At 39.3% G+C, this 144,179-nt stretch overlaps 2 protein-coding genes across 4 annotated transcripts; both read right to left on the minus strand.

The window, feature by feature from the left end:
- Window positions 1-1,145: 1,145 nt before the first annotated feature.
- On the minus strand, window positions 1,146-32,455 carry GFRAL (GDNF family receptor alpha like). 3 transcript variants are annotated; one of them, XM_061460594.1, is made up of 10 exons: window positions 32,184-32,455; window positions 29,028-29,162; window positions 18,185-18,337; window positions 16,213-16,674; window positions 15,493-15,549; window positions 14,458-14,785; window positions 12,192-12,451; window positions 9,124-9,222; window positions 2,580-2,661; window positions 1,146-1,609 (listed from the first exon to the last, which is right to left on the minus strand). In XM_061460594.1, exons 1-10 carry the CDS (start codon window positions 32,203-32,205, stop codon window positions 1,522-1,524), a joined length of 1,686 nt encoding a protein of 561 aa, XP_061316578.1. In that variant the 5' UTR covers window positions 32,206-32,455; the 3' UTR covers window positions 1,146-1,521. The 3 variants fall into 3 exon arrangements, with proteins under 3 accessions (XP_061316578.1, XP_061316577.1, XP_061316579.1); XM_061460593.1 differs by having other exon boundaries at window positions 18,185-18,343; XM_061460595.1 differs by lacking the exon at window positions 18,185-18,337.
- Window positions 32,456-35,834: 3,379 nt separating this feature from the next.
- On the minus strand, window positions 35,835-72,491 carry HCRTR2 (hypocretin receptor 2). The gene is made up of 8 exons (XM_061461812.1): window positions 72,032-72,491; window positions 56,002-56,180; window positions 54,248-54,491; window positions 46,930-47,045; window positions 41,588-41,808; window positions 39,837-39,958; window positions 38,555-38,755; window positions 35,835-36,938 (listed from the first exon to the last, which is right to left on the minus strand). The coding sequence occupies exons 1-8, from the start codon at window positions 72,258-72,260 to the stop codon at window positions 36,748-36,750; spliced, it is 1,503 nt and encodes a 500-aa protein (XP_061317796.1). The 5' UTR covers window positions 72,261-72,491; the 3' UTR covers window positions 35,835-36,747.
- Between the last annotated feature and the right edge of the window lie 71,688 nt (window positions 72,492-144,179).

Consider the following 144,179-nt stretch of genomic DNA (forward strand, 5'->3'; position numbering starts at 1 on the left):
TTTGTACTTTTCTGTTGTATTTTTGTCCAAAGGCTGATTTAGTAATGAGATATCATTTGACTGCAAATCTGGACAGAATTTTTGGGCTTATGCCGATCCTAAAAAGAGGAAATGCCTGATGTAATAACTGTAAAAAATTTCTAAAACTCTCCCCAGCAGAACTGCAGACCTGTTATTTTGCTGTCACACTGAGTCATTTCACAAGCTACCAAAGCCAGCAGCAAAACTCACATTGAAGAGCAGAGACATTCCTGCTGTTCTGATCACACAGTGAATTTCTAGCCCTAGCTCTGAATCAGTCACAGTCTAAACCGGAGCTGAATTCGGTGAAACCAGTATTTAATTCCTGATACTGTGTTGTGTTATATTTAGTTACATTAGCTGGGAATTCAGACATAATTCAAATTAATCAAATTCAAAATATAATTAATCAGATGCTATCATAACAAGACAGTGCATATGCCATTCATGGTAACAGTCGTGTAAGAAATGCCAGTCCATTATCCTGCGCTGACCAGAATCAGATCATTACAAGGATATAACTATGACAACTAATTGCTAGAAATTTAAGCTAAATGCTTAAATCTAGCAAAATAGCTACAGGGAGAAATCCAGAACTCAAAGCCAGAAAGTGGGATCCAGAGTGGTGTGTTAGGGACCATGACTCCCAGTACAGTGCACGGGGAGAATAAGGCACTTCAGGTCTTGCCTAGAGACAGTGAATAGAAAACATAGATGATGAGATGGGTCATATCTCCTCTAGAGAAGCAGGCACTTCACTTCAGCCCCAAGCAAGTGGCTTTCTCCACTGGGCATTAAGACCACAGAATTATTTCTAAATATAAATATATTTAGTTTATATAAATATAAACTATTGAAGTTGACAAGGATCCTTTATTTCTTTTCAAAGCATATTGGAGGAGAAATCAAAAAGTTTCAGCAACAATATACTGAGGTCAAAGTATTAGCCCTGATAGTTTTATTCTTATTTGTACTGAAAGGGATTGGAATCTTGATCTCCTCCTATCCCCGAAGTGTTCCACCATCAAACTACAGTCAGCCCACATGTGACTCTGCTGCCTTACAAATATTGCATCAGGTACAATAGGAACCTAGTGTACAAAACTACCACTACTACTTTTTAACAGCTCTCTTCAATGTTTCTGAGTGGATGTTTTTGTTTCCCTTTCCACCAGAATAGTTAAGATCAGAAGGGCTGGATTCAAAGATTGTCACTGCTAGGCAGATTCATGCTGATAAAGCATTTATACCACTGTTGTGTGCATCTAGAGATGTAGGAAATGTGCAGCTCAGGACAGATCTGTGAACCTATGCAAATAAGAGAGAGTACAGTTCTACTTTTGCTTAGCTTTAATGAGAGTTAATAAATACATCTTTTGTATGCTCAACTACAAAATTCCATAATTTATAGTAGTTTTTCTAATATATATTTTATTATCGCATATGTACAACAGGCTGGCTTTCAAGAATAGCCTTAAAAAGCATAAGCAACAGAGTAGTTCATCTATGACTTTTATAATGGACCATAAATGTTTCAGAAGAATGGTCTGGCGAGGGACTTCTTGACTCATGTTTTGTTCTGCAGGCTCTAAAAACAAAGAATGTGCATGTATTTAACAATAAACTATACAGCTTTTTGTTTGAACTTTGGCTTAATTGAAATCAGTGGCAAAATTCCCCTCATTTTATGATGAACACTGTGGTATAAAATAATTCCCTGCACCATTATTAAAGCACTGTTCTTTCTTCCATCCCCTGTATTCTTTTAATCTGAGTTTTATTTATATGCTGATATTCCTGTAACTGTAAACTTAAAGCCTCTGTTCCCATATATCCTTGCCTTGCCTTTTGCATTTTTCTGCATGATTCTTCTTTGATCTGCCTCTGAATTTAATAATGAAATTCGACTCAATATACCTCCCACTATATATAGCTCCTGCTACATCATGTTCTGTTACCTATCATCTGACAGTGTAATTCTTGAAATCTGGCCATTTAATTTGGTCCAAGAAAATGTATCATTTCAGAAAAGGCCATGTTCATTTGACTAAGTGAATGCACATTTCTGTTTTCTTACCAAGCATTGCTGTCTGGGCAGTTTCTCGCAGTGCATGTGGGGGAATGTTTACAGCACCCTATCAGCAAAAATGGCATTTGGCAAGAATATTAACTACAATAACAACATTCACGGTTTGGTTTCCAAATATGTTATAATGCTGAATATTCTCATTTCCTTTCTGCATTACCTCTGCCTACTACAAGGCTAGGAAGGTAGGCTCGCAGAATTTTTGAATTCAGATTTCACCTTCTCCTGCCATGGGACAGGAAATGAAAGCTCCTGAAGCCTGGAATCTCTGCATGAATGGAGGCCATTGTAGAGGCGCATTGTATTTCACATTTCCCTGCTGACACCCACAATGTCAGTTCTTTCTATCACTAGGAAATGCTGGACTGTTTCTGAAGATGATCACGTTTCCACCTCTTAACTAAGGCAAAACATTTTATTTTCTGATTTTCCAGTTTCCTAGAGACAGTGATTAATATCCCTATCAAATTACCTGGTCTTTAAGAGAGTCAATAGGACTATTCCTAAGATGAGAACTATGCAGGAGGAGTAGGCAATAATGTAGACTGTTTCACCTATAAGTAAAAAACAGAAAGCAGACATGAAACAGTTATTTCTTCAGTAATAAGAATATGATTTAAAATCTGAATTGGAATGCACATGTATGTAAGTTAAATTAGCTATCGATTCTGACAAAAGTAATTAGAAGGAGAAAAAAGCCAATGGTTGGAACAACTTCCTCCACCAAAAATAATTTTCAGACTCCTTCCAGTAAATGCCAGCCCCACTAGCACTTCATATGTGTAGCACTACGTTTTACTCTATGCCAAGGGGACAGCTTGTTACTCTGATTTGTGTTTTTGGAGTATTTTCCCTATTTGTTTTAAAGTTTTAATTTTATTCCCTATATCAGAGGAAACCTGGTCCTTACTTACCTGTTAGATCTCTTATCATTTTTTGCATATTGCCATAATTGCAGTAACGCAGCAATACTTGACCTAGAATCAAATTAATGTAACATGGGATCTAGCACCATGTTTCTGGGACCTGGGCCCATGCTGTTTCCTCTTTTTCTTAGGCTTCTCACCAAAAAGTCACTTAGGAGGCTTATGTGCTAAAAATTCCAACTGTTGAAAAATTGGGAGTCGTTTCAACTTTTATTTTCCAAATAAGGAGAAACTTATTTTTCTTTTTTTCCTGAAGAAATGAATTCATCAGTTTTGATCAAATATTCTGAAGGAAAAGTTTCAGTTGAGACTGTAACATACACCCCAAGCCTGGGATAAAGAGATGCAGAGGTTAGATGATTTGGCAAGAGGACTCAAAATCCAGAGCTGCAAGAATAAAGCGTGAGACCTGTTGCACTGATTCTGCCATGTTTATACAATCACATAAGTTTTATTTATATAGGAACTCAAATTCAGAGCTGTTTCCAAGCTGCTCCACCTTAGTCAGTGAAACATTAACTGAGGAAAAGATGGGGTCCTGGCCACAAATCTGGGCCACTTCTCTGGGTTGAGAAGGCAAAATTCTTATCTGTGGATCAGCTACCAGTTATATGTTCTGTTACATTTGTGCATATGCACACACAGACCCTAAATGAGCCATTTCTGTATACACTGCATACATGCAATGCAGGCAGTATGGAGCGGAGAAGCGGTTTGGATCTTCCTGGGTTTTATTCCCAGATGATACTTCTTCTCAAAAAGCTATTCAGAAGTCAAGTTTTCCAATAAAAGAAAAACGAAAGCACTGATTGAACCAGCACAAAATGAACATACCCCTTAATGCAACAAGCTACTAAAGATATGTAATGTGGTGAATTTTTGAAGGAGGAGGGGTGAGGTTTATCTGAGTCTCAGTGTGAAACAGCTAACAACATACATTAAAAAGCATGAGCAGTTGGCCCTCCTCTCAAGTTACAACATTTCTTTAAGGTGATGAGTTTTAGGAAAAGAATAATTTCTAGGCTTTTCTTTAGGGTTCTTCCCCCCCCCTTTTCTGAATCTTAATTACACACTCAGTTGTTTGCTTTTTGTATTTTTATTGTTTTCAAACTGTAGAAAGAAAGACATGCATATAGAAAGAAAGCCGTAGAAAAGCTGCAGGAGCAGTTGTAGAGGCAAGTTTCCCACTTTTTTTAAGTGAAGAGTGAAGTTCATACATATTTAAGGAAATAGTAGTTTTTAGAGTATGTCACTTCCCATGAGACTAGGAAAATTCTTAGGAACAATGCCCAAGGATGGTTAAAAATGGGCTAATATAATTTCACCAAAACATTGTAATATTTTTCTTTTAAAAGCTGGAAAAGCTGTTTCATTTTGATAATGCAAAACATTCTGAAATGATTAAATGAAATTAAAATGTACTATTTTTGCATCAAAATCTTGTAATAGGCTATGGTTCTGGTGAAGCAATTGCTGGTAAAAGAGCAGCCGATTGTAACATTTTCAGTTCTATCAGGAACACAAGAAATATGTTAATGATGAGATCATGATAGAAACCATACATTTTCTCCTACGTTCTGAGAAGTGAGGGAATTTGTATAGCTAAGACAGGGTGCAGTTTTATGTCTGAAGAGCTAACTCTTCATTTTATATACTTTTTTTTGTGGTTTACCTACTTGAATGTGCTTTTTCATCTTCCCTTAAATATATCATTGGGTGTGTGTTTCTTGATAGGCACTCTGCTCTTATTTAAAAACACAAAGGATATTTTATAGAAATATTTACTATTAACCTGTATCAAATCAGTTCTTGAAACATGAAATACTGCTAAGGCGGTTAAGAAATATAGATATGAAGTATAGTGTGCATAACCTGCCTATGTCATTACTCTTCTAAGGAACACCTGTCACTATTTCAGTACTTCTCTTCAACTGACTGAGGTTTAGGTTGTCTGACTGTGGAGAAATGGATACAAATGTCTGCATGTACCACAAAGAAAGGAACATGCAGTGTCTAAAGACTTATAAAAGGAGGTGGGTAAAATACAAGCTGTTTCCAGCTCAGTCCTGCAGAGAATGAATTGACACAAGTGGAGAGTAGCCATTTCCGTTGCAAGGGGAAGGGCTGTGAGGTGCTGGGAGGGCTGCTCTGTCCCATGGTGGTGGCCTGTAGTCATGAGAAGCTCATGGACCTTCTCTCTTTGAGGCAGGCTTATAGCACGGCCACTGCAGCTGCATGATGCATGTCTTGCACTTCCTACGGCAGGCTGCAAACCTCAGGGATGCAATGACTGGGGCTACAGGTAACACTGAAGCATTAGCTGGAGCTGTCTGCATAGACACAGACATTTCCAGGGCTGAAGTTTAGTACAGGATAGCTGTGGGCTTAGCATCTGCAACAATTAGTGGGATTACACTCCTGTGTAAATCTACCTGCTTATAGTGAAATCAGACAGATTAATTCCAGCTGGTGCTGAGAGGCTTCTTGGCTACTTGCAGCTTGTTGCACTTTTTTCTACATTTATAAAACAGTCATTTTGACAACTGCCCTGATTTCAGCTGGGATAGAGCTAATGTGCTTCCCGGTAGCTGGTGCAGTGCTGTGTTTTGGATATAGTATGAGAACAATGCTGATAACACACAGATGTTTTAGTTGTTGCTGAGTAGCACTTACCCTGATCAAGACTTTCCAGTCTCTCATGCTCTGCTAGTGATTAGGAGTGCGTGAAGCTGGGAGGAAGCAGAGACAGGATACCTAACCCAGACCTGCCAAAGGTGTATTCCATACCACAGCATGTCAGGACCAGTATATTAACTGGGGGGAAGCTAGGTAGGAGTGGCTGATGGGTGCTTATGGATGAATGGGTTAGGTGTTAATCAGCAGGTGGTGAGCAATTGTATTGTGCATGTCTTGGGTTTCTTGGGATTTATTCCTCTCTATTTCCTTTGGTTATTATTGTTATTATATTTTATTTTATTTCCATTATTAAACTGCTCTTATCTCAACCCACAAGACTTACCTTTTTTTATTCCCTCAGTACTCTTCCCCAGAGGGAGTGTGTCAGCTGCATGATACTTGATTACTGGCTGGGTTTAAATCAAAACAGTGTCTCATACCTTACAAATTAAAATTTCTGGAGCTGAACTAATCTCAGTTCCCTCAGTAGCTGGTATAAGTATAGATAAACCCTGCCAATTACTTGTTTATCTGGATTCTTAGCACAGCAAAACTCCTCAGTAGGAAATGTACGATAACTCTACAATTTAAGATGAAATGAGATTAATTTCAACAGTTTTGGGTCAAGCCCAATTTTACTGTATCTCACAAGAACAGGATAAGAATACTGTATTTCTAGCTTTCTCTGCCAGCCAAAAAATACCTTAGCTCCAAAGCTCTCTGCTGATGAAAGTGAATGTTTATCTTCACACATGAATCATTTTTCAAACTAAAGTAGGGGAAGCAATCTGTTAAATTATGTGAATCTGTAGAATCATGAAGATAATTTGCATAGTTTTCAGTCAAAACCAGGCTGAAAGTGCATAACTAGGTAGGCAATAACAGTATTTTTGAAGTTTGGACAATTTTTGTTTAATTTATCACTTTTGAATGTTGTTTCCAAAATGACATAAAATTCTGGCCCCATCTAAGCTTACCGCAAGTCTCATTAACTTTTATGGGCTTAGGACTCTGCCCACATCACAATCCTGTCAGCAGGATTGTATCAGCCCACAAATAACTGCATTGGCCTGTACCCTCCTGGGTGTGTGAATGACTGCAAATCTAGTCAAGATTTTTACACAACCCTATTATCATATGGTTGCACCAAAAGCTGGAATAATGTTCTTCCAACTGAACAGGGTTGTATTTATTATCCAATATATATGAATATATGCATATATGTTTAGATTTATTATTTAAAAAGAAAGATTCTTTTCATTAAAACAAATGAATGGCATGATTTGCAATGCCACTGAATACAATGGAGAAATCTTACTGATTTTGAACAGCAAGTGGGTTTTAGTTTGTGGTTTTAGGTTTTTGTTTTTTTTTTTTTTTAATTATAAAATTGAGAAAAAGCTGAAGAAATACTGAGTTTCTTCTGATCATGCTCATCTGTAGATGGTCATTACTGCGAATTGGTGAAAGACATCATTGTGTCTTTCAATGACAAGCTAACTAAAGGATTCTTCTGAAGTTTTCTATGTAGCAACAAGACCTCAGCACATTGTATCTCCTGCTTTCCAAGCAGAAAATAGCCAAGAAGCAAGTATCTCCAAGTACCTTCACACACATAAATGGCTGTATTTGACAACTTAACCATTTTGCCTCTGCACCCTGGGATTCTTCCTGGGATTTGATTTCAGTATAGATAAATATTTTGTAAAGATGATAACTCCCTTTGCAGCCTGAGTAATGCACATTTACTAGCATATGAATCTAGGACCCTGGGTTAGATTTTTGCCAATAGGATTTATGAAAGAATTTGCAATATGGTTTTTATCATCAGGTAGATACTGTAAATCAGATTCTTCTCCTTGACCTGGCTTCCTATGAGATGCTTATATATATATATAGCTTGGAGACTTCTCATCTAATTTACATGACAGCTCAAATAGACAGAATATTTTATGGCATGGTTTAGGCTGGTCAGCATTCTTCTTATTTTTCTAAGGCCATCCAAAATTCTGTTTAGAGTTCAAGGACAGATTTTTGGAAAGTATTCAGAATTAACTGGGTGCAGCCTGCTTTCTGCAAATATTTCTCTGAATCTCTAAGGGAAAGTATAATACATTTTACCCACTGAAAGGGTCTGCAGTTAGAACTAGTTACAGGGGTGAAATAGCTGACATTTTACATTTTCTCACTTAGAGCAGGATTTCTTGCATTCTAACCTGCATTATTTAACCACTGGAGTCTCATTCCAGCTAGAGATTCAAGCTCTCTCTGTAGCTGACAAAGAAAATCCAACACTCCCAGCAAAGACAGTCTGAAAAGGGGGGTAATCTTCCTCTGAGGGTCCCTGACTTTCTTCTCTGGCTACATAGAGCATTTGGATGACATGCATGATTCTTAAGCAATTTTAATGCTAAAATTACAGCTGATTGCTTAATTATTCACATACAAGTTTCAGGAATCCCATTCCCATGAATTGATTTTTATACTTTCCAGGTTGCTCACTTCAGCAGTAGTTGAAAAATGGAGATGCTAAGAAGTCCCTTCATTTTGTACTGCATGGAGAGTTCAAATTATTTTTTTCACTGTTTAGGGTGTTCAGTATGAACAGTTCTGTGAGCTAATTTGTAGTAATATCAGGAGTATTGTAATCTGTCCTATGCAAGGTAGAACAGGTCATTCTTCTCAGAGCTGGTATTCGAGCATTAAGCTCTCTAGTGTTCTCACTGTATAATTGGGTCCTTCAAAAGGAAATACAAAATTAATATTATTTCAACCATGAGAAAATTTGTATATTAATTCAATATCTTTTAATTTTATGTCACTTAATTGCTTACTGTAAATGCATGGAAATAAAACCAGATGCAGCTCTTTAGCCCGTGTGATATCCTGATCCACAATTGCATGCCTTTCTGTTGCATGAGTAGGCAAAGTCTGATGGAGTGAAATACGAGCCCCTTCTCAAACCACTTACTGTTGCTTCCTAATTTCATTGTTGTAAGTACTATGGCACAGAAAGTCAAGAGAGATACTAGAGAAGTAGGTGTGACATCAAAGCTAACAATTTGTATTACACATTATGACTACTACTGTCTGATGACTGTACTGAGAGTCAGGCTCTGGCGGGCTTAATAGCTTAATTTTCCTCAATTACAATACAGTGATTGTGAGACATCTATTTCAAAACCACTTATCAGAGAAATTGGTTCAGTCTCATTATCTTTATCTTGTGGTTATATAAACTAAGCCAAACAGGTAGAGAGATTTTTCCACATTATGCTGAATGGAGGAGCAACAGGTAGTACTCACTTGCCTGAACCCATCCAAAGGACAGAATCTTTAGTCCTCCCTATCATACACAAGGGAATTTTTAAGAGTACTTCTGTTAAAATCATGGAGTGGTTTGCCCAAACTTACCATTAATTGAAGAAGAATGGAGCTGTGCTCTGGAAAGCTTTTCTCCTGGCATTTCTGTATTTATCCAATGAAAACCTTTCGTCTTAATGGAAATTTGACCTGAATATTGGAAAGAAAATATAAATTCAAAATATTTGGTTTAAATAATAATTTAAGTGAACATTGCTGCTTTGTGTTTTGATAAGAGTTGAAGAATTGATAAAGGCAGCTATCCAAAAGCATTGTTCAATGATACTCAATGAACAAAGTGAATGAGTGAATGACCATTCTTCCTTTCACATCTTAGTTAACCCTCCCCTGTACTTTGTCTTGCGAGGGACATGCATGCTTTAAAAATATTCTCTGCCTCAAAACATCTTAAATTCTCTTTTAACTTAAAGTATTGTGGAAATCAGCACAGCAAAATAAATGGGTTCACCAAACCAATATAGAAGTGATGATAAATGAGTAGTAGTTTCAAATAATTTCCAAAAAGCAAAGTTTATTCTCCAAATGAATTGCTAGACTTCTATAAACTCTTTTCCGAAGGCCTGTCCTCTTAGTTGGCATGATTTAATCAGTGTATCTGAAAATATTTATCTTCTGTTCAAATGAAAAACAAAAAGTTTACCTAAGTAGATTAGTTTACAGGCCAAGAAGCTGAACCATACAAGACTATGTGTAGTCACTCAGATAAACTGCAAGCTGAGAAAGTTTTATTCCCTAGCTGAACAAAAACAATATAACAAAGGCTCATGTTTGTAGCCTGGAACATTCTCTAAATAACAATGGACTAAATCTCCTTGCATTGTATTTTTTCTGTGAGATCCAAAAGTAAAAAAGAGTTAAAATATTTTTGAGACTTAACTTTTTACTTTCTGTCACAAGCATTTTTGCTTATTCCTGTTGTGACCCTGATCCTACATTGGCACTGATTCATGTTGTGCTTTCATCTCATATAGCAGCCAGTTATTCACACTTCCAGCCTTTTACTAAGTTTGCAGCAAACACTTATAGCAAGGCAGGGTCATATATGAGTAGGAAGATGTGATGGTGGAAATGTTACTTGCAGATCTAGAGGTAAAGATCCCTTTTCCTATCCCTGGCTATTTACCTATTCAGAAGGACTTCAATGTTAAAAATCATCACCACCGTAAGAGTGAAACTTCTCCAAAGTTCCCACCCAGGCCAGATGAACGAGTGAACAGAAGGTGCTGGATGAGGTTTGCAACAGAGCACTCACTCCATGTCTCTGAACTCCATACAGATAATAGCATTTAACACTGTGCCTTACAATGAAACCCATAATCAGCTTTCTCTTCAGTTTAGCTGTATTACAATTAGATATCTAGAAAAAGCAAATTCAAGATTTAAAAGACTCTGCAAATGTTAAGTAGCAAAGATGCCGATCCTTTACTCAGCCACAGGCCCAGAATCCACAAACTGTGTTTAACTAGCAGGAATTTATTGCACCACAGAAGCAAGCAAGCTTCTGTTCTTCCATCCAAATTGGGTTAGGGAAGTTTCCATCACAAAAAAGCCAAAACATTTTATCCTGAGACTGCTTCAGGGAATGGCAAAAGCTCATGAGCAATTATTTGATTATTATGACATGAGGGTCATCTTTTTGTTTTGTAAGTAAAGAATAACTAACACAATGATGTGATCACTCATTTGGACCTTTAAATGCAGCCATAAAGCAAACAAACAAATAAATAACATTCATCAGCAAAATCACCTCCAGTAGTCTCAAATCTAAGTGTGTTATGGTATCACTTTTCCAGGAGAGTTGTTATATGATTTTTAATATTTTCTTACAGGCTGAATTTTAGTAGTGATTAAAGGCACCACTTCGGCAAATTGATTTTAATTTCTGGGGAGAATTTGAGTGACAAGAAACAATTTACCCTTATCAGTGGTAACATCTTGGCTGCTAAAGTTAACATGCAATTAATGCATGTTTTTAAAAGACAGACCATCAGATGGAACTATGAAATAGTAATTTCTCTTAACTGAAATCTTAAAATATAGTTACCTCTCCCAAGGTAGGTTGAGAATATATATAATTATGTATAGAAGATGACTGACATAAGGTGTGACGCACAAGTAGTGCAAGAGGATTTATGTAGCAAAATAGCTGGTAGGATAGAGCAAAGGTCTGAGGAAAAGAGAATACTTCGGGCTTTAATCTGGTTCATGATCTATGCTTGAATGTAGATGGAGCATTGCCGAGGTGGAAAATGAACCTTTCAGTTCAGTTTTAGCCTACAGGAGTCCAGGAACCACCCTGTGATTTGGAACCATCCTCTGATGTGGAAGCACCTTGTGATGTGACCCACAGCAAAATAGGTGGTGACAAAAAGGATGTTTGTTTCAACAGCACAATCCTGGCTCAGACTAAAACACTGGTATTTGCCCCCATTTTGCCATTCATTGCACTAACAGTTCTACCTTAAACAAAGACTTGGCAAGGACTTTTATAGTTAACAAAAATAAGTAGCTGATTTAGCACATGAAACACTGCTGGTTCTGAGAAAGCACATCCTGTTTGTCTTGAGTTAAACTCGGTGTTTTTACTAAAGGCCAGATCCTGAAGCCTCCATTCCCAGCAGCTCTTTCTTTCAGATTTGAATCATTCAAGTTATTTTCTGTGGAATGAAGTCTATTGCAAAATGTGTGTCAGCAACACTAATATTTAGACTCCAAGAAGAAAAGAAGGAAAAAATCAACATCATATCTCATATTATTTATAAAAACAGTGTACCAAAGTGCAACATTAATCCAATGACTGAAAGACTTTGGACTTTTCTTATCTGTGTAATAGTATAGATCTCAGAAATTATTCTTTTATTGCTCTTCCAGCAAGCTCATTTAATGAGACATGTAGTCAATTTTATTGATTTACTTGTAATATAAATATTTCTCAAAACCAGAGGAAAAATCTATATGTGTAATTTGTAATTTGGATTAAAAGAAATACAGATAAAGATCTTGCTGAAATCAGTGGTAGCAAAAATATAGTAAAGACTTGGTGAAAGTTTAACACTCTTTAAAAAGAATTATTTTGTAAAGTTTTATGTGTTACTCACGTAACTCATTGAAGCAGGATTTGCTGTGAAGCATGTGATGGAAGAGCTCACACAAAGAGTGCTCTGCAGCAGGTAAACTCTGGCAGGTACACTCCACATGCAGCATTGTGCCCCAGTTGCTAATGTAGGCTGCTTTGCAATCAGCATTTGCAGAACAGGGCATGTCATCCTTGATTAAAGTTTCAAGGCAAGCTTCATCATTGTAGCATTTTTTTGTCACATGTCTCCAACATTTTGACTGAAAAGCTGTGTATTTTTTCCTGGTGAAAGAAAAGAAGTGTACAATGACAGTTCAAAACCTCTGTGATTTCACAAAAAAGGCATGTAAGAATCATCATAAAAAGAAAGTGTATTCCCAAAGTACTACTTAAGCCTTAAAGATCATGCTATTCAGTGCTAGGTGGCCTAAATTCTGCTCTGATTTGCACCTAATTGGTTTGAGCAAAATCTGCAGAATTGTAATTTGAAGAAAAACTTGGGTTTATTTAAAAAGTTTTGTGAATGAAATCACATTCCTGCTCAGCACCGGTGGGGATTTTACCAGGGGTAAAGTGAAAATCAATGTGAATACCAACAGTCTCAGATCCTCAGAGAAGAAATGCAGATAGAGGAATTAGACCTGCATCACAATGAAACTACACCAGGCACTGTTTTTCATTTTGTTGGGCATGAAGAATGAACATTCAACTTATTTTGCATAAAATAATCCACATTCAATGCCAACCCCTCCTCCTCCTGAATGCTAATGAAATGCAAAATGTCCAAGGCTCAAGAAAAAATTAGAAGTAATTCAGTTGACCTTAAAGTTTAATTGATAGCAGAGATAAATTACAAGAACTATCTTGTTTCCCAGTTTAAAAATCTCAAATTATTTCAGTTGATTTGCTCTTAGGATAGAACAAAATTGGCCTTGAATGCACTATGTATGACAATAGAAAACATCTATTAAAAGTTAATGAAGAAATCTGTAGATATTAAGGAGAAACCAACTTATAAGTTACATTAAATGTTAGGAGACAATAAAGGTAAACTTTTGTATATTGTACATTAATATATTAAAACATTTTTGCTTAATAATAAAATTAGGTTACTAATTTACTGTTGATATTGCGCAGTTGTTATAAGCATGTCACATGGGAAAGCATGGACTATTACAACACCAGTTAGGACTTTATCATAAGTATTTTCATCACACAAGTAAAGGTTTCAAAGCAGATGCCACCTATGTGCTCATGGAATTGGTTTTATTCACCACCTGATTTATAAATATGGCTAGCCATAATTCACAGACTAATTTTGCTAATTATATCCACTTATTTTCTGTGCCAGGAAACATTAATGTTCCCAAAATAATAGGTAATTCAGCAAGTCTCCATTATGATATTACATGTGTCCACATGCACAGAATTTGTAGCCCAGTTCTTCTTGACATAAAAAGGGTCAGTTCCCATTGATGTCAGTCTGAATAGCCTGCACATAACTGGAAGTGCCACTTGGCCTCCTGCTTTGTTGACTGAAGGTTAATTTGAGCACAGCTTGGAGGTAAAATTCAGGACTAATCCACAAGGGACCTGGTGACTACAGAGAAAGCCAAAGTGGACCAATTGACCATCCACAAATGGTGGCAATTAAGTAAAATTAGGAATAAGAGCTAATTCTGTTATGTGCTTTCTAAAAAGAAAATCAAATCTGAAAGCTGTGTTATTCTTCATGAGATTGGTGTTCTGCGCATGTTTCAGGGCAGCTTTTTTTCAAGTATTAGTATGCTTGAGATAAAAAGAAGATGAAAGTCTTCTGAATGGGCCAAGTTGGTTGTACAGCTGCTGGGTACAAAGGGTCAGACTCTGCAGTGGAAAAGGTAATTACTTTAACCAACAAACTCTGTCCAGTCTGCTGCACAATTTGTGCAAACTGCTAGAGGTCAAAGATGCAGACTGGCAGGTGTTATCTGAAGACAGTGGTAATGAAAATACACAGCAGTACAGTTTGTCCATCAGAAAAGGTGTTAAGGGTCATGAAAAAGGCAGGAGAAAAGCCCACATTAGATTCCAGACCTTTCTGAAAATGAAGCTTTTCAGTTTACTAGTGGGATTACTTGTGGAATTACCACAGTCGATGCAGATATATGTGAAGATGTCAAATACAGGTGTTGACACCCAGTAGACACAGTGCAGGAAATAATTTTGTTATAGATGAGATATATGACATAAGGATAAAAATTGTTTGATCAAATCATTATTCAAAAGCAAAGTCTTTCTTTGCTTACCTGCACAATTCATTCTCTTCACACATGTGGATTATATTCAGACATGATGGGGGTGGAACTGCAGTAACTGCACAGGGCTTGCCATGGAGAAGTTCTTTAGCTCTGTGGCAGGACTCATCAGGCTGGGTACAATCACAAAATATCATCATTTGGGCAACTTCAAAAGGCATGTTTTCATAGAAAAACCTTAGGGCTGCTTGACATTCTTCCATGTTGCACTCCTTATTTACTGAGCAAGCCTTAAGATACAGGGACAGCTGTTTGTTACACACTTCATCTTCAATGCACTCTCTGTTCACATCCAAGCAGGTGCTGTTTGCTGTGTATGCTAAAAAGAACAATTTTTTTAAATGAAATCACAAGAAAACCTTTCTCAAGTGATGATTAGTAGTCATCCCGCATGCAACATTCCCATTAAAAACAGTTTTGACTCCCAAAATCTCTGATCCAGCCCTTCTAACATTGCTTCCTTTAAAACCATTGTGTGAACTTCACACTTCTTTTTCCACCTCTTGGCCCTCTTAAGCAACTCTTCTGCAAGTTTCTGCCCCTGTCAGATAAATAAGGGAGAAGAAAGTGAAAACTGGCAAGATGGGAGTGTCTTCATGGTATGTAATAGTTCATAGAAGCTAGTGTCTAGTAGATACCTGAAACTGCTGAAATCTCCAGCATGCAGTCTTACGCTAGGCTACGTAATAAGTAATGGAGCAGAGAATATAAATAGCTTTTCTGTGGTTTTTAGAACTATTTTAGGTATTTGTACACTATGCTATAAACCTTACAAAAAGATCTAGATAGTTCTGATCCTAAAATGTTTATGGGATAAGATTTGTTTCTGTGAATTTAACAGGATCAGGATTGTTACCTGACTTTTGGGGATTCTTTTCTACCCAGTAGCTTAATTGAAAATACACCGGATTGACTCTTTACTAATCTGAATGAGAAGTATTCATTTTAATCTCAAGATACTGTGTATACTATCTGAAAACAGAGCTAAAATGAGTTATTAGGATTCATAACTAAATTCTGCCTTACCTTGTTTAGAGAGTGCAGATAAACTCCATTGTAATTTTGTTTCTGTACTAATATTGTCTAAAACAAAAACATATGGATGCAAGCATAAGTGATAAATCATGTCTTAGCTTAGTTTTAAACTTTAAAGTGTTGCCTGTGTTGCTGGCATAGTGCCAGTAGTAAAACTAAAGAAGAATAAAACAAACTAACTTGACAAAATAGGACCTATTAAATTATATATTCATAAGTTTTGGAGTGAAACCACAGTTTATCAATGGCTGCTGATAACATTCTCTGCATAATCATAGATCCTTTGAGCTCAAGAAGCATTTTTAGAGCTGCTCAGTGCAGTATAAAGTCAGATTTCTTGTGACTTAAGGCCAAAGGCCTTAATGTGTTCATCAGTGCATCCAGTTTGTAAGCTCAGCTAATTGCTTGTCTTGATCTAAAGTCAAGGCAATTGCTGTTAGAAAATTGTTATTGGTCTTATTGTTTCTATTTATAGTGTAATGCTAAGAAGGATTGATTTGGATCAGGTTGTATCAAATTAGCACAATGAAGGATAATAGTATTTGTGCTCAGGCTATCATTTAGCTATTACATTATTCACATCTAAGTAAGCCTCTGAAAGCTATCCTGTTTTCAGTGTTAAACTGCAAATTATTAAGAAAACCTTTTTCACAGACTTGTGCACACCACTGTTATGTATGAAAGTATTCAGACTGCTGGAATACCACTAACCTGTGTCAGTGTCCTGATTTTTCCCATTGTCAACATCATCATCATCATAGTTGTCATCACCATCATCATCGTGATCATCATCATCATTTTCACTAGCTGCTAAAGCTTGGCTCTCTTGAGAGTATTGTAAACAATGGTTGTTAAATATTTCCTTCCATATTTTAACACATCTCATCTGAAGTGGCTCTGAGCACTTGCACTCTCCCAGCACTGTTTTCCTCAGCTCTTTCCACACTGACAAACATGCCTGGTTGACCATCGGGAGCATGCATTTTGCTGTGTCTGCCTGGCATGCTCTCTGGAAGCTCTTATACACTAAAAAGCAGTAAGAGTCCTCTTGACAGAGTAGTTTTGCAGTGCTACAGTCGTTCTCTAATTCTTCCGGGTGTCCTTGGTCTTTGGGGTTTCTGTGTTGCCTAAAATTCAGTTCAGTATCTGATCTTGAGGAGGTTTCCAAATATTCTACACAAATGGGTACAAACAGAGATATAATCAAATAGAAGATTGATCATCATCACTGATCAGCTCAAAACAAACTCAGGAAAAGGATAATTCTCTTAATGCAACAAAATGAATGAAATAGCCTTAGTTTCATTCTGAGCTGTATGTAAATACATAATAATTTCAGAGTCTTGCAGATTAATGAACCTTCCTCATGCTTATTGTGTCTTGTTAGCTGTATAACACAGTCTAACAATTCATCTGCTAACAGTAATATGAGAAACCCTCACTAAAATTACTGCATAACAGGATTTATCTCACATAATTTTAACCACCTACAGGTTGGACATACAATAGATAATCATCTTAATTCGGTGCATAATTTGTAAAGAGAGAATGGCAATTCCAGCAGATCGTCCATTCATTACCTAAAATAGTAATTTAATTTAGACAGGGAGAATTAAGTCCTAAAAGTGTCTACCAATGCCATAAGTTATCTTATGTAGGTAAAACTGATACGAGAATAACTCCATCAAAACTTTCTGCTATACTGGTGAGAAATGTAATCTCAACCATTAAAAATAAAAAATTACTTCATTTTGCTAGAAGCAAAAAGAACTGTTCCAATGACATTGTGAGATATATAGGAATGATTCGTGTCAGCAACTTAGGAGTCCTTGTCATCATTGTACTTTGGGTGGAATAGAAAATCCTTGAAATCATTGTATCATGTGTAGAATGTCCAGTAGAACAGTCCAGTAACTAAAGTATAACACAAATCACTACTGCTACCACCAATGATAAGAATGATAAGGGAAATAACAGGGAAAGAGAATACAACTGCTCATCACCTGCCAACCAATACCCAGCCCGACCCAAGCAGTGATCTTGCCCTTCTGGGTAACTGCTCCCAGTTTATATTCTGGGCATGACGTGCTGTGGTATGGAATACCTCTTTGGTCAGTTTGGGTCAGGTGTCCTGTCTCTACTTCCTCCTGGCTTCTCCTCCTCCCTGGCAGAGCTTGAGATTCAGAAAGTCCTTGGTCAGAGTAAACATTACTGAGCAGCAACTAAAAACATTGGTGTTATCCGCACTGTTCCCAGGCTGAAAGTCAAAAACACAGCACCGCACCAGCTACTAAGAAGGAGAAAAATGACTGCTACTGCTGAACCCAGGACAGAAACCTATAGATCCAGTAGTGCTCAGCCTCCTTGTGGCAACAAATAGCCTTCAACACATTGTATTTTCACTGTTGCTTTCCACTGGATTGAGCAAGAGTTTTAGAAACTGTTTGAATTTCTTACATGCATTTTATTGGTTTTGCTTGGTTTAAAAAAGATATGGCGTTGCTTTCTTATGCATGCTGGAGTATGCATATTATAGAAAAGACAAAACTAATTCTCTAGATGGGAGAAATATGCAAACAAACTTAAATCCAGTTAAAATGAGGATTACAAAATGATAGATTTCTTTTTGCCATTCATAACGAAAACATTTCTGGATTAAAGCCATAATTAAAGGTTTAGTTACCTTTATCAATGCTGCACTGTTTCCCAAGCAAAGTTGTGATGCTACAGAAATCATCTGAAGTGCAGACACAGTTTTTAAATTCTGGGTATTTGTCAGCCAGGACCTGGATGATTCTATTACATCCAATAGCATCTTCTGCCTTGCATCTATTACCTAGAACTCACCATTAAAATTATAATGTTGTTAATGTTTATGAATGCTTAAGGGATATGGTTACATAAACCAATTCATTTGAAGTACAAAAAATAATGCATTGCCAAGAGATGATGGTTTGAACTTATTTTTGTACGGAAACCTTTCTGAAAGCAGATTTTAAATAATATTAATGCTGATATAATAAAGTTTCCTTCTTTTGTTTGATCTCACCCATTGCCAAAATGCCTGTTCTCATTTCCAAATGACATAAAATCTTAAGCTTGTGTCTTTTAATTTAGGTACATGAGGAACAGAGACCAAACTGAAAAGGTGCACAGGAATCAGCCTGATCTGAGGCACTGAGAAACTCAGCTTGGTCCTATGTAGAAATTATGTGCCTGGTGCAGGGACATGAATTCACAGTACAGGCTAAGGTACTGCCAGGTAACAAAGTAAGAGAGAGGACATAGGAAGCCAGGAACAGGCCTGTGATAATGGTGATGCTAACCCCATGCTGAGAGATGTCTGCTCTAGTTCAGATCCTTCACGCACATGAGAATAACAGGAGCCTACAAATGCCTTGCTGTTTGGATATGTCCTTGGACTGCTACCCTAGTTCACTCCCTAAGTTTGGCAATGACAAGAAATTTTAAGCAGTCCAAGTATATTTTGTTGTTTTTTTTTATTTTTAAATAATAAAAATAAGTTAACACTAAAAAAAAATATGCAGAAGCCCTAGTCTGACAGTCCAGTTTCAAGCTTATTGCTTGCATGTGCACTTAGACTCAGTGACAAAGACACACAGGCTGTCAGGTCATATTTTCCTTGTATGGGTAGTAAAAGTAAAGGTCATGTACTAGTTTGTGGTACAAATGTAAATAAATCAACCTTATGCTTTATGAATTAAAAGATTTTAAAAGTATTTCATTACTTGTTATTGCTTAAGAAAGTTACAGGTTACTCAAGGAAGTTGCATAAGAAACAGTTTTATGCCATTTAAGAAAGTTTTATTTTGTGAAAACCATGGTCTACCTTGTCAAAACAGGTATACAGGTATACAGGTCCTCAAAACATCACATTTCCTCTCTTCGCCCCATAGGTGTTAAGTATTTCACAATATGTAAGAGAAGGTGTATGTGGCTCACAAGATCCAGGCTTTCACGGGGCAGCATGAGGTTCAGTTTTAATCTACTGAGCACATATGCTATTGTCTCTGCCCTGTCAACGGTGATGTCTGGCTTCCTGCCATGCTGCTTCCCCAGTGACTAGCATGGAGCAGCAGAGATGGTGTGCTCTAGTAAAACTGCAAAACTAGCACCATGTGTCACCGCTGCCATGGACAAGCTTTAATCTGATTAGAGATTTAACGTCATTTATGTGCTGTTGACACAAATAGCAATAGAAGGCAGTCTGGGTGAAGGCCTGCAAGAGGAAAGAGTGCATTTTGCCTGTGCCTGAAGGAATGAATATCAGCTATTTCAGACTGTACATCCCACCCTGCCACCCCTCAATCCTTTTTCAAACAGTGTCTGCATTGGTCTTTTTCCAGGTGCTGTTGTTTTTGGTGGTGTATTAGAATGTGTATTTCTGAAGGGTGATGTTGCAATCCATCAAGAGCTAGAGTTCCCAGCCTCTGCTGCTGCTTCACCTCTTGTATCACCAAAGGAGGAAGCCCATGGACTTGCCTGTATCTCTCCAACTTGCCTTCTGCATTTTTAGTAGTAGACCCTGACCCTTAGCCCTCACATTTCTTGCTTTTGCCAGTAGCCAAGGAGCTCAGGAGATCTTCTGACAATCATAGACATAGGACACTCCCCTAGTATAAAAATAGGGCGGAAAAAATGTGGTGACATGGGAACTACAGAGACCCGTGGAGGTGGGTGTGTGCATATTCTACTCTGTATTTCATCAGGTGAGTAAAGGACAGTAAAAGAGTTTTGGAAGACAATTTCAGCAGGACAAATTCCAGGGGTAGAAAAAGAGCAATGAGGATCAGGAGGAGCTTGTTTAAAAGACTGTCTTCTTCAAGGTCCTGAGGACACATCAAGGGTGGAGGTGACTAGAGGTAGGAGAATAAGAAACAGAAATCCTGGTATGCAGCATCCCAGACTCACTTTGCTCATCTGTCTTCATGACACCAGCATGTTGTGGTTAGGAGTCAGGTACACAGGGGCTGTGACCAGTGGCCACACTCTGTGAACAGTGCAGTGAACACACTGCACTGAATCACAGCAACCTACAACCAGGGGGTGAAAGGTATATTGTGAGGCTACAAAGATAAAAAGGGCATAGATAGAATCAGGTAACACATCAGATTTATGGCTTGCCCTATTATCAGTAGAAATAACCTATTATCAGTATTAATCCGTTTGTACACTGTATTGATTCAGCTGCAGTGAACAGCAGAAAATATTTTATTGGTGGTTTTCAATTATTGTTGCTTTATCATTGATTATTTCTAGGTAATATATTTTAGCTTATATCTATGCTTCCAAGGAATTTATAGAAAATGCTCTCTGACCTAATGCTTGGCAGACATTATTCATAATTCAATTTATTTATATGTACATAGCTTATGTATGTGGGGACACAGACAAAAGCATGACAAAGTAGAACCTGACATTTCCAGGGAGATAATCTCTGTTCTTGCACAGTGAGTTTTTCAGTCATCTCGGTGGGAATTGCATCTGAAGACTGTAAAGTACTGGGCCTTCTCCTCCAGCACTGGTGAGATGACTTCCCGAGTACTGTGTTCAGTGCTGGGCTCCTGAGGACAAGAGGGATATGGGCATACTGGAGTGGCTCCTGCAAAGTGCCACAGATGTGATTAATGGAGTGGAACACCTGTCCTACAAGGGGAGGCTGAGAGAGCTGTGAATGCTCAGCCTGGAGGAAAAAAGGCTCAGGGGGTTACAAGTACACATATCCATGCATATAAATACCTGATGGGAGGGGAGCGAATAAGGCAGGGAAGACCCCTAGGTGGCATCCAGTGACAAAACAAAGAGTACAAACTGAAATACAAGTTCCATTTGAAGATTAAAAAAACCTTTTTTAATATGACAGTGGTCTAACAGCGGAAGAGTGCCCAGATGGGTTTTGATGCCTCCATCACTGGATACACCCAAAATCCACAGTCCTGGAAAACAAACTGCAGCTGACCCTGCCTAAGCAGGAAGTTTGGACTAGATCTCCAGAGATCACTTCCAACCTCAGTGTTTCTGTTACTCGAAGAAAAAAAGAACTCTTCTAAATCTAATTCAAATTGTGATTCTTTAATATTTAAGTGATCTGAGTTCTTCTCTTTTTTAACCCAGATATTTCCAGTTCTGAAAAATTAAGAAAACGTATACTAATGGTTAAATCAGAGCTCAGAAATTTCTATTTTATTTTCCTCCATTGAAATAACAGATGAAAAAAAAAAAACCAACAAAAAAACAGAAAACCCCAAACCTTAAGAACTTCATTCTGCACTGCTGAAACATTTTTGACATTTTCAAACTGAAAACCTTTGATTCCATCATAGTTAAATATTTCAGTCTTTTCCATCCTGACCTGGAAGCTTCTTTTTTTTTTTTTTTCTGTTGTTTGGTTTGGATTTGGTTTTGGTTTTTGTTTGTTTTTTTTTTGTGGGTTTAGTGGTTTTGGTTTTTCACTGTACCTTGGCACAGAACAGGAAATGGAAAAAGGATTGGGCTCAGAGGGTTATGAACTGAGACACTGAAAATGCTGCTGTAGTAGCACAGAAGCGGTGACGGACAGTTTGACAGAGAAAGGAGTGACTCAGGCAGTCAGTGTAGTGTTCCCAGATGGACTCTGAAGAAGAAAAGACGAAGGTCTTTGGAACACACACATTTAACTTGGAAGTTACAGCCTGTGGGACCGAATTATTGAACTCATACCACAAAGTAAGAGTGTAATTATAATTTTTAGTTAGTTTTTTTTGTAAAAATCAAGCAAAAGGAATACTTGTTCCATTGCCTATTGCTTACATGCTCAGCACTGAAGGGCTTTTTGAATTACTACAGCTCATCCATGAAGCCTTTAGACTTGCATATGTAGAGTACTCTTGACAGACAGAAGAATGTTATTCATCCTCTGGAGTCATAGCACCTAATAGGCACATTTAGAATAATTTGTTCTAGACCCTACACAGTACCTAAGTGACCTGCAATGCTGGAAAGTCCTTGCCAAAGGCCATTATGCTAAGGAAATATTCAAATGCAAAACCAAACAAGCAATTACAAGAAGAACTTATTTTCAGAAGGTTTCTCTGAGCCTGTAATAAATACCATTAGTATCAGTGAATAACCACATAGGAAAATAAGTGAAGGAAACAGCAGATTATGGGACAATGCAATAAATTCAAAGCGGAGACCACAAAAGTCATCATGCTGGTCCACTTTATCTGTTTGCAGGGAATGATGAAGAACAGGCTACAGTACCAATTCTGCTGTTTATGTCAAGTAGGGTTTGTGCTAATGCCTCTGCGAATGATGCAAGAGAAGCAAACTAGGCTTCTTATGATTCGGAGAAGAGGATTGGTTCTAGAGAGCTCATCTTTAGGTCACTATCTTGAGCCTGAAACTACTGCATATTCCAATACTTTTTTTTCAAATAGCAGCCATATCTTTTGAAAGTGTTCCACTTCACATAAAATATTTAATAACTCAACAGAACATGAGTGAAACCCAGTTAGAATCATAGAATCATAGAATAATTAGGGTTGGAAAGGGCCTTAAGATCATCTAGTTCCAACGCCCCTGCTGTGGGCAGGGACACCTTCTGCTAAATCATATCACCCAAGGCCTCGTCCAACCTGGTCTTGAACACTGCCAGGGATGGAGCATTCACAACCTCCCTGGGCAACCTATTCCACTGCCTCACCAACCTAACAGGAAGGAATTTCCTCCTTATATCCAACCTAAACTTCCTCTGTTTAAGTTTTAACCCATTACCCCTTGTGCTATCACTACAGTCCCTAATGAAGAGTCCCTCTCCAGCATCCCTATAGGCCCCCTTCAGATACTGGAAGGCTGCTATGAGGTCTCCACGCAGCCTTCTCTTCTCCAGGCTGAACAGCTCCAACTTTCTCAGCCTGTCTTCATACGGGAGGCGCTCCAGTCCCCTGATCATCCTCGTGGCCCTTCTCTGGACTTGTTCCAACAGTTCCATGTCCTTTTTATGTTGAGGACACCAGAACTGCACACAATACTACAGGTGAGGTCTCCCGAGAGCAGAGTAGAGGGGCAGGATCACCTCCTTCGACCTGCTGGTCACGCTCCTTTTGATGCACCCCAGGATTCGGTTGGCTTTCTGGGCTGCAAGCGCACACTGAAGCCGGCTCATGTTCATTTTCTCATCAACCAACACCCCCGAGTCCTTCTCCACAGGGCTGCTCTGAATCTCTTCTCTGCCCAACCTGTAGCTGTGCCTGGGATTGCTCCGACCCACGTGTAGGATCTTGCACTTGCCATGGTTAAACTTCATGAGGTTGGCATCAGCCCACCTCACAAGCGTGTCAAGGTCCCTCTGGATGGCATTCCTTCCATCCAGCGTATCAACTGAACCACACAGCTTGGTGTCATCGGCAAACTTGCTGAGGGCGCACTCAATCCCACTGTCCATGTCAGCAACAAAGACGTTAAACAAGACCGGTCCCAACACCGATCCCTGAGGGACACCACTCGTTACTGGTCTCCAGCCGGACACTGAGCCATTGACCACAACTCTTCGTGTGCGGCCATCCAGCCAGTTCTTTATCCACCGAGTGGTCCATCCATCAAATTGACGTCTCTCCAATTTAGAGACAAGGATGTCGTGTGGGACAGTGTCGAACGCTTTACAGAAGTTCAGGTAGATGACATCAACTGCTCTACCCCTGTCCATCAATTCTGTAGCCCCATCACAGAAGGCCACCAAATCGGTCAGGCAGGATTTCCCCTTAGTGAAGCCATGCTGGCTGTCACCAAGCACCTTGTTGTTTTTCATGTGCCTTAGCATGCCTTCCAGGAGAATCTGCTCCAAGATTTTGCCAGGCACAGAGGTCAGACTGACTGGCCTGTAATTCCCTGGGTCATCCATTTTCCCCTTCTTGAAAATGGGGGTTATATTTCCCTTTTTCCAGTCATCCGGAACTTCACCTGACTGCCATGATTTCTCAAATATGATGGCCAGTGGCTTAGCAACTTCATTCGCCAGCTCCTTCAGGACCCGTGGATGGATTTCATCAGGACCCATGGACTTGTGCACGTTCAGATTTTTAAGATGGTCTCGAACCAGATCCTCTCCTACAGTGGGCCCAAGGTCTTCATTCTCACAGTCCCTGCATCTGCCTTCCGTGACTTGGGTGGTTTGGTCAGAGCCTTTGCTAGTGAAGACCAAGGCAAAGAAGTCATTCAGAACCTCAGCCTTCTCCAAATCCTGTGTTGCCAGCTCTTCCAAGAGCTTCCTGAGGGGGCCTACATTCTCCCTAGTCTGTTTTTTATTTGCTATGTACCTGTAGAATCCCTTCCTGTTATCTTTAATACCTCTAGCTAAGTTTAATTCTAACTGGGCCTTAGCTTTCCTAACCTGGTCTCTAGCTTCCCAGACAACATCCCTGTACTCTTCCCATGCCACCTGTTCTTGCTTCCACTTATTATAAGCCTCTTTTTTTCATTTGAATTTTCCTCAGCAGCTCCTTATCCATCCAAGGAGGTCTCCTGGCCCTCCTGCTGCACTTCCTTCTAGTTGGGATGCAACACTCCTGAGCTTGTAGCAGGTGATCCTTGAATATAAACCAACAGCCTTGGGCCCCCCTGCCCTCTAGGGCTGTATCCCATGGAACCTTCCGAAGTAGGTTCCTGAAGAGGCCAAAGTCTGCTCTTTTGAAGTCCAGGGCAGTGAGCTTGCTGCACGCTCTTCTCACTGTCCTGAGCATCTCAAATTTGAGCATCTCGTGATAGCTGCATCCAAGGCTGCCCTGGAGCATCACATTTCCAACGAGCCCTTCCCTGTTGGTGAGCACGAGGTCAAGCATGGCACCTCTCCTTGTCGGCTCCTCTATTACTTGCAGAAGGAAGTTGTCTTCTACACAATCGAGGAACCTCTTGGATTGCTTGTGCCGGGCCGTACCGTCCTTCCAACAGATGTCAGGGTGGTTGAAGTCACCCATGAGAACAAGGGCCTGTGAGCGTGAGGCTTTTCCAATCTGTCTACGGAGTGCTTCATCTGCAGGTTCTCCTTGATCAGGCGGTCTGTAACAGATCCCCACAGTAACGTCTCCCATAGCTGTTTTCCTTTTAACCCTGACCCACAAACTCTCTGTTTAACTTCTCACCTGTCCCCAGACAGAGTTCCATACTCTCCAGCCTATCCCTAACATAAAAGGCAACTCCCCCTCCCCGCCTGCCAGGCCTGTCTTTTCTAAAGAGCCTGTAACCTTCCATTCCAACACTCCAGTCACAGGAGCCATCCCACCATGTTTCTGCGATGCCTATTATATCATACCCCCTCAGATGTACACACATCTCTAATTCCTCTTGTTTGTTCCCCATGCTTACGGGTGTTTGTATAGAGGCATCTGAGCCAAGCTCCAAATGAAGCCGGCTCATTGGCTGGAGCAGCTGGAAGATATCTACATTGCTCCAAGCATTTATTATAGGTGCTGGCAACTGACTGGGCGTGTTGGGATGGAATGATGCCCCCCTCCCCCAACACATCTAGTTTAAAGCCTCCTTGACCATTCTGACAAGCCTCCTACCAAAACTGCTCTTCCCCTTCTTTAACACCAGCTCCACCAGCCCCCACTAGACCTGGCCTACAAGCTTGGGTCCTGTGTTCAAGACACCCAAACCCCTGACTATGACATCACCCTTTTAACCAGTTATTAACCTGGCCAATCCTCCTAGCTTTTTTAAGGTCTTCCCCTGTATCCTGGAGAATTGACGAAGAGACTATCTGAGCTCCAGAGCCCCTAACCGCCTCTCCCAGGGCTCTGTAGTCCTTCTTTATGCTCCCCAGGCTACTACTGTCTATATCCCTAGCATCCACATTGTCATGGTTTAAACCCAGTCAGGTAACTTGTTCACTCACTCCCAGTGAGTGGTGCCAAGCTGACAACAATCAAGGTCCGTGTCCGTCTCCCTCCCCCCCTGCACCAGGGCTCTCCCCTTCCCCGCTCCCGGAGGAACGGGGAGGAGGATCAAGAGAGTGCAACTCCTACGGGTTGAGACAAGAACAGTCCAGCAACAAATCACCACCGCTACTATCAGCTAAAACAATGATAAGGGAAAATAACAAGGGAAGAGAATACGATACCACCGGCCAAGAAAACGAGTTCCACCCGGAAGCTCCTGTCCTTCCGGGTAACTCCCAGTTACCCCCCACCCCGGGCATGACGTGCTGTGGTATGGAATACCTCCCCGGCTAGCCCGGGTCAGGCGCCCCGTCTCTGCTTCCTCACAGCTTCCCCTCCTCCCTGGCAGAGCATGAGCCTCACAGAGTCCTTGGTCAGGGTAAACATCACTTAGCAACAACCGACAACATCGGCTTCACCAACACTGTTCTCAAACTAGAAGTCAAAACACAGCACTGCACCAGTTAACACAAAGGAAAAAACATGACTGCTACTGCTGAACCCAGGACACACATGTACCACCAGGAGTGGGTAATAGTCCGTGGGACTTACTAGAGCAGGCAGCCTCTCTGCCACATCCCTGATCCGTGCTCCCGGTAAGCAACACACCTCCCAGTTCCTTTGGGGACTGTCATAACCATTAGGTTATCATGTATTTTTCATTTATTCTGTTCTTCGAAGTATTCAGCTATTCTGTGCAAAGCAGATACATTTCTGGAACAGGAAACACTAAGAAGGAATCCTACTCTAATTCTTTTAAATACTGCCCTGTGACTTGAGCACTTGGATTCAAATCTCTGCAACACATTGGACAGAGGCATGCAGGTAGCTCATGCTGCAGGTGAATGCTCTAGCAGTAGGTTATTGATCATGAAGTCAAGCAGTATCTTCTGCTGCCTGGCTTCCTACACAGACCAAACATGAGACTGATCCTGACATCAAGACAGACAGACATTCACTTTATCAACTCTGCTGAAGCTGAGCCTCAGAAAAGATTATGGCATCAGGTTTTGTTCAGATTGTGGCTTGTTTTGTTCAGATTATGGCAGCAGATTATGACTGGTTTTGTTCAAATAATGTCAATATAAGGGAAAGGGAGGTTTCCATGGAGATATAGATACCTCTAATTCCCAGCAACAGGGAACCTGCCCCATGGAACTAAGTTGCTAGAAATGGAAGTAATGCATCTAATTAAGAGGACCAAGACATGGGCTAGGCTAATGGCGAGTGACTGTGTCTGTACTGCTGCATTTTTGCATGGTACCCAGTCTGGAGCAACCCAGCTAGACTGTGGAGATAGTGTGGAGCTGGAGCCACTCCCAGAAGTCAGTTCTATGCAGCCAGCACAGGCGTAAGACAGTTTATTTGCATGGACACATGCCACCCCATGATGAATTCAGTGTCAGAAAATAGTCCTTGGCCCATTTTATTTGCTAGTACTAATGTAGCCTTGGTAGATCAAGGCCTTTGACATTTATCAGTCAAAAAAGTTATCATTACTATCATGGTCTAATGACACTACCACACTGCACTGCCACTCTCTTTCCCCATTCCATATTCACAGCACCTGGCAAGTAAATACTTAACATTTAACAGGAAGGTATTAGGAGGATTTAAAGAGAGAGATGGTGACTGATACTCAAGACTTGTTCAAGAAGATAATAGTAAGGAGGAAGAAGATAATAGGAAGAAGATAATAGGAATGAAGGAAGGAACATTTTCATCTGAATGCCAACAGACATTAGGATGACTTTCCAATCAAATTTCCTCCACCTAAAACATACCTTACTTTGAAATGATGCACCAAGTGTTGGGATTGCAATAAACAGAGGCAGACAGAGACTGATCTGGTTTCATTCATGTGAGATTCTGTTTAACAATTCAAGGAGGCTTAGTCACATTGTAAGCTGCACTTTATCGTATGATCACTCCCTGCAAGTGAATCACTGACATGTACATACTATTCACTGATTAAGTACAGTGTGCATCCCTACAATATAACTTCCTTTGTGGCATGCTTTATTTATTTGAAAAGTACTCTAAATAACCTCTATATTGTTATGGGTATTGTGCAAAATCATAGAGTCACAGAATGGCTTGGTTTGGAAGGGGCCTTAAAGATCATCTGGTTCCAACCCCACTGACATGGGCAGGGATACCTTCCACTAGAACAGTTTTCACAAAGCACCATCCAACCTGGCCTTGAACACTGCCAGGGAGGGGGTAGATCAACTCCTTAGAATTATGGAAAACAAGATTGGATTTTTTTTTCCAGCTGCATGCTGGCTTTGTTTGACAGGATCCCCACAAGAGCATATTTCTGATGAATTCAAGCTTCTTGAGTTGGTTCAGATTCTGAATTTGTTCATAGTCTAGAAATTTCATTTATTACCTTATTGAAGAGTCAGCGTGACTTTTAGTAGTACAGTATTGGCCACTGTCTAGGACTTCAGAAAATGTCTGACTTGCTGTAATTTTCTTTGTAATCTCACTGACTTCATTCAGTCACCACAGCAATATTATTACGAACTATGAATACTCAACCACTCAGCAATTCAGAATAAAGCTGTGTAGACCATAAAGAATTACCTGAAATATTGCAGGCATCTTCAACAACATTCCAGACACTCTCACATCCATTTGCAGCATTTATACATTGCTCTCTCAGGCGAAGACAGTCAGTAGTCTGGGCAGTAGATACACTTGTAAAGTACATGAACAGCACTGAAAACCCAGAAAATAATAACTATTTAATACAGTAATATTTAATATTGTACTGAGCTTTTTCCTTTACACTATTATAACAATCTAATTTACTGTAGTTTATCTATAGATTCAAGTGTTCTACCAAGTCACTTCTTAACAGAATGAATCTTTTCTCAGTTTCACAACTGTAAATTTAAATTTAAATTTTAAATTTTCAAAGTTGTGGTGTGGCATATTTTGTATTGGTTTTATTATAGCAATTATAGTTGTATTATAGCAACAACATATATATAGAACATTAGCCCATAGATATATAGAAATGACTGAAGTTCTGAGATTCATAATAAATTATAGAAAGGAAGATAGCATAAAATACAAAGGAAACAGCATTTTATTTGGACTGCAATTTTGCCAAGCTAGAGACTACACAGGAATTCCTATGAATAGACGAAATGAAGGAGATTTGACAGCCACACAACTGTCAGATAACAGAGATTTTATTTCATAGTGCAGTACTTTTCACCCTCTTTGATTTTACTTCACAGATGCACCATTTCTTGAAAACAACCCCCACATTCTTTATCTGTTATCTGTTTCTCTGGGTGCAATGAACCAAAAGGCTGTGTTAATTGCATTGAAAACCTCCAAAACAGAAGACTGACATGGAGATTTCAAGGTAAAGAATTTTAAATCAGCACCACCTCTGGCTTATCAGTAGAAAATTTAATTGCCTTGCTAGGAAAAGACAGATTAGTTGGGGTTTAGCCCTTTCATCAATATTGCCATGGTAACACAATCTCTAATTTGTAACCATGTGTCTTAATTTTCCATAAAATTAAGTTTCAGACACTGATTTCAGGCCTCATCAAACTAGATGCTGAAATCCTGATGGGTGTGCTTATTTAGGTATTGAAGGACACAGGATCCACAGACCAAGTCACCAAGTCTCCTTTTTTTTTTTTTCCTTATGTTCAGGTAAGTTTATATGGAATTTGAGGAATATCCAGCACTGTTTAATTCCTTAAACATCAGCTGCAAGAAGCATGAAATATTCCCCCAGAACTTGTCCAGACCCTATCCAGAGAAATTAAATGTTTCCAATGATACATTTGAGAAATAAGAAATTACATATCAAGTATTGTTTTTCATAACTTTAAATAGCCACTACTCTTTAGAGGTGCCGCCATCCATTCTGGAAATGTGATACACTACCTGTGATACAATAGTGCTGCTGTAGGGAACACTTTCTGGCTGCACACTGATAAAAGATGAAGCAACATTTAATACTTTATAACTGACACAGTATCTCGTGTGCCTATCAGACACAGAAGAGGCCATATACGCTTACTGTAGCTGATGCTAATCCTTCCTCAGTTGTGCATACTCCTGCCAGTCCTCAGGTTTATTCAGGGTTGGTTGTAGTTTCAGTGATTTCCAGCCTGAAACACTGTCCTAGGGTGCATCTCTCAGTCAGCCTGCGAGACTGATGCATAGAAACAGCTCCTGTCACTTGACATTGAGGACTGTGCAGCTGGTCTATCCATAGGGACAATTTTTGGCTCACTCTGACAACATTTCAGTCCTGTCACTGTCTCCAAAAGTTCTTCCTACTTGTGAAATTATTGTTTATTTGAATGATAAAAAGTTGCTAAATACCTTGTGGGTGAAAAGACAATACAAAATTAAAATTCAGGAAGTTTTAAGGTATTTTGCTGGTTACCCATCTGCTTATTTTGTAGGTACTAGCACAATGGAAGATCCTGTTAGGATCCACAGCACAAAGACTCTGTGGTGTCTCCCTCCTTCCAAGGCAGCTTTTGGGAAACAGTGGCTGAAAATGAATAGTCAAAGTAGGATTGGCTGAGCAGACAGTGAGCACCTGCTGCTCCTTTGTAAGGATTATTTCAGGCTCTGTTTATTTCAAACCCACCTGGAAACTGTGCCCACAAAAAGGAGCAGATGCTTTTGCAAAATAAAGGGCCAAGTGGCAGAATCTGTGACTGAAGCTGGCTTCTCTAGACCTAATGACATGTTATGGGTGGGCATCAAAGAACTAGTTTGTAACTAGAACTTTTAGAGACATCTGTTTTGACATGAAAACACATAAATTTAGATTTCTACAGGTGTCTGTATTTCTGTAGAGGTGCCCATTGATTCACTGGGTAGGTGTAACTTTCCCCATCCTGAAAAATGTCTGAAGTGAAAAAAGGCGAAAAGGGGACATTTTAGCAGTTTAATTTTGCAGATTGAGAACTGAAAAATGGAGGAATTACAATTTCTCTCTCATGAGTGCAGAATCATTATCTGGCAGATAATAATAAATAATGGGAACCAAGCTGTGGTTTCTATCCAATGGCGAGAGCAGCAAGATAGCTAGCTTCAAAAGAGAAAGGCAAACTGTAGTTGAATACAGTTTGAATACAGTTGAAAAGCGAAAAAGGACAGATTTATTCTAACAACGCCTAAGAAATGTTTTTAACAGAGGAATATGAGTTTAGAGTAGCGGAGTGTTAAAAAGAGAAGCAGCACGTATACCATATGTAGAGGGGGAAAGTGTAAGATAAGAAATTGGAATATACTTGTCTGGTTATTTTCTCTTCCATCAAACCCTTCTGCACCAGCTTTGTTGTTTTCCCCTTTTCTCCATTCAGACCCAAAGTGACATGCCAGGAGCCCTCTGTGAAGCCGCGCCAGCACTAAACGCTTTCCACTTGTCAAACAAGTGGCTGCTATTTAAATCAGGCATCCCATTTGTGGGTCTCCTCGCCAGTTCAACTTCTCACTGCCTGCCCTCCTCCCCTGCTGTCCCTTCCGCTTCAGGCACGCTGCCCAGAGCCGGACTGAAGATCTGCACCCAGCCGCGGGCCCGGACGTCGCACACCGGTGTGAACCCCCGACAGGCACCTGCTCAACTCCGCCTTGAGGCTCCCGAGGGGAAAGGGGAATGGATGGAGCTGTAAGAAGAGCGGCGGGCGAACTAAGTCTCCTGGCGAGGCCGGGGCCGCAAGTGTCTCTACCCCCGCATCCCGCGGCACTTACCAAGGCAGAGGAGCGCGGCCATGGCTAGCCGCGGCGGCTGCAGCTCCGCGCGGGGCGGCTGGCGGCAGGTGCCGGTGCGGCACCACCCCTTCAGCACCCGCAGCGGGGACAGCGCCCCGCCCGCCGGCCCGGCAGCGTCCCCACGGGGACCCGCCGCGATAGGAGCCGGGCCACTGGCTGCCAGCCTCCGGGGGTCGATGCCGCATCTGTCTCTGCACACCTCTTTCTGTCAGGAACCGTGGATGAAGCCACCTCACACTGCCCAGAGCTTCCCTCGCTGCCATCCCTGCACCCTTTGCTTGTATTTTCCCTGTTGCCTCAACCGCTAAGCTGGACCGCGTGTGGGTGAGACGTGGCTCTTTGGCATTTCTTAAGGTGCCTGGTTCTCCCTTTGCATTCAGTTCCCACCGGTTTCTGGAGAAACTAACAAAGCAAGTCTTTGGCTGCTGCCTGTAATCTCTCCATAAAATGCCTTTTGCTATGTCTGTAGATCTTCTGCAAATATTTCTTAATGCATTTGAGAAGGGAATTTGTTTTCATTTCAGATGTGAAGTAGGATCGTGATCTGTTAAGGAGAGAAAGGAACTATGGAGCATGATGGACAGCAGACCAGAGGAACAAATAACTAGTCTACAGTCTAGACCCATACTGGACTATGGGTCTAACTTCAGGAGTTTCAGTAAAATACACCAAAACCAGTTTGCCACACAAAAGTCAGCACCTGACTTGGGTACTGAATAAAAACTAAATCAACTATAAAGCATACTATTATATACCTGCTGGCTTTGCTGAACACTCTCTGCTTTGCACCAGAAGGACAAGGAAATAACAGATCCCTATTGCCTAATCCATGATGCTCCTGAGTTTTATTTTCACAAATTGCTTATCCCATGCACAACATTTTTAATTGGATTGGTCCTTGAATACTTAAAACATAAAGATCACATAAAATTTACAGTGTATAGCAGAAATAGAGATGTAGTGGGTGAAATCCTGTTCCTCTTGGCAAAGTAAAACTTGAGCCACATCCATATTTTGCTCAATTTTGGTTGACTCAGCAAAACTCAGTCTTGAATATATATTTTTTAAATATTTTTATTTTTAATTCAGAGTTTAACTTAGTTAATTTATTCTATTAATTAATTAAACTCTTAATGCCAGCATTGCAAATACATGTCTTTTTTTCCCAAAAGTATGTTCAAGAAAAAAACAAAAAACAAAAAACGACTAATCCAATATATCCAACAGGCAGAGAAAAAACTTATTAAAAGGATCAGCTTCTGAGATGTATATAATTTTAACTGTGAGATGAATTTTAGGTTTGAAGACTAAATTTGCCTTGGCCTAAATCTACTGTAACATGCAGCAGTAGGTTGCAATGAATCTTAGAGTGAGGGATGAGTTAAGCTAACGTGTAGTGTCCTCTCCTTCCTATAAAGCACTCTCCAGGTTAATGACATGCACCAATTTTGCTAATACGTGAGAATGAGATAGTGCCCTCTATGGAGATGAAAAGAAAAGGGGGGGGGGGGGGGAAATGCCTTTTTTGAGGTGGAGAGGGGAGAAATTTTCTTGCAGTCATTGTGACTGCAGGGTACAAGCTTATCTTGTCACTGTTACTACAGTGACAACAGGAAAGGAGAAAGAGGTCAGGATATCAGACCTCCAAGTCTGTGATATATGTTGAGAGACAAAACACCAGGATGATGGTGGCACAACAATTTGCATCTGTTGGAACAGATATAAAAAAACATTTTGTGATTGTCTAATAATGCTACAACCAAGCAGAAACAGACTTTCTACCTATCCTTAGAATTTCAAATCTTAGATAAGCTCTGATAGTATCAGTTTTGTCGGAAAGATGAGCTATTTACTAAAGAGTAAAGCCCAGAATAATATGTCAATTAATGTTTCATATTTTACTCACATTCTCCACACAAGTAGTACTATTAAGTTAGTTATGGCTAAAAAAACTTTCTAGGAACGTTGGAATATTTTACGTTTGGAGATCTAAGTGAAAATAACAAAGAGAACAAAAGAGAAATTTTCTCTTACAAAAGAGAAAAATATGGCCAGAACCTCCATTTCTAATATGTCACAGGAGACCTGCAGGAGCCAAAACCTGCCAATGACCTTTAGTGGTGGTGTGAACTAACACAATTTATCCCAGTGGCATTAAGGCAGCAGCAAAAAGAACACAGTTTGTGTTGGGATGGGGTATTCAACCCCCTCCTTTAGAAAGATGCTACTTATACTTTTCCCATGAGTGTGATTAATATTGCTATTCTAGTTCTTTGTTACCTGGCCCAAGTTAAAAAAAAAAATGTACCCTTCCAGCCTTTATCAACTCACAGGGATCTGGGCAATACACCTGACAAGGCTGAATGTTGCTGTTTTTACACAGCCATCCATAACATTTTATGTTTGAAAAGTACACATACTCCCCCCTTCTTTACTGGCAAAGATTTATCTAACCATTTACTTTCTACAATGTTGCTCTCTCTTCAAGGAAAAGCTAAAAATACATTTTCTGATAAGAAAGTATAGGTTTCCAGAATTTTGACATAAATGACATTTTTCAGCAATGGGTTGAGGCAATATTTTATGGCACAATTGAAAAATTATTGATAGTTATTTGGCAATTAGATTAACTTTTTGACTTTTTCTTACTTATATAAGAAGAAAAAATAGAGGACTTTTCAAATTCTAGTCTCCCATTTCTTTAATGTTTTAATTCAGCAGCTCTTTATCCAACCATTTCAAATTATATAGAAAAATTATATCCTGTTTCACACAGTTTAAGAATATTACATTTTATGTGGCTGAAAAGCAAAAATAGCCTTCTAGTGGTAAAGGAACTGCAATCACTATGAAATCAAATCCTTCTGTTTTCTTAGAAGAGACATAGTAAAACAATTCCTTGAAATAATGACATAATAGCTACAGTAAAAAAATTAAGCTTACACATAGGAATATAGGAATTCCTATGATTTTATTTGTTGCTTAAACATTCTTTCTGTTTATGTATTTCTCTTTATTCTTTCTAATAGAAAGAATATTCTCTTTTTTCTCTTTTAATAGAAAACTTTAATATACAAACAAATGGATTTTTTTTCTCTCGCTTTACACCAGTGTAAACTAGGAGTAATTGGAACAATGTCAAGTAAAACAGCTGTTTGAGAAGACTAAAGCGTAAAGTGATTAAGCACTTCATAGAACTATAGATGTCATAATAGTACAACACATGACATTAGGTCAAAGCAAAACCTAGAAAAAATATTTACATAGGTTAATCAAATAATACCTTCTTTATGAACAACTGGGTTTTCAGAAACCTTTGAATGCATGAGACTGTCTTCTTTCTACGTCAAATGCTTTTTAGTGAAAAACATGTCTTCCCTTCCAGCTCAGCCTTCCTTTTGAAAAATTTGAGCTGAAATGCAAGAATAGTGCCAGAAGGAGATTGTAGCTCAGGTTTTTACGCATTAGTCTCTTCCTAACCAATAGGCCATGATCTCCTAGTAGACTAAGTCTCCAGTGATTGACCATCTTCATTCTTGAAGAAGAAAAATTACGATGCATGGTAGCGAGTGCCAGGTCACTGTGCTTATTCCACAAACAGAACATGGGTGAGTACTCGATCTACAGCAAGAAACATTTTATTTGAATAGTTGAAAAGTCAACATTTTCTAAGCATAGAAATCTCTTAATTTTTTGTATCATTAGTATTAAATGGCATCTGAGAGAGAAATCATGAAATTAAGCAAGATAGCCGGTGTTTTATATTTTAAAGATCCTCAGACATCTCTGGAGCAACACTTGCAGACATTACGGACTTAAAATGAGCTACCAATGTTAAAATGACCTGTCTTTCAGGGGTGCTGACACTTGTTATTCCCATTGGCCTGAGTAGGAATTTTGAGTTTATAGCACCTTTGAGTATCACATAAGTTTTATTTAAGTAATTATTTTTTAGGCACTGAATTCTGAAGAAAAAAAATAGTGGCTATTAAGTATAATCTTATGAAAACATGTGTGACCTGCAGCACTTTGAGTTCATATCTTAGAAGCATGTCTGTGCTTAGAAAAAGTAACTTTCATCTCCCCAAATCAATCTGAAGTGAAACTTCCATAATGAATGCAGAATTAACAAGTGGATTAGCAGAAAAAGAAGTGCAAAATAATTCCAGAATATCACTAGTGCATAAGTAAGCATTCTTGTAAATAAGTCACTCATTTATAGAAATAGGATATAAACAAATGTTTGAGACTTCTTTCAAATACTTAGAGTTCTTTATATAATACATTTTAGAACATTCCACAGCATCTAAAATATATAAAAATAAATATCTACAGTATTTACAAAGTATGACACAATCCAAACTCTAAAAAGGCTTGTAAAGCCATGTTCTTTAGCTCATACTGAGGTAAGTAGGTTTCTGTAAGACTGAGAAGAAATAAGAGAGGCAGTTGTTTTGAAGGAATCCCTTTGTCCAGCAGTAGTCTGTAATACAGCTAAAACCATGTGTCAGTCTCTGGCAGTCTTATGTTTACTGAGGCAAAGTCATCCTTGCTGTAACTCCATCGAGGTAAGTTTAGTTATGCTAGGGACAAATTTGTCCCACTCATTCTCTGTGTTGCCAGTGTCTTCTGCAGAAACCTTCACAGTTTCATCTAAATTTGAAGTCATGTTCATCCCTGGTATGTGGAGCTGTAGTTCCACTGATTTCATTGGGCTGATTGTAGCTGGGATTCCTGTAAGAAATACCAGAGATTTTAACATGATTTTCCTGTTTGCATCAGGTAGCTGACTGGCTCATCCTGTGATTGCTACTCTCTGACTACTATGCAGGTGATGACTGATTAACAAAATGGTCTGCCAGAATATGCTCCAAACTGCAAATGGAAATTTTAAGTGAAGTCTAAGGGGATTCCTGATGCATAAACCTTTATCTTCTTACTTTTAATTTTTTTAATTTGTTCTACTACTTATTTAATATACATTAATTAGTAAATTGCCCTGTGATTCCTTATCCAGATGCCACTGTGACCAGCAGAGCACTACAGCTTCCTGTATGCAAGTCAATCATAAAATCACAGAATAGTTTGGATTGGAAACAACTTTTAGAGATCACCTAGTCCAACCCCTCCACCATGAACATAGGACAAGCAGTGGATAAAAAATGATGACAGATAATAGAGTAAAACATAATCTACAGCCACACTATCATCTGTGTTTCGTGCCTGTAACCTTGCCTGTGCCATACATATAGGAATGGAAACACTACTGGAGAAGAGCAAGCTGAATTCAGGTAAAAAAAACAAACATTCCTTTTATAGTAAGTGCAAAGAACACTTCTTCAGAGGTAATTTATTTAATTATTTTTAGATATGCATTTAGGAGCAGGTTAGCTCACCTTTCTCTGTTATCAATATATAGTTTATATAGTCCAAGCCTATAGTATCTGAAATAACTTCTAGATAACAAACATTCACATCCCTAGAAGAGGAGGAATGAAACCTGTACTTGAAGTCCCTTGCAAATTTCTACTGGTATACAACATATAATGTAATGAAACAAATCAAATAACTTATATGCAATTTTCTATCTATTCACAAAGCTAGGGAATTGCACAATCATTTCAATGTTTACCCAGATTTGGGAAAGCTTGAACAATTTCTGCTTTTCATTTCAGACTGTGTTCATTTATTTATCAACCTGTATGGGAGAAAAATCAAGAGTATCTCCCCAGCTGTTCCTGAACGCACCCAATAGTTCTCTCCCCCTCCCCTCCCCCCCAGGATGGAAAAGAATAGAAAATGTGAGAAAATAAATGAATGTGAATTTCCTATTTAATCAGCTCAACTCAAACCAGAACGCATGGTATGCATATGATTTGAAATAGTCAAGGACATTCAGGTATTTGTTATAAAATATACCACAACTTCAGAGAACTATCTCTGAGTAGAATATGGTTGTTTATAAACACATTGCAACTCCAGGGATAATGATTTTCATACTTTCAGGTGCCTGTTCTTTATTTACTTAGGAGTCTAAAGGAAGTAGGAATCTAAAGGAAAGTATTTATATAAAATATTATTACCTTACACCCTCCCCAGTTGCAACTCAAGTTTTGAAATAAATGAGATGAAATTTTGTTTCAGCAATATATTAACTGAAGTTTTAGCATATTCTATAAAATATTTCTTGTAAGTTACTTTTCTTACAGTCAGTTCTTAGTTGTAAACACCCTTGTCTCATTGCACTGTGCTCAGATTCAAATAGTGTTGTCTGCACAATGAAATTTTACTTCCACAGCATCAAAAGAAACAGGGACAAGTATACTATCAGTAGGTAATAGGTGCAGTACCATTTACTGGAAGTGTGTTTATGTTGGTCAATACAACATGTTCTGAAAGTTTTGAAACATTGTCAAAATTGCTGATCTGGGTGGTCAAGGATTTCCGACTCTCTGTACTGGCATGACCTCTGGTGAGCCGTTCATCATGATGACTGCGAATGCCAAAGATGCAACAAGAAAATGCTGCTTTAAATTCTTCTCTAAATTTCCCTGTCAACCACAAAAAAGACTCATGAAAAAAAGTACCATAAAGACTGTTTCATCAGACTTTATAGATTAGAAAAAAGCAGCTATCTAAAGAAAAATTAACCCAAAATACCCAGATGGTCTTCTAATGCTGAACTAGGAAATCACAATTTCATCATCTTGGAGAAAGATAAAAAACATATAACCTTTTTAAGAAGATACATGAGATGTGGTATGAAGCCTAAATTATTCTTAGCTAGGCAGAATGGACAAATGATTTATGAAGTCGTGTCATGGACAGTCTGTTGATTAATAACATATCTAAGAAAAACAGGTAATTGAGCAATCATAGATTTAAATGACCTGACGTGAAATGAGAGGTCATAGCTAATTTGTATTTTATCTTGAATACCTTTTAGGAGGAGATTCAAAGTGTTCAACAGCCTATTAGTCTGCTTTAGGGGCTCAGAATATGTTGTTCAGATCATCCTCACACTACACACCACAAAAACTATATGGGCAAATACACAGTGAGCATCAATAGACTTTTGCCTCCCTTTATTTAGCTGTAATACCACCAATTTAAGTTCTGATTCTGCTGTCCATAGCCAAATAAGACAAATACAAGCTAAGATAAATCTATACTGCTAAGTAAACAGCACCTTACCTAGTTCTTTGACCTTGAACCTAGTCAGCACAGTCTGGTCATGTAAGTACTATTAAAGACTCACAGACTCCAAACCCCAATACCTGCATATAAAATGCCAACTGGAGACAGTCCCTGGCCTGTGCTACCTCCCAGACTGTATCCAGTGAGTGTTTAGGAGAATGGTAGTTGTTTCAGACCAAAGTAATGCCAGGGACTTCTCTACCAAATTAATGCATAGACAATCAAATTCAAGCACTTGGACTGAGGCCCTCGCACAGTTTAGTTTAGTTATAGGTAGATAGGTAATGGGATACTTCAGGCAACTTGCTCCAAGAAGAAGATCTAGCTCCCACAGGAGGAGCTGGGCTGACGTTACACAGTCATTAATCTTATTTGCTATGGCTCATTACATTCTAACTATACATTAAACTTGAATTCTAAGTAACTGTAACTTACCACTGAGGAAGTTATAAATAATAGGATTGGCTGCACTGTTTGCATACACAAGCCAGTGGGAGAATGTGAACCAGGCGTATACAGTTTCTCTGTCATCAGCATGATTAAACATCCCCAAAACCCTACAGAAAAAGAAGAGCAAACCTGAAAGATGGCAAAATTAGAAATCATATAAAATTTGGCATGTTCTAGCTTAATTCTCTGATGATTCATTTGCAGTATCACAGAAAAGCTGACTCAACAGTGCTTGATTTCCTGACAGAATAAAATCCCCATCCCTCAGCCCCCTGTCTTGGTGGTTTAGCACAACAACAGAAACCATCAGTACTTCACTTCGCAGTGGTGCAGATGCATGACTTGTCTCCTAAGTAACCAAAGTCAGCTGGTTCAGATAAGTCAAGAAAAGACAGTGAAAGTTGCTTTTGACCTATTCATGTCATTGAGGTTCTCAGCTCCAGGCCCACTCTCCAATAAACAAGAGCTCTGGAATTCAAAAGGCACTAAACTGGCCCCAGAACTGAGGCCACAGCTGCAGCTTCTGCCAAAAGAAACCTGTTTTGCCTAGATTCCTTACACCTAACTTTTGCCATGTAAGTGAAAATCTAACTATGGACCTACTCAGCTATTGTAGTCAAGGCAGCCTGTGTATCCCTCTATGGTTCAGATTGCAGGTGGCCTGAACTGCCTTCTGGAAATACTTTTTTTCCTCCACATTGCCTACCAAGGGACTTGAGAACAAAAAGTACTCAAATTGCAACTCAGGAAGTACCAGGATTGAGTGGGATGTATTTAAGCCTCCAATTTGAAACTATTCCTTAAAAATTAAAATGCTCCTCAAGCACCAATAACAGGCTAGTTATTTTTTAGGATATTCAAATCTTAGAATCATAAAATGGTTAGGGTTGGAAAGGGCCTTAAGACCATCTAGTTCCAACACACCTGCCATGGGCAGGGACATCTCACACTAAACCATCTCACCCAAGGCTTCGCCCAGCCTGGCCTTGAACACTGCCAGGGATGGAGCATTCACAACTTCCCTGGGCAACCCATTCCAGTGCCTCACCACCCTAACAGGAAAGAATTTCCTCCTCATATCCAATCTAAACTTCCCCTGTTTAAGTTTTAACCTGTTACCCCTTGTCTGTCACTACACTCCCTAAAAATCTTCTGCTATATGTCATTATTGGTATTCCAGAAGGCTCATGAGATATAACAAAACCTTGGCCTGTCAGGGCCCATACAAAAAACCAAGAGTGTATGTAATTTTGTCTCAAATAAACAGGAGAGAAAAGGGTAAAAAAATAAATTCCAAGCAAACTGAAGGGTTAGCCTAAGGTTTCAAAATTGTACATGATGGGTGTTCGAACCCAGCATTTCATAGTCCTCAGAGCAAATCACACTACACTCTCCTGCTAACCTTCAGCTGTTGCTTTAGGTAAATACACTTCCATGGGTGCATTTACAGAAAACAAGCTGTAATCCCATGTAAATGACAGGTTTTAATGAGGAGATAGGATAGATAATTTTCATAAGGAAGAGCTTGCTAATGAGGGTTAAGACAAGTAATATGGATAGGTCAGATTTTCTTTTTTCCTTCCAACTGTATGCTTATCATGCAATTATTTCTTTAGCATGAAATAAGTAAATTTATCTTTTAGAAGTATCTGCCAGAATAACAAGAATCTCTTAACAGAGGATTGTTTTTAGACAGAAAGATTTACCAAGTGTTTACATTTTGGGATAACCTTTACCTTTTCAAGACATTGAGGATGCTAATTGGTAGATAGCAAAGTGCAAAAACCAGGAGGACAACCATTAGCATACGCGCTGTTTTCCTTCTTGCACGAATCTGTTTTATTTCAGCTGCCACAGCACTAATCTTTGACTTTGTTGATTGTCCCAGCCCTCGGGGCTGTGCTGAGGACTGTAGAGGCTTCCACTTTTTCTGAACAACAGAAGAGGTTCCTGGGATCTAAGAAAGAAAAAAAAAAGGCACGGTGTGAAAAAGTAGCACTGTGGATAGCTATAACAAGAAACATAGACATGTTGACATATAAAATTTAAGCTTGCAGGCAGAAGCAGGGTTTTTTTATTAAATTAATTGATTTAGTTGCAAGAAACAAGCCCAATTTCAGACACACCTGAAGGACTGCATAAAAATATGTTTTAAACCAAATACAGCAATACCAAATATATAGATACTAAAATTTTCTTTACTTGCATTTGGAAATATCTTGCATTGTCTGTGCCTTCAGATTATTGCACCAGCTGTATTGCTGCAAGTATGGTGCTGTAAAGTTCCATATTAAATATTTTGTTGTATGGCAGAGTAGTTTAGCCGATTAATATGCTGCTAACTTAAGATACTAAACAGCTTTTCAGCAGTCCAAAACAAGGATTTAAAGCCTACATATTCTTAAGTGCCACAAAACTTCCAAATATGCAATTTAAATGACAATGAAGCAGCTAAAGAAATCACAGCTGAAGAATGGATCTCCATGCACAGCACTTCAAACCTGAATGTATATACAGCGATGAATACAGAGGAATCATGGAAGAGTGCCAAGACATAGGAAGAATTAGGTTAGCCAGAGACACCCTTCAATGGCTAGATGTAGCACCATGCTATTAAAAAAAAATTAAAACTAATTTTTTATTTTCTGTGCCCTCACAGAAACCAAGCCAAACAAAGCAACTTTGCCTCAGTTCTTCAAAATTATCTCCTGCTTGCAGCCAAACGTGAAAGAGTACAGATGGCAAGGACTTACTCAGAGAACTCTATTACAATGACATAATGCTTTTAATGTTACACATTGTGAAAAGCTTTTGGGTAGAAACATAGTTTTATTCAAGTGTAGTACAATTGTCTGTGGAGCCAATAGTCTCATGAGTGTAAATAATGCATGTTTAAAAGTATCCGCAAAATTAAAATTGCCTACTGTAACATTTTAAAAATCAGGGCTTATCCACATAAACTGACCAGAAGGAAAATGGAATATCAGAAAAAATATAAGCTAAAATGGGAATACTTGTCCTAAAATAAAAGCACGAACTTTCAGAATTATTCTAGAATACCTATTATGATTTGGGTTTGTTTTGGTTTTGTTTGTTGGGTTGTTTTTTTTTTTTTTGGGGGGGGGGGGGGAGGATGTTTCTTGTTTGGGTTGGTTTGTTGTTGTTTTTTATTAATAGCTTCCTTGCACAGAAAAGCCCTTGACTTAGCATTTATGTGCACTGTCAAACCGAATTTACAACTATTAGGATGTTTTGGCAAAGTTGTGTTGTAATGAACAGGAAACCAAGGAAGCAGAAGAAGGGATATATTATAACATGTACTTTTTAAGAATGTGTCTATGGATATAAAACAAACAAAACCCCCTTGCACTTACTTCTACTGCAGCTCCCTCTCATTCAGCTGAAATAAGAAGTATTAGTTTCGTACCTGAACATGCCTGTCTTGTTGCAAGGGATTTACCCCACTTAGCTGTGAGGTGGAGCTGCAGTATGTCTTTACCGGGAACTACTGAGACAATGTGCTCTAAGATTCTGATTTTGGCTTATCAGAGGTACTTGATTTTCTGTCCTTCTAATTTTGAAGCAGAAGCTTTTCCTTCAGTCGTACTGAGTTACCGTATCGTAGCAAGAACTGGAGATGGAAGCAGAGAAATTCAGCCAGATCTCTCCCTCCTCGCTATGCCAAAGATTTACTTGAAAAAATAAGTGACCAGCTTTCCTGGTAGATAGATGCAAGTTAAATGAAGAAAAACATTATCTTGGCTCAAAATTGTGAACGGCTATTTCTACAGAAATGTTAAAAGTGACTGTGCACATGGTTTGCACCTGTGTGTGCAGACAGAAGGGACTTTTCTCATATTTAAGTAGTCTTTAATCACAGAACCATAGAGTCTATATTTGGGTCGAAAGTGACCTTCAAAGGAGCAGGAGGTGATGAAAAGTGGAACTGTATACAATATATAGTCTTACTGTACTATATATTAGATTTCTAAATCTTGAGGGGTTTGTATTGAGAGCCTTTCTTAAGAGCCCTGTTTTCCTCAGTCTTTCCCTGACATACATCTGGGCTTTGTTACTGTTAATGCCTATAGGCAATAATACAGCAAGAATTTTATCAGTAAAAAGAACAGAAAGAGCTATATACCCAGAGATGCATAGTTGAACCAGTACCATCTAAGAAGCACAACACCTCAGAAGTGTGTGTGCATGTATACAGAAATATTTACAAATATGCATTTATGTAAAAACACATACATGTATTACGTACATAGGATGAGAGGAAATGGCATCAAGTTGCACCAGGGGAGGTTTAGATTTGATATTAGGAAAACATTTCTTCATGGAAAGGGTTGTCAAGCATTGGAAGAGGCTGCCCAGGGAAGTGGTTGAGTCACATTTCCTGGAGATATTTAAAAGACATGCAGATATGGTACCTAGGGACATGGTTTAGTAGTGGGCCTGGCAGTGCTAGGTTGAGAGTTGGACTTGATGATCTTAAGGATCTTTTGCAATGTAAATGATTCTATAGTTCTATTTCTATCATTACGTATGTATAAGCATACATACGTCAACATAATGCATATATTTGCTTTTCAGTAATGAATCACTTACAGAGATAATTGAGGAGAATTTGTGTATTTCCAATAATTCACTAAAAGCCTACTAGGTGTATCCAAACATGTACTAGAAATTGCAGTTATTTTCTTATGCATCTTTCCTCTATCCCCTCAAATTCTTATCAAGGGGTTTATAACTAGAGGAAATTTCTCCAAATGTAATAACTTGCAAAGATTGGAAGGGTATATTTCAGCTGCCAAAATGAAAATAGGTAGGGTTCCTAGTTATTAATATGAATGGGCTGTACTGTCAATGCTTTTGGACATCAGTAAGTTGAGGCATACAGTATGGACTCAAAAATAGAAATTATGTACTGACACTTTCATCATAAGTCCTTTCAATTCTATTTATTTGTTCAGAAGTCACTTTTAATCTCCTTAAAATCCACAAGAGATCATAGCCTGCTAAGTCACTACTTCCTTGCTAATAATTAAAATAAACTGCTCAGATTGCTTGGTATTTGTGGCATGATCTTGTCTTCACAAAGATGAATCATTAATTCAAAGATTGCAAAGACACAAAGATTTGGAAGACACAATCAGTAATTTCAAGAGTTATTGCACAAAATACAGTAAGGATAGCTTGTGAATCTATCTTACCTTCAGTCATGTGAAAATTTGCATGCACAACACAATTTTCAAAAACAACCTCTAGAACAAAAGTAAGGTATAGAAACCATCTACTGTTTGCTGTGTTTTTTATATCACATATGTCTGGGATGCTTATTGTACCTTGCAATAGGATTACTATATTTAATTGAAGTTCTGGAAAACAGCATGATTTCTTAAATGGAACTATTATCAAATAATACATTTATAGCACTGCATTCATTTGATCTACATGACTGATTATGGCACACCTGTTGCACTTAGGAAAATGCCTGTCTGCAGACAAGTCACAGTTGATAATAGATGTGCAGTGGTTTTAATTTCACTTAGTGCAGCCTCTTACACATAGTGCTATCATTTATGCTAGGAAAAGAGATATCTGTAATTTTGTATCATTGATAGCTCTAAGCCTGTAGCAGTATTTGTCTTTTTGTCACTGAAAAAAAAAATGATCATCTGAACTTTGTGAGCATGTGAGATGTACAGGGAGAAGAAATACTGTGAAGAAAAAATAGGCCAGCTACTAGGGGTGGGGGGAGAACCAAGCCAACAAAACAGGCTGGTTTCCAGTCATTCAGCTTCTGCTCTGAATCTGAACCAGCATTTTTAAGCTACGTGCAGGTTAAAATGTGCAGGTTACAAGTGCTTTGCATTAATTTCATGGACAGTTTGAGAGAATTTGTAGATTGTAGAGAAAGTACAAAAGAGAAGGTTAAGAAGGAATATGGAGAATTGGGTGCTACAGGACAGATAACTACTTAGTAATGCAGATCATCTTAGAGCCTTGTTAGACTGAATTTAATTTTCAGACTGAGCAAAGCCTTTCTTTTGGTGAAGAGTCATAGAAACATAGAGTGGTTTGGGTTTGAAGGGACCTTAAAGATCATTAAGTTCCAACCCCCTTGCCATGGGCAAGGCCACCTCCCACTAGACCAGGTTGCTCAAAGCCCCATCCAACCTGGCCTTGAACACTGCCAGGGACTGGGCATCCACAACTTTGCTGGGCAACCTGTACCAGTGCCTCACCACCTTCACATTGAAGAACTTCTTCCTAATTCACACCCCCAAAAAATGTTCTCTAACAAGCAGCACTTCAAATTGCTGGAGGGGGAAAAACCTTTCTGAAAACATTCACATCACTTTTTCCACTTCAATCCAAATGTTCTTTGTGTGTTTGCTAGCTTAGGTTTTTTTTTGTTTGTTTAGTATTCCCATTTTCTTTCCTGAATTTTTAATCTGAAACTTGTAAAACAGATGTTCACATTAGAAATCATGCCAATTATTTGTCAATAATTCACATCAACTGCTACTGATATCATCCAGCTTCGTATCAGGTAAGTCCAGTCTCACAGTTTTTGTGATAGTTGGACTTTCTAGCCTAACTTTTGTTCAAGTTGGACCTGTTTGAGCCTGAGATTTTGTACAGACTACTAAGAAAATGAGAAGGCTCAAACCTAAGTTTTGCTTAGTGTTTTTTGCTACAGGAGATTGTAGCAGTATAAATAAGCTCACCTAAGCTATTTTGGTAAGTATTTCAGATACAATGGGAGAGATCTTTCTTCTTCCTATAATAAATCTCTCTGTTGCCTTTTTCTCTCTTTCTCTCCTTCTAAGCCCTTCATGGACATGGGCAAGAAGGAGTCTACATTCAGCCTGATTGCCTTCATTTGTTAATGCATCTCAGTGTCTATCCAAGGTGACTGCAAGCCAGGAGTGTCACTGAACCTGGTCTCAGTGCTGTAAAAGTCCAAGTCCTGAGTGACAATGCGGAGCATATAGATGAGAAGGTTGTGCATAGGAATCTGAGCATAGTCACAGCAGCAAACAAATAAAGCTAGTGTTAAATGACTTACCTGGCGACACCACAGCTTTCGAAATATTTGCAAATAGGCCAACACCATAAGACACAGTGGTGCCATGTAAGTCACCAGAAAAAAGCATGTGTGATACATTTTGGGGTAAACCTCAGCTGGAAAGAGAATTCAAATAGGAAAACTGCATTCAAATACACACGCATTTCAAAATCACTTTAAGCCAAGCTTTTCATACAGATTGCATGAGTTCTTCAAACATAATAAGTTATAATGGAGGATATATCCAATCATATTATGGGTAGGATTGATTTTTTTAATCACTTCTATATACATTCTCTTTTATAAACATGCTTTTATTTCAAGCGTCTCTTACATCACATTATTTCTTTCATATCACATTATTACTTTGGGTATTAAGTCTTCAGAAGTTTTGCTTTTTATTAAATCAGTGAAAGATAGAAAATTTCAGTATCTAACAATAGCTAGTTAATTATCCAACCTATCTCATCTTTGACATATTTAACAGTTTGTATAACTCCTTAGTTTCAATTCTGCAAAGGCTATTACATATCCCTGAGTAAATTGCAGTCTTTCACCTACAAACAGAGAATGTAGACTACAGAACACAGGATGCTAACGGGAGGAGACAACAGACATTTCTGAAATCACTTTTCTGTGGCAGAATAAACATGATTAAGACTCAGTGATTTATTATTAAGATTACATTTAAGAAAAAATAGAATTCAGTCAAGTGCTGTAAACTGAGGAAACTTCTGCAATTATTTTTGACTCAGCTGCAACAGTAACGAGTTTGCTACCATTGTGTTCTAGTTTCCTGTGTATCTCTTTTGAAAAGACAAGTTATGAATGTTATTTTCTTAGAGACAAACATCTTACAGATGTCGCATCATAAGCTTTGCCATTAGATTATAGCAAAATGTGAAGTGGGTGGCTGGAAAACTTGTTTTCACTTTTGTATCATCAAATGTAATTTGTTATTATCAAATGTTGATATCAATTATAATTTCACATTTATGGACGGCTTCAGAAAAGGAATGAACATTATGGAGACTGACAATATGTAGCAGAAGACAAACTGCACTTCCTGAGCAGTTAGACTGCATAAAAAACCTACGCCTTGCATTTTGACTAAAGAAGGAATGTTTATGTTAACTTCTAGAATTTCTGAATGTTTCAGGAAGATCTGCAATTGCAGCTCTGTATTGTATGTAGGTTTCATTAAAAAAAAAAAAAAAGAGGAAAAAAAAGAGAGTTGGAGAGTTACATGAGATCAAAACGTTGGTGAGCCAAACTTACTTTCTGTCTGTTAAAGGGACTGTGATTGTGGACCCTATCAAACAAGGGGTCCTCAAAAGCCAGGAGAATCCCTGAGAGTTTTGTTAGACAAGGAGATACAAAGACTTAGCCCGTAACTCTCACAGCAGGGAGAAGTACATCTCCCTGTTAAAATCCCTGTTAACATCTCCCTGTTAACATCATGTTAACTCCAGGCTCACCCTCAAACCCAGACTTCAGTAATACCACTCTCAGTGTTGGGCCTGAAAGTAGCAGCTGGTTTACCAATCAGAACAACTTCGGTATCAGGGAAATAGAAACTTGCTATTATTTGCTACAGCAAAATCCAGCCTGTATTCTTTGCTAGCAAAGATAAAAGAGACATTGTAATTGTCATTTAACAACTTTGTTGGATCAGGGTTTAAAAAATTCAGATGAGCAGCATTTGACTCTTTTCTTGCTCAAAAATCCTTTAGCAAATCGGATTACCAACTCTTAACTAGTAGATGCAGCTACTACCTCTTGTCACTGTCCCTAGGGGAGGCAGACCATCTGGGGCAGCTTTTTTATAACAGGTGATAACCTGGCTATGTATACTGACTGATGATCTCAAACTTGTTTTTGCATTCCAGAAAATGCAGCCTCACAGCAGTCCTGTCAGACAGGGAAATACCAACCTGCAAGCTTCACAGGAGGAGAGATTAAGGAGAAACTGGAGTATCATAACTTACTGGGATCACAGGAGGTCAGAGCTGCAAGTACATTCTTTCTGCTCAGAAGGGGGTGCCACCTGCCTCATCAATGCTCTGCAGGCAGCCAGGCCCCTTTCAGGTAGAAGGATGGTACATATTTAAAAGGCCATCTGGAGTCTATGGCTTCCAATTTAGCATTCCAAGTAAAGTGAAACATTAAATGAGCCTAGCTATCTACAAAGAACTGATGAACCAGGTTGGAGGAAGATCCTAACACTTGCCTTTGAAGTTTAGCCACCTGGAAAGTGCCAGCTGCTAAACATCAAAGGAAACCTATCTCTCCTCCACCCAGGGCAAAGCCCTTTGTAAAACCTTTCCCTAAGAAGCATGACCCTGTTTAGCTTCTTAAGCCAAAGAAAAGCTTTAAAACTGTTTGACAATCACAGCAGTGAGAAGGAGGAAGGACTGGTTTGGGATACCATTCATTTATCAAGTGAGTGAGTTCCAGGCTCCTTGAATGAGAACATCAATCAGTCTATGGTCCTGGTAATATATCAGCTGCCTGACTGGGACTGCTGAGCCTCTTACTGCCAAGAAGAGGAGGAAAGTGTCTTTGCCTTCCGTGGTCACTTAATGGGCTTCAGGAAAGGGAGAGATTGTTCTTAGCTGGAGTAATCATCTCTTTAAGAAGAAATTAATGATTCTCACAGCACCGGATGTTATTTTGCTGGAAAAAGGGGACAAAAAGCAAACAGATGGTCACATGGATTGGACTGGGGTGAGATCAGCATTTCCACTCAGAGGCAGTCATGCTGCGTGATCACTCCACTTGATAAAGGGTGCTAAACCAAGCCTTCTTCTGTCTGCTGCAGGGGTTATTAACCAACTTTTAAACTTTTCTAAAGCTTCCTTCTTGGCACTGTGTTCCAGTCTCAGACTGTTCTATGAAGCAAGGAGGTGGAAGACTGAAACTACAGCTCCTGGATTTTTGCCAGAATTTTACTATATTTGTGTAAATACATACATATATATGTGTATACATAAACATATGTATACAAACTGAAAACATTCCAGACTCAAAAGGTTTTGATATGTCTAGCAAATTAACTGTTCCCTTAAGCCATAGGTGCATAATGAAATTGGTACTCTTGGCATCTTCCCTAAGAACAGGGAATACAAACTATCAAGTCTGTTGAGCATTGGTAGAGAGTTCACAGGTTCCCCAGTCTTACGAAGATACCTACAATGTTTTGGAGTTTCTGACATGAAGATGCAATGCAGTTGAAAGGGTATACTTTTAGAAAAAAGCTTAATAAATAGGGATGCTAGGAAGTGGATGCCCATAGTAGAGAAAATTTGATCACATGACACAGCCTTTTCCAAACTATGTTCCTATATCAGAGGATTTACAGTTAGCTAATACTAAAATTACATTTTTAAATCTGATCTATTATCCTTGAGCTCTCAATTAGTGACAACACCAAGCATAAGTTTAGTATTAGCAATGTTCTGACTTCTTTCTGCATTAAATGTCCCACAAGATTTTCCTTAAGCTCTGAACACTTCAATAACAAGGATGTAAAAAACTCATGTAATAATGCAATTTCCAGCTATTCGTTTTCCAGAATTAAGACAATATGGGTTTTGTACTATTTTATGAGCAGTCTAAGAGGAAATGGAACACAAAGTCTTCCCTTTGTTTCCATTCAACCATGTAGTTTTGGGAAAGGATTATCTCCATATTCTATCATTTGCAAAGGGGTTGGCTAATGCAGTTTGGCTAACACTCCTTTTGCGAACAGCTCTAAAAGAATGTATTTAGCTGACTTTGACACATGGAGAACTCATTTTAATATATGTTTCTTTTATTTTGGCACTTTATCATCAAATTCAGCACATAGCAATTACAGACTATTATAGAACTGTGGCCAACACTGGCTCCTTAAGTGAGCCTGCATAGGTCACATGTTGGACCCTTCTGCATTCCCAAATAAAATATTGTTATTAGACAGTACTCAAAATGAAAAACACTCAGCCTAAAATTGGCAATGAATTTTATATTTAGGAATGCCAGAAGCAATTAAAAAGAAATTCAGCCCTGTTTTAGGCTGAACTATTGCTCCATTTGCAGTCACTGGCAGCTCTCCAACAGCATACTTGAAACCTTATTAGTCAGGGTGGCCACTATTTGTTCTCTGTTAAGGATCCCAAGTGTCACAGTGCTGATCAGACCTTCTTCCAGACCCTCAGCAGACTTGTGTCGATTTCAGCAGCTGGATCTAAGTCTGGGTAAGGTACGGTCTCCTGCTTTGGCACCTCTGGACATAACTTCCTGTTAGTCCTCCATAGCACCTCATGTTTCGGTGATCCTGCATTCCCAGAGTTAGAATAGACATACAAAACACTTTGGAAAGTGTCACTAAGCTCCCCCTTTATGCAGTCCCAACCTTGACAGTTCACAGTTTAATATCCTTGGGACATACAGTGCAAACGATACTCCTCAAAATTTCATCAGATGTACCCTAATTTTAGACAACATAAATTATGTGCAGTTCTAAACAAAGCAGTGAACACCCAAATATAATCTCTTTCCTCCAAACTGACTTTTCTGTAGGATTTGTTCAGAATCTCGTGAGTGTGTGCAGTATCTACATTTCCACTTTCTCTTTGCAAATATAGCTTATTCATAGGAATATCAATATCTTTCTCCTTTAACCCCCTCCTAGTTATCCTTATTTGCTGCTCCATATTCCCATAGTCAAAAAAAGGCAAAACAAAATCCAACAAAAGATGTAATTATTTTCTTTGAAAATATTAGCTTTTTATTCCTTCTTCCGGCCTCAACACTCACCAGATGCCCTGTTATCCATGTTCATTTGTCCTTCTTTTGGGGGCTTTTCAAACCCTGTTTTTTAGTAGAAAAACTGAATCTTCTATACTTTGGTCCAACTCAGTGTCCTTAGATATTTTCAGTTGAATGGAAACCTTTTGTAGCTACTGACACTTTATTCTCTATAGTCTGAAAGGGATGTTAAGGTATATATCTATTATATTTTATCCTCATTGATAATATATTGTTGACTATACATTTATTAGGTAATTCCATGATTTGAGAAACCTTTTAATGCATAAAAAGGTTCTTCTCTCAAGTTACTATGAGAATCTATTATTTGAATGTGAAGAGGATTATTTTGTACAGACAGCTGAAATGCACCAGCACAATAGCTAGCAAAGATGGTGCATTATCATTAGAAGAATAATTCATTAAAAAGGCAGCAGGATAAAAACAGGATTCTTATCTTTAATGGAATGAAAACCTCCCCATTTCAAAAAACTTTAATGTATTTTTAATAAAAAATTGTTTTCGGTTCGTGCTCAATATAAATTTAAAAGAAAACCAACAAAATCAGTTTGGAGTGTTTGCACTACATTTCTGGAGCCATACACAAAAAGAACTTAATGCTATGCACAACAACTTGCCTTTGTTATACTCCTTTCTACCTCTCCAAACACCCAAGTGACGGCTCAAAGTATAACCTGAAGATCAATAGATTTCATTGGACAAATACACTCCACAGGACTAGAGCCTGTGGGAGGTTTTTTCTTTTGTATAATGGGTGCTTCAGCTCTGGCATATCTGTGAGCTGCAACTACTTCAGCGCAGCACTGAATGAGAGGCACTCTTTTAAATAGTTCCAAGGCTACCATGGAGTCTGTAGTTCCAAAGCAACACTTTCCTGTTGGGAATCAGAGAGTGGCCAATGTGGATCTGGAAATTTTTTGATCGCATTCCCTGATCAAATGCTCTTGACTCCCTAATTAATTAACTATGTAACTTTCATTTCCTAGGTTGATTAAAACAGTCTTTGTTGCAGATCTAGCCCTGAAGATGAAGACATGGATAATTAGTTCTGCAGTCAAAATGAGTGGACACAAATTGTACTTGGACTGAATGCTGAGAAAGAAAATAGTCACATCAATACTGCAGCATCCAGCAGCAGACAGTGATATAAAATTGTTCACAGATGAAGAAAGAACACTAGAAGTAAAGAGCAGATGTGTACTCTCCTATGAAATAGCAAGTACAATACTCATAAGCACAACAGAGGCTTGCTCTAACCTACAGACTCACAGCACATCTGCACATCTTTGCAATGACTGCCAGCTAGCTAATGGCCATCTCTGCCCCCTTGCCTTGTCCCAAAGGACTAACTGAGATGATGGAGATAAAGAACACGGAATGTGATAGCCAATGTCTTATTAATCCCCTGGTGGCCCAGCAGAGGCCAGTCAGGTTAGAAACTTCCGAAAGGGCCCATGGAAGAGCCCTCAGCAGTTCAAGCTGCTTAAGGTAATTTATCACAATAATTAAATACAGGTGGTCCAGTTGCATTTTATTTTAATTGTTCACATGATTGGAATCTTCTTCTACAGAGACATCTCTTGGAGAGAATTTGATTGTTTTCAGTCTGATTTGCGCTTATTAAACAGGCATTTTTAGTTACATATTTTGGCAAACTTAGCTTTATTTTCCTGTGTGTGAATAATGGTATTACTGATGGTCATTATATCCAGTGTCAGAGTCATAGCATGTAACTCTTATGCTCTATTAGCATTGGAGTTATGCCAGGGCCCACCAGAGTTGCTCTTAACCAACTCTGGGGTGGTGGCTAATACTGCTTAGTGGGAGCAGAGACAAAAAAGTAGTTACTCCCTGGCAACCCTTATGGCTTCTTACAGCTGAATTTAAATACAGAACAAGTTAGATTAAAAGTTAATTAAAAGGCAGAATTACACTTCTTGGATAGAATAATTTGTAACGGATTACATGTACAAAGTTATTTAAATTATCTTGTCTATGGTAAATTTCAAATAGTAGACTAACTTGCTACCCCATATTGATGACGTCTCTGTAAATTTTGTAAGGACATGAAATTTGTATTGAAGTCCCAGGAGAGATCTATAAAGGCAAGTCAAATATCAGCAATTAGCAAATGCAATATACCAAGGAAACAGAAATTTCTGTTCTCATGTACCTATTTCTTAAGGCTAAATGCTGAAGTCTTTGTAAACCTGCAATGTCCATTGATCACAGAATTATATAAGCCTCTGGGAAACATTAACACGATCAAGGCACAAGCCAGCCTCATTCATTTAAACTTGGTTTCAAATGTACTTGAAGTCTTTAGCAATACAAAAGAAAACAGGATTTCACAGTATTTGAAAAATGGTAGTTCTAGGAAAGCTTATATAATTAAGAACATTTTTGTGATATGTTTATACAACTTGACTGCATATTAATATAACCTGATATTTGTATTACTTAACAGCAGTACAGTTTCAGTCTTTACGGTCAATGACACACTCACCTCCCCAGTGCTCATCACACACTGTGAACAAGGTGGTTTTATTGGCTAATCCTGGGAACACGCTGCTGCACTCCATAACAATAGCCTGAGGAATCATTATGATGCAGGACACAATCCAGATAATTATAATGCTGTTCCTTGCTCGCTTGGCTGTGCTTTTAAACATCAAAGGGTGACAAATTGCATACCATCGATCCAAAGCAATGCAGCTGAGCGTTAGTACAGACACAGAGACTGAAACTGTCTAAAGAAAAGGAAATATTATGTAAATGTGAATGTAATCATTTTCAGAGCTTTAAAAAATATTTATTGTAATTTTTTTTCCTGGAGTTTTAAAAATTATTTGTATTTTCAACATAGTTAACTCTTTATCTGCAATTATTAAATAGAAATTATCCCCAGAAAAAGAAAAATTATCCCCTTTTAAAATCACTTCTTACAGAATTACAACGGGTAACATCATCTGCCAGAATCCCACTAGAATCAACAGGACAATGAACAGATTAGGGTGCTACCCAAACTGAGTACATGTAGCAGGGTCAGATTCTGATAGAGCGAATTTATGTAAATTAGAATTTGCAAACTTCATCTAAAAAACTACTTTTAAAACATTAGATAACTAATTAGATCTTTTTTCTTCCTTTGTAGCACAATTTTGTTTGTACGTTTTCTGTGTTATATTTGGAAACCAGTACCACCATTTTGTCTTTTCAGTTTTCACGGGAACAATGGAAACTCAGTCTCATGAACAACTAGCTTAACACAGACTAAATAATTTTACCTTCAATTCAGTATAGGAAATAACCTATCACTCTTTCACTCCATACACTAGGTGATCATTTCACTTACTCTTTCGATTTTCTTCCATTAGGGGAGGAAGATTTTCCTCCATGTAGGCTTTGAAAAAACTTTTGTTATTTTAACTGCATTGAGCAGAGGATATACCTGCTGGAGAACTCTTGCTCTTGACAATGTGGCTCTTCAGCCTCCAGTTATCTGCTGAACATATAAATTATGCTGGAGGCACAGAGCAGATCACCTATATACATTCAGAGTTCTGCTTAATTCTTTTGATTTTATAATGACTGAAAGGCCAAGCACTTGTCATTCTAGTATGCCCAGTCAGCTCATCTAACCAGCTATTCTTGGAAAATGTATTTATCAATCATTTTGATGCAAATGATCTCATAACTAATCAAATCCACTGGTAAACAAGTGGTGGCAATTACTGCTTAAGGCAGACAATCTCATCAGCTCCCAGTGAACCTGAATAATTTGACTGTTTCTAAAGAATGCAAAGTAAGTCTCTAAACACATGTGAAAGCCCAGAATCCCTTCAGATTCTCTGTCCTGGACATTTGCATATTTCTTTAGGTTCACACACAGAGTAAATATGACTGTAATTCTATTTAAAGACATTTTTATTGGTATATATGCCCTCTGGATTCTTAAAAAAGATCACACACCAAAAAAAAAAAAAAAAAAGAAAAAAGAAACAGAAGCACATCAGACAATTGTTTGAGAATGAGTATTGCCCAAGCCTAACAATCAGATGGAAAATACAGAAAAATATTCAGAAAACATAGACATATTCACAAGTGGACCAGTCCTTTAATCCTCAGCATGTACCCTGAGATATCTCCTTCAGTAGCAGGCACAGTCTTCCATCAGTTTATCACTATTAGGAAAATGCTATTGTTCTTTATCTTCCTCGTAACATGGGTAATGTGTACCCAAACACAGTAAAGTAATACCTGTAAGTAGGGAATCACTTTGCAGAGGGACTGCCCAAAGAACCATGTTTCTGTGATGTCCACTACTAAAGTTGCTGGAAGACAAGTAATTGTGACCAGAATGTCAGCCAGAGACAGGTTCACTATGAAATAGTTGGTAACTGTTCGCATGTGATGATTCTTCCACACTGCAATGCAAACTGAATTTGGAAAGACAAGTTAATGAGATGGAAATGACTTAGGGAATACTTCAACAGGAGAACACTTAACTTTGCAGAATTGAGGAAACATTTGTGTCCTTTGTTTAACACAGAATATTTTATTATGTAGTTCAGTGTAAGAACCATGTGTTTTCTTTTAGAGTGGAAATAACAGGGTACATGTGGAGAGAATCTTAGTACACAATGAATAATTTTCCACACACCACAGCATGGGAAATAATCTCATATATAAAGCAGCTTATTTTCCTGCTATTTTATCTTCACAAACTACTTGCACAACTTTCTTCATGTCCATACTGATCCATTGGCTCTAGTCTATGGCAATATGCATCTACATTTTTAAAAGTTTATCTTATTCTTACGACAGTGTGACACTTCATTTGAATTGCTGTCACACAGAGTCTTGTAAACTGTGCCAAGAAACAACAATTTTATAATATATTTTGCTGACCATAATACATCTATTGCATCTGCGGAGATCTGTAACAGTTGTCTGGGTAACTGTGATGTAAGGTAAGTAAATAAAGGTAATTTTTGCAGAATTAAGCACTACCATTTTAAGTGTGGTGTATATTTGGTGATGATTTCTATGATCAAAAGCAGCATGTAGCAGACACTTTACAAGATGTACCTTTAAAGCATGTTTTATATCTTTTTCATCTTTTCCGATCTGAAAGGCTTTCAGAAATGAGGCAAGTCATTCCTTTAACATGGTTGCATTAAATTTATAAGCTAACACATATAAAATGCCAAATGAGTCTGAGAAACTAGCCTAAAAATATGTTTTTTATTAACTTTGAAAGTAAAACTCTGAGAGACTGTAGAAATCAATAGCTTTTGAATGTTTTAGATTCAGTCACCAAAAGCTCTTTAAAAACTGATGCAGAAAATTTTCCAGAAACACCACAATAATTCTGGCAAGAAAGCAGTACAACTTACTGTACATCACAGGTTCTTCTCCTGTAAACAATAATTCATCCATCATGCAAATCTGGATGAAGATTCAAAGTCTCCTTAATCTGTTGGGATACAGCACTATGCCTAATTTAGATATATTAAGCAGATCACAGAGCGCTAAAGAATGAAGTTAGAAAGGTCCTGAAGAGATTGTCCAAACCTAAAATGGAATCAGCTAGAGTTAAACTATTTTCTTATTAAACTAGCTAAAGTAGCTGGAAGAAAATACACAGATTTTAAGCCTCTTGAGATCAGACACTTCTTTAGATCCTAAGAAGGATGGTGTGCTTGTGTCTATCTTCCAGCTGCATGAGTTGGTCTAATAAAATATATTATTTCATTCCACAAATCTTGTCTTAAGTCTTTAGACCAACACAACTACAGCAAGACTACCACTAAGCCAGTTGGCAAGTTTACATTTTAAAATCTGTTACATTTAAAGATACCATGCCTTCCTTAAATGTACTGCAGTGTTTAACCATCGTTCCTATTAAAAAAAAAAAACTTAAATAACCAAACACTCTTCTAATGTCTAATCTACTTTTCATTGCTGCTATTTTATATCATTTTATTTCCCTGCACACAGGCAGGAATGATAAAGGGTTTTTCCCTGCAGCAGTGCTTCATACATGTAAAGATTGTTGTTACAACATTCCTCGGTTTTCTTTTCAGACTGTGTAATTTCAGAACTCTTATATTTTATTTCCAGAGGAGGGGCTATATTTACACATCTAGGGATTATTTAGGACCAGGAAAAAGGAAGAGGTTAGTTGGCCTTCAGTTCTGTAAGAGAAGGTGATTTTATCAACTACATTTTTAGGATATAGGTTTCCAAGTTTCATCTAAAACTCCTGTTGTACTACCACAGATGTTCTTTCTATCTTTTAATGTGCTGCAGACATGACACCAGATTCTATAGCTTGCATAAATTTAGTCTTTGCTACATACCTATCATGCTGTTGTAAATGCAAGCAAAATTCCCTCTGCAAAGGTCTTCACTCTTCTTACACTGTTTTTGGAGAAAATCTCCCACATTATCCATTTCTTCCATTTTTTTTTTTTCCTGAACACAGAATTTCATGTTCTATTAGCTGCGGCCTCAGATATCTGACAGGCAAGGCTTATAAATCAAAAGCTTGAAGGAAACATCCATATTAATTGTATTTTCTTCCTATTTGGTTGATTTAAGTTACCTACTGAAGTAATTATTTCTATAGGTTTGCATGATAATTGCAACATAACTATCCAGAGCTTTATCACTGTTACTTGGTGTATCAGTTTACTATAGTCAAAACTTGCAGTCTGATAATGCAGAAGGCAGCACCTAAGAGGGAAGATAACACATTGCTGCCCCTCTGAAATGTTGTTCAGAGTTGGAAATGCAATGCTGGGGGCGGGGGGGAATGCAAACACCATTTCATTTTCGATAATTTTATCACTTAACACTAAAAGTGTAAAGATTTTGACTTTCACTCATAACTCCATTATGTTGAGTGGACATTATGGTCCTGTCTCGTACTTAGGTAAAACTTGGTATTAAGTGGCAGTGTTTTCCTGTATTTTTTATTTCTTTTCTCAATAGGCAAAAGTTAAATAAAATGTTGTTTTAAAAATTCAGAGTTCGGATACTTTGCTCTGGTGCTACGATTTCAAGAGTCCTGCATTCTACCTGATTGAAAACAATTTAGGCATTGTTTTCAACCGAGGGTGTGAGTGTCTAAAATGCAAGGTACAAGCAGGTATATATCCTCTTTTACAAGGCTAATTCTTATTCCTGTGCTGACCTGTCTGGGGAAATCACCTGAACATAAACATTATTTCTGGTAAAACAAATCCATTAAGTTAGTGTATGTGAGGTCAATCTCATCAGCAGCAAACTGCATCGGAAATCAATTCATAGCATTTTGCATGTTGTGTTCACAGCTTTCCACCAGTATGAGCAAATGAAACCTCATGTATACAATGAGTTTGTGTAAAGAAACCTCTGAGAAAAAGTGTTTTAAAAACAAGTCCGTTTCTCCCCCCCCCCCCCCCCCCCGCCCTCGTTGCCCTCTGCTGGTTGCAGTTATTGTTTTCAACCTGCAAACGCAGCATTGGTAATGTTTTTTTCAGTAAAAGGCTAAATTGAGCTCTGAGGACCTGCTATAAGTTATTTGAATAGGACAGTATGGTATGAATGACAGGAAGTCAGTTCACTATATTCCTTTCAGACTTGGTGTCCTTCGGAGCCTACTGCACTAGAATGTTATTCAGGAGTTTTGGACAATAGCTTCAGTGATATATAAGTGGTTTAGCAGATCATCGAGAAACATGTTCTAGCCTGTGTTTAAAACCTATTATAGGTGTGCAAAATGGTATGGCTATGCCACTGAATATATTATAACTAGTATCAGAACAAAAGAACTTTTTATACTGTCCACGCTCACTCCCTTAAATATGCATTTTCATCTCAGGTAGTTTTATATAGAAGTGGAGGCACTCAGCTCCCATATAAACCCTAAAGAAACATGCTACAGAAAGAAAGCTCTGTGGAGTGGGAAATGCCATCTGCCTACCCAGAGCGAAATAGCAGAGCTGTAGCTTTCCATTCAGTTTGGAGAAGAGAAGCAAGAATGGGAAAGGTAGTAAAGATGCTCAACTCATAGTGTAGTTTACCAAAAAGTACTCCAAAACCATAAAATAGGAGATGAGCCCAGAACTAGCCTTCCTAAAACACTTCGGAGACACCACAGAGTTAACAAGATGCCTGCTTAGTTATGGCACAATGTAGGGGCCCAAACTGAGTTCTTCAGACCTCTGCTGAAAATCTATGAAACAGTAAAAATAGCTCTGAATAAAACCTCAATTGAACATTACACGGAAATCTTTAATGCAACCTTTGATGTTTCCAGCTATAAATGAGAGTGAGGATGAAAGTGGGAAAAAAGTTATTATCACAGGCACTGAAGAAAAGAGGACCAGAAATTAAAAGGGGGGGGGGGGGGGGGAATAGGAGAGAAATGTAACTCAGAAACGTGCTCCTACTGTGCATGATCTTCCCAGCTGCTGGAGCTCTAAAGGAACCTAATTGCCTGGCCAGTGTATATTATTATTGTCTGTATTTCTGCTTTTATTTTATAAACCCACTCAAAGTTACAGTTAATAACTGAAAATGAAAACACGCAGGCCAGCTTTCACAACGGGCAGCTATTTTTCTAATGGTCATTGACTAATACGGCTCTCATAATCCTTCATCTCACCGGAGATACTTTCATTTCCTTCCCCCAGAAAGAGCTTTAGGCAAAATGCCTGCTGTTCTTACCTCTGCCACACGGTGTCAGTAAAAGCTCGGAAACTAGCTTGAGTTACCAGGCTGACGGCGTTGGGAAAAATTTGTGGAGGCTTTCCCCAAACGAGAGCAGTTCTGTGATAATGAAGAGTGTTTCAGAACCCATCCTCCAAACATTCAATCTCTCCCACACCCAGAAAGCCTCGCAGGCAAGTCCCAGCAAGGACTAAGCATAAAAAATTCAAACCAAAGTTAAAACTTGAGAGAGAGGCTATTAGGAGTCCATCAAGAAAGCTTCATATACCTCATTATATCCCTGATGAAAAAACAACACTCTATTACAAAGATACGGTGTGACTGGTATTTTTCATGTATACATTTAATCCCTGTTGGTTTAGTGTCTTGAGGCATTTTAATTAGAGGCGGTAACGCCATTTATTCAATTATTCATTGTATCTTAAACTGAATGTGAAAACAATACAAAGACTCCAGCTGGTATAAAATGCAGATGCTTGCCTCATGGAAGATTTATGCTGTCTTGAGCATATTAAACATTGTGCTGCAGTCCTTCTGCTGGTGGACTGCAGGTTCAGCTGTCAATTTGTTTTCTACATGTCAACCCTAAATCATTTCCCTAGCACTCTGGAAGTCTTGACAACTTCTTACTCAATGGGTCATCTTCCAGTGTGACTTCTTGGCCAAAATAGAAACCTAATTTCCATAACAAGCAATACCTGCCATTTCCTTCTATAAATGAAAAACACTACCTCTTATCTCATTTTGGGTGAAAAATAAAACCCAGATGGAAGTAAACAAAGAATGATCGTTTTTCACACTAAGCTTCAATGATTAAATTTTGCTTTGCTAATTCAGTATCACAATTGTTTGACTAAAATATCACAATATGGCCATCCAGCAGTCATTTGGAACTGATGCTGTGATTATAAGCACTGGTCATTAACATCGCCAAATGCATGGGGCAGAAAGCTTCCAAAGAGCTTTACTCCTTTCACAGTATTTTGTAATCAAACAGTGATAAAAAAAAAGTTAAACAGATTTGAGTTAGACAATATGCCCCATCCCTGAAAGTGTTCAAGGCCAGGCTGGATGCAGCTTTAGGCTGCCTGTTCTACTGGAAGGTGTCCCTGCCAATAGTGAGGTGGGAAAGGAAGGATGGGAACCAGATGATCTTGAATGTTCCTTCCAAGCCAAACCACTCTATGATTTCATGATTCTTTATTCTCAACCTCCTAGCCCGATCATTTCCACCTGGCAATAACTGGTTCTCCATATGGCATTCTCCCCCTTGTTCTTTTTTGTTGATGACATTATCTACTGTGAATCATGATCTGGATGGCAGGGTGTCAAGCAACTGACTGAAAGGAAGGCTGAGTAGATAGGTTATTTAACCTTAGGAAAGATAGAGCCCCTGTGGAAACACTGAATCAACACACGCTGCTGGAAGGAAAATGCTGTCACTGAAACTACTTTCATTATGAATGATTTCTGATTAAGGATTCTTCTGCTTTAACTTGAGAGTCTAAAAATTAGGTGTGAAAGACTAAGCTTATTTTACTTATTTTAGGAAGGTTTTCCATGAGTCTTTCAATAACTTTGATGATCTTGATTAAGCTGTAAGAACTACTTTAACTAATTGCAGAGGATATTTAATTAAGGGGTTTTGAAACCAGCAGTGAGAACAAAAAATCTAAAACAAGACGATCTTTTCTGTGAATAGGGAGATGATATCTACTTCCTAAACTGTCCATCTCTTTCCCACTGTTAATCTCTAAACTCACACATTGCTTCATTTCTTACACAACTAATCTCATCTGGATAAAAGGAGTCCAACATAAGAACAAGTTTATGTTGAAAAAAGTAATAGAAAGAATGACACAAAGACACCTTTTATACAATGTTTATTATCAAGCAAAGATTGAAAAAAATCATATAGCTGGTAATACCCAGCAGATAAGAAATATCTGCAGAAATACTTAAACCACAACAACTTGAATATGTGATGTGACAGCTGAAAAGGTGGACAATATTCTGGGCTGCAGACACAAAGGAATCACATAGCCAGCCAGTGAGGTGACAGCTCCTCATCAACAGGACATACTAGATGTGTCAACAGATCTGGAAAAAATCATGGAAGCATGGCAAAAGAAGTAGGTGGCTAGGTCATGCTCCCTGGGTATCACACAAATATATGTATGTATGTGCTGGTTTTGGCTGGGGTAGAGTTAATTTTCTTCATAGTAGCTGGTACGGGGCTGTGGTTTGGATTTGTGCTGGAAACAGTGTTGATAACACAGGGATATTTTAGTTATTTCTGAGCAGTGCTTACACAAAATCAAGGCCTTTTCTGCTTCTCACTGCACCCCAGCAGCTGGGAGGGGGGACAGCCAGGACCACTGACCCTAACTGACCAAAGGGGTATAAACCAAAATATTGTAAACCATGATTTGATCTGCTGAATAACTGTCCCTTCAAGTGTTGAAAAAATGTCTAAGTGTAGGCTCTTAGCGACACGATTTACTGGTGACTTGCAGTCCTTCATGATCCTAAAGGTCATGTTTTCCAGCCTAGCTGATTTTAGGATAACATTGAACATATGAAATCTTAAAGTACTGTGTTTAATATCAGCTTTACTGAAATCTACCAGTGGGAAACCATCTTCCACAAAAGACAAGAGTCTAAATAAATAAAACAGATATACAGCAACAAGTTTGCTTGCAGCAATACATTCTCTGAGATGTTTTCTAGCTACCAAGTGCTCTATTGTACGCAAGCTTTTAAAAGGACTTACAAGAACATGAGTTACTCATGTTCTCCAGCCCACTTATATATTTCATGTACTGCCTTATTATTACAGTGACAGAGAAGAATACAAGATCTAAATTCTGCTTTCTGGAAAATAATCTCTACAGATTAAAATAGAGACTAATAGCACAACCATCTAATTGGCACAGGACTCATTTTCTAACTTGTTCACATTACGTAATTTTAGGCAATTAACAACCTAATGGAAATGGGAATTATTACCAGATGATCAGCTATGCTGTAAAATATGGCTGTCCAAAATGCCAGGTTTCGTCAGCTCTGGATGAAGTGCAAGGTACCATCACACAGTTTTCCTGAGCTAACTGTACTCATTATAGATTGGCTTTAAATTGTCCACCATACGTACACACAAATCATTACCAGTATTAACTAGTAACCCCAGTCATCTTTGCAGAGCTGACTGTACTGAATGACCAGTTATTTCATAATCACATTGATACACTTTTTTTTGTCTATCCATAGTAATAAAAAGCTTACAAAATCCTTACACACGCTTTGTGTAAGGCCCATAAATATAGCTGTCATACTGCACAACACTACAATAAAAAGATTTCACACTCCATTATGATTCAATTTAAACTTGCGTGACTCATTAAAATCAAGGTGTGCTTTTCATCTGAAATGCTTTGCAACTTTGAAATAATGATTCAAAATGCATCTGTCAGTGTATAATGGAATTGCACCAGGAAAAACCTTTCCATGTCCATGACTGTTTCTAATATAGATGAAAGAATGACTTCTTTTTAGGCTACACAAAGAAAAACAATTTGCTATGCTAGTAAAATGCTACAACAGATATCTTGTACAGTAAGCAACTTCTGAATCTATTTCATGAATCCACATTGCCAATATAATATTTCAAAACTGAGCGAAAATCCTTGCAGTCTTACTGCACTGAGAACCAGGAGATAGAACACAGCTCTGCCAGGGCTGAGTGCACCCCCAGGCTCTGCAACCTCTGCCTCCTCCCCAGGGGTTAGCTGTTTGTAGAGGAGACCAGCTCTGGTACAGGGCAGCATGGAAGCTGGGTTCAGGCTGCTGGGAACAGAGCTTTCGGAGAAAGATGTGAGATGCCTCTTTTGCCGGTCACCTCTTTCCCCGGGAGCTGCATTTAAGCTCAGGCTCTCTTAGCTCAGGCAAAGATGACATTGCCAGCATGCATGTGTGTTACTGATTTTGACTGTAATCCTCACCCACTGACTTGACTTTCTGGCTTTACCTCAGACCTGCTTCATCACTATGGATTTGTCTGGCAGTTGCTGGGAGGTGACTGAACCCTGATAAACATCATTAAACCTACCATGCTCTCAGGCACTGTGGGACTGTGTTGGTGAACACATTGCCCTGTCAATCATGCTGCTGTCTTCAGCTCCTGGCTCTGCTTCCCCTAGGGGAACAGTCCATTCTAGCTCTTCTCTGATGGATTCCACTTGTGAGATACGCAGTAAGTAAACCAGCTGCTAACATAAACAAAACAGCAACAAAAAAGATTTCACTTGACATGCAACACAGAACATAAACAATGCTTTACAAATAAAGAAGCATTACAAAGCCTTCAAGTTTTTCTGAAAGATGGTGAGCTAAAGCAGGAAGTGACAACAGCTTTCATTTTATTTGGTAATGCCCCAAAGACATTTCTGGCTGAAGAGTACTTCACTGACCTAAGGGAAAGAAAGATGTGTTAGCCTCTCTTCAGCTCCTGACAGTGAGGGCTTTACTGGTTTTAGTGGCCTTGGAATTGTGCAGTTGCTGAATAGCTCTGCTGAATTGCTTTCCTTCTAGAATCTACGATTCTTTCCAAACATCATTCAAAACATAAGATCAATAAATAGCCAGCATAACCTGCCACCATCAAGGTTGCATCTGTTTTGGGTCTGGATGGCAGAGCTGGTCTTCAGAGATACCACTCCAACAGCTTTGAGAATATATAAAATAAAATGGGATAAATTCTTTAAAGACTTCACATGTTTATCAGGAATACATCTTGAAAGTAAAATGAAACTAAAACAAAACCAGCAACAATAAAGTTTGCTATTTGCTTCCTAGGTAATCTGTCAAATACATGCTGGTGTGTTTTCCCTTGCCACCAACCCCCATGCCATAATGTTCTAGCATTGCAGGGGAATTCTGACAGACTGTTGATAGTTCTTCTGTAGGAGCCGCTCAACACCCAGTCTTTAAGTCAAAGATTATGATACATCAGATAAGAGATTTTTATCAGCAGTGCCATAGACAGAAGAAAGGAAGAAAACTGGATGGCAGAGGAGTCCTAAAGTTTTAGTTTCCATGTAAATGTAGCCTCAGAAGTAAGAACAATAACACTAATTAAAAGTAGTTACAAATTAAACAGAATATGACTCCATATGGAAATGAATCTATTTTTTGTTTCTCTTTCAATACCTTTTAATGGACTTTGACCTCTGAAATCAAGCACTTTTCCACTTGTTCAGATTCCAGTCCTCCTCCTTTATCACCAAATGAATTCACAGGATACTCCTGTCTTTACAATGTTAGAAGACAAGTAGCAAAGTGCTTATTATTTTACTCTGAAAAAAATACTATCCAGGGACATTCTTTTTTTATCCAACTGTAAGGGCAGCCTCCAGGCAGATGCAACAGTCCTTTCTTTTAGAAGAACTCAAATGAAAGTCAACAGAATTTGTATTAACATTCAAGGCATCAAGCATCTCTTGCAGCTCACCTTCCTTCAGTCTTGGGCATTGCCCTTTTTCAGAGTTGGGTTCAATAGGTCTGCACTATTCACACTAGGCAGAATTGCCTTTTGACACAGAATGGTAAAAGAAAGTAGAGCTGTCTCCCCTCTGGACCGTCTGGTCACAAAGCATACAAAGTGGAACTAGTTACACATCTGGATATTGATTCAGAGAAAACTCCAGGAACAAACATGCCAACAAAGTTTCGAGTTGACAAGCTGGTATTCTTTATTGCGGCACCAGGGGACAGGGGGGATAGCTCCTCCAAACATGTATCACCGTATTGCTATACAGCCCATCCTTATATAGTCACTGGGCACACATACATATTCATGAGGCTACACATGAATTACATAATTTCCCAGAAAGTTTTGCGTATAAATTTGCGTATAAAATTTGCATACAAATTTGCATGCAAATACAAAAATTGCATACAAAAATGTGATGGTGGTCTTTGAGGGTCGTTTACTTCTCCCAACAATCTTCATAACTTCTGGCTGTCTTTGAAGCACCAGCTTAATTAATATTACAGACAGAGCAATCATCCTGCCCTTCTACTTATCAGTTAGTTTAACTGCTCCCATCCTAGACATCTGCTAGTCCAGGATACCCCCCAGTAGATGTTTACACCAGCTTAATGGATTCATTAACACCACAGACATAGCAATTATCCTGTCCTTCTACTTATCAGTTAGTTTAACTGTGCCCATGCTGGACATCTGCTAGTCCCAGATACTCCCCATCCCCAGGTCCTATTTTTCTATTCTGCTTTTCTTACACTTTTTTTACTAAGGTCCTAAGGACCTAAAACTATGTCAACTACTTTCAAGCACTTCAGTTATTTTCCATTACAAAGCCATCAAACTTAAGGTTACTTAGAACTGATTACATTTTGGCTTTTGTGCCTCCTTGTCTCAATATAAGAATCTAGAAAGAAAAGGGCATAATTTCAAATCAGCTTCATCTTTTAGTGCTTTACTACATCTCAAAAGGATGTGCATAACTCTTGATAGTGATCCCCATATTATGCAAACACCAATGTACTTTAGTTGATTCTCACATTCTTACATAAATTGAGCTCATACAGTCTGTACCTTGGGTAGACTAAAATGTATAAATATTATCATTTCCTATGTGTGTGTCACTTCTTATCTTTTTAAAAAACAGAAATCCATTCTAGCTATTATTCATCCAAAAGATAAAGGTGACTGTCATGCTCATATTACAAAAGGAAAGCCCTTTCAGTGCCAGATTCCCAAAGTAATCTGGATAAAATTAAATGTAAGAATTTAAAATGTGATTAAATGAACTATGCCTCATCTACAGTAATCAAATAGGATTCATGAAGATCATGGCACCATTTAAAAGAATACATGACTCATCCAATTCTACCAACACATGCATGTATGCCTAGACCTTAGTATTCACTTTTAAAATAACAACAGAGCAGCATTTGAGACAGTTGCCTATTGATGAGCATTGACTATGACTCTGGTGTTAGAACTGTACACAAAACTTTTCTTCTCCAGTCCTCGGAAAATAAGTAAAAATCAAATGAATGCTGTTGAGATCTATGAGTCAGACTATGAACTCTGAGGAAAGAGCCACAGTCAGGTTCTGTACAGATCTCAGCCCAACCAGTAGTTACTGTAAAACAGATAATAAATAATAGAGCTATCCAGAGAAGGGCATTTCTCTGTCAATTAAATATGGTTTCATTCTGAGTTGGAAAGAAAAACAAGTAGCAGCAAATTGTGCAAGTAAAGAACATTTCTGAAATCTCTCACTGACGTCCTACATGGTCTTTTAGCCTTGGAAGCCAGCAGCGCTGAGGACTTTCAAGCTGGGTGCTGGCAGGTTGTGTGTGCTAAGAATCTCAGCTTCTGCCAGCTCTGGGGAGGGCTGCCGAGAGGCCCAGCAGCCCAGCTGGTGGGACACCAGAAGGATGCTTGTTCTGCCCTCAGTCTCTGATTAAACTAAGTGATCTCTGCTGTACATTTTGATTTTGATGAATGCATGTTCCTGGAGGGAAACCATCTCATTAGAAAAGTTCTGACCTATGCAAATGAGTAACTTAAATGATGACCATTTCAATTCTTTACCTGTATAAATGGAGCTAAACGTATGGAGTTGTACAGTACTTATTAATCCCTTGTGGTCTTATTCCAGTTATTAACTGTTGCAACTGGTTAGCGTGGAATGATGATGTCAGTAACCAGAGACCTCCATACACTCTTCTGTAATAATCTAGTTTTTTTATTTTTAAGCGATGTTTTTAATACAATTTTTTTAAATAAAGAAGAAACGGGTATTTACTCTACAGTCAACGTACATTCTCCATTATCCAAGTCTGACATTTTGCACTAGCTCTACAAAGAAGCTGCAAGAGTTTCATTGCTGTGCAGTGGTAAAAATGCTTTTGGTCTTGTTTGCAGATGTCCTGGGTTCAGCAGTAGCAGTCATTTTTCTCCTCCTTGGTAGCTGGTGCAGTGCAGTGTTTTGACTTTCGGCTCGGGAACAGAGCTGATAGAGATGTTTTGGTTTGGCCAAGGACTTCGTGAGCCTCATGCTCTGCCAGGGAGGAGGGGAAGCTGGGAGGAAGCAGAGACAGGACACCTGACCCAAACTGACCAAAGAGCTATTCCATACCACAGCACGTCATGCCCAGGATGTAACTGGGAGTTAGCCGGAAGGGCTGGGAGACTGCAGGGTTGGAGGAGGTATCGGTCAGAGCTTGGTCGGGCTTGGGGGGCGAGTTATCGGTCGGCTGGTGGTGAGGTGTTGTATTCTCTTCCCTTGTTATTTCCTTTATCATTATTATCATTGGTGGTAGCAGTAGTGATTTGTGTTATACCTTAGTTACTAAACTGTTCTTATCTCAACCCGTGGGAGTTGCATTCTTTTCGATTCTCCTCTCCGTCCCTCCGGGAGCAGGGGGAGGGCAAGAAAGGGGGGGAAAGTGAGCGAACAAATTACCTGACTGGGTTTAAACCACGACAGCAGAACAGAAAGTTCTTACCCTCAACACCTATGCTTCTTCTAGTGATAGTGACTGAGGGGGGAAACAGAACAAAGCATACTGCATACTTATCATCTGCTTTTCAGATTCCCTGAATGTTCATGTAAATATGTCCTAAACCATCTTAAAACCTGTTTCTTTTCAGTGGCTTGCACAGAAATCTCTGGTGAGCAGCCAACATGGGCACACAGGAGAATCATTGACAAGAAGCACTCAAATGCAATAATGGAACTTGCATTCAAATGCAGAGGTTTGCTAACAGTTTTCATTTTAGCTGGTTTGTGCTGCAGCGTGGACAGTATGTGTCAACTCTCCTAATTAAACCGAAAGCTAAATAGCAATGCAGACCTTGTTACATGCTACTATAAGAATGATTCTTGCTGTGCAGCTCACTCAAGAGCCCAGCAGATACCAATCAAAGTTCAAGTTTCTGATCCTACCCTTGTCTATTAATTGTCAGAATGCTTCAATCTAGTTTATTACTAATATCTGAGGGATGTGCTGTGTCTTCCACTTGCACAGATGTTATTGCTGGGACACAAGTCTCTTAATCCCGAGTGAATACACAAATCAAAGTAAGAGGCAGAAATGTAATTTTTCAGTACAACATAGGAAAGGGTCTTTCCTGGATGCTTAAGTGCCATTTGAATAGGACATGAACAAAACAGACTTTGCATGCCACACATGTCCAGGAGCACTGGTCAAACATAAGCAGAGGGACACAATCAAGGATATCATTAGTGCTATTAAGGATCATACCATAAGCACTATTAGCCACTAAAATTCACTCTAGAATCACTTCTGCTCTGTTTCAAGAAGGTCCATAACAAAGTCCCAGATTAACCTCGAATACGAATTTTTCAAGCAGGAGAAATTTGCTTCTCAGAGACTGTAACGTGTATTGGCCTATATCAGATTTTCACTAACAGTCAAAAATGCTTTTGGAAAGAGCATTAGACCACATCCATTTCTCTCCTCAAAATCACATGAGCCTGCAATTAGTGTAGTAAGAGCTTTCTTGCATAAAGATGAGACAGTGTTCAGCTAATGAGCACCTGCACCTGCAGACCCCACAAACAACTTGCTGGTAAACAGAAGCAGTTTGGGTGGGTGAGGTCTGTGTAATACACAAAGGCACTTTAAAGAGCAAATAGCTACAGCAAAGCAGTCCGCCAAAAGCAGAGGTGGGTGGACAGCCAAATGTCAGCTTCCCTAACAAGCAAAAAGACAGCACACATAAATGAAAGGAGGAATGGCTTCATATCAGCGCAGTTATTATCCCCGTTTGCAGGAACAGAGAGGAAAGCCTTTCTCCTTGTGGCTTCAGAGGGAGGGTTGAGGGGGAGAAGTGTATACAGGGTGAGAGCTCCTACAGCTTAAGAATTGACCTTGAATCTTTAATGGCAAGAGGGCAGCTTGTTTACAGAATGGCGGAGCTGGGGCCAAACAGGTAAACACAGGTAGTTCTCCTAAACCCGTCTTTGCTGAAGAGCAGAACGAAGGGCACTTTTCTCCCTAGCTTAAAGCACAGACTCTTTGCGAGAGCTATCATCTTTACATTGCCTGTCAAGAGGGCTGCTGAGCAATCTACCGAGCAAACATGCTCAAGGTTCTGAATAGCTGTAATGTAACCTCTTTGGCTGAAAACTCATTGTTTTTGCCAACGTGCATACTGGATGTTTACAAGCAGTTCGTGCAACATTCCAGGAAAATAAACAAATAAATAGCATCATCAGTCCGTTGGAATAACAACCAGCCTGGCACAATGTCGCCTACGGCTGCAGTCTTAACGCGCGGCTTGCCTCGGGAAGCCGAGAGCCGGCAGATGACGGCCCTGGCACGCATGAATCCTTCTGAAAAACATGAATGGAAGACCCGTATGGCGGGGTGGGCGCGGCAGAGCGCCACTTCGTTCATGGCAACGGCACTGATGGAAATGGAACATGCAAATAGCCGTGACTCCCGCTACGTGCGTTCTCACGGCGTAACCGGCTGCAGGCGGCCTCACCGCACTTCTGCTCATTCAGAAAGGCGGAACTGCTAAAGAGCAAACGCCTTCCCCAGCAAACCGCAGGGGCACGGCTGCAGAAAGGAGCGCCGGTTGGTGCGGGCACGGGGCAGCACAGGAGGGGACTGTGCGCACGCATGTCCTCCCCACGCCAGTGCCGGGCGGGAGGAGGCGGGGGCCGACACAAGCGCCTTTCCCGACGGGCCGGCCACAATCCCGGCGTGGGCCGCAGTCACGCTTCGCTCGGGAAGGAGTACACCGCCCTCCGCTGTGCCTGCTCCCGCTTCGCACCGGCGCTGCCCTGGTCTCTCCGCCACACTCAGCCGCCGCGCACCCCCCTCCCACCGCCTCCTTCCCGGATGAATGGAAGCGCGGAGGAGGCGGGTTCCCGGCACCGCCTCTCTCTCTTCTCTCAATGAGAGCCCGGCAGGGCACCGCCCCGTTCCCCCCATCGCCATCCCCGCTCCGCTTCTTCAGCCCGCCGGGTGCCGAGTGGAGCAACCGCTGGTTCCCCGCACGGGGCGGCCACTGTCCCGCTCCCGTTGCTCTTTGCCGCGCCCCCGATCTCTGTCCTTTAGAAAAAACCCGCGTTCCCCCTGCTCCGCCGAGCGGGCAGGGGCTGTGAGGAAGCAGCAGCTGAGAGGCGGAGCCGCCGGCCGCGACGGGCAGGCCGGGACGAGTGAGGGGCGTTCAGCACCCCGGCCCGGCGGACAGGGAGCCGGCCGGCAGCCCCGAGCTTCCCCCAGCGCGTCTCTCCGGCGGGCTTCGCCGGCGGCTCTCTGCCGCCCCCACTCCCGAAGCGAGCGGCTGCCTCCGCAGCTCCTTGCAGGCGCAGGGGGAAGCGGTTTTCACGGCGTCCCGCCTCAAAGGCCCCTTCCGTGCAGTCTTAACTTTCCCCCGCGGCTGGCGGCACCCGCGTTTCCAGCGGGGGAAGGGAAACCCACCCCCTGTTTCCTGCAAAACCGTGCAAACTGCACCTCGGCAACGGAGAACGGGAAGTTTGGGGGGAGCGCGACTCACCCAGGACATTCCCGACGAGTGCCACGATGAAGACGACGATGTAGCCGGCTATCAGTGCCCATTCGTACTCCTTGGGATGCAAATACTCCTTCCAGAGGTACCTCAGGAACTCCTCATCGTCGTAGTCGGAGGAAGGGGTTAAAAGAGCCTCCCGCGTCTCGTTTAGCTCCGATCTGGTGGTCCAATTCCTACACGGAGGGGAGCCATCCTCAGGCTGAATCCCGGACATACCTGATGGTTGGTCCGGTGACTGGGAAGAAAACCCAAACCACAACAAACCAAACAAATGCTCTCAGAGCATCCGAGCTTTCTCCCGCCAGTCCATCGAGACTTGTGCTTGCCAGTGCGAAAAGCGGGGTGTGGGGAGAAAAATGACGCGGGAACTTACGGGAGCCAATGCGAGAACAGACTGGGGATCCGCGTCGGTCCCCAACCATCCCTGACCAGCCTTTTTCCCGGTCGGGTAGGGGGAGCAGCCTCCGTGCACGCGAAGGCTGCTCCCCCTACCTGACTAGGGAAAAGTCTGACCAGGGTGGGTTGCATGCTTAGGGCGCCAAACTGCACCTGCCTCCGATGGAAAAGTCACGTCCGTTTCGAACAACTCTGATTTTCGTTCCTCAAAACATGCTCATGCTCCCCCCACCCCGCATTTCTGCACACACGGCCCCTACCCATCCCTGCTTCTCTCCCCTCGACCCCACTCCCGGCTCATACATCCCTATTCCGACTCTGGTTCCCCGTGGTTTCCCACCTTCTCTTGCACAGGCACTTTAGACCTTTTTACACTATATATTCAAGTATAGATTTGTAGATCAAAGGCAGGGAGAGGCTGATGTGAAAGGAAGTACAGAGTGAAAGCCGTTAAAAACCCTTGGCTAATAGGGCTGTCTCCTTTCTGTGCCCCTTTGGAAGCTGAACTGGGTATAGGGCTAAACCAGAGGAATTAACCCCTGTGGGGAAATCTCTAAGGGCGCTGAACAGGCAAGCATGGGGTTCATTGGATTTGAAGATAGTGAGAGCCCACTGTAGGCTTGAGTCTAGCATGCAGACTCCCTGCTCCGAGGTTGTTTCAAATGCTCAACTCAGGATCTCAACACAGCAACTGCCCCGTAGCTATTCTGAATTGAGCTGAGCTGGCAGAAAGCAGTCCGAGAGCCCAGGAGTGCTAGTTAAACAGTGTAATAGTTTTCCTGGTTTGTGGTCATTGCTTCTGGAGTTATTTTCATACTTTTCCCAGGGTACAGTTCCTGAAAGAGAAGGGATAGGTTTGGACCTGTCCCTCCTCGCCTGAAACACCCCCCTCCCCAACTCACCCCCCCTCCTATTCAGGTAATCTGTTCACTTCCTAGCTGAATAATTTAATGAGCCTGGTATAAGCACCACTTCCATTGTGAAATGGCACATCTCACTCAGTTAAGCATTTCAGTGCAGGGTCTGTAATTCTGTAGGAATGGAGGAACTATTATGGTGGGACTCTACTTTCAACACATAAGCATGATGGAAAGGCAGATACTCATTAACCCTGTAGTGCTTAGCTTACACAGTACTCCAGGTTCCTGAATTGTTCTTTGCCAGTGTGCAGACTTCTCTACTACCTTCAAAGTCCAATACAGCATACCTACACTGTGCTTACCTGCACTTATTTCTACAGAACTGCTCCCTTTGCTTTAGTTCCCTGTAAAATAAAATAAAATAAAAAAAAATTAAACAAACAAACAAAAAAAAAAACCCTTTCCTATTCCACTGAGAACTTAAGTGGACTTTTAAGGCTAAATACATTAAAAAGTGAGATATACTTGGATTTACTGGTAGGATCTGCACCTATCTTACTTAAACTAGAAAGCTAGACTTTGTAAGTATCATAAATAAAGATTACACACTCTGCAACTAATGAAAACATCTAAGGTTATATTAGTTGAGGTGTGAGTTTTGAAAAGTGATGTAAACTCTCCTGAGAATGCGGGAATTGTACCAGGTCTACTTGGTACATAGAAAGAGACATATCTAAGCAGCTTGTCATGGTCTTTGCTAGTGATGAAAAGACTTAGAGCATGACTATTTTGTGCTCAGTAACAGACAACAGCACTCATGCTCCAGCTTCATTCATATGTTAAAATGTTGGTCCATAATTCCGATATTTGCTTTCAAGTTGCCATAAAGTCTGAAACACATAATGCCTTTTTTGACATAATACTTTTTTCTTCCTCCCTCACTAATAGTAGGAAATTGAATTAAAAAGGTATACATATTAAGAAACAACATGGTTTTATGAAAAATGCATCTTAGGGCTCATTGTACTTTCAACAAGATTACAAGTTTGATTGATAAAGCCATATCAAATTGATTATGCAGATTGATAAGCTGCATAAATTTAGTATTCCTAGAGTACTACAAGACATTTGCTTTGATTGATACAGCACATTCTGATTGGAAGACAGGATAGCAAAAAATCAATATGGCACACATTATAAAGATTAAAAATGGGCTAACTAACAGATCTCAAAATGAGATGGAAGATGAAGAATCATCACTGAACCTGTTTCTGTGCATTTCTACTGTCAGTTCTTGGTTCTGTTACACTCATCCTTCAATGACCTTGAAGAAGCTGGCTGTTGATCCAAAGATCGAGGTAATCAGCTAAACACACACACTCTTATCATGAATCTGTAGCCAGAAAGCTTCGTGTGATCCTTAATGGTATAAATAAGTATAACTGTGACTACAGATTACTGTATATAGAAGTATGTGTGAAACTCGATTAGACGAAAATATTCACCATGTACAAAATTCTGCTACTGAGGAGATACTTTTCAAAATGGAGTCATTCTAGCTGTGCATTTTAAAACCAAGATCAAATGCCTTTCTAAAAGATAAGTGCTAGCTGAAAAGCGAATTAATTCAGAAATGTCGCATGATCTGAAGTATGCAAGAGGTTAGACTACATAGTCCCCTCTGGTTTTCTAACTTGTGAAAGTGCATTAGCAAAATATATTCATGTGATGAATTTTACTGCTGATTTATCTTTTAATTATGCTATTTGCATCAAGACTAGTGTCACAGTTTAAATGTGTTCCTTTCATATGCAAGTGAACAGCAAATGCTCAAAGTATGTAATTCTTATTTTTTAGCTGATTTTTTTTTCAGTTCAAAACCTGTTTAATGTGATTTTACAGACTTCTACAATCAAAGAATATACTGGCTACCCAGCACTTAAAAGAAGCATAAATTCAAGGTTATATCTATTAACTTTCTTATCTCAGGAGGATACCGTCTGGTAGTTTCTTCAGCTAAAAGGTTCACATATATTGGTATTCTTCTAATCCATAACTTTCACCACTAATCCAAAAATACTGAAATGAAATTACCAACACTAGAAGATGTGCCTTGTGGCTTTCAGTGCCACTTATTATATGATATTAGACTGTGTGAATATAAATCAAGCACAATTTTATGCTTTATTGCATCTGATATCTCACAGGAACTGACATTCATAGAGACCGAACCAGCCCTACTTCAGCATCCAAGTTTATCACTTTGTCAAACACATTATCTCCCTCAATAATAATTCTAGTGTAGACGTACATTTTTATTAATCACATAAATAGGCAGAATTTTTCATACCTTAGTCTGTAGCCCTTTCATTTAAAAATCTTTGATTCAGAGGATTAGTTCCATAATAGTCTAATAGCATATTAAATTAGGGGCTTTTTGTCAAAGCAGAACGAATTTTAAACTCTTTGCAAACTTGGGCTAAGAGGCAGCTGAGCTGGAGGGTTCAGCCTCTGCTCAACATTTTAACAACTTTCATTCTTGGGAAGCAAACCACGTAACCACGGCTGCTGAAAAGAAATAGCCTACTATACTGGCAGTAGAGATGGATTGTGTGAATATGTCCTCCCTTCCCTTCTTCCTTTCATTGTTCTCATATAACAGCTTTTCTCTGTCCCCTTTCTCTCTCTTAGGGAATATGCCAAATGACAGTTCAATAGAAAACTACCAGCACTCCTGTTTATTTATTTTAGCAATCCTGGTCCATCACGTTCCAGATTTTGACTGTGAAGCCCAGATGGTATCTTTCTTCCTGTAATGGCATTTTAAGGTGGGAGTGCTGCTTCTCCAGCAGCAGCACTAAGTAGTTCCTGGGAAGCAGATAAGCTGTCATCAACTAAATAGTGAAGAAGGGAAGATGGTACATGAGCTAGTAGAGAGAAGGTAAGAGCAAAAGGGAAAGACTGATAGAAAAAAGCCAGGTTTGGAAATCTATACAGCCATAAAATTGAGTGGGGTAATAAAGATAGTAACTACAAGGCAGTAAGGTGTAAAAGACAGAAAAGAAAAATGAATAGTGTATTTTTTTGGGGGAAAAGAATAAATTAATCATCAAATCTTATAAATGAGAATAACAATGCTCCGTCACAAAATGCATTTGGAGCAACACATTTCCTCTTGACTTGGCATTAATTTGGTAATAAATTACAGGTTGAAGAGGCAGAACTAGTTTTATCATGAGAGACATTGTTCAAACCTGCTGTTGAATTTTTGGATCACTGGCGATAAAAGAAGCATCCAGCAATCAACCTTGTTTAGCCAACCTCAGGCATTTTTTCTCACTGTGTGCAGAAAACAGGATCCTGGTTTGTGGGATCCTGTTTGAACCTGTGCAAGAGCTTGCTAAGCTACCATTAGCCAATGTCATGGTTTAAACCCAACCAGACAGCTCGTTCACTCACTCCCAGTGAGGGAGGGAGGGTAAAAGAATGTCTCCTTCACAGGTTGACCACTCGAGAAGGCGAAAAATTGACTGCTACTGCTAAACCCAGGACAGCCAAATATAACGGGAATATCACCTATACTCTATTGATTTTACTAGCTCACTAATACCATGAAAATGAGGCAAAGCTAATAGAACTTTCTGTTTCTAGCAGTGATCAGATAAGAAAGATCAGAATTTGATTAGGTCAGGCTATGTTCATTATTAATATCCACCAATGCATAACATATTTGAAGTGAAGAAGTCTGATTCTAGTCTCACTCACACTACTGTAAATTAGAAATAACTTCATTCATACCAGTAGAGATTTTCTGCTGCAATACAAATTCAGATAATACACTGCATAGTTGGGCAAATTCAGATGAACTGAAAGCAGTAAGAGAATCCGAGCCGAGTCTCAGTGAAAATTATATTGTGCAACCTGCAACAGGATTGCCTCTCATCATTTCTGCATGTTACAGGTATAATTTCCAAGGCTGTAAAATTCATATTAAAAAAAAAACCAAAACGGTACCCTGCTCCTCCATGCTTTTGCTGGGCCGTTTGCTTATTAACAGCCAAGTACTAAAAGGAGTTCCGAAAAAAAAAAAAAAAGGGTTTTGATATATGAAAATGAATGTGTTCCATCTGCAGTATTCACTCCTCCACCAAGTCTACAAACATTGAAAAGCAAATACATTTAATGATCAGGACACTGATCCAACCTCGATAGAACAAATTGCAATACACCTTTAGCAAAGAGGTCTCTGAAGATGGTATGAAAGCTGAAAGGGGGATGTCTGTTTATACTTTTTTTTTTATGAATGATAATTTAAATCAAGAAAAAAGAAAAATCTTTTCTTATCCTCATGCTTATGTGAATACTGGAACTCATTGTAGAAGCCAAGGCAAATTTATTACAAGCACATCAAGGCTGTTAAATGAAGGAGTTTGAATGCAACATTGCACTCAAGAGCTCTGAAGCCAGATAAAACATGACTCCAAAATATAAACTGTATCTTAAAATTAATTTCTCTATCATCTGCTCCTGACCCATTTGGAAACAGCACAGGATCTTTGGTATGATCTGAGACATGATGCAATTACAGCTCTGGAAGGAGCAAAGCAGAAGCAAGGAACAACCTCTATTCTGCAGAATACATTTTAAGTAGAGAAGATAGATTAAGAATAGGAAGAGAAACAGTGACAAAGATGGTTTTAAGAGGCACATCACTTCTGGTATTATGGAAACTAAATGACACCAACCTGTATTACAGGCTATGACCTGTATTTTCTGTATTCAGGTTCACTGACCTACTGACATAAGATCAGACCAAAAGTACTATGCTGTCTTATTGTTTTCATCAGACTGGTTCTTTCTTTGTTCTTAAATCCCTCAGAAAAGCAGGTCACATTACATGAGGTCAAAGATCCCTCTAATCAGTGACACATCTCTGAGAGTGGCCAGGAAAAGATGTGTAGAGGAGAACATAAGGGTAAGGCAGACCTGCAATGATACTTTCCATCATTACAGCTTCCCATCTTTGAGCAATTTGCAAGTTAGCAGCTTCCTGAGGCAAACCATTATGTCTGGTTAATAAACAGATCTTTATGGGTTTTTTTCCCAACAATTTTGCTTAATTGTTTTCTGAACCCATCTGAACATCTGGCTTCCACTGTAACTAGAAGCAATGATTTCCATGCTCTGTTACAGTGCTCCTCCTTTTCTACCTTTAAAACTGTTGCTGGATAATTTTGTTTGGTTTGTTGCTCATATGTTCTAAAAACTAGAATATTTTCCTTTCCATTTTTACCATACCACTTGTGATGCTCTTTTCATCAGTTAATTCCTTCTTGAAAGGATCTTAATTTCAACAATCATTTTATTTTTGTTACTCAACTGAGAGCATCATCAGAAAGCTTTGTTATGTTTTAAATTTATGTCCTTTCCTAAATCATCCATGAATATGGTGACTACACAAGTCTAGTGCACATCTTTGAATCTAGTCATAAATTTCATTTTCAGAAATAATTATTTTTTTTATATTGGTTGTTTGGGTTTTGTTTGTCTTTCTTTTTCTTCTCATGAACCTGTTATTAACCACAAGAGGACCTGCAAGATGATAATTTAGCTTCATGAAGAGTATTTCAAAGACGCTGAAAGTAGAAAATGCTTTGAAAGCACAAGTATACTTCCTAAAATTTAAGGTAAATGTAACAGATATATGTTGTGTACATTCTCTCTTCAAAACCTATAATGATTATTTTCTATTATGCATATTTGCATGCCTACTAGCTCAGTTACATCAAATTGCAAAGTATACAAAATCAACTTAGGAGTCCAGTGTTTCAGAACACCCTACAGGCCCTGTGAAAGTCTGGCTATACATTTGACACCTGTCATGTCCCATGGGTTATTTTCACCTGGAGGTTACATATTTTAGTTATTAGGTTAACAATTCAGTATTTGAATTCCTTTAGTACATGTTGTGAGTATCACCTGGTCTTGGAAAACTTTATGGACTTTTTCCTGTAAATGGCAAATACTGGTATACTTTTTCCTATGTAGTTTGTACTTAGGAACTATGTGATGTGGGATAAGTTAGGTATACCCAGGCTTACATCACTGGTTTTAACCCTTTTCCTTCCTTTTTCCATAGCATCATGGTCATCTGCTGGCTGCTTAAGTGATCTGCAGCTTTTGCAAGTCCCCGAACTCTTCCTCTCTGAAATCTTTCCGTCTGAAAGAGTTAAATACTGTGCCAGTCAGTGTCCAGTATAACATAGGCATAGCTTCCATATCCTACCAAGTATATTCCTGTCAACATCCTCATTTAAAACAACCATTCCAGTTTATCTGTCTTCTATTTCAGGTTTCAAACCTTTGCATAGAAACATTCATACATATTGATCTTGTTTTGGTGGTTTTATTTGGTGACCTGTTTAAATGAGACCCTATTCACTCAGCATTCAGTCCTTGCTGTCATTTGTTTGAATTTTGCTTGGTTTACCCTATATACTACATTTGAGTACAGTGTTCTGTAACTTCACTACCAGATGAATTGTATCAAATGCTGTACTTTTCAGCATATTTGCTTTCAGATCATCAGTTTAAAACTTCCCCTTAGCTATTTTTAATTTTCATCAATCACTTTCATTTTCCTTGGATAGACTACCTCCCTCATGTCACTTCCATTTTTCTTAAAGTTTCTCCTATTCCTAATTATCTGACTCTGCTCTTCTTTTTGTCACTTCTCAGACACGTTGACACTCTGCACTCAATCTAGCCCAGTATATGGTACTGAGAACATTTCTCAGTATGTCTTTACTCAAAGATATAATCTGTTCTACTATTCTATAATGTGACCTCTTGAGATTTCCATTTTTATGTTAAGTTGTAAGAAAACAAGACAGAAATATTTTGTCATGAGAATAGCTCACAAATCATCAATATAATTTGTATCCATTTCTTTGTCCACTCTTTGTTATTTTGTTTTTTTTTATGGTTTGATTTTGTATTCTGTTTATGCACTCCTATTTTCATGTGGCATTTAAAGAATTTATTTCTACCTTGATAATTTATTCCATAACTACATTATATTTTTTTCTAGCTTAATACAATTGATCAATTAAGTAACAGGGAAGATTTTACTTTTCTCCTGTTTTTAATGAACTGCTGCATCAATATTTTTCTCAATCATTCAACAAAATGCTAATAAGAGCTTTTAAGTAGCTATACACTACTTTGCACTGCAATAAGCAGAACTTTGCAGTAATTTCTCTAAATGTTCTAAGGCTTCTTGTGGTAGAAAATCTTGCTTTCTGCATCAGAAATTGCATATGCCATAAAATTTTTGAAGAAAACAAAGAATTTCTTATGTGTTTTAATCTGACTTCTCTTGGATTCTAATATTTCTGTCTGTGGGGTGAACATGCACTGTTGTGTCAGCATAGAGTGCACTGTTTTTTTTTTTTTCTGCAGTTTTTCTTCTGTAGCTATAGAATGTATATTTACTAAGAAGATAGAAATCTGAAACCAGTCAGTGAAGAGCTTGATTGTTCAGACTCTAAAATGATGCTGGGCTAAAAAATAACTAAATAAGTTATTTACCACAGAAGCACTAAAGCTAGAACTTTTAGTGGTCTTCTCCAGCTCCTTGAGTATTGAATATTCTATTCCATGTTCATCTCTGTCATTTGCATATTTCAATAAGTTTTACCTTGCCTGGCTGTACATTAAAGAATATTGTCAGTACTATTCATTATCCGATGTCCTATTAAACAGTGGCTGGCTCAGATATTTGCTCTATTAAACACGGTAAACCAATAATTCAACTTCCAAAAAGAGGAAACGACAATCAAATAGCTCAAAAAATGTGAAAAATAAAAGTAAACATTAAAAAGCCTAGATACAGACCGATCTTGGACTTCAGAACTTGCGCTAGCCTGAATATCAGATGAATCTTTCAGTGAATTAAACACGTCTTTGTCTCTCAGTCAAGTCACCTTGGGTTGTATGAGTCAAAGCTAGGTTCAGTTGTCATGCCTGAGAATATCAGTCCTCAGGATAGACTTTTCCCTTTGCCATTTGACAGCTTTTGAGCCTCAGATTATTTCATTTCTGTCTACTATTAAAATCTTCTTGTATTTATGACTTAAAATAAAGATGTATATGTACTTTGTAGGATGAGTATGTTACCTATGGAGGAGTGGAAGAAGAAGTAATTTAAAGTCAATCATCTCAGCTACTAATAGAGGCAATTGTGAAAGGTTCAGACCTGTGACCAGGCATATGCAAATTTGCCCATCTATTCTGCAGCACCCCGTTGGGGTTGGCAGGACAGTGAACAGGCTCAGATGTGTCCATGCAGATGTGATTGTTGATTTGGACCAACAGACTAGAAACTCATCAGCACTTTCTTGCCTTTTCCTGTGTTTATAAGCAGGCTGCAAGCTGTCAGAGTCATATGTGTAAACAAGTATTGTGTAAACACATTTTTGGGTGCCAGCTCTGAAAAGAAAACCACTTATTTTTCCGTGAAGTTGAAAGTGTGATGCAGTGCTTAATATGTGTTGTGTGATGAGTATGGACCTGGAGACTGTGTAGACCTACAACCTTAAAATTCTTTCAGTAATGTTTTTTTGTGAGGGATGTCTGAGTCTATGCGCTTCTTCCAATGATCTGTGAAAATAAATAATTTCTTTCATTGTTTACTATAATCAAGCAAGATTATAAACAAGACTTTCACTTTCTGATACTTCTAATTCTTTCAATTGGTTGCACATTTTTCATTTACTGTTACGGAAGTGCTTGCAAACAAGGCAACCTGGTCTCAGTTTAAGTTCAGCTGGATCACAATTAGCCAAGATCTTCAACTAGAGATCTAAAGATGTCATAGTAAAGCATAAGTAGAGATTGGGAAAGTGTTATTTGAAAAAATTTTTTTTACTTTTTTTCATCCTAAGTAAGTTTTCTACCTCTAAATGCTTAAGCCTCCTCAGATATTTCTCACTGTATCTTCAGTGGCTTTTTCTTCTGGATTTCAAAACCCGAGGTTTTAAAATCCATTTCTTGTGAAGCACAGCTGAGCTGTTAGCATTTTCACTGCTAGAAGGATTATATTTAATAAACTTCATGAGGATTCTGTATGTTTATACGCATCATAGATAGGCTGAGAAAGTTGGGGCTGTTCAGCCTGGAGAAGAGAATGCTGCATGGAGACCTCAGAGAAGCCTTCCAGTATCTGAAGAGGGGCTATAAGGATGCTGGAGAGGGACTCTTCATTAGGGACTGTAGTGATAGGACAAGGGGTAATGGGTTAAATCTTAAACAGGGGAAGTTTAGATTGGATATAAGAAAGAAGTACTTTACTGTAAGGATGGTGAGGCAGTGGAATGGGTTGCCCAGGGAAGTTGTGAATGCTCCATCCCTGGCGGTGTTCAAGGCCAGATTGGACAGAGCCTTGGGTGACATGGTTTAGTGTGAAGTGTCCCTGCCCATGGCAGGGGCTTGGAACTAGATGATCTTAAGGTCCTTTCCAACCCTAACTATTCCATGATTCTATGATTCTATCATTGTAAATTGCTTGCAACCACTTACAGAAAACTGCCATCACTTAAACTCAGCGTCTAGTTACTCATCTGCAAATTAAACGCACAGAACTTCTTTACTATGAATGTCTCTAAAAGCGTAAATTTAAGGTGCTTTAACTGAAGGAGGTGAAGGATGGCAAGTTGAGGCCCTAAATGTATGAGTTGCATAAATTCTTTCACTGGTGCAGTGACTAAAGTCCAGACTAAGCTCACTAAGTTCAAACTGAATGTCAGAACTTGAAAAATCTGTCCCTTCCTTTATCTGTTTTGTCTCCTTTCTGTAAATTTGCTTCATCATTCATTTTGTGCAAAAATAACCACAATTTATTTTGGCTTTAGAATATCTGCATACATCTACAAAGATGTAAATATAGTTGCCTTGTAATCTGTGTAAAGATATATGCATTTTGTTATAAGGCTTATAAATTGCTTCTTCATTTTCCATTCTCCTTGCCAGAGAATAAGAATGAGCAGGAGCATGAGGTGGAGAATCTATGCTGAATAAAGAGCAGTTATAACAGAACCCTAAATTATTACACTATTGTAAAAGTTCATTGAAGGTCTCTAATTAATATTTATGTGGAGGGAGAAAGGGCAGATTGGAAAATTATACAAGAATACAGTATCATGAAATAGATCAGTGGTGGTGTCTCATCAAGTTGGAAGTGCTAGTCAATCTATCATTCAAAGAGCACACTGCAGGTTTTGAAGATCTTTGTAAAAGGGTGGTGAGAACGATAAAGACAATGAGAATGCCTTTGAAAAGAAGTTGAACAATTAGGATGTTTTACCACAGGAAACAAATCAGAAAGGATACAGCAAAAGTGTGCCAGAGAATAAACCTCAAGAGGAAATCAAACTGCCCATCGCTGTTCCTTCCAACTCATGGCAAAGAAGGAATCACCAAATGAAATACAGAATGGATCCAATAGCTTTTCCTCCAACACGGTAAAAATAGACTGTAGAACTCATTAAGGAAAAAAATCATCTGCCTTATAGAAGGTCTTGTAATTCATACAGATAACAATATCCAGATTTGTTGCTGTTCATTATAACAAAAGATTTGTCTGAGCTTTCCTTTGTTAGACATTAGGTGAGATTTCTGAAGTTTGCCATGGAAAATTAAACTACTTCGTATCCTTTGCTCATAGGTTAGTACACTATGAAATCTGCTCAAAAATGCAATAAGCTGCACCTTAAAGGCAGCTAAATTCTTTTTCTCCTCAAATCAGTTTACCATAAGTAAACAAATTGTCCCCAGAAAAATTATACACCTACTGTTGTGACAAAATAGCAGCAAAGACAGATGATTACAGTTGAACTAAATGTTTTCCAAGTTACATTATCTGTTGCAAATTTTAAAAGTTTAAATGAAAAAAAAATTAAGAAAATATATTTCTGTATTTCTTCTTGGATAAAATGTAACCTTCTCTGTGGATAAATAAGAAAATGGGTTTCAGTTTCTATTGAAACATCAGTGCAAAAGTTCCATAAATGTACACCTAAGAACAGAGACATGCCAATGCAAATTAATACCCCCAACATTTTGCCTGTGTGGTATATGTCAGCAAGATAATCTCACAGAATTCCAATAACACAAGCACTCTTACAGTCTGAGGTCTTACTCAGCTCTTCTTCTACAGAGAATATGAGAGGCTAGCATAAGTAACCTGGAAACTGTCCCAAATTACTCCTCAGTAATTCAACACATTTTCACAGGAACAGGTTTCCTATCGCTGATCCATTAGCAGAGTTTAATATTGTAGGGTGAGAGCACACTGAACAGTAAGCAGTGCTCTGGAGAAGACTGGCACTGCGTCTGGTGCATCACTCCATCTCCTAGGAAACTAGTATTTAATTCATTATCAAAAACTATTCCCTCACTTTACTAGAGAGAGGTTAGAACATATTTTTCCACTGTGGGGAGGAATACGCTTGAGAGGGAATACACTTTACCTAGCAGCTGAAAGCCTCCTTTTGCTATTAATATCATGGCAAGTAGCATTATAGGACAGTGTTGACAATACCCTTGGTACTGTCGTACTGTATTGATGTGCTGCATTATAACACCGTACTGTGTTATCTTGTGACTTCTTCTTTCAGCCTGTAGTGCAAAATGACCATTTCCTACATAAAATATTTGTTGATCATTTATTTTCATCAGATATTGCCATTCTCCGTGCCCAAAGAAACATAGCTGTTTTGCTGTTCTATAAGCTGTAGCACTTTCTGTTATTCTATAATAAATTATTATTCTATGACTCTTCTAGTGACCAGTTTTCGAATTTAAATTTTGGATTTGTTCTATGAATAATGTTTTGCTGGACATTCATTCAAAGGAATTTTTTTGGGGGAAAAAGAATTAAAAGAAGTAAATTATTCACATTTAAGCAACAATACCAAATTTGAGTGCTGATGAAGTTCAAGTTTGTATCAGAATTTCTGTTATTTTTGGAAAGTTACAAGTATCTCTCTTCACTTCTCTTTGTATTTTTATTGTAAGGTAAACATTTATTAAGCAGTATCAGAATAAATATATAAATAAATCAAATATGAGTTATTAAAGATTAATAAAAATACTCAAAACTGGAGTACTCAAATAAAATAATTTTATTTCTAGAACAAATTGCTGTCTGAACTAGCTTGTGGAAAATATGTCACACATTTAGGGATGTACCACGGAGCAATGGGTATCACCCTTTCAGATGTTCACCTCTGCTCCTTGTGTTCTGCTAAATAGTCTTTGACCAGTTCTGCTCCTTAAAATGGAGGTTGACTTCATATGAGTAAAGCCTTTAAAACCTGCTTGTCTACTTACTTGCTCCCAGAGCATCTGCCTGTGTGCTTAACTGAAAATGGAAATAAGGAATACATCTCTAATTTTAATTAAACATGGTCAGGGTCAGTTCTCTCTTCCTGAGCTAACATGTCACAGCCTAAGAACATTAGTAGTACTTCGTAGTCAGCTTTGGGTCTCCTTGACTACAACTCTACTGGTACTGACTATACAGTAAATTAAACAAAAGCTAAACAATGTCTGAGTATGGTTTGGAGGTTAAAACAAGGCAGGAACCATTTCCAGCACAGTTTTGAAGACACCACCCATTTTCCAAGAAAAGAGATGGTCTGTGCTGACACGAGCCAGGCCGTCAACCAGTGTCATCAGATGAAAATTTCTGGCTTTGTGGTTTGTTCCTGAATCCTCCCTGTTTTTTCAGTCAGCAGAAATCTTCCCTGGTTGTCATGACTTTTTAAAGATCGCAGGTGAAGGGCTGTCAATGAAAGCAATCAGTTCCTTCTGCATCACTGGGTTCATCCCATCCCATGGAGCTGAATTTGCTGAAGAGTTCCTTAACTGTATCCTTCTCTGCTATGAGTAGTGTTCATTCTCACACCTTCTGCTACTTGACACAAGAGACATGAGAGCAGATCTTACCAGTAAAGACTAAGAGAAAAATGTTATTGAACAACTTTGCCTTTTCTATGTCTGTTACCACTAAGTGAGCATACTGACCAGTAAATGCACATTTTCCTTCTGCTGCTGCTGTGAATCAAGAAACTCTTGTTTTCATTCAGGGACCACGCAAGCTTCTGCTCCAACTAACCTCTGGCTTTCCTAACTCCACCCCTACATGCTTAGGCAATATTTCTTGTGCTCCCCCAAGCAGCCCATCCCCATTTTTCAATTTCTCTGTATTTTTTTCTCATTTGGCTCAACATGATGGCTTATCTGTTTTCAGAACTGGACAAGATAAAAATGGCTATAGTCACCTGATGTGAAAGGCTTAACTAGTACAAACACTGCTAGTACAAATGTGTTTGTAATATTTTGAAGAGTTTTTAAGCTAGGCTAGGAATCATTGATTCTTCACAGCTAGCATAAAACCTTAATACATAACCCATTATATGTTCTCTTTGAATTATAAAAACTACATACATGCCCTTATTTTTCAACTGTGTGCAGCTGGTACTGCCAGGTGACCCATTAGCACCCACATTTTGAGTTGTTGATGGTTATGGCCTACAACTTGCTGAAAGAGCTGAAAAGTAAGCTGGGAGCTGTTGGTTACCTCTCCCGTGGATTCCAGCTGCAGATCATCCCACCCATTCTACAGGCTGCTGTGTCACTATTTATTTCAGGCTGGAACACACCTTGTTTACTTAGAATGGATTTTCCTATGAAGAGGTGTCCTGGGTTCAGCAGTAGCAGTCATGTTTCTTCTCCTTGGTAGCTGGTGCAGTGCAGTGTTTTGACTTTCAGCTCGGGAACAGAGCTGATAACAATGATGTTTTGGTTTGGCCAAGGACTTTGTGAGCCTCATGCTCTGCCAGGGAGGAGGGGAAGCCGGGAGGAAACAGAGACAGGTCACCTGACCCAGACTGACCAAAGAGGTATTCCATACCACAGCACGTCATGCCCAGGATGTAACTGGGAGTTAGCCGGAAGGGCTGGGAGACTGCGGGATTGGAGGAGGTATCGGTCGGTGCTTGGTTGGGCTGGGGGGCTGAGTTATCGGTTGGCTGGTGGTGAGGTGTTGTATTCTCTTCCCTTGTTATTTCCTTTATCATTGTTATTATTGGTGGTAGCAGCAGTGATTTGTGTTATACCTTAGTCACTAAACTGTTCTTATCTCAACCTGTGGGAGTTGCATTCTTTTTGATTCTCCTCTCCATCCCTCTGGGAGTAGGGAGAGGGAAAGAAGGGGGGGAGTGAGTGAACAAGCCCTCTGCCTGGTTTTAAACCACGACAAGAGGACAAATGCCTTTGATTTTTTTTTGTGACAAGTGCTATACACATTATGTTTGGACTGAGGTTTTATTTAAATGGAATCAGGCAGTGCAGGTAATAAATCATAACAGTTTTAAATCAGTAAAAGCCTGTGAAAGTTAGAAAAGCTGCCTTGTTCTTATTCCAAAATGTAGAATTTAAAACAAAACTACAGTAGCCTGGAAAACATAAAGAAACAGACTTAAAAAAATATGGTCACCTTTGAAGAGCTTATTGCGAGAACAGACAAGGAAGAAAAATGTAGGAGGTCAGACAGAAAAATAGAGATGTGTAGGCCTTTCTAATGACCCAAAGAAAATCATTCATCCTGCTGGAAATCAAAATCATGTCTCCTGATTCCAAACCTTATGTCTCACACACTGGACCTTTGCACCTCAGAGCTAAGGGACTGTGACCAGTGCATCAGTGTGGTCCATTGAAAAGACGCGTCCACAAGCCTGAACATTTTAATACATTCTTTAGATCTGAAAATATATTCTTCCCTTGAAGCAGTGGGTCACAGCAGAGCTATGACTGTGTGCCCTGTTATTTCAGCTGTTGATCAAAGCCTCTGTTCTCTGTACTATTGAGGGTTAGACACAAGGGAGGCTGCTAGAAAAGCTTGAACAGAAGCTGCTCTTAATCAGTACCTGTTAAGGCTTCTCCCAAGCTCAGTTTGACTCCTTGGAACATGGAGGAGCCACCATGTCTAGGTCAGGTGTTCTCAGAGGTGATGTTTAAACGTAACATGTCATAAATGTTGGTACAGAAACCCGATTGTGCTTCAAGGCAGGCAGCCAGCTACCATAGCCAACAGCTCACAGCCTCTTGTGGGATCTTCCATCTGAGTAAATAAGTGGTATTTATCATGAAAGTGAGGCTATGTCTATACTAATAAATTAATATACCAGACACAATTCTTTATCAATTGCATTTCTGTAACTTGACTCTCCTACTCTTCAAGACATCAAGACCCCCATGTCCAAACTGTATTTCAATTCACTAATATAAGCCTAGGCACAGTCTGAATGTGTACAGCTCCTGTCCGTTAGTGCCCCCTTGAAGTTCAATGCCCTTCTGAAAGAAACCCAAAGAATTATTTGTGTTTGAAGAAAGGCATGTAGCACAGGATCACATGAATGTTTCCTTGAATGCATGAGCATGACTAGACAGGTTGACTACTATAAATCAAATATATCTAGATAGATAATATTTCTAGATAGAGTAGTCCAGTAATGTTCTTAGAGACATAGATAGCTTAGGACCATCCTACTAGTTATTCTGTTTGCTTACAGCCTCAAGGCTTGTTCAAAGCCAGAACTGCAGATGTGTGCCAGTGGGTCTAGTTAAGGACAAGGAATTGACTTTTCTCCCAAAAGTGCCCATAAAATGCATCTTGAAAAATCAGGAAACCAAATAACTTGACTTAAATCCCCTTGGTTTTGGATCCTATCCAAGCCTTCCAGAAATTTTTCTTAGGTGACACGAGAAGTCATGAAGTTTTCAGGAAGCCACTTGAAAAAATTAGTTTGGTAGTAGTTTCAAATATAAGGAAGGAGTACTATAATCTGTGCTATAATCTACATATTTTTTGCCTTTATATTGCTCTCAGAAATGAAGGAATGTTATCAAATTACTTGAAAGATTCTAGTTTAGCTCTTAAAAGATATGAGCTAAATAAACCAGTGATGGGAGGTTTCACCTTATCAAGCATTGGCATAGGTGGAGATGGTGCTGATTTCAGTCATGTGCTTATTTCTGGGATATAAAACTTTAGGTGATAAAATTGCTGGAGAATATCAAAAGGAAAAAAAAAAAAGAAAAAAAACCCTCCAGCTAAGAAATATTGCTCTTTTTTAGAGTTATTTAAACCATTCAAAAAACATTATTTTCCCTCCTGATTGTTCATTTCAAGAAAGACACCAGAGTTCTGTTAACAGTCACATCTTCAATATAAAACAGATAGCTCTAGACACACAAGGGTATACATGCTACATTTAACACTCTGAAATTTACTCCCCCTCACCTTCTCTAAAGCAACAGCCGACAGAGCCTGAAAAATGAGCATAATTGCATGGGAGCAAGTGACAGGCTTACATTATCTGGAGTGAATAAGAAAATAAACCCCTATTTTTTTATTTTATGAATAATTATTTATAAGAGAAGCAGCAGAAGTTACAAAAAAAATTAAAAAGGAAAAGGAACCCAAAGTGATTATATGTTAGGCTGACAGCAAAAATTCACAACCCACAGCGTTTCTGTGTTAGGCAATGACATCTCTCTCTGGATTATAGATGCTCACCTAGAGTTTAGATGAAAATTTAAGGAAATACTATCAGCTCATGGGAAGTTTACAATGTGTTTGTATTTGAGAAGAATTTGAAAGGCTTACATCATGATGGTGGTGTGTGCCTTTCAGAGATAACAGTACTCCATTCAATTTGAAAATAAATCTGTTCTATACACTAGGATACAGGCTTAAAACAGCAAGTCTCTGTCCAAAAATATCATCAGTACCAATGCATGGGTCCAGGCACTGGGACTTGAACGTTCACAATACAAAGGTGTTAAAATTGTTCTTGACCTGGTTTTTACTAAATAATTCCTCTGCCAAAAAATTCCATGGAATGGTTCAGGAGGTAGCTTAGACCACTGAATAATCTCAACAGAGTCTATGAGTAAAGAATCTTCCTTTATGGAGACAATTTAGTAATACAGATGTACCAAAACCAGTCCAGTAGAAAGTTCTCCTCAGGACTGGAAAATGAACCTGGACACTGTTGCTTTGGTGACACAGATGTAACCTGACAACCTTTTGAGCATATCACCAATGTAGATTTATTCTTAAGTGTTCAGTCTAGAATAGTAGAATCTTAGAATCATAGAATCAGCTAGGTTGGAAAAGACCTTTAAGATCACCAAGTCCAAACATTACCCCAGGACTGCCAAGACCACCATGAAACCATGTCACTTAGGGTCTCATCTATGTTTTTTTTAACACTCACGGGGATGGTGATTCCACCACTGCCCTGGACAGCCGTTCCAATGCCTGAACACCTTCACAGTGAAGAGATTTTTCCTAATAGCCAATCTAAACCTCTCCTGGTGCAGCTTAGGCAGCATTAAGCCATGACCTCATGTTCTATCACTTGTTACTTGGGAGAAGACACTGACTCCCACCTCACTGCAGCCTTCTTTCAGGCAGTTGTAGAGAGCAATATGGTGTCGTGTGTCCCGTTCCCCCCCCCCCCTCCCCCGAGCCTTCTTTTCTCCAGACTAAACAACCCCAGGTCCTTCAGCTGTTCCTCATCAGACCTGTGCTCCAGACCCTTCACCAGCTCTGTTGCCCTTCTCTGGACCTGCTCCAGCACCTCAATGTCTGTCTTGTAGTGAGGGGCCCAGAACTGAACACAGGGTTCGAGGTGTGGCCTCATCAGTGCCGAGTACAGGGGGATGATCACTGCCCTGGACCTGCTGCCCATGCTATTTCTGATACAGGCCAGGATGTTACTGGCCTTCTTGGCTGCCTGGGCAGAAGCTGTCTTATGTTCAGCCAAGAACTGGTCTTATCTTCCATTTGTACTGGCATATAGAAAAATTAACTTTCAGTTTCACTGTAAATATGTAAGCAGCATTTGAGAATAGTAGTTAAGGTAGCTGATAGTTAAGATGATAGGGTTGGAGGAAAAAAGAGCTCCTGATCTCAAGGGATCTAACTTCATTATTAGGCTAATGTCGTTTAAGTATAATAAAAAGCAACCCTTGCAATTCTCCCACTTGCAACACAATTGTATTTCAAAAAGAATATTCAATCAGTAGCACGACTGCTAGTATGTGCTAAGTAATTTACTTTCTCCACTGACAATCACGTATTTTTGCAGAACTGATTTCCTAGACAGCCTAGTGAGAGGTCTGTGATTTCCATTATTCATTGCTTTTTTGAGCCATTAGTCTGTAGACAGGAACTCCCTATGGCTGTCTCCATTTTGAGAAGAAATGAATGATAAAAATGAGATTCTTCTTCATACTATGCACAAAGCCTTCTTTCCCTGAGTACAAGATAAATAGAACCATGCTTTTAGTTTCCTCCAGTCATCTTTTGCACCCACAGAGCTTCCTTCTTAGAACCAGATGCATGACTGCTTTTCATCCTGTCTTTTTCATCTCATGGGTATACATTCTACTGAACAGTCTGCATGCCTCTTCAGTTGTTATCAGTTAAAGGGAAGCCTCTCACAAAGTGCAGCTCAACTCTATCGTGGCTCTGATATTTGGTTAAGTTCTTTAGGAGTTATCTTCTTAATTTTTATAGTTATGAATCTGTGAAAGAGATTTTTACTTGTTGTATATATTTAAGATAAAAGAAGGCTGAACTAGACTTTGTTTTGTTTAAACTGAGTTTATTGTTGTCTGTTGATCAAAGACCCATTTGCAGCAAGCAATGTCACCTTCTAGTACAAGAAATATCTATGTGCCTCTCATTATTTCCTATGATTAGTCATGATGCAACAAAGCCATTGCAGGTTAGGTGATAGTTAAATTCAATCAATGTTACACTGTCTGGTCATTAGAAATTCTTCTGAGGAGTGATGTTTTTCTGGTGGATCAGCAATTAGCACTTTTAAAGGACCTGATAATGACCCAACTGTAGACAGTGTGAATTATACACTCAGTAAATCAACAAGAGTTGAACTCACAAGTGACATCAACTAAAAAATCATCTGATAAATTGGACTTCTCCCTGAGAGCTGAAGCCATGAGGAATATGTCTAATTGTGTAATTCACATGGTAGCCACATTAGATATCAACCAGCTTCTCAAGCTCTCTGCAGACAAACCCTGGGAAACCTGTCTGACCCTAAAGGCTGTGTAGGCATATGTCAGTGGAAGAGTAAGAATAAGAACAATGTCTGGAGCATGCATGGAGACTAGGAAGAGTTCATTATCATGGAACTCTCCTGATTGTTTTCTCTCTTGAAAGTTAATAATGCTAGCATTCCTACTAATGTAAGATTTTCCTTTTTTCTTCTAGTAACTCTTTATATGTAGGTTTAAAAAATTTCCCTGTTATGTAAGTTTGGTTTTGCATCTTTCAAGATTCGGATATTTGAGTTAAAGAGCTAAAAGTTTCAGCTTAAATGTAACTGATCACAAATTTAATCTTTGAAACTAGGCCAAATTTTTTTTTATATTTTTAAAATAAGATTCTAAACCTCTATGGCAAACATCTTTTTCTCCTAAATTTTTCATTCTACTCACATTTTCTACTACTCACATTTTGGAACTGGCCAGTTAGAGCTGACAATATAGCATTAGATATACTTGTCTATTGCAAGCATATTCTTTTCTTTAAATGTGGATGAAGTCTGCTACTTTAGACAATTTTAATTAGCATATAAGGCAAAATACTATGCAAGATGAATGTATGGCTTATCATTAATAAACCAACTTAATACACTGTGATTATTCTATATGTCTTAGTTCTTTAAAACTTAAAATATTGTATACAGCATACTACTAGCTGGTAACTGGTTTCTCAGCTTTATGTTGCAAATGCATGAAGGCTAAGAATTCTTTTGATTGACAGGTAATAAAGTACTGCATGTTCTTATTCCTGATCAATTTACTGCAGCTTTTAATACTGAGATAAGAATTTGCAATCTGTTCTTCTGAATATTTTGCCTGGGTTTTATTTAGCAAGTATTTCAAACAACAAATTTAATTGCCAGAAACAGAATGGCAGCTGAGCAAAACTAAGCACAGAATTACTCAGAACAAATACATAAGAGAACAGAAGAGGGTGTCCACAAGTCTAAGAGGTTTTTATCATTCTTTTTGTTGGCTATAGTTAACTTATGCTTCTGAACTGTGAGAACATAAGCAGGTGGAGAAAATTGTCAATAATTTGAATGCTTTGCAGAAATTTAAACATATCTATAAGTGATAATGCATTTGAAAGTGTCTATGATCTGCCAGTTTCCTGAAGGTAAAGCACTAAATTGAAAAACTCTTTCTTATTAAAAAAAAAAAGCAAACACCAAAAAAACAACAAAAGCACTAAAAAACCCAAGAAGAAATAGATGCAAAATAAACAATTGGGAAAATATTAGAAGTATGTCTAATAGACCTGCAAACCTTTGAATAATTTTATTCTTTAGATTTATGCTTGCCTTGTCAACAGAGGTAATGCTTTGTGCTTAGCCATGCAAATTTTAATATCAAGAAATTTCAAATGAGTAAAAAGAGGAAAAAAAAATCAGTTCTGTGCCAACTGCAATGTTTGTTTTGGAGTGTATGGAGTGTACTTCCCAAAAGTGTCATTAACACAGTGCGATAAAGACACTGAGAGGTAGCTGGCATGGAATTATACCCATAATGTAAACAAAAAAAATAAACCAACCCAAAAAAGCAGTATCAACCATATATAGATTTGTTTCCTTTGATGTTTTCAAAGGCAGGGCATATAATACAAAGTTAGTAAATATTTGACCTTAATGGAGACCTAAGCAATGTTTTCTGACACATATTATGCCTTTTTTAATCTTTTAAAGTGGCTAAGTGTAGGTTTAACAACAGCAAAAGGTTATAATTCTTTCTCTTTAAATTTTTCTGACCTTTTTTTCATATTGAAAATGTATTTTTTATGTAAATGCTTCTATTTTATTCATCTGTAGGTTGGCAAATCTTGTCCATGTTAGTATTACATCAACCTTCCTTAGGGTAAAATCTATTTCTGTGGTTTGAGATAGCTCTCTGGTGTGTAGAACTTGGACCTTGTGCTTGTCTTTTATGGCATAATATCTTAAAGAACACAGATGTGAAACCTGACTCACAAAATGAAAGCAAGAAACAAATTCTATTTTCTTTTACATTCAGACATCCTAGAAAAGCCATCAGAATGAATTACGTAAGTGAAAGTAAATTTTGTCAGTAGCAAATTGTTTTAGGACAGCATTTTGACCTTGCTGAATTACAGCTGATCCCTCCTCAGACACAGCTAATACTGATGGATCATCTCATTTGGCTGACAAAGGCTCATATAGTTTGTCAAGTCCTATAGCTGGTCCTTGCAGCCAGTGTTCTACTGGGGTGCTGTAAAAGTAGGAAGACAAGAATGGTAATAAACGATACTGTACAAGTTACAGTATATTACGACAGTAAGATGTACACACCCCAGTCTCTAGGAAGGAGGTTCTGCTCTGTCTGTACATGACTAGACATACTTACAATATACTAAAGGCTTTCTTGTACAACTTTAACATAGCTGCCAACAAGCATTGTTATGTGTCCACTCTCCTGCGAGCACAGCTGTATCTATGGTTACCATTAGTAAGTGTTCTTGCTTTGGACAGTGATTTCAACAGTCAATTGCTTATGTTACGTATCATCACACTATACATGTGCAACTAATGCCACACTTAAGGTCTATACAGTACAGTGGAAACAAAACAATGATGAGGCAAGATAAAGGTCTGTTGTGTGTGGTATTCTTCCTCAGTTGCTGTCAGCAGATGTCTGGGAAGAATTCAAGAATATAAAGAGCATATAATGATACTTACCATAAATAATCATAGAATCATAGAATAGTTAGGGTTGGAAAGGACCTTAAGATCATCAAGTTCCAACCCCTCTGCCATGGGCATGGACACCTCCCACTAGACCATGTTGCTCAAGGCCCTATCCAACATACCGTTCAACACTGCTAGGGATGGAGCATTCAAAGCTTCCTTGGGTAGCATCTTCCAGTGTCTCACCACCCTCACAGTAAAGAACTTCTTCATATCTAACATAAATCTTCCCCATTTAAGTTTGAGCCCATCATCCCTTGACCTATCACTACAGTCCCTAATGAAGAGTCCCTCTCCAGCATCCTTGTAGGTCCCCTTCAGATACTGGAATGCTGCTATGAGGTCTCCATGCAGCCTTCTCTTCTCCAGGCTGAGCAACCCCAACTTTCTCAACCTGACAACAACCTTGTAGCAATTCTTGAGATAGAGTATTTGTATTCAATAACACATTGGGTTTTGTTCCATAACTTTGTCATTTAATCATAGAATCATAGAATAGTTTGGGTTGGAAGGGACCTTAGAGATCACCTAGATCCAATCCCCCTGCCATAGGCAGGAACACATCCTAATGAGGATCTTGCGCTCCACCATTTCATGGTCACTGCATCCACAGCTGCTCTTGAGCTTCACCTTCCCCACTAGTCCCTACTTGCTGGTGAGAACTGTGTCCAGGATAGTACATCTCCTCGTTGCCTTTTTTATCACTTGGAGAAGCAAGCTATCTAACCTTCTGGATTGCTTATGTGCTGCTATGTTGTTCCTCCAATGGATAACAGCATGGTTGAAGACCCTCATGAGGACAGGGCTTGTGAATGTGAGGCTGCTCCTATCTGTCTACAGAGGGTCTCATCCACTGTATTCCTCACTGGGGGCCTTCAGCAAACCCCCACTATAATGTCAGCTGTCCCTGCTCTCCCTTTAATCCTGACGCATAAGTTTTCAGTTGGCTCCTCTTCCAGCCCCAGTCAGAGCTCCGTTCACTCCAGCCGATCACTGACATACAGAGTGACACCCCCTCCTCATCTCCCCTGCCTGTCCTTCCTGAAGAGCCTGTATCACTCCATTGCACACTCCAGTCATCGGAGCCGGGAACTAAGCACCACCCAGCCACTCCTTTTCCTCCCCATTGATGGGATGGGAGAGGAAATCTGAAGAGTAAAAGTGAGAAAACTCATGGGGTGAGATGAAACCAGTTTAACAGGTAAAGCAAAAGCCCTGCACACAAACAAAGCAAAACAAGGAACTTATTCACTGCTTCTAATTGGCAGGTAGGTTTTCAGCCATCTCCAGGGAGGCAGGGCTCCATCACAAGGTAACAGTTACTTGGGAAGAAAACCACCACCCCTCTGCATGCCCCCAGCATCCCTTTCCTTCCCACATCCCCCATTTCCTTCTTTCTGCAGGTTTATATGTTGAGCATGATGCCATATGGTGTGGAATATCCCTTTGGTCAGTTGGGGTCAGCTATCCCAGATATGTCCCTTCTGAATTTCTTGTGTACCCCCAGCCTACATGCTGGCGAGGTGGGTTGAGAGACAGAAAAAGCCTTGACTGTGTAAGTACTGCTCACCAATAGATAAAACATCTCTGTGTTATCAACACTGTTTCCAGCACATATCCAAAGCACAGCCGCAGACTAGCTACTATGAGGAAAATTACCCAACCAAAACCAGCACCATAGAAAACCCTTAACTTTGTTTAAAAGAGACTACTTTGTAGCAGGCTTTCACTTGACATTAAAAAGAAAGTATGGCTAGAGAGAAAGAGCAGTTATGGGTACATTGAACCTTGACTGTTCAGTGCTGGCACAATATTAGACAGAAATCATTACAGCTTAGCACACCCTTAAACTATCATTATTGCTTAGGACCTGCTTTGAATTATGCTGGGAAACACATAATATGGTCAGCTGTCAGATAAAAAGAGCTTGATATAGTAACTGCTTCAAAGACCCTTTCAGACTTCTAAGGTTTGCCAAACTAGGTTGAAATAAATGGTTTGAGGGATTATAGGAGTTCCTGGGGAGTTAAAATTTTGAACAAAGAGACAGAAATGTATTCAATGTACGAAAACATTGATATTTCTCTTTATTTTGCTTACCTCAATGTATTTGCTAGCTCTGAGGTTTTCGCGACATATCCTGATGAGCTCACAGTGAGCATTTGATGCTTGCTATTTTAAAGCCAAGCTCTATGTTTAGCACTACAAATGCCATTTTATGTCCTTGCTGTGAAACCTTAATGTAGAATGTAGACATTTATATCCAAAAAAGCAGCCTAGAAATCTCACAGTTCAGACCTTCTCAACTTCACTGAGCACATACTCAGGCAATCAGAGAGTTTCCTACAGAATCCTATTCAGGCAATGTACATGGTCAGAAGCATGGTGGAATGGAAAGCTACTCATTTCATCTGTAACTTCTTCTGTGACCTAGTTGAAGAGTGTTCAGAAAAAGGCTTAATAGCCCTAGGAGCCTGACATAAACTCTAAAATATTGAAAAAATAACTAAGAGGCATTAGCCACTATCCCCCCCCACAGGATGTTTTAGGAAGTGTTTTATGACTTCAAATAAGGAGAAGATAACAGGCTTTAAAACAATATCCCAGAGGACACTAACCATAGCAAACATGCTTGTAAGCTTTGAAATATTGTTTAGCCTTGACCATTTAAAAAGATTGTTTTTTATCTCTCCCTAACATTGCTTCGATCTTCATTGTGGTCACACTGCCTCCTTTCTCTACTGAGCAGTCTTTTGTTTGTGAGCATTTTATGCATATTGATTTACTGCTTCCTGATCCTTAATTAGCCACACTGGCCTTACTTAGAATCATAGAATCATAGAATAGTTAGGGTTGGAAAGGACCTTAAGATCATCTAGTTAAAAGCCCCCTGCTATGGGCAGGGACACCACACTAAACCATGGCACCCAAGGCTCTGTCCAATCTTGTTTTGACCACTGCCAGGGATGGAGCATTCACAACTTCCCTGGGCAACCCATTCCACTGCCTCACCACCCTAACAGGAAAGAATTTCCTCCTTATATCCAATCTAAACTTCCCCTGTTTAAGTTTTAGCCAGTTACCCCTTGTCCTATCACTACAGTTCCTAATGAAGAGTCCCTCCCCAGCATCCCTATAGCCCCCCTTCAGATACTGGAAGGCTGCTATGAGGTCTCCATGCAGCGTTCTCTTCTCCAGGCTGAACAGCCCCAACTTTCTCAGCCTATCTTCATACAGGAGGTGCTCCAGTCCCCTGATCATCCTCGTGGCCCTTCTCTGGACTTGTTCCAACAGTTCCATGTCCTTTTTATGTTGAGGACACCAGAACTGCACACAATACTCCAGGTGAGGTCTCACAAGAGCAGAGTAGAGGGGCAGGATCACCTCCTTCGACCTGCTGGTCACGCTCCTTTTGATGCAGCCCAGGATACGGTTGGCTTTCTGGGCTGCAAGCGCACACTGAAGCTGGCTCATGTTCATTTTCTCATCAACCAACACCCCCAAGTCCTTCTCCGCAGGGCTGCTCTGAATCTCTTCTCTGCCCAATCTGTAGCTGTGCCTGGGATTGCTCCGACCCACGTGTAGGACCTTGCACTTGCCATGGTTAAACTTCATGAGGTTGGCATCAGCCCACCTCACAAGCGTGTCAAGGTCCCTCTGGATGGCATTCCTTCCCTCCAGCGTATCAACCGAACCACACAGCTTGGTGTCATCAGCAAACTTGCTGAGGGCGCACTCAATCCCACTGTCCATGTCAGTGACAAAGATGTTAAACAAGACCAGTCCCAACACCGATCCCTGAGGGACACCACTCGTTACTGGTCTCCAGCTGGACATTGAGCCATTGACCACAACTCTTTGTGTGCGGCCATCCAGCCAGTTCTTTATTCACCAAGGGGTCCATCCATCAAATTGATGTCTCTCCAATTTAGAGACAAGGATGTCATGTGGGACAGTGTTGAACGCTTTGCACAAGTCCAGGTAGATGACATCAACTGCTCTACCCCTGTCCATCAGTTCTGTAGCCCCATCATAGAAGGCCACCAAATTGGTCAGGTAGGATTTCCCCTTAGTGAAGCCATGCTGGCTGTCACCAAGCACCTTGTTGTTTTTCATGTGCCTTAGCATGCCTTCCAGGAGAATCTGCTCCAAGATTTTGCCAGGCACAGAGGTGACACTGACTGGTCTGTAATTCCCCGGGTCATCCATTTTCCTCTTCTTGAAAATGGGGGTTATATTTCCCTTTTTCCAGCCGTTGGGAACTTCACCATATTGCTGTGATTTTTCAAACATGATGGCCAGTGGCTTAGCAGCTTCATTTGGCAGCTCCTTCAGGACCCACGGATGGATCTCATCAGGTCCCATGGACTTGTGTACGTTCAGGTTCTTAAGATGGTCTTGAACCAGATCCTCTCCTACAGTGGGCCCAAGATCTTCATTCTCACAGTCCCTGCATCTGCATTCCAAGACTTGGATGGTGTGGTCAGAGCATTTGCCAGTGAAGACTGAGGAAAAGAAGTTATTAAGAACCTCAGACTTCTCCAAATCCAGGGTAGCCAGTTCTCCTGATAGCTTCCAGATGAATGGGTTTTATACTATGGTCATGGAGCATAAATCCCAGAATAAGGTATTTACTAAAAATCATAATTATCAGAGTGTTAGTTTCACTTGATACTTTTTTCAGTGCTCAAAGATTACAGAATGCAATGCTTGTTTGTTCCTTAATTTCAGTATTTCTATTTCTGTAGCCCTATTCCCAGTAATAGTCCAATACTTACTTAAAAAAAAAAACAACATAAAAACCCATGACATAATATTCCTTTGTTTGGGCTTCATCTCTAGATTATCTTCCATGTTCTTGGTGTATGAGCAGCGTTAATTCTTTCCTGTTTCATTTGGGTTTTGTCCCTTTTGAATGGACATTTTGCGGTTTATTGCAGTTTGCAAGATGTAGCTCAGTTTTATTCATTACACTGTATTTTCTCCTCAGTTCTTTTAGGCTTTTATTTCTAATGTTCCATATGAAATGGCTTTTTTTTTTTTTTGTGGAGATGTGGAGCCTCAATATGTTTTCTTCTTGATGTGAGCTGCAAGCATCACAAAATACTGTGTTCAGCTTAAAAGAAAATCCATGTGCCGTGTTACAGCTAAGCTTCTCAGCACCCTGACACCAGCTGACTTCAGTGAGTCTTTTAACAACAGCAAAACATTTTTGGGTTGTTTTGAGTTTTTTTCCTAATCGCGTCACTTTACAGATCCAGTTAAGAGCAAAGTAAATGACCATCTTAAAAGGAACAAGTAATGGTATTTCCAGCTTCTATGAAGAGCTGATAAGGCAAAGGAATATGACTGATGGAAAGCAAAGGAAGGATGGAACTTGAAGCAAATTGTCAGTTCTTAAAAGTTCATAACATGGACCCAGACTGTTGGCTGCAGATTCCTTCTAGGGAAAAAAAAAAAAAGCTTTAGCTTTAGCCTTCTATTTATTTATTTTCTATTCAACTGAAACATCTTGTGATTACTTAATTAAGTTTAGTGTCTATCATCAAATCTTTGCTAAAGCTCTGGCTACCTTCTAGAATTAAGTCTGAAGAGACATCTGCTCTCATAAGTACATTGCTTCATCTGTTGTCAGATGTTTTATGTATTCTTCGAAGTGGAAAGCCTCATAAAGAGTACAAATACTGCAGGAATTCTCTCTTTAACAGGGTTGTAGAGGTTTTTATTTTCACTTGAAACTGATCACATAATAGACTGTGAACATTCTCCTCTAAAATGTGCTTTTCTTTTCCAGACTGATTTTGATCCAAATAGATTCTACTTTCTATATTCAATTATTTTTATTCCTTTTATGCCTTTGTTGAAATAGCAGACATAAATCTGTTCTTAAAAAGAAAATAACCTTGTCATAGGATGAAGGAAAGAAAAAGCTACATAGAAGAAAGTCATATACTTTCTCTGCAGTTTTTTCGGTTATGTTACATTGGATTTTTGAACTTAACTTTGTGCAATGGAAATACTTTATGGTTGGTCAGCCAAAAATTAGTGAAAATACCATATTGCACTTATTTTCATTCCCTCATACTTTTTGTTATATCACTGGATGAGAGAGAATTATTTTTTCTTCAGCCAAATTAAACAAGGTCTCCCAGAATGGCTTTTACATGGACTGTGATCCCAAGTGCAACGTGAATTGCTCTGGATTTAGAATAGCAGCTCGTAAGGAGGATCACAAACAAGTGCTATGCAAGTGTCCCTCCATTGAGTAAGTTTTGTTGTCAGATAGAATGCCTTGTTGCTCAGGTTTTAATTACATACTTCTAACTGACAAAATCTGGTGTACAGAGAAAAGCATAAAATAAAGCTGTAAGGGATCTTCAAAGTTTTTCTAGTCCAATACTCAGAGTTTACTCCCAAATATTTTGTAGGAGCAACAATTACAAGCTAATTTTGTCTATGCTAGACAATCTCCATCTCCCTGGAAAAGTTTTGAAAGTTCACCAATTGATTGAATACTGTTAGGATAAACATGGCTTATAGCTGCATCACACAAGTTAGCCTAATGTAGTAGACATTGAAATCAACAAATAAACTTCAACTATTAAACTATATATTTAGAAAATCTTTCTGTTCCAAGAAGTTATGATAAGCTTATCAAGTTAATAGGTTCAAAAATTGATATTGCTAGATATCCTAAGGAATCACTATAATATGAATACAATCAAAAAGAGATGAATACTTGTATATTTTTCAGCTGTGTTCAAATGAAAGATTTTACAATTCACTTATGTGACCATGAGACCTGTTGTGCATATGAACCCTGGTGTGAGCTACAGATCACAAAAATGTTTTCTAAAGGCAATCTGTATTTATGTATGCCAAATTTTCAGAGAATTATAATAAATTTTAAAAATCATATCTTACATAGTGTCCGGGGTTCAGCAGTAGCAGTCATGTTTCTCCTCCTTGGTAGCTGGTGCAGTGCAGTGTTTTGACTTTCGGCTCGGGAACAGAGCTGATAGAGATGTTTTGGTTTGGCCAAGGACTTTGTGAGCTTCATGCTCTGCCAGGGAGGAGGGGAAGCTGGGAGGAAGCAGAGACAGGACACCTGACCCAAACTGACCAAAGAGGTATTCCATACCACAGCACGTCATGCCCAGGATGTAACTGGGAGTTAGCCGGAAGGGCTGGGAGACTGCAGGGTTGGAGGAGGTATCGGTCGGAGCTTGGTCGGGCTGAGGGGGGGCGAGTTATCGGTCAGCGGGTGGTGAGGTGTTGTATTCTGTTCCCTTGTTATTTCCTTTATCATTATTATCATTGGTGGTAGCAGCAGTGATTTGTGTTATACCTTAGTTACTAAACTGTTCTTATCTCAACCCGTGGGAGTTGCATTCTTTTCGATTCTCCTCTCCGTCCCTCCGGGAGCAGGGGGAGGGCAAGAAAGGGGGGGGAAGTGAGCGAACGAATTACCTGACTGGGTTTAAACCACGACAGTTCTTTTTGGCGCCCAACGTGGGGCACGAAGGGTTGAGATAACGACAGATTTGACTGGATTAATAGTCACTGGTCACAATGCTGATTTATTGGGTATCAGAGTTGTTCTTGATCTCACAGCTTCAGACCGTTGTAACTTACATAGAGCCGGTATTTGCTGTGATAGTGTTTATCAAGTGTGGGGCCTGGGCTAAGGTTCTTGTCTCACTGTGCTTTATGGCAATGGCTTGTAATACGGGTGGGCTCCAGCAGCAGGGCGGGACGGACGTGGCCGTGGACTTGCACCTGGCCGTCCGGCTGCTCTTCACCGTCCTGGCCCTCGCCCTCCCCTCCATCTTCGTGAGGCTGCGGGGAGCCGAGGGGGAGCGGCCCCGGGAGCCGGCGGCTGCTGAAGCGGCCCGGGAGAGCGGCCCCGGGGACCAAGCGGCGGCGGGAGCGGGGCCGGAGGCCGCCAGGGGACGGCTGCCGGTGGAGGAGGCCGGGGCGGTCGAGGAGCAGAAGGAGGCGGCTGCCGAGCAGCGGGAGAAGGCGGCGGAGGAGCCGAGCCCCGCGGAAGAGCCAAGCCCCGCGGAGGAGCCGAGCCCCGCGGAGGAGCCCAGCCCCGCGACGGCCGAGATCATTCCCCGGCAGCCGCCCGCCGAGCCCCAGGAGGATGCAGGAAACCACGCAGCACTTCCCAGCAAGGCAGAGGAGGAAGAGCTGGACTCAGGAAAAGAGAAGCCGGTGGTGGGAGAGCCGGCAAGCACAGCAGCTACACCAGCCCCAGTGACAAGCACAGCAGCATCAACTGAGAGTTCTGAAGGCTCTGAATGGCCTTTGGCTATCCTTGGGACCTGCCTGCTGATTGTGATGGGGATCAGCATGTTGGCACACACACACACTGTGTTCTACCCACAACCATTTTGTCTGATCTCAAAAGTTAAGCAGAGTCAGGTTTGGGTCTTGTCTGGGGTTAGACAACAATATAGGGGGACCAAGAGATTTTCCCCAAGGCTGGACAGTCATGAGTGGCAGGGTGTGTGGGACAGTATGGGCAAGTATCTAGTCCACTGGGCCCCTCCAGTGCTTTGGAAGCGTCGGAGATGGAAGGCAGCTGTATGGAGTCCCCAGCAACAAGCTGCAGAAACTGCTGAAGGGGACAGTGAATTATTTTAAGCCTGGTGGGCCCATGGCACTTCAGGCCATCAGAGCAGAGATGCAACACAGAGATGGACTCATGATCGAGGGGTGGACTTAACAATGGACACTATTGCCCAGGTTATTCACGCGTGTGAACACTGCACACAGTCTCTCCTGCTCTGGAAGACTGTTACAAGAGATGGAGCCTGACATGGACCAGATGGACGCAGCAGCTTTATAGGGACTGGTCCATGCACTAAGATAAGAGTGCACCAAGATAAGAGTGATGGTATATTGAAAATGTGGGATCTGAGCATGACGTGAATGGTATGGAATAAGGGGTGGATAATGTCCTGGGTTCAGCAGTAGCAGTCATGTTTCTCCTCCTTGGTAGCTGGTGCAGTGCAGTGTTTTGACTTTCGGCTCGGGAACAGAGCTGATAGAGATGTTTTGGTTTGGCCAAGGACTTTGTGAGCTTCATGCTCTGCCAGGGAGGAGGGGAAGCTGGGAGGAAGCAGAGACAGGACACCTGACCCAAACTGACCAAAGAGGTATTCCATACCACAGCACGTCATGCCCAGGATGTAACTGGGAGTTAGCCGGAAGGGCTGGGAGACTGCAGGGTTGGAGGAGGTATCGGTCGGAGCTTGGTCGGGCTTGGGGGGCGAGTTATCGGTCAGCGGGTGGTGAGGTGTTGTATTCTGTTCCCTTGTTATTTCCTTTATCATTATTATCATTGGTGGTAGCAGTAGTGATTTGTGTTATACCTTAGTTACTAAACTGTTCTTATCTCAACCCGTGGGAGTTGCATTCTTTTGATTCTCCTCTCCGTCCCTCCGAGAGCAGGGGGAGGGCAAGAAAGGGGGGGGAAGTGAGCGAACGAATTACCTGACTGGGTTTAAACCACGACACATAGATATGTAGGAGGTTCCATTGTACTAGTTTTATATATTTGTGCTACTTACGTTGAAAGGGTTTGTTTTTTTCTGAAGTATTTATCCAGCTCTGATGACAGCTGACAATAGTGGTAATGGGGCTTCAACCATCTGTAAAACAGGCTGTGGGATGAGTAATTTCCCATGCTACTGGAATCCAAAAGTGGGGCTTGAAGGTGGGGTGGTAGCCTGGCAGAGGTATGGCTAAGCATTGCACATGAGAACATGCTGCTACAACAAACACTTGCTCAGACACATAAACTGTCTGTCAGATTTATGTAACAAAAGAGAACTTAATCCCATTGTTTAGAAGGTAACCTCTAAAATTTAACTCAAAATTGACCTATTGCTAATGAATGGAAATTGACAGAGAAAACCTGTGTTTTGCTGTAAATATTTTATTAATATAAATAGAAATCTATGCTAAATTATGAATATTTAGGTATTAGACTTACTGAAGTTACCCTTCATTAACAGAATGGGATTAGGAAAACTAAAGAAATGGGCATTTTGGTAATTGCTTTTGATTTAATATAAAAATAAATACAAGGGAGAAGCAACACTTCTGATAGTATATATGAAGAAAGCAACGAGCCAGCAGATGGATGAACCATTGCAGGGGCTCTGATAAAAATACACTGACCTCATTCTGACATTCAATCTAAACCTCAGTCTTTTGTTGTTTGTATGACTTTTTCTTCAAAACATGGTAATTAAAAAAGCCCAAAGTAACAGACTGAATTTTATGTGGGGTTGTTAATATCTCTTGTCAACTGATTTGTTATCTTTACTATTAGCATATTAACTTGCAGAATACAATTTACAGAATTTATGCATCCTATTTATAAATTATTTAGAATAACATGTGAGTCTTCCTCCTACTGAGTTCAACCAGAAAAACAAATCTAGAAACTCATATCTATTTAGAAAATGAAGAAATACATTCTAAGGAGTTATGAATTGAGGTCTTGGACCTATTATTTGTCCAAGATTTCCTTGTCAATTTAAACTCTTGCATGTTAAGCCCATCATAGGAAGCCTAGAACTAAACACCCCAGCTCTATGCCTCAGGATAGCTGATAAAAAACTACAGTCAAATTGAGAAGGTGCCTAAAGCTACCTGAGAAGAAACTGAAAGGATCTTAAAACCTACGATTCTTGGAATTTTGACAATCAAGCTAGAAATTAGCAGTCTGCATTAGCAAGTAGGGAAGTTTACTAAGACCCAAATTCATCAAGGAAAATAGTTGATGCTGAGGATCTGACATCCACACTATAAGCATTTCGGAGGGATTTTCCGAGGGGGAGGATTGCTTGGTCCCTGTGACTGAATGCTCACTAATACTTGGAACATGCCAGAAGCACACCTCCCAGTTCAGTTCCACCCAAAATGACTTCAGTTTGTGTGTGCATGATATGAATCAAAGCACAGGCAATAAGGAAACTTTAGAGATCCTCTTGCAAAGTGCATGTATGAGTGAAAACATCACAGCAGATTCATTCTTCATCTACTTAGGAGCCACAGACTCTAGACTTTTCTTCTCAGATGAGTTGTCTATATTCATTCATAGAATCATAGAATGGTTTGGGGTTGAAGGGACCTTAAAGATCATCTAGTTCTAACCTCCATGCCATGGGCAGGGACACTTTCCATTAGACCAAGTTACTCAAACCCCTGTTCAACCTGGCCTTGAACACTTCCAGAGGTGGGGCAGCCACAGCTTCTCTAGGCAACATGTTCCAGTGTCTCACCACCCTCATAGTAAAGAATTTTTTCCTAATATCTAATCTAAATCTACCTTCTTCAGTTTAAAGAAATTGCCCCTTGTCCTGTCACTACATGCCTTTGTAAATTCTCTAAAAGAGCAGCATGAATGATGGTGACAGTGCCTGCTCTCAGAGTAAAGGGCATGTTTTCCATATCTTAGATAACATGAAGCAGTAGGCTACATCTTCATGTTCCTCTGCTCAACTCATCTGCTCATCTTCTCTCTGATATACTCAGATATGATTTATTTTGCTGCAGTGGCCCAAGTTTACTGAGGGAGAGAAAAGTCCTCCTCTAAGACAATATCCTTGCAAAGAGAAGATGAGAGTTAAAAAAATTCCTCTTAAAGAGGATAAGATTTCCCCATTCTTTGGTGATAAATGCCAATTCCTCAGTCCCAACTTAAAAGAAAATGTCAGGAAATTTAATATTGGAGGAGCTGGGTCCTGCAGGTGTGTGTTTGATTGCCTGCCATATGTGATCCCTCACTGGCTATAAGCTTTCATTCACTGTTTTTCTGGATGCATCCTTGTGGAAAGATGATACTAAGTGTCTAAGATGGGAAAAACAATAGCATGCCCCAAACAAAACAAACTAGACACTGAAAATTTCATACCAAAGTGACAGAGGCTTCCAGTCAGTTCAGGCACTATCAGGTCTGGGTATGCCGAGCAATGTTTTTGACTGTAGACACATATTTAAATGCTGCTTCTGAAAAAGTTGTGTAGTTTAAATGTGTAAGTTATCCCTTGTGAGAATGAATGACTAGCATGAAGCATTATTTTATTACAAGCAATTTTCTTTGCTTGATACTAGAACTTTTATTGCCATATATATCAAGGCAGTACAATTGAATTTTTTAGTAAGATTTCTTACCAGCAACAGATATATAGTCAAGTATAAGTTCTTTAGCTCAACTGGTAGTTCACCTGAACCTGTGGTTTAATCCAAGAAACATCATCATATATGTGAATTATTTCAAGACCCCAAGACTGAGAACAAATACTGCAGAATCATCAGTATGTTGAATATGAACACACAATCACAACACATCTTATTCAATGGTTCTATGATTCTTTAAAAGATAGCAAACAGAAAATGTATTTTAAATCAAGTAGTGAAGGGTAACTTCCATGCTGCCTGACTGTAGTTTAGGAAACTACATTAGGAGATCAGTCACGTTAATTAACCAGCTAGTGAAGAGGGAGTTTCTTCTGAGGTTGAGTCAGGGTATGTATAAATGGGGAAGCCTGAGATTACTTTCAAGCTGTATCTCTGCTGATCAGAACTGAAGCATACATCAGTGTTCTTTAATCCTGCCTTCCTCGGGAGAGACATTAAACCATGGAGACTTGCAGTTGAGTAAGTATCTGCTGAGGAAGGCTCTAGGTAGGGCAATTAATGATGCACACACCAAGACTGGTCTAAAACAGGATTCAGATTAGGCCCCTGGTACTGTGTAGGTCTGAGTTTTGATTCAAATACAGGGTGTAGTCTCTCCTACTTCCCTTTTATTTCCTTTCTCTTTCCAAAATTTTTCTCCTCACCTTCTTTGTCGTGCAGTTTGCCCCTTCAAATTCAGATCCACAGCCCTCCACTCAGGTATGGCATGGCAAATGTGGGATGGCATACATATGGACACCATAGGGGAAGAATAAACAGATTTATACTTTTTGAAAAGGGTGATTGACACTGGCCTGGTAGTGTTAAAAATGTCTCTTGCAAGATTAAGCTTACAAGGCTCCTTCTCCAGAGAGAGGAAAGATTTCCTCTGGGTGAGTTAAGAGTAAGTCTGGATAGGTTTCTGGAGGCACTTCTTCATACACTGAGGATGGATAGAGCGCTTCTGGGAAGATTAACCCCACTTCAATGAAATAAGCCTTTTTTCTAATTACCTTCTATTTAAATATGGTAAACTCTCCAAGTCAGGGGCTTCCTTTCATGTCTGCAAGCACCAAACATACTTGGCAGTAAGTAGGTTAAATACATACTTAGCTTTTCTAATGAATATCATACCGTCTGAGAACTCTGACTCATTGTTCTTGACTCTTTCCTTTTGATGCCAGCAAGGAATAGACATGTGGTTTGGCCAACCCATGGAATAAACTCCAAGGGTATGTGGAAGGAGATAGCATCTGTTCCTTTAAGGGTGTATGGTCAAGGACCTTCTAAATGCAAAAAGAGGATAATAAGAAAAGAAGGAAACCATAAACAAGACCATACTGAGACATAAACCTGACAAAGGTAGTTGAGACATACCCAAAAGGAGGTGCTTATCTCTGATGCGAGTCCTACATGTAAACGACTTTGAAGGCAGCACACTCTGCACAGTCATCTGTGTCCATGTCATGTATGTGCCCTGTGCGCCCCGCACATGTGATCAGCTTCCCTAGTGGATGAACCTGCAAAAGGGAAAGGAGAAGCCACATCCCTCAGCCTAGGCAGAAACACCAAGTCTCCAGGCTCTGGGCTGGGCTTCAGCAGTCAGACAGGAGGAAATCCTGAGCCAGGACTGTGTGAGATGGTGGCCACTACTAACAATCCTTAAGAATAACTACAACCAATTTTGTAAGATAAATTTTTGCTCATTAAATCGTCTGTTAATCTATGAAAAATAATTACCCTCCCTTTTGGAAGTAGTTTGAGAAATTAATGTCGATATTGAGGTACTCTATAAATTATGTGCATTGAAAATTACTTTTGGAATAAAGTCCGTAACCTTTCCAAGAAACATTAGTCTACATAAATTTCATATTTAGAAATAATTATACAGCTTCATATACGTAAGTGAAAATAATAAGTAATTATTTTTACAATAGATCTAATTGCAAAAAGGTTTTATAGAAAATGGAAATGTCAGTCTTTAATTAAGATCATGTTGGACTCAAATTCCAAAATGCCTGTTCAATCAAAACTAAAGTTCCCTCAATGCAGTGTATACTGAGGATTTATAGTAAGAAATTATCACCAAAACAGGATAGCAAAAGGGAAGTTCCTATATTTTGCAAAATTAATTCACTGGTTTTTCTTTTTTATTAATATTTTGCTGCAAGGAAGTATTAAATAGATTAAATGATCACATAGAAACTTATTTTTTTCTTTTTCTTGTTAACTTCTATTGCAATTTCAGAAAACTATTTTCCGGTTGTACAGGCGCAAAACATCAGGAAAAAAAAAAAATATAAAAAATCCAGGTGTCAGGATGGTTACCTTTCTTAGTGTCCTGGACAACCTAATATTATAGTACCTAAAAAAATGGAAGAGAAAGTCCCCCTTTTATCATACTGAATCTTGAACATCTCAAGCAGAACAACATTCCAGATTTCCTCTATACTCATCTAATCCTCAACTAAAATGCAAGTGCCAGATGTACAGCCATCACGTCCAACCTGTATTCTTTTGTGAATGCAGCCTACTGATTTGGGATGAACTGGTGGACCAAACATTCAAGAGCTGATCTTGGAATAAATTATTAATCTTGTCTGCTTTTTTGTTATTTGTTTCCTTAAAAAATTCTAATAATTTATTGGTAATTAGAGATGCATAGGTGTAGAGTACACTTACTGGCAAATGATAGAAAGCTGGAGGGAGTGGCTGATACACCAGAGGGTCATGATGTCACGTGGAAGGACTTCACCAGGCTGGAGAAATGGGCTGATGGAAGCCTCATGATCAAGAGGAAATGCCAAGTCCTGCTCTTAGGAGTGTACTGAATGCAGGCGTTTGGTATGGGGGGAGGGTCTTCGGGGGTGACCTGCATAGAAAGTGGTCAAGGACTGCCTCATGCTGGTCAGCTGGTTCTAGACAGCTCAGCAACTCTGCAGCTCAGAAAAAACAGCCCTGCTGTGTGACAAAACTAGAACCAAGCTGATGAGCATATGGTGCCTCTGCAATCATATGTAAGAAAGGGTAGTGACCACTAGGAGACACAAGAGAAATTCGAGGGCAAGAGGGATGCCAGAGCAGGAGAGACAACAAAGGAAAAGAGAAGACAGAGGAGCAGAGGCAGGAGAGACTTGCAAGCTGGAGAAACACCAGGTCTGGAGTCTGACTGTCTGGAAAGCAGCTTTGTAGAGAAAGTCCTAGAGGTCCTCGGGGACAACAAACTAACCGTGAGCTGACAATGTGCCTTTGCAGCAAAGGCAGCCAGTGGCATTTTGAGCTATACTGGGAAAAACATCGTGAGCAGCTGAGGGAGGGTAATATTGTTTTGTCGAGAAAGGATGAAAGCAAGTTTGATGACCTTATTTTAAGCTTGCTTTTATATACTTGAGTGCTGAGTCAAAGAGTCAGCTGCAAAGGTAACCATAACCGGAGGCTCTCACTCTATAAATCGGACTGAATTCACAGAAAATGGAAAAATAAAATAAAATAATAAAATAAAATAAGGAAACAAACCACAGACCTGTGATTTTCACTCAAGGTTTGTTGAGTGCTGTGGTCAACAGAAATGCTATTTTCCTTTTATGAACAATGTTACAACCTATGACTGCCATAGCACTTTAAATTATGTTGGCCTTGTGCGGAAGCAGTAATGGCAATACCACTTCCATTGAGGAAATTGCTGTTCCTCCTTCACCAAACTAATTTGGAGAGATACTAACAACAGAACATTATGTACTTTTTGCCATTCCTTTTCTGTTCCCATCTGATGGCATTTGCTCACAAACACAGAGAAACCAATTTTCTATTAGCCCCTGCTAATACATTAGCTACGAAATACACTAAGATAGCCACAAAAATCTTAAAGTGAATATGAAGACAAAACAAGCATAAAATGTATCACAACAGAATATGTTTTTAATTGCATATGTGCCTTCATTGATAAAAAAAAAAAGAAACAGCATGGCTACAGTTGCTGATGTTTGGCAAATAGGCCACACAAGTAGAATGATAAAAGCACTGGTTATAACCATAGACTAAATTAGATTATTTGGTGGAGGAGATTGTATCTGATATCACAAACACCACTGCAACATTCAGAAAGATATTGGAAATCCAGTCCTCATTTTTCTATTACTTCTATCATGCAAAAAAAATGCAGCAGCTTTTAATCACATTCCACTCAGGTTACTGAACCTTTTCCTGGATGTCCATCCTCTCAAGTAACTTTCTTTGGAGAAAAGGCATGCAATCACTTGCATTGATTGCTTTCTTAGGTATCTTAGGTGCACCAATTCCAGAAAGGCCAAAGAAACTGGTTTTCACAAATCCAGTCTTTAGGGAAAGGAGCACTTTTATCCTCATCTGCAGCTGTTCAAGGCACAAAAAATATGGGTCATTTTTGAGGTTATTAGAGATATTGGCATCTAGTCTGTCACACAGGGCCAAACATCCTTCACTGAGGTGACCAAATACATATTCATCTTTCACCTTGCATAAGTAATTATACTGATTGGAAACAGACCCAGAGGTCATACAAGAATTGAAAACAAGCACAGGCATCAAAGGAGAGTCAGAAAAGCATGACTCAGACATTTAGGGACAAAAGCAAGACGGTCAAACTTCATCTGCAGATAAAGCTAGACATATGAAGGTTAAGAAGAAAGGACTCCACAGGAGTGCTAGTAACAAAAGGAGATTCAGGGAAAATGCAGCACCTTTTTGATGGGGAAAAAGATCTAGTAATAGATGATACAGAAAAGGCTACAGTACTCAACATTTTTTTTGTCTCAGTCTTCACAGTCATAATGGGCTTCTAGACCTTCACATGTACTGTCTGAGATTGTAGAATAGTTTGGTTGGAAGGGACCTTTAAAAGCCATCTAGTCCAATCCCACCTGCAATGAACAGGGACATCTTCAATTAGGGGAGGTTTCTCAGAGCCCGGTCCAACCTGACCTTGAATATTTCCAGGGGTGGGGCATCTACCACCTCTCTGGGCAACCTGTTCCAGTGCCTCACCACGTTTATTGTAAAAAATTTCTTCCTTACATCTAGTCTGAATCTAGCCCCTTTCAGTTTAAAACCATTCCCATTATCCTATCACAACCAGGCCTACTAAAAAAGTTTGTACCCATCTTTCGTATAAGTCCCTTTTAAGTACTGAAAGTCTGCAATGATGTCTCTCTGAAGCCTTCTTTTCTCCAGTCTGAACAACCCGGCCTTTTTTCATAGGAGAGGTGCTCCATCCCTCTAATAATTTTTCTGGTGCTCCTCTGGACCTGCTCCAACAGGTCTGTGTCTTTCTTGTGCTGAGGGCTACAGAGCTGAATGCACTACTCCAGGTGGGGTCCCACCAGAACAGAGAAGAGGAAGAGAATCCCTTCCCTTTACCTGCTGGTCACACTCTTTTTGATGTGGCCCAGCATGTGGTTGGCTTTCTGGGCTGTGAGCACACATTGCTGTCTCATATCCAGTTTTTCAGCCACCAGCACCCACAAGCCCTTCTCCACAGGACTGCTGTAAATCTGTTCACACACACCGCCCCAGCCTGTATTGATACCAGGGACTGGCCTGACCCAAGTGCAGCATTTTGCACTTGGCCTTGTTGATCCTCATGAGGGTCACATAGGCCCATTTCTTGAGTTTTTCCAGGTGTCTCTGGATGGCATCCTGTCTCTCAGGTGTGTTAACTGCACCACATAGCTTGGTGCTGCCTGCAAACTCACTGAGATAGAGAGGGGCTACTAGCAGTGAGGGCAGCAATAGACGGGGTTACTTAAGGAAGCTCATATTAGTGAGATTCATGGAGCTGTGTAAGATCTATTCAAGGGTGTTGAAATACCGCACTGCTGTGAGGAGGTTGACTTATCATCCGCAAAAAGTAAATGACAAGTCAAGGAATTCCCTGCCAGCTGGAAAGTCAAATTTATGCTTATCTTCATGAGAAGTAGGAAGCATATAGGGAGCAATAGGCAAAAGAGCCTCACCTCAGGCCTTGCAACAAGAAACTGTTCCTTGCAATTAATTTGCAGTTACTTGAAAAGCAAAAAAGTAATAAGGAACAGGCAGCCTGAATTTACCAGCTCCGAAAACTGCTTAATGAACATGATTAGGGTTAGTGGGTGATGGTAAAATAAGTGGCTTGGGAGGAGAGTTGAACTGTAGGGCTTTAATCCATATGGAAGTTAAGAAGCTTGACTACTGAAACAAAAGAAACTTCACAAAGTTCAGCAAAAAGAAGTATAAAGTTCTGTTCCTGAGGTAAAAAAAGCCCACAGTAATAACATGTCGGGAAGTAACTGGAAGTCTAGCAGGCTGCTGAAAAGGACTTGGAGGTTACAGTGGATGTGGTATTTTAAGTGTTACAGTCATCCTACATATATACTAAGATTAAAATGAGTCTTTCCTCTCTCTTCATGAAGTGCAAAAGAGAACAGATTATGGCTTTGGTGATCTCAGTGTGAAAGATGCTTATTTGATATCTTGTATTTTTTCATTTCCTGTGAACTTTTCATGTCATTTTACCAGTCAGTAATATTTGCATTAACTAAAAAGTTGAGTTCTTACCAAAATAGCAATCGCTTCTAACTTTATATTTAATATCCACGTTAAAAAATGGGAAATTATTTTGATATACATATTGAAACATATCTCTAAACCAGAAAATTAAATATTTCTGACATTCAAAGGTCAACATATGCATTATATTTCTTAAAAGCCTCAGACTTCAGAAGAGAAGGTCTGGACTAGACTAAATCCCAAACTATGCACTGTGCTACATCTGAACTATAAAAGATTTAACATTTATATCAAGAAAAGAATTTTTTTATTATTTGTGTTTTACGAACAGCAAAATAATCTAGCAGGATAAAACATTTTCAGGTTATGAAGTCATGTGACCCAGACAAATTACACATAATGGTCTTAAAGAGAGGAACCAGAAAGCTCTGCAAACATCGTGTAGTTTAATGAATGATACCTTAGGAATTAATCTTTGAAAATGGAAAAAAATATCTGTAAGATGTTCGCTCACATATTTCTAATATTTAGATATGGTAAAAAGTGTAAAACAGAACATCACTTCTAAGCAATATAATAGCTAATTTAGGGCCAGCAACAAAGTCTTGTCACATCTCTGACCAGCGTGGAGTGACTGACTATATAACCATACTTCAACACTTGCAAGAGGTTCAAAAGACAGTCTTAAAAGAGGGCAGACTCAGAATAAAAAAATAAGAAAAATACAAAGAGCTTTGTGATGTGCACACTTGAAAGCACACTCTATCCAGGTAGTCAGAGACAAGTTATGGAAGTCACTTCTCCATAACAAGTAACGTGTATTTGCCACAGGAAATGGAGATTTTTTTAGTCCTACAGGCGAGAGCAGGAGATAGCCCAGCTGCTAGAAGTTGAAGCCAGGCCACTTCCCTGAAGAAGAAAATTAAACACTGGGACAGTTCATCAGAAGAGGTGAGGGAACCTTAAACTCTCACAGAGATACCTAATTTCATTTTAAAAGCCAGCTGTTGACCTATGTCCTGGGAGCAATCCTGTAGTCAGTGTTCAGAGCGAGCCTGCGCAGATCACCCTGTAGTCCCATGGCAACACTTGAGTTACTCTGTGCTGAGCTGCTCCAGTACAATGACATGACATATCAGACTGGCTCACGGTACTCAGTGTATGTCCTGTCATCCCCTATGCTTGGTCAGGAGCCTGATACGGGCTAATTTATCTGTAGCTACCAGAGCAAAATAAAACCCATCTTGGAGCTACCTGCACTGCTAGCACTAGCCCCACAGGAATCTAATTCCAGCCTGTTTTAAACACCCTTGCATTTGGGGTGTTTGAATATTACAGGCTTGTTTTGAATTTTCTCCTGTAACTGTCATTTGCATTAGTCTTTGCACAAAAGGACTTCTCAGCTTGAGAAGCTCCCACTTATCTCCCACTTCATACACGTCCAAAAGATAACTGATGAGCTTGGGTATTAAAAACAACCTCCTCTTCCCCACAATAAACAAATGCTTTTTCAGAATTTTTCATGACTGTTGGCAGGTAACTGAAAATACCACTACTGCAACTGTGAGAAAGAGTTAGAATTAGCAATTTGATGATTTCAAAGAAGACCTGACAGCAATAAAAAGGGATAATTAGCAATAATTTAAAGAGCAAACTGCTGTTACTAAATGTAATTTCCGAATCCAGTTCTCTCTCCTCTCTTCTGACTTAATAAATGTTTTCTGACTGTCCAGGCCCAAGCCTCCCACCAGCCCCCAAAACATTCTGGCTGTGCTAGGACATTATTAACACCATTAGCAATCTGTTACTCAAGTTCAGGCAAACCTAGAGGTTTTGTCTGTCACAGTAAATAGCATGGATTTACTGACATTGTATAAACTAAAGGCCAGCTGACATGTACATTTCAGTTCTCATCTCCACAAAACCAGGAGCTGGATATAACTGAACTATGCTGGGATTGATATATAGTATGTGCTATCTCCTGAGCTGGGACTGGGACACTGCTATTGCGCCCAGTCATGCCAGGGCCAATGCTAAGAAATTAGGGGTGAGGAAAACAGTGCCTGAGTCTGTGCACTAGCCCATTGAAAGAACTAAATGCACATATAGAGGTAGTCAGGTTATCTCAGCAGCACAACACTAACAGCATCAACACATCCCTACTAAACTACGGTGGTGTAAAGAAGTCCAGTGTGGCTTTGGACTTGCCTTCTCTTGTTGAAAGCAGAAAGCCCAAATTCAAAGTTTTGTTCAAGCTTATTATGAGAGAAATATGTGGTATAAGCGTAATTTTAGTGCTACCCAGCTGTCTGTTTTGCCTTAGTCTTCTATTCTGTGAGTGCTTGTGTAATAACATAACATCATAAAATATATGAGAGGTATCTAAAGAGCCTGATTGGTAAAAGATTATGCCAATAAACCAATTTTCAATAGAAGATGAAGCCCAAAAATAAGAAAAAGAAATAGAAGGCTGAGCAGGGATTTCATAAGAATAGAGTCCATGCTACCTTATCAAAACCAAGAGGTGAAATATTAATTCAGTTTAGTTGCTTTATAAATAGAATAATTGCTGGAATACTGGAGATCAGGGATGTCCAAGTAACTACATGCCTAAATGAGCTGAAAAAGGGTAAAGGATTCAGCCAAAAGAACTTGTAAGCAGAGTCTGAGCAAGGAGATGTGAGGGTCTTGCCACCAGCTGATCAGTTCTGAAGAAGTGTTGCCTTTCAGAGGCTATGCGAGGACTGCAGTTGTCTGGAAGACCTCAGTAAAACAAGTCTGCCCAGAAATACAAGCATCAGGATCCCTTGGGGTGTTTGGACGCATGGCTAGTAATAGTCCAGCATCTTACCCAGTCTGCCCCAGAAGTCACCAAAAGAAGTGATGACTACATAATTTCCACTTATCAATCATTTGACAATCTACTCTGATGAAATGAAAGAAATCACCAAAGATGTCAAATTCAAATATATAGCTCTTCAAGGCTATTTTTCATGCGTATAAATCCTGTCCCCCAACCAAATAGCTTGTTTAAATGCAGAGATGTAATGGAAGGGATTTGACAGCTCTAACTTGCTTTAACTCTCACTAGAGAAAGAATGGATCTCATTTGTTTGACTCCAGACCATTGCTGAAGTGCAGAAATTTCCTGCAAAGTTTGCAGCAAAAGGAATTCAAATGTACGTCAATGTAAACACATTTTCTCAAAAACTCCCAAATCCCCAGCTTTTCAATTCACTTTTAATCCTTTTAAATTCATTGCAAGAAACTAATTTCCTGTGGATCAGAATTCATAAAATAAAACCAGAACATATTAACATGTCTGCAGTTATTTATGTCCACCTTCCCCACAGACGAATCAGCCTATGAATGCTACAATGTTCATGGCAAAGATATAGCTCATCAACTTTGATAAAGATGAAATTCAGCATGAGATGAAGTTGTCTATGCAGGAATTGAGTCTGACATGAAGATATCTAAATTAATAGGTGTGTATAGGTGTACATCAAGTGTCTTATTACAATCAATGGAGGTATTGTCATTGGCACAGGAAAAGCAGCTCAGCTCATCCTTCAGCAGAGACCCACAATAAAATTCAGCTGCCTAGACACTGATGTCAAGCATCATTTCAGCTGGTGTATGGTCTAATATCCAGTTTCCAGCTGTCTTTCCAGAAGGATATTTGTCTCCTGCATAGCCCGTGTCCCTCAGTAGGTATCCTTCACATCCCAGTGTATCTGAACTGGCGTTAGGGGACTGTACCAGTGACTCCTTTCTATATAGTTGACTGTTCCTTGCTTGGTCAATTAATGCACTCCATTGGCTGTAATGGAAACTTCAACACGTACGGCACACGTAGACACTTAAATGGGAGTCTTGAACTGCATCCTGACTCCCAAAGCTCTTTTGGAAACTCTACAGGTGACAAAAAGCACATGTTATACACCAGTCTATTTGCTATTAGCTGACCTGGGTAGATGAAGTATACAATTACAGGATTTCAGGAGAAAAATTAAGACCAAGTGAGATGCAATTGTATAAATAAATGTCTCAGTTAGGATATACCCCATGCTTTAGTTTAGGAATTAGAGGGCTTCATAAACATGGAACGAATAGAGTTGATGGAGTAGAGCAAAGTAAAATAGTTCAGGTTAGGATGATCTCAGGCGTCTATAGCCCCATCTTCTGCAGGGCTGGCTATGAGGTCTGCCTAGCTTGCTGAAGGCCTTATTCCAGTCAGGTCTCAAAAACATCCAGGGATGGAGAGTGTACAACCTCTTGGGAAAATCTGTTCAAATTAAATAGAATTGCAAATAGAACTCATATACTTCATGCGCACCTTTGAGTATGTTACTTAGAGCTTGATTTTCAGAAATATGTAGGCATTGCATGCAGTTCTGAAGAGACTGAATAGGAGGAAGGAAAGGTTTTAATCAGATATCAACAGAAAATGGAAAATTGTAAAGGGTTTTGTGGTAAGTATCACTAATAAGATCAGTCTGGATACTACATTTCTGTTTCAGGACAAGAGAAATGAACAACCTCACAACAGACCAAGTTGTGTGAGGAAAGCAGTACAGGAGGCCTGACTCTATCTTTGCCTCACATGCATGGCGTCCCATTCAGCTGCTCTCAAGGGATTAGATGGCAGATAGAGGAAAGTAACATGGGATTAAAAGAGTGAAAGAAAGAGGAAACAAAACATAGCAAAGCTCTCACGAACAATATTTAATATAAATTGAGTCTTAAACTATTTCAATCCATTTAGCAAAGAAGGAACTATACCGTAACTGGGGAGCATAAATGGACTTACAGTGATGTCCTCCATAATGGGAATGTTTATTTTGGCATTATTATATAATAGAACTGCTTCTATTTCTATTCAAGGAAAAGAGCCTGCAGTCTTAAAAAGAAAAACTACTCAGAAGACCACAGCTTCAGATTTACATCTTTTATTTGTTTACCAGTACTTTAATCAGGAATATTCAGTCATCTGCAGGTATTTTAGATCTTTTCTATTCAACAAGGACAGTGACATTTAACGACTACCAAAAGGCTTTCAGATAGAGGAACAGGTAGCTCCTATTTCACCATATACATGTCATATTTAAATTTGCTCCTTTCTTAGATCAGAAAATTATACGGAAAAAAGCCCCCAGTACCAAAAAGTTAGAGCCTGGTGTGTCAGAAAAAACAGTATATCCGCATAATGAATTGTGGAGACAGGTTCATGACCAAATAATCAGCAACTTTTGGAGTAATTCAGTCAGTTTGAGAAACAAATTGGTTTTGGCACTTTACATCATTATGTAATGGAATATTTAATTAAAAAAATAAGAAACCTGTCTAACCTTTGTATTTCCTGGCCCTAATTTAGCTAGGTCTGTTATAAAACTGTTCTTTCATGAGGGCAAATTACAATCTGTCTGGGAACTATAAACCTTTCATTCCCACTTCAGCTGTGGAGACAGAAGCATGGTCACCATCACTTCTACTTCACTAGTGGCTAAGGAGCATAGAGAACTTAAGAAACTGTAGGCCACATTCTTTTCTCCTCTGCTAGAACAACTTAAAAATAAAAGATGGGGAAACTTTTGAATAGAGTGTGGAAAACGTCATCATCCATGAGAAATACATTTCTCAGACTCTTAAAATCACTCAAAAGACTTTCAATTCATTAAATCTGATATTGCCACTTTCAAAGAAAGCTACATACCTTCAGATAATGTCAGAAGTCATCAGTTCTTACAGCGGTAATTAACATGCATGCTAGAACTACCACCAGGAAGAATATTGTTGCTGTTTACCATTTGGGATCAGTGGATTTTAACTCTGGTTTTACATGAAGTGATACAGTACTTTACTGCAGGCAATACTGATTCAATACACTGGTGTTTCTTTAAAAATGTCAATTTTCAAAGCACAGAAAACATACAACTAACTGAGATACAAGAAAGCATTGCTTTTGGAGATTTGTTCTTGACTTCATAGCTTGTTAGCTGAAGTAAATGAGGAAGAGTAAAGAGAAAAAAGGAGAGTAGGATCTAGGGATATTAATAATATAATAAATAGCATCTTTCAAAGTGAAGTTGACTGTTATTACATAAAAATAGCAGCTGGCAAACACAAACAGGACATAACACAGAATTAGTGTGGAACGGGAAACTGTTCTTCCAAAAGGCACAACATCTGTTTTCTTATTATCCATCCTCAACTACCAGCTGGAGCACAGAGATGTTGCAGCTTGCTTCCTATCCCTTTAACTCTTCTGGCATTATGAAGGTTTGTGTATTCCTACAACTTCAGCAGTGAGTACCTACTTATTGCTGCTGTGCCCGCTTTTGTCTCCTTCAGACTGCCTTTTAGCTTACCCAGACTGGGCCTTAGCAGCCAACAGAGATGTCTGAGAGGAAGGGACATTAGATGAAAAAACCTGACTAATAAAAAGATTAAAGAAAAAAAAAAAAAAGAAGTTGCTTACCATGTCTTCCAACAGAAGAATGAGGGCTTCCAAATAAACCAGAGGGTGGCTGCCCACCCACCCCCTCACAGAAAAAAAGAAGGTAGTTCTTATCAGTGCAGATAGTGCAGATGTAAGTTGTGAAAGTCCCTGTATGAAAGTGATGAAAAGATGTGAATGCTAAATTTCATACAGCTCAAAAAAGTTATTAGATATACCCAAGAAAGAAAGATTCAGTGAACGTTAGGCTTTGATGCTCTTTTTAATGCCCAGGTAGCTGATCCCTAATAAGTAGCAGAAGATGAAGAGCAAATACACTTCCTGTTTCTAATTTTCCACTGTAGCTGCTGCAGAGGAGATGGAATATGGCCCAGTATTTCTCCAGTAAGAATAAGGAAATGAACACTGACCAGATATGTTCTACTGAAAGCATCTCACTTCAGTGCTTGCATGAAGGCTGATGAACACTGAAATGAGTTTCAGCTGCCTCTTCCTGTGGAAAATATCCTGGGATCTTGTATGGGAATGACTGCATGCAGCTAAATAAGCAACACTGGTTTAAGCCCAGCCGGCAACCCAGAACCACAGGTTCCCATTTTGGGGAAAGATTAACTATTTAAACATCTGCATACCACTTTCAAAATCTCTTTGAATGAAATCTGTTTCTTCAAATATTTTGCTGAGTCTTGTCAGTAAAGTTCTTAGAGTCATAGGATGGAGACATCTAAATCTTAGCACACATTCTATCAAACAATGATTTAAACGTACCTTGTGAACTCATTCAAGTCTAACAAATGGAAAAAAACCCAGATGGAGAAATTCATATTTTTATACATATTTATGTAAATATTCAAAAATAAGCTGATTTTGCATAAATGTAAAACTATGGTTTTAAAATTACTGTTGCCCACTGAAGAAATCTTTTTACGTAGTAATTCTGGATCATTTCTTGCATATAGAGAGTTTGATGTGAGATCCTGCTGCATGAATTTAAAGGTCATGTCATCATCGGAAAAGTGATTTACGGCAATGCTTCCTATGCCCTTGACTTTATTATGATTCGCCCATTCTTAATATATGTTTATCATCTGTTTTGTATCTTTGCTGGCTACATCATGTATTTTGAGGGCGAACATTACAAGTCACAGGATGATTCTTTGGAAATGGAAATCTGAAAGTTTGAGGGATTTCCTGCCTAAGAAAAAATGTCACTAAATATCAGTTAAAAGTGGTCTGGCTTTTGCTATTCAAATATATCTGCATATTTTTAACTGTAAAATTAATCTGGCTAGAATATTTAACTTGGCCTTGATTAATGTTCCGTAACTGTCCCTTACAGAAAAGTATGAGAGCTCTATTGTTACAGATAGGCCTAATCTCCTGAACAAACACGTAAAATGGCAATTTTGAGGAAGAAAAAGTGGCTATTTACTCAAAATATAAGACCATCTTAGTCTATTTTGTACCTGTATTTTTAAGAATATTCATATAAAAGTGCATAATGTAAACTGTAAAAATGTCAGCCTCTGTAGCCTGTAAGTCAAAACCCAACAAAAATGCATATTTATACCAGTCTTAGAGAAAGAAGCCAATGAGGGAAGACAAAAAAGTTATATAGTCATATTTTTAATAACAAGCTACTTTTATTCTCCAGATATTGGCGGGCTGAATGTTTTAAAGCAAGGCCCCTACTTCCTGTTGGGTCTTGTTTGGTTGGTTGGTTGTTTTTTTTTTTTAAGAAATCAAATATTTGTCATGTAAACTGAGAGATCTAGTTAAATCCCTCCTGGTCCTTTTCTAATTGCATATTTCATCATAAATAATGTACCAGAGGAGTACTTCCAACTTTTGTTATAAATTGCAGTGAAGAGGTATTATTGTGCAAACACTGATATAAACTTAGATGGTTACAGTGAGAAGACATTTAATTATGTGGTTATATGGTGTTGCCTGCATGTTTGTGATTGAAAACAAAACCCTCGGTTTTAGCTGGGTGCTTTCATTCTGCAAAGATGCAGGGTTCTTGTTGAAAAATAGTGATAATAAAATGCCTTTGTATATGTTTTAGAATTAAGAGTTTAAACCGCAGAAAATAAACAGATGAATAAGTTGCATGCAGAGAGTTTAGAACAGAGGCTTGATCTAGATCCTGCAGTATCTTTAAACCTTCATACTCCACACAAATGCAGTGATTAGAGTCCTCTGAAATGCTTTAAACACACTCACTTTGGCTGCTGCAAAGAACAGTCCTGAGACCTGAGGAATCTATGTGCATTTTACTTAGGCAGTGTATAGTCACTATCAGCTGTGTCCTACATACATTGCATTCAAAGCAACCACACTCTCTAGAATCTAAACTTCTATACTTAAAATGTTCCCTGGATGCATACTGTTTAATCTTCTTTTATCTTCTGAAGTCTACACAGAAGAATGTTATTAAAGGTCCATTATCCAATGTTCTTTTGGTCCCTCAGTGGTATTTATGCTTGTGCTGTTATCTCAGCTGTATCACTGTAAAATCTGGAAGAGCTTCAAGGAAATTAGTGCAATTATTCCAGATTAATCTTGTTATCATTTATATCTAAATGTTGCTTTTAGTTACGTAAGACATTTAACTTTCCTGCATGTTTTCATTTCTACATAGTGGTGAAAAGAAGCCATTATCAAAATAATGTCTTGGAGCTTTGGAACAGTCACAAGACAGAAAAGAGGTCAGAAAATGAGAGATCAATTCTGGTGACCATGACATCTTTGCTAGTCATAAGTAGTTCCATAAAACTCAGTGAAGTAATTGATAGCAGAGTAAAGCTATTGAGTGAGAGTACTCAAATGTAGTGGAAGTACTCTGCAGTTGCATGATATAACAAACCAAAGTTTAGAAAAGTTTCTTCTGAGCTTCCAAAACATTGTGGCTTTAGGGCGACAGGATGCTTAAAGTATAACTGTAAGCAAAAGAAAAACGAAAGCAAGAAGACCATACTAGTTCTTAAAATTATACTGGTCCTTAAATACCTTTTTAACTTGGGAATTACATTTTGACTGTGTATATACAGAAGGCATGATATAAAGAATGATAATAAATTAGGTAAGCTTAACTGATCTGATATACAGAATGCACTAGGCAGCAGGTGGTAACATTCCTGTTTCTGCTTCTGCCTGAGTTTAGTGTCAGAAGTCATGTATTACATTGCATTAAGACATTGAAAACTGCAGACACACCCCCAGGCTTGCAGAATAACTTCCTGTAATATGGATTACTTTACTGATATGTGAAATGAACTGGAAATGTTTTGTGGTCTTTGTTAAAGCTCAGGAAAGAAAAAAAAGGTGCAAAATGAAGGCTTTGGTAAGCAGGAAAGAAGGGTGAAAGATGAACAATCAGTTAGTTGTATAAGGAGCAGACAGTGTTTGTAGGAAGAAACTGTGTATTAAGAAGTGAGCAGGAATAGTACCACAGAAGTGGGGATCAGCAATCATGACTTCATGATACACTGACTAGATTGAAACTTGTCTTGCAAAGAAGGAAAACAGTATGTTGATGGTCAGAAGACATTTATGTTCCAACATAACTACCACAAAAGTTAGGTAAAAAAACACCATTCCTCAGTACAACAGCAATTCAGCACTGGTCTGGTACAAATGTCAGAAGTGTGCTGGGCTCTGTGTCTCCTCTGTGTGTGTCTGTTGAGATCCTGACACTACAGATCTAAAATAAACTTAATAAAAATGGAAAATATAACCTCTTTGTAGGATAGAATTTGCTCTAGGTTTCTTTTCACACCAGACTTTGGCATGATAGACTCCTATTAACTGTGAAGGAGTGGATTGCTTGCTGGGTCTGGGCCAAGTGGGAGAATATGTTCCAGGGGCTAACTCCTCTCTGACCTTTTGTGTGACCTTGAATGAGCCATTCAGGGCCAAATTTACTTCTTGTGTTTTACACACAGTTTCCGTTAAAATGGGTCTTTTCCCTTCAATAATGAAGGCAGAATTAATTTCCCCTTTCTCAGGAATGAATTCATTTGGTCTAAAAAAACGTTTTATTTTCTATTAGCTCCATTCATCTTAACTGAGCTATTTACAGTGTAAAATTAGCTGCTGCCATGGTGGGCAAAATTGGGCTCTCTGCATTGCAGAACTCCATCCACAAAAATGATGGTAGAAATGGCAGTCTGACTCAGGGAGATACAGCAAGACTAATACATTAGAGCCTTTAAAATGCAGTTTATAAATGAGCAAAACCTGTGGAATCTGGTAGATGCAGTAATAGTCTTTTTGTCTCCTAGATGGAGCTAAAGCACTTGTCTGCTGTACCTTGGCTTGTGGAATGAAGTGCCATGACAAGCATCATTGCCTTCTCTTACATTTCATCATTAGTATTACCTGCCATTTTATGCATTTCTCAGAACATATTTTACACTACAATAATAAAACAGGCTTGGTCTCCTTTCTGCAAGAACAATCTTTTGTGAGTGTGAATCAGTCTAAACTTCAGGGAGCTTTTTTTTTTTCTTACTTCTCTGAAGCCAGGCAGTGGTGCCCACTAGATATATGCTTCAGCAAGCACGGCCAGGTACCCAGTTCAGCTTCCTTTAAGATTGTTTGGTTTTGTTCACCCTTGTCTTCATAAAAGATAGATAAATGTCTTCTGGCCCCAAGATAGAGACCTAGCATACTGTCTAGATGAAACTTCTTCATTGTTTATAAAGGAAGAGATGCCACAACGTTGAAAGCAAGGAATTTGAAAATGAAACCTGCAAAACTAGAGACCATCACGATCCGAGTGTAGACAAAAAAGCAAAGTAAACCTTGCAGTTTTATTTACTTCCAAACAAACACAGCCTAAAAAAGCCTAGCAAAAACCCCACAAGAACAAATGCAGCAGTGCCATTCACATGTATTTATCCCATTTCTGGGAAGGTCTTACAATGTCAGGAAAAGGGTATTACTCTTTCAGAGCTCTGGCGAAACTTCAATTAAGCCATAAGCACATATATATATACCTCTGTGTCTATCTGTGCAATTCAGTGCTAATCAGTATACAGTATATAGTTTTGCACAGCCTCATTTGTGGTGAACACCAGTATTCAGTCACTGCAGTCCCATGGTTTGGGGTGAATAGACTGAATAAAAAAGTGGAGGAGGCCTATCAAAACAACCACAGGGTGAAAGTGGAAAAGGAAGAGCCAAAAGCTCTTCACACTGTATGGAAAGAGAAAAGATTTAAAACATGTATGATCAGAACATTAAAAAAATAGTAACGCCATCTTTAAGGAAGATGTTTTTCACAGTTTAAGAAGAGAAAGAGGATGAAGCGGTTGCTGGCGGTCGATGCACAAGCTGCAGCCAGAGTAAATTTGCATCTGGGAAAAAAGATGCTGGCTATCTGGAAGATAAGGTAGTAAGTGAAACTGCTATAGCAAGCTGGCAAAGCAGAGTCACTGCAGAAGAGAAGGTCAGATCCTTTCCTCTGGTTTACTGGACTTCTGCATATGCTTTTGGACTCATGAAACAAACAGATCTGAAGTGCAGCCAAACAGGTACTACTGGATCTTTATCTCTGGCATCTGGCCTGTCTGCGTTGCTTGTGATTTTAATGGCACTAATTTATTGCAATATCTTATGATGGATTTTAATTATTTAATTTGTTTCTTGAGATGGCTTTTAATTATTTAATTCATGTTTGTTCCCTTATGTTGTTGCATATAATAATGTATGACATTGATCCTACAATGACTTCCTTATTGGTGTGCCTCCTTCACTGTGGATCTGCATAAAGGGTCTATGCATATGGTGTGGACTTTCCTCACTTCTTTGAATTAGGCAATAATTATCTATACTATTCACTGAAATATATTTGAATTAAAGTATATAATGATTTTTAACTCTCTAATAAGAATGACCTGCAATACACTTGAACTAATCTACAGAGATCAGTTTAATGCAGCAGAACAGAGTGGAAATTTATTAATGTGAATATGCAAATGTAATATATTCACTTGGTAACTAGTAGACCATATTGGAAAGTCTACTGAGAGCAAATATGTAGACAAATTTGTGTAGCCAGACAACTTGTTGGACTCTACTTCCTTGTGGGACTGCAAAAGCAATCTTTATTTTATTATTATATTTAAAGCCAAGAGTCTTTGTTTACCCCATCCTTCTTCTCTCCAGCTATTTTTTTCTTTTACCTATTACAGAATCCACATGCCTTAGAGGAATGAAAACTTTAAAAATATTACTTGATATTGAAAATCAAGTATTTATGTTACAATTCCAATCACATGTTATGGAAATGGAAGTATTTGGAAATCAAGTTCCATATTTAAATATGGCACAATTCATGTTGTTACTACATACAGGCTTATATCAAGTTCTCACAAGACAAAATCTTCTAAACAGGTTTGAAATTCTAGAATTCTGGGCTGCATTTTTCTTTTTCTTTTTTTTTTTTCCCTGTATCTTATTTACTCTGAATCTGGAAAGCAATGTAAAAATAGGTTATTTTCATCTTTTTGATCCCTAATTCAGGGCATAATCCCTCCTTGAAATTCCTTGTGTGAGGCTGGAGTGACTGTATGACACTTTGGTTTGATATAGTACAGCTGGTTCTATAGGCATACATGCCTCGACCCTGTGCATTTGGATCAATGTACAGTATGTTTCCTAAAATATGTATTTTAAATCCAGACCAGGTTGGTATCTGAAACTCTGAGGCTACAAGCCATAGAGTTTCCCTGTAAAAGTGATAACTCCAGACCTCCTAGTTGAGTGATATTACACCACAAAATAGGCTCATGTGAAATTCAGGCTCTCTCCCACTATTTCAATATATTTCCTTCTCCAAGCATGGCTAAGTATTGCAAATATACAATTCTGATTAACAGCCAAATTCCATAACAGCTCTCTAGTTTATACATTTTCAAGTCCTCTGAAACATTTCTCATCAAAGGTGGAAATATCGCATGCTGTATGAAACATGTCAGTGTTTTGTAACTGTGAAGTCTATATTTTGGCATGGGACACAGTATAAAGCAGACTGAAATAAGAAGCATTGCATAGGCCTTTAAAGAATACCTACATAGGCCATATCTTCTCATTATGCTCTGGAAAATCACTACTGAAGTCTTGGCCAGATTCTCAAACACACCAAATGCAGTTCATACCACTTGGTAGACCTGGTAACACAGCAGATGATTAAAAATTGTGTAAACTGTACCATAATGTTTACATCATTTGTCCTTCAAAAAAATCTATGCTAGTCTATATCCAGATTTTTTTTGCTAATTTAAATTTAATTTAAGTATGTTTTCAGAAAAACATGTGCCTGAAGGATTAGAATTGCATTACTGCATTGCATTTACTGGAATTCAAACCATCTACATAAAGAAAGGCTTTGACAGAGCTGCCATGGAACCACTTCACACAAGGAAGAGGGAGTGTCAAGGCAGGTTGAAAGCTTAGCTAAGAAACCAAACCTATACTCTAATGTATAGCTGAGCACAGCTGAAAATGAATGCTAATTAAAATGCAATTACTTTATGACAAGATTGGCACATCGATTGATCATAGACAGGAAAAAACACGGAACCGATGTCTGGGATCACTGGACTATCTAGCCCATGGATACAGAGCTGACTGGCTTTGGGATTACTGCAGCCTTTGTGAACTGGAATCATAGAATCATCGAATGGTTTAGGTTGGAAGGGACCTTAAAGTTCATCTAATTCCAACTACCCTGGCACAGGCAGGGACACTTTCCACTACACCTTGTTGTTCAAAGCCCCATCCAACCTGGCCTTGAACACTGCCAGGGATGGGGCAGCCACAGCTTCTCTGGGCAACCTGTGCCAGTGTCTCACCACCCTCATAGTGAAGAACTTCTTATATCTTATCTAAATATACACCCTTGCAGATTAAAGCCATTCCCCCTTGTCCTATCACTACATGCCCTTGAAAAAATACTGCAGAAAATCCTAATGGAGGGAAAAGTAAGAAGGTATGCAGAGGCTTTTCTTCACGGCTCTTACTTGAACTGAAGTTGTAGCAAATTGCCATTTAAATAAAATACCTGTTTTCATAGAAAACAGAATTCCTCCTATGCTCTAGGCACAACTCAGTTTAGCAAGACCTGCAAAGAAGAAGGTGTGATCCATGGGGAAGCCAGTCTGAGAAGCAGACCAAATAGACAGCATGCAGGGACTAATTCCACTGGGAGTGCTTGTTTTGCAGGTTGAAATGCTGCACAGTTTTACAAACTAGAAATCACTCTGGAACACAGATATGCCTATGGAGGATAAAGATCAGAAAATTAAGTTTTAAAAAAGTAAATAATAGCATTACAGTCTTAAGAATGATGCTCAGGACCCTGTTACAGTGCTAAAAATGTTTGATAAGAGAGACTGCAGAGATATAATGGTGGAGCTGTTTGTCTTTTAAAACTAAACTCAAGAATCAGGAGAGACAGTAGATATGCTGCAGAGTTAGGCAAACTGGTACCCACATTAAAAATCAAGGGTAAAAACTTGATAAGAAGAGGTTTGATTTATTTTGTTTCTTTTAGGTGAATTGGTCCAGTTTATAGGAGAGTTTGTTGATAGAAAGTATGCTTTGACTCCAAAAGTTAAAGAAAATCGGCAGGGAAAGATCAAAACCATGGTCAAAACTATGATGCTGATAAAACATAATAAAAATTCATCAGGTCAAAAGGGAAAAAAAAATCATGTCTAGAAGACTAAAAAACTACATTGTATTCAATTAAAAAAAATATTTTAGGTCAAAGTGAAAATATTTTCTGATTATATTTTTTTTTTGTCCCCTCTAATTTTTTAGTTTTTATTTTTTATTTTAGCTAAAGAGGGATTTTCTAGCTGTGACAGGCACAGAGTGGAGTTATGTTCTGACTGAAGAAGTGCTCATGACTGTGCTTTTTGGAATAGTGCAGTTCCATGAGTTCATGAGGGAGACAGACAACTTCATCACAAACTACTAAAGAAGAAAAGAAGAAATCTTAAATAAGGTTCGCTGAATACGAGGAAGAGAATATGAGGCCTACTTCAGTATATTTTAAAACACTGTGAAAGACATTAATTAATACACTGCCTTATATTTTCATCCCTGCTGAGCAGTTCCAGGCAACTCACCCAACAAAGATGGGGTACTACAAACAGCAAAACAGTACAAAGGGTAGCACTGTCCAAAACCTAAGATACATGTGTCACATGGAGTTACTTTCTTCTACCAGGGAAGTGGTGCACTGTGGGTGCAAGAGTGCATCCTTAAGATGATCCAGACTATCGTACTAGCAGACTGGCAAAATATAATGGATGCATATTTCATGACCAGAGATGACATAATGCCTGCGAAGAAATAGACTACCATCTTGCATTTTGCTATGAACACCCATACAGATAAAAACATAACATGTGAAGGATACTTTGGTCACCCACAGAAGGAAACTTTTCAGACGTGAAAAATCACTGCCTGTTTTTTTAATTCTAAATCTGTCACAGCCTTTTGAGGTGATCTACACTTTTAAGATCAAGAGCTACATAGTCACAACTACCAGCTACTGAGAGCTAAAACACACCAGCAAGAACTGTGATATAAGGTATTAAGCAAATTTTGCAGGGTGTAGCATGCTGAAGTTTAGCATATGAACCAATGGGAACCACTATTTGCCAGCAAACTCAAATGGATTTAGTACCAAACGGGAATCGCAAAACAACTTATTGCCTCCCTGAGATCCCTAACAGCACCAGTAGTCCAAGCCATGCTGTAGATCAGCATACTGTAAGGTACTGTAATCTTACCAGGTTTTTTTCAGGTTCCTGTGGTGTGACTAATTCTAGATAGGTTTGACCCTAGGAAGTAAGAAAATGGGTCAGACTGCAATCAAATAAAGGAAGGGAAAGATGTAGAAAGACTGGATCCTGGAGGGAAGTACACAGATTGCAGGAAGGAAGAGGCTGGAAGTGCCACTGTGACACCAATTTACGTACACAGGACTGATGGGAACCTACATGCAGCCACATGCATTACTTAATTTAATTTTACAAGCACTGACTCCTCTGATGTTATTATTCCCCATGCAGCACAAAAACCAGGAACCACTCTGCCCACATACAGAAGTCCTGATAGTATACAAGTCGGAGACCTGATCCCAACATAGGAAAAGAACTGGATGTGGGCAGGTCATCTTCTTCATTGTGATAGAAGACAATGGTTTCAGAGGTATGGATATGAGATAAGGCAATTGCTACACAATAAATACGGTGGGGACCCAGCTCAAATGGGTGTGAAGGTTTGGATTTAGGCACTTATTTTCATAAGTGAATACTTTTTTGCTCAAGTGAATACAACATATAAAAAATCCCAGATTAGCCCTAAGTGTTTTCTATATTAATACTGTGTATGTAGGGCATCAGGGATGTGCCAATTATGTCTAAAAAAATACTATAGCTACATTTGCCCTACTAGTAAATGTATCTTCATGCATCTGTCACTCTTCCAGTCCTGAAGCTAGCTCAGTCATTGCTAGCTTGAGCACCCCAATGTGCTGCACAAGTAGGCACCTAACTCGCTTCCAAGACAAAATTTGCATTATGAAAACAGTTGTATTTTTTTCTTTACGAATGACTGGTACAGACTTTCTTATATTACGTAGGAAAGAGCAAAAAATTGTATTCAAATGACGTAGCAAATGTATCTATTTGTCACATGAAAATGATATTGTTACATGAAGACGATATGCCATACTCCTGTGTTGATCCATTATTGAGAAAGAATCTTATTCCTCCCTACATATTGCCCAATGTAGCCATTAGATTTTGAAATGTATTTAATGGAAAATATAATAGTGGACTACAGCGATCACAATGATTACCATCTTAGAAAAGAAGTTGCAAGCTATCATCTCCAATCTCTAGGCCACAGAACACCAACCTAAAAAAACTAATTGAGAAAAACCTTCAGGAAACAACATCATCATCAAAAGCTCTTCATTGCTAGGCAACTTGTAGGACAGCGCAGTATTACACCATCGAAGTAGTACAATATATATGCACCTTCCAACAACAGACCCAAATGGCGTATGTTGTAACGAAATTCTGATTGTCAAGTAAGATACCATAAGACAGATAACAAGAAGTAGTCACATGATAGGTGGATTGGATGACTTGATACTTTTAAAGAGAGATTATTTTTTATTTTATCTTACAATTTTCCTCTGGTATAGCAGAATAATTAAAACACTTTTTTATTATTTTCACTGATGTATACTGACTTAAAGGGCTTTTCTCATTACTGTAGTGGTAGTGAGAGGAAATAAGTAATTTAAGAGCCACTTGCCATGTTGGGACATGCATCTTTTCTGCATCTGTGAACATTTAACTTTTCAGAATGCAGATTTTCAGATTCTTCAGTCTTTGTGGAAACACTGCCACATGAATCCAGATTACTAGTTTGAAAAAAATCATATATATTTTCTTTTGTGGCAATGCAGTTGGGGCAAGGAAAGCACAAAATGTTCTTCAAAGCCATTAGATGACTGTTAGGTACTTCTGCGTTGTTCCGATTCTGAAAATTTATCTCCAGACAAGAGTAAAAGAGCACGCGTTATTTCAGTGCACCTTCTACATTTTTTCTTAAGTTTCTGTTAGGAATCAGTTTTCCTTTCTTTTTGTCCATTCTACACATACTATCATATATATATGTTTGCTTTAACTTTGGAAAACAGACGTTCACAATAAAAACACCTACAGGGCACCTCAATCTATCTGAGAAAGCCATTTATTATAATCGACAACGCTGTCTAAAACCATCATATGACATATGACAGGAGCCTTTCTTTAGGAAAATTATGGCAACAGTCAAGCAGAAATAATTAAAATGAAGTCATTAGTTTTGCATATCCGAAAAGTTTTTAATTGATCTTTTCTATCTTTTTCTGCATGACTAATTGTGACTTTTAATGGCTGTTTTTAGAATAAGACAATAATAGTTCATGAACTGTTAACGCTCTTGTTAAGAACAAAGATCTGACTCCTGAGGATATTGATCTAGGACTCTAAACACTGACTTGAGATCCAGTATTATGAACTCTTCAGTAAGTAAAAATGCTACAATCTCTAAATGCTTGCTACATTGTCATTTTTTATTTTTCCTAAAATGTTTTTCAGGAGGAGGAAGAGGGAACTATTTCTGATGTTTTTGAAAGTATGGCTTTTGCAAAGACATGGGTTTAAGTGTACTGAAGAATACAAGTCCAGATAAAGGCAATAGTTTGAAACAGGTTACCTGCTCAGGACTTCAAGCAAACTAATCTAGTGGAAGGTGTCCCTGCTTGTGGAAGGGTGGTAAACTAGATGATCTTTAAAAGTTCCCTTCCAACCCTACTATGTTTCTATGATTCAATGACTCCTGAGAAAATGTCTTTCCCATGCCACAGGAGTTAATTTCCCAAATTTACCTTAGCCCCTGAGCCTACATTAAGCTTGAATTTGCACTCAGTTCCTTCAATTGTTGTATTTTAGGATGTCAAGGACATCCTTTTTCACAGTAGTCTTTGCACTTTATCCTTTTGCTTTTGACATGCCATGAAAAAGGTGCACTTATTCTTCATTAAGTAACCTAAGTTGAGAATTAGCACCTGTTTCAAAGCATACCTCCTAGGACTAGCAACTTCTATATTCTATCTACATAATCAAACCAATCTAATGCAAACAGCTATTAAAAGCATCTCCTGCTTTTACATAGAAGTTTCCTAAAGTTGATGGCATGCTACTTGAGATGCATCTGTTAGGTTAGCGTATTATAGAAAGAACCGTTTTTGGTGGTGGTCAAATTAAACTCCAGCTATTTTCTATTGAAAGAGCATTTTGATCCATCTTCTAGTTTCCTTTCTGGAACAAAGGAAATACTGAAGAATGGGCAAAGGAGTAACTTATCTGAGACAAGTATAGTATAATAAAACAAGTAAAAGAGTTTAGGACTTTAGCCTGTTGTAAAAGACTTCACTTATCTCTTCTGACTGTGGTAGTATCTGAGGTAGTATCAGAGGAGCCAAAGAGAGTTGGACCACAGACAAAAAGACAAACAGAGAGATAAAGGGTACATCTAAATACTCAGATAAACCAGGATTCAACCATTTTCCATTTAATATCTCATGACCTCCCACAGTTTTTTGTACACAAATTCATAAGTAGGTACATAGATTGACTCAAATCCAGAGGTCTCTGAAAAGTGAGAAGCTGAGAACAATCAACGCCCCATCACATATCTAATATTCCCCTTTGTAAATTCATGGATCAAGTACAGCAAAGGCAGCAGATTTTCTGCCAGCAGCTACTCAAAGTCAGCCTGTCACAGGTATAATAGTGGTCCTCTAGCACAAGAAAAGCAGTCAGTTGTTGCATTCAAAAACTTACGATGAATAAGGAGGGAGAAGATAGATGAAACTGAAAACACATGTTTCCCACCCCTCCCTGTTGACCCTCACAACTTCTATAACTGGACAAAGGGAATTTTCTTACAGGAAAATAATAAATTAAGATTTTATTCTTTTTGTATTAGTTTGCTTATTGTTAAAATTATCTGACAAATGGTTTAACAAACAAGTTGTATAATGGTAAGTAGTACCCATTATCCACATTAGTATTCATTATTTCAGAGATTTTCTTTAAAAGTCACATTTGATTCTGCTATCAGTAAGATAAGAAATGTTAAGCTGCAGTCTTTGTGTTATCCTCATGACACAACTTGGCTTGAGTTTTATGGGTTTATGGCAATGAAAAAAATTGAAGAACTGTTCAGTGTTTATCTGTGTTGTTTCAGAAGTCTTCCTGTCATATGCTTTCTACCGTTCCTTTCTATTTGCAGGGCCAGAATGAGCTATCATACCAGATAGGGTAAGCCTGTTTCAGAGTCTGTTTACTACTCAGAGTACAATTTGTATGAATAATACAGTTTGGGAATTATTTAATTACAATTAAAGATGATATTTACATATTCTTTTCTGAGGCAGAACTCAGGATAAGCCAACTCAAGAAAGCAGCATCAGCAAAGTCAAAGACGACCTTTGGTAGGAACTAAAATTTTCAATATTCATGAAGGAATATGTGTTTTTCTGTGATGTCAGAAATAAATTCGCTTCCTTAGCAGAGCAGGCCTGCAGGTAGGGGGAGATACACATATGCCAATGAATTACACTTCCTTCATCTGCTGTAGTAAACATGCAAGGAGGTAACTTAGGTCAGATTTCATACCTCATGACTTAATTGAAGGCCTGTTCTTCATTATACCCTAATCTTAGATCTATTTCCATGGAGATGCACGTTTTGAATGCATTCATCTCTGAATGACTTCCACTCCTTTGTTATTAGGCAGGTGTGCAGCATGCAAGACAGCCATCTCAGAGAAATTCTACGTGTTTGCATTGCTCCAATGAATATGAGCCATCCCTGATATTTTGCAAGCTGCTGTTTCAGGTGAGTCATCAGGGAGTATCCGTAAGTGCCCATAAACAGGAGTCTTGACTTACAGAATTCATAGTCCATATGGGGTGAGCTATCTCTGACAGCAGTCTAAGACAGTTCAGAGTAGATGAAAAAAAAATGTAATTTTAGTGAAAAACCTTTTTAGTGATTTTTTTGCTCTGCAGGCAAACCTTCCCTGCAACTATGTCAGTGTCATTAGTATGGACTTGTTCTTGACTTTTCCCCTCAGAGCTAAATATTTCATACTAAGGAGACCTCCAGGTTCCACTTTCTTGCATGAATATAGAAATCTCCTAGTCCGTTTCAGGGTAGACTCAGAGAAGAAATTTTAGAGAAGATGTGATCAATTTCACTTTGATATAGTTTGTATTCTCTTAACAGTTTATCTTGCAGATTAGAGATTTATTAGACTTTACTGACATTTGTAGTTGAGATCTGAACCAGGAACTTTTAAAAGCAGTACTGTGATTCAATATGAATCACTTCATAAAAGAAATTGAAGCTGGAAACTTAACAGCATGTACTCAATCTGCATTCAGAAATATGAAGATGCCATTACAGAGCATGCAAAATTTCCCCAATAGGAGTGATAAAATGAAGACTCTCAGTGCACAAATGAGTCATATTTTCTCTAAGGCTGAGATGTTCACAACTAAGAAGAAAGCAAGCAGGTGAATAGATTAGCTGTAATTCAAAGAGGAACACGTGAAATAAAAGCTAGATCTGTGGAGCTCTGGTCTCTGCTCCCTTTCCAGACATACATAATGAAAGGTGATCAAATTGAAATAGTATCAGGTACTTCTGTGAGTGGAAGAAATGCAGAGGGAATCCTTGTTTCACCATTTGTACTCAATTACCTGGGACAAAGCAGATGACTAAGGCCTAAAATTTGCCCATTGGTCCAATGGAGTCCTTCAAGGTATTCATCAGACTCACCAGTTGCTAGCTGTAAGGCTTCTTAGCTTTAGTCCTATAAAGCCATCTCACTACTACATATTTGACAACCATATCAGAAAATACTGAGTAGGATTTTAATTGTGGATATTAAATGATTACAACTGTACACAAAATAACAACATTGATAGCAATAAATGAACATTTATGGATTATGGCTGTGAGTAATGACTTCAGCGCAGATGATCCTGACTTACGCAATGGCATGGCGAACCTGTAAGGAAAAAACACAGGAGACTTACATCCAATCCCGTATCACTGAAATGCAGGGGTATCACTGTGAAAGCCAGTGGATTTGTTCAGATTTAAAACTAGTGGGAGAAGAAGCAGTTTCCTCCAGATACTGTGATTATCTTTAATATGCCATATTCCTAAACACTTAATGCCTAGGAAACTCTATACAACAGCTGCAGCTACAATTTATGTAGCTTGGTACAATAGTATAATAAAATACTTTATGTTCATTGGTTGTCTTCTTTCCTCCATGATGTTTGTAAGAGGTTTTGAAGGGTTAACTACACAGCTAGGAGGCAAGGAGATTCAGGGAAATATAGCCAGCTGTTGAATGAAGCATCAAGACATTAGCAGGACCATTACTTGAGGCAGTGTCCCTGCCTAAAACAACAGGAAGCATCATCTCCTGAATATTAATTTTTAACAGCAGACCTTTGAAGTGACTTCAAAGACATCAGGTGATTAAAACAGATAGAGGGAGAAAAGGGAGAGACTGACCTTTTGCCATGGGAGAGGCTGGGACACAGGGAGGGATGGGCTGGGGGTTACAGACAGGAGCCTGGCCAGCTGACCCACTCTCTAGCCCTAACACCATGGGCTAACACAACACCCTGCCTCAAGGACTGTACTATCAACTGTTTTCAGGCAACCAGAACCTGCTGGTTTCTTTCTTAGAGAAAAATGTCCTTAACTGCTGATGGTCCCCACCTCAGCAGTTAAGAACAGTGGGAGCAGCATCCCCTGAGTTGAACCACTCTGAGACCACAGGGTGAAAAAAGGATACCAAGGCTCTCAGGAGTAGTAGAACAGGCTTAGGAGAGGTCGCTCATCTACAGGAACTGCATCTGGGGCTAATTGTGACTTTTCCACGAGGGTATGTTAATAAAACTCAAGCTGAGAGCAAAATTCTTTGAGGTAAGTGCACAATGTATCTTTCACATCCCCTAAAACTTATTCTAAGACATCTTTCCACAGAGTATTCTTAACATACAGTGGAAAGCAAGCAATCATTTCCTTCTATTTCAAAAACCGAAGTTTAATGCAGCTGAAGTATTGCTGTTGTCAATTACAGAAACGTAGATACAATTAAAGGAATTTTCTGAAGGTTTTATCCATTATCTCACAAACTCATGAAAAATCTCATTATTAGCATGGTTGGCATTAGCAAGCTACCCTTCCAAAAAAAACAATGCTTAGAAATCTTAACTGCCCTAACTACTCTGTTCTCTGTTGTGGCTGGAATATCAATAAGGTGCAAAGAGCCTTTCAGAGCATCTAAAACTAAATCTAAATTAATTTCATTTAACTGATGTGTCAACTAACTTATTTAATTAAAGGAGCATCTACTATTTGGAGAGAAAAAGAAAGGACTATCTTATGCAGTTCCAGCACAATGCTATTAACTACCAAGCCAGAACAACAGTGAAAACTGTAAGTACTCATTTATTATTTGATTTCCCTCATTTTGCTTGATTTTAAAACTGCATAAAAAGTTTATTTTGGGTTGTTTTTGGTTTTTTTTTTGGTGAGGGGTGGGGGGTGCCTGCAATCATTTTGTGGAACGTCTTTGATGTTTTGTGGAGCAACAGTAGTTCACAGATCACAGGCTGAAAAATGCAAAACTAAATCAGGAAACATTAAATCTATCAAAATAAGACTCCAGAGCAAACCTTGTACCCACAGAGATGGTTTACATAGACATGGGCTGCAGAAGACAAACCAAAGGTATAAAAAAAGCACACTGCGGCTTGCACATTAAACCCAAAGGTTACCATAAATAAATACTGTGCATCCTTTGAGGATATCCTCTCAAGGAAGACAGATTGCCATACAAGAAGAATAGCGACAGCTCCACATGCAGCAGCAGTTATGGCTTCAGGCTTCATGCAGGGAGGGGAGAACTGAGGATTTCTTCCTCTGTCCCTGCATAGTGCCTTTTTGCTTCCTGTATCACCCAGCAGGGACATGCCCAGAGCTGGTGGCTGCTGGCAGGAGTGGGAATGGGACATACCACACTGGGCTGTTGTGCTAAAGTGCAAGTTATTAAGCTTCAGCAGAGCCACAGGTATGCTCTGGAGGGCCATGCAGCAGCCAGGTCTTTGAAGATGCCCCAAATCACAGTGCAATGGAAGAGAGATGGGATCACAGGGTACAGGCCTAGGTGCTGGTAGGCAGGTGGAAAGGCAGCTAATTTAGTCTTCCTGGTAAAATAGGCTGACAGGATAATTCAGGCTGGAAGGGACAGCAGGAGTTCCCTCCAGTCCAGCCTCCTGCTCAAAGCAGGGTCAATTATGGTGCAGTGCCAGGATGCTGAGGGCTTCATCTAGCTTGAAAATCCCCAAAGATGTAGATGTACAGCCACTCTGGACATCCTACTCTGCAGATGGGCTGTCCTCTTGGAGAAAAAGTTTCTCCTTAGGTCTAGTCTGAGCCTCTCTTGTTTCAGCTTACATCCTTTGCCCCTTGTTCTCCTTAGTTCACACATATTGCTGTGTATCTACTAACCAGCAGTAACACCATTCTCCTTCAGAAAGGAAAATGAAGAAGGCTTGATTTAACGCATGTTAAATCTCCCTTCATTAAGCTTCATGTTTAATAACTACTTTGAGTCTTTAACCTGTTCCACAAAGCAATGATACTAGAGCTGGGAAGGAAACCTCTTTCCTGTCTGTTACTGGGTTTTTTTTTTTGAGATTTGGAGAATAGATTCTAGTAAAAAAATCAAAGATGAAAAGCGAAATCTTACTAATAAAATAGCTTTCAAAATTCTATTTACAAACTCATTCCAGTCAATCATGTTTGCCTGTTGTTTGTGTTTACCCTTTTGTATGTGCAGACTTACTTGAAAGCCAGTGTTCATTTTGAACTGGATGGGCTGGAATTTCCACTTCCAGAATGACAGAACACAGTGGTCAAGCTGCTTTGGAAAATTTCTCCAGATCTTTCCAAGTTAAAAAAAAAAATCACAGAAATAGCTCACCCTAGAGGGGTAAAATGAGAAATGATATAAAAAATCTTTCATTGCAGGGTATTGATATCTTCCTCCAAAAAAATTTCAGCTAAAAATCCCTGTCTAGCTGTGGTCTGGGCTGTTCATATTCAGTCCAGTTATGATCTTTGTTTTCTTTACGGAGTGACTGGATCATTGTTCTTTTAATTACCAAGATGCATGTTAAGATTCATTTATGTAATGATGTACTGATAAAGATAGGCATTCGTGGGAGTAATTTAACGGCATGATAAACAATGAAAACAGAAAAATAGTAAAACTGATCAGCAAAAGCCAAAAGCAGTTGGATTTTAAGTTTTTCTGGTCCCTTATAGCTACTAAGTTCAAAATGCTTTAGAGAGTGTTATCAGAGAGGTGCTTAGCACTTTGCAAAAAATCTCTCACTTCTGAAGGGTTTCTTACTGGTTGTCTTAAAACACATCTGCAGACCTCAGTTGCTTCAGCAGACCCTGGGTACAACAGGCGAGATCTATAACCAATATAAATTTGTTACAAAGGAGAAGGAAAGCAAAGTTTCTGATTTTGAAATATGCTCCAGACTGATGGTCATGTTTACAGGTGCTAGCCCAGCTCTTTGCAAGGGCATGTAGCACACTTGTGTAGCTAACTAAGTTTAGCCTCTGGCTTACAGTAGGTATTTAAATCACTTGTTCAATTAGTGCGGCCACTCCCTCAGCACAGCTCAACAAAAACCTCCTTAAAGCATTGGGAACTACAGGCAGAGGCTTGGTGATTAGTTTTAGATCTTTCGTGCAAATGTCAGCAAGGAGATGAGCTGTGGCGGGTGTCCCTGGAGACAGCTACCAGTCCTAGCCCCCATGCTCTGTCTCCCAGTGAGAGACCAGCGCCCAGGTGCAGGTCAGCCCTCCTCACTGCTCAAGTCTGTCTCTTCACCAGTTGTTAACAAGGGGACCTTGAATTTGGCCCACCTGGGAGCCATTCCACAGAGGAATCTGCCTTTATCTGTGGCCAGTGAGAACACATGGTTGATGAGGGAGAATGGTGAAACCCTTCCTGACTCTGCTAGTCAGATATTTTCCACCATCTTCCCTGGGTGGTTTGTCCAGAAACTCCCATCATCCTGTTCACTTCCATGGGAAGCACCAGCAGCTTGTTCGCTACCTACAGAACAGTATCAGCTTTGCTCTCAGTGCCATGAGAAGCAGCAGCCACATGCACCCCTAGCATTTGTCAGCTCATTTTCCCATCTTGGTGAAAAATAGTAAGGAAAAAAAATGAAAATGAAATAGCAGAGGGGAATTAACTTTACAAATGTTGAGCAATGTTGCTTAAAAAAGAAACAAAGTATTACCCTTTTAATGCCAAGGTAGGTTGCTTAAAGCAAAATCAAACACAGTAAGAGCACCATTGAAACTAATACAATCATTGAGGAACAAGCCATATATGTGCCTTCTTAGTTAAAATTTCAAAAAGCCAAAGGTGTTTATTCAGAGCTGTACTGCTGCAAGTGCTGTAAATTACAATGACTAAAGTTAAAAGAGAGTTACACAGTGCAGTTGTTCCCATCTTTTTCACAAGCCTATAAAATTAGACTTAGCCTATTCAAATAAACCAACTTGTAAGTTATAAAAGTAATTTAGCCAAATGATGAAGGAGAAACTTAAACAGCACTCTGTCCTGAAGGTTACAATGCATATAACTGAGAAAATTAAAAAAATGGATACATTAAAGGGCAATTTAGGATCTCTTACTGGCTAGAAGGAAAGGAAATGAAACTGCAGCAGCCAGCTGTACAGTGGGCACAGGGGAAGTGTTGTGACTTGTCCCTGGCGAGAAGCACAGAGGTAAATGGAAGTGGGTTTTGTTCGGTTTTGGGTTTTTTTGCTTTTTGCACAGGGGTTACTGTTTACTGGGAAGAGCAAAAGTGGACCAGGAACCAGATCAGATGAAGTACCACCAGCACAACACCCATTTTATTCACATTGATCCACATTATTAAGTCTCAAAAGCCAGCCTTGTTTCTGTCTCGCTGGGAAGTTACTAGAGCCTAGTCAGTTGCCAGTATTACAGTTTTCTGGCCACTTAAGTTCTGTTTTTTGCTCACGTCTGAGGGGCCTGGATCTCACTGGCAGAGACAGAATCAGCATTTCTCTCACATCTCTTAACCTTAACTGAGAAACCTTTAAAGTGTTTCAGTTGAGATTTCCTCCATTTACTGTATTCAAGGCAGCTGGTCAGTCTATCTATGTGTGGTTTGTGTGTGTCCCTGGTTGATACAGAAGACTCACACAAAGGTGAGAGAGAACCTGTAACTCCTCTGCAGGAGCACCAGTGTTGAAGATAAGCAATCAGGTAGCAAAACAGATAAGGACAAAAAAGGAGGTGCCTGTTGATAGAGAAATTTAGTCAGGGGAACAAGGAATTCTGCCTTTTGGTCATTGCATCCAGCTCTGCTTTATTTTAGCTTAGAGGACAAACGGAAGATAAAAAAATGCAGTTTCATGGCTTGTTTAGAAATCAAGTCTGAGCAGGCTATGTAAGAAATCTGTGGAAGAACAGCTGAATCTTAATCTTCTAAGTGCTAGTCCAGCACTTCACTTGGAAATGTAGTACATCCTTGTCGTGGTTTAAACCCAGTCAGGTAACTTGTTCACTCACTCCCAGTGAGTGGTGCCAAGCTGACAACAATCAAGGTCCGTGTTCGTCTCCCCCCCCCTCCCTGCACCGGGGCTCTCCCCTTCCCCGCTCCCGGAGGAACGGGGAGGAGGATCGAGAGAGTGCAACTCCTACGGGTTGAGACAAGAACAGTCCAACAACCAATCACCACCGCTACTATCAGCTAAAACAATGATAAGGGAAAATAACAAGGGAAGAGAATACGATACCACCGGCCAAGAAAACGAGTTCCACCCGGAAGCTCCTGTCCTTCCGGGTAACTCCCAGTTACCCCTCACCCCGGGCATGACGTGCTGTGGTATGGAATACCTCCCCGGCTAGCCCGGGTCAGGCGCCCCGTCTCTGCTTCCTCACAGCTTCCCCTCCTCCCTGGCAGAGCATGAGCCTCACAGAGTCCTTGGTCAGGGTAAACATCACTTAGCAACAACCGAAAACATCGGCTTCACCAACGCTGTTCTCAAAACTAGAAGTCAAAACACAGCACTGCACCAGCTAACACAAAGGAAAAAACATGACTGCTACTGCTGAACCCAGGACAATCCTGAAGATCAGGACTTGGAACTGCCCCCTCTTGGGTATAAATCAGCCTGGAAATTGCCTCAGTGTTATTTAGATGTAGTAGCTGTAGACTCCAGTATTAGCTGCAAGTAATGCATACATTATTAACTGTGTTTTACAGCAAGCAGAAACTATTAATTCCCACTACTTTTATTTTATGATTCATCTGTAGTTTTTCGTCTGTACAAGGGATATGCACTATGTACATGAAAAAACAAACCACCAAAAGATGTTTGAAAAACTCTGTCATCAGAGCTTTTTCTATATGCTTTCTTCTGGTGATTATCCTATTATGCCTGCATCATCACCATACTGAAAGCAAATTAATTACATGTTTCATAAGTAGCATTTCATATAATTGATTACTAGCTAAGGTAAACCTCAAAGAATGCTCCATTCTTAATTTTGGAGGTCAGTAAGGAACCACCTGGAAAACGCAAAGCTGTTTATTAATATACCATTTATTCTGAGGCATTTTACTACCTTGTCAATTAAAATAAATCAATATTAAGTATTGATTTATTGTTTATATAATGCCATAAATATTATATATGCATACAAATATCATGTGATAAAATCAAATCATATGAAGACTGCTTTTAAACCAATACATTGATACTGAACCTTAGAAATTGTGGATGCCTTAAATGTCAGTTTTGTAATCTCTTCTATGGTTGTGTCTGTACTTTTGCCAATGCAAAAGAATGGAGGTATCTGAGCAGGCTGTGAACCGTGGCACTTCAGATACTTTATCAATCTTATTATAATTGCAAAATGGTCTGTAGCTTGCACATTTCTCTGAGTGTCATTATGCAGTGACACTTGCTAATTTGTACCTATAAATGCATGGGTAGCAGTACAGAGAGAGAAGAAATTTCTTTCAGGAAATGAGGGAAAACTGGAGACCAGGTCTTTTATCATGACTCTGTGTGTGAATTTTTCATCAGACCCGCTTGAGGCTTCTTCAAAGTGCTTCCAGGAATAGAGCTATTAACTCACTGTACTGATGGGGTCAGATTCCTGTTTCTTATGGGCTTATGTCACTTTGTGTTTTCCATTGGAGAAGTGTCAGATCACACCACTGGTGCCTTCTCTGGCCTCCTCAGCACTTCTCCCTGCCACAGCAGTCTGCTCCCACCTGAAATGTGACATGAAAACAATTGGTGGCAGGAAAAGCTCTTTGTTTTCCTTCTTTTGCTATTCGGGAAGATGTTTTCGGTTTCTCAAACAGCTCACCTGCCAGTAACAGAAATCTCACTGAGATTTCTCAGTCATCAACATCAAGATAAAAGATTTTGGGCCTGTATTTTCTAACTGTTTAACCTAAGAATACCTGAGCCTGAAGAGGATTGAGCTCCATACTGAAAATAAATAAACAGAAATAACTACAGGGAGAATAGGGAATACTTACAGAGTGGACAGGAGTTCATCCAGTTGCTGGGAAGCACTAAAAATGCGAGGTGAAGTTCCCCCTCCACTCTGCACCACGCACTGTGGTGACACAGCCTCTGCCTCCCCTTGGTCTGCTCAGCATGGGCAAACTGCTCTCTTCTCATGTAACATGTAGCTTTTGTAGTTGTCTGAGGTCCATGTTTAAACATTAAAGACACAGGTAAGTCTGGTGCTCCGTGTGGAATGCTAGCTCAGGCTTTGCAATGTTTTTAGTTGTCACCTTATTTTGTTTGTCACTTTAAAGCACTGCAAATTTGACTTGCTGCTGGCAGGGAATTAAAATATACCAACATATATTTTGGCTGCCTCAGGCAGATGGAGGGACTAATTCCTCCTTCTCTTCTGTGATTCTTTTTCCCATTTAATTAAGAGATTTAGAGATGTGCATGCAAGTATTATGACATAAATACTTTGACCCACATTTCCTCTTGCATTAAAAAAAATTCCTA

Source organism: Pezoporus flaviventris, unplaced genomic scaffold, assembly GCF_033815535.1.
Source record: "Pezoporus flaviventris isolate CSIRO_AGI_PZ_B2104156 unplaced genomic scaffold, CSIRO_AGI_Pfla_v1 ptg000031l, whole genome shotgun sequence".
NCBI lineage: Eukaryota > Metazoa > Chordata > Aves > Psittaciformes > Psittacidae > Pezoporus > Pezoporus flaviventris.

Bases quoted from the DNA above. Each gene is read 5' to 3' on its own strand.
- HCRTR2 (XM_061461812.1), bottom strand. From the start codon at position 72,260: ATGTCCGGGATTCAGCCTGAGGATGGCTCCCCTCCGTGTAGGAATTGG. The intron at 41,809-46,929 runs GTAAGTCATTTA...TTTCTTTCTTAG, and splicing joins GAAAGCTGTGGTGTCGCCAG to ATCCCAGGAACCTCTTCTGT. The intron at 39,959-41,587 runs GTAAAGGTTATC...CTTTTTCTGTAG, and splicing joins ATCCTCAATGTCTTGAAAAG to GGTTTTGGGGATGTTTAATC.
- GFRAL (XM_061460593.1), bottom strand. From the start codon at position 32,205: ATGGCCGCGCTCCTCTGCCTTG. The intron at 29,163-32,183 runs GTAAGTGCCGCG...CTGGGTTTTCAG, and splicing joins GGCCGCGCTCCTCTGCCTTG to TGCTGTTCATGTACTTTACA. The intron at 18,344-29,027 runs GTAATTCTTTAT...TTTAATGGTGAG, and splicing joins AGATGCCTGCAATATTTCAG to TTCTAGGTAATAGATGCAAG.